Source organism: Microchirus variegatus (assembly GCF_963457635.1).
Source record: "Microchirus variegatus genome assembly, chromosome: 2".
Taxonomy (NCBI): domain Eukaryota; kingdom Metazoa; phylum Chordata; class Actinopteri; order Pleuronectiformes; family Soleidae; genus Microchirus; species Microchirus variegatus.
In genome coordinates, this window is record NC_139803.1 from 17866792 (window position 1) to 18010970 (window position 144179).

The 144179-nt window shown below is 38.7% G+C and overlaps 1 protein-coding gene across 1 annotated transcript; it reads right to left on the reverse strand.

Annotated features, from left to right (window-relative positions):
• Positions 1-5573: 5573 nt before the first annotated feature.
• On the reverse strand, positions 5574-69236 carry LOC310940390 (seizure protein 6 homolog; the record flags this gene model as incomplete). Its single annotated transcript, XM_083905342.1, has 16 exons — positions 5574-5730; positions 5822-5930; positions 6071-6109; positions 6254-6448; positions 6794-6991; positions 8055-8249; positions 8827-9023; positions 20046-20184; positions 22099-22293; positions 22394-22560; positions 24794-24962; positions 27378-27563; positions 41401-41593; positions 61192-61313; positions 62675-63415; positions 69179-69236. The coding sequence occupies 16 exons, from the start codon at positions 69234-69236 to the stop codon at positions 5574-5576; spliced, it is 3060 nt and encodes a 1019-aa protein (XP_083761468.1).
• Between the last annotated feature and the right edge of the window lie 74943 nt (positions 69237-144179).

Sequence of the window (144179 nt, forward strand, 5' to 3'; positions counted from 1 at the left end):
AAGCCCTCAACCCCTAATTGGACTAAACCATTTTCCCTCTGTATCAGGTGAAGATATTCTTTGATTAATTTTCTTTGCAACAGGTTTTGTAACATTTGGTTTTATTATGTTTATTATCAAGTCCATCGTCTATTCTCCTTTGTTTTCCCAGTATTATATAATCCCAGTGAGATTAAAATAATAACTCACTGTAGTTGTACTTTAAACTTTAAACTTTTAAAATTCAGCCTTTAGTAACAAATGATATTGTCTCCGTTACTTAATTTGTATGCACCTTTTGTTAAAGATTTAAGTCCACCCCTGTATCTGGAAGTTAATTTTGGTTGGTGTGTGTGTGTGTGTGTGTGTGTGTGTGTGTGTTTTAAAGATATAAACAAGAAAACAGATTCAACTAAATGTGTTGAATAAAAATATCAAATTGGTCAAGCTGTATGAAAATTATGGCACTAAAATAAACTAAGGCAAGAAAACCTATGAAGGCCTTTGAGTGAATGTTGTAGTATTCTCATGCTGCCATCTAGAGGCGAACATCTGTCTGACAGACATTTTTCAAATTCACTATCACTAATTGGTGTGTCATAGAAATAAAAAATTCTCATGATATGTCAAGACAAAAATGCAACAAGACAGTAAACAACAATTTATTTTATTATTAACTGAAAGATTACACTAGATACACTGTATGAAGGTGATTTGGTTTCCTGCTGTGGCGCCAGCTGTGATGCTCAAAGAAAGATGTGTGGCGAGTAAAGGATCTAAGGGCTATGTACAAGTTTAAACATCAGCAGATGCACTACACACACACAAAATAATAGTAATTAAAAAAAAAAAAATCCATGCACACTACAAGATTTCATTTATTGGATTAAAATATAGGAACCAATGCTTGACTTAACAATCTGCATCCGTGAATTGGGAATGTCCTAAATTCTGGATTTCTGCTGATGGTGAGGCGCAACCACATTTTAGAGCAGATGATCAAGTTGCTACTTATCCTTTGAGGCAGACATAAGTAAAGCAGTGTGAGAGAAAATTATAATCTTCTGCCAACTGCCAACAAAGTGTAATTACTCACATATTCTTATAACCAGACCTGGTGTCCAATATTAACAGCCATAACTTAGGGTAAGACACAAAACAGGCGCCTGGAACCATTTGCTTTTCCAGAAGAAAGGTTTATTTTACCCTGATCGAAGGTCTAAGGACAGAGGATGTTACCAACCCTGTGAAGCCCCGTGAGAAACTGTGGGCTATACAAATAAAGATTGATTGATTGAAGGGTTCTTGGTAACACTAATGGTTCCAGTAAGAACCATTTTGATCCAGAGAACCCTTTAAAACCCCTTTCCTGAATAAAGGGTTTTAAAAGGGTTCTTGGTGGAACCCTCCAAAAGGGTTCCAGGTGGAATCTTTTTAAGCCGAAGAACCTTATATGGTTCCACTTAGCACTTTTATTTGTGTAAGAGTGTATATGTATCAGACCAGCTGCAAATATGTGAATAATAAAGTTAAAGTTGGCTGCAGATTATAAATTCTGCTCACACAAAGCCTATATGGCTCCCACATGAGAACATGGCGATATGCAGTTGGGACATTTCGTAAAAGGAAAACATCCAACATCTCTCTGAGAAAATAACTGTGTGATTTACAAAAATAAAGAAAGAAAAGTGAGCACATTTGGCGAGCCGTGAATGTCAGGCACCAAATAATAACTGCAACATTTACAAAGATTATCAGGAATTATCAGGTTATAGTTAGTCGTGAGGCACTCATATTGTACAGGCAGTTTATTTACAAATAATAGACCCATACATACAGAAAAAAAAGTGATAATAATGGATAGATTTTCCAAGGAAAGTGGGAATTTTGTGTAACCAACATATTCTAACAATTAAAACACCGGCCCTTCCTCCATCTGTAACTGCTACTGGCTCTGGTCATCAAAAAGTCTTCAAAAACATACAATCACCAACGGCCATCTGCAATTGACTTTATAAAAATATCACCATGGTGACCCACAGATCTGACAGGCTTAACCGTGGACATATTTACACAAATCCACACACTGTAAAAGGGAAGTATGGGGAGTTTGTCAACAAAAGAGGAGGAGAAAAAAAAGGTTGGAGGAAAGGATGAGCAGTGCAGAGAGGGTCCTAAAAGGCAAAGCTCAAGCAACTCTTGCTTTAACGTCTCTAAATGGACACCTCATCAATCTTGTTTTTCCTTTGTCCTGTGAAAGACCAGACAGACAAATTACAGTTAAAACAAGGACAGAATGACCTGAATCACAGGGTGTGTCATGGTCGACAACACCAATAATATCACATTCTGGGATTCTCTGATAATCAATATATTGCGAGAGATATCGATAGCGATAAGTGAAGAAAACAAGTCAATGAAAAGTTAAAAGTGCAGGATTTATTCACAACATAGTGAACAAAGTCTATGTATTGAACGTGAAAGGAGCATCACCTAACATAGCTTGCTCCACCATCATCCTGCTGTAAACTCCTTCTTCTTCAGCAGCTTTGAGCAGCGCCACCGTGAGGAGACATGAGGTAGTGACGCCCAGCGAGTTAACGGTTTACTTTAGAGCACATTCATTTATTCGATTATCGGGGAAGGAGGAGGGCGAAGATATATCACTATATCAATATTCTCACCCAACTTAAATGAAAGTTGTTAATAATTTTATGAACTAGTAGATTTTATTGTTTTTCAAATCACAAATGAAGCTCACAGGACACATTTTGTCTTCCAATATGGAAATAAACTATTTGCAAAAAGAAATTGTCATTATGATTTAAAAGGAACCGGGATCTTAAATACAAAACAGATTTAGGACTAAAGTGATGGAGAGATGCGTCAGTGTAAAAGCATTTAGTTCATGGAATAAGCTAAAGAAACTAAATCTAAAATTACAGTTCACAAATATGTGTGAATATAATGATTTGTTTTGTTAAGGTTGTCGCTCTCCTCTGTGTTGAGGCGGGCACATTTAATTATTTTGATTTGAATATTGTGAAATGCGTTTGAAACAGTTGGATGTGGGAGGCTGTGTCAGACTTCATTATTTTATTTGACCTCTGTTGGATTTGTGTTTTTGTTTTAATTAACCTCTTATGTAATAGGGGGCAGATCATATTATTCATGTCTGCTCTACGTGGGTTGTCTCCGGGTTCTTCAGTTCTTCCTCCCACAGTCCAAAAACATGCAATATGGTAATTAGGTAAATTGGACACTCTGAATCGACTGTATGAGTGTGAGCACCCGCCATGACCCTGTCGTCTCTTCATTTTTGACAAACCATTTGTTGCTTGTGTACAAGTATTCTCTGTATCTTAATTTGCACATAATGTACTTAACTCTAGTTTCAAATGAAACCAAAAATCTATACACTATACTGTATCTGTAATATACAGATAAAGCTATAATTCATAATTGCCGTCTAAAACTCTTTTTATTGCTTCTTGTTGAAATTGTGGTGTCTAGACATCATTCAATTAAATTGTCTGTTTAAAATAAGAAAAAAACAAAAAACATGATGTCTGATGTACTTGAAATACACGATCAATCATTTTATTTGGGCCGTCATGAGTGGCCTTCTGTGTTACGTCACTGTCAAAGTCTGTTTATCTTGTACAGAACAGTTAGCATTTGGAAAAGTGATCATTTGCAGGCTTAAGCAGGCACATTGCCGTCATACATAACATGTATCCACTGGACAAATAAATCCTCTGAGGCTGGAAGTTTGTGTAAGACTCTGTGCTGCACTGTGGAGCCAAGAATAAAACTTTTTGTGGACTTCTGGTTTTCAGATACCGTTGCCCTCGCCAGCACTCTCGCGTGTTTATGGACAAAGCAGAGCTCCGCGAGACAACAATTCCAGGACTTTTGCGCATTGTGAAGTCCCGATGAGTGTGGAAGTCAACATTGTGAGTTTCATCTCCTGTACTCAGACTGAGGAGGACCACAAAAACATGAGTGAGTCATCTTTTTTCACACTTAGCCGAATGATAGGACCTCCTGAGTCCCACATATAAGGATTTAAATGATTAAAAAGTTGATTTTGCATAATATGTCCCCTTTAAATAAATAAAGAAAACATATACTGTACAGCTGTTAAACCTCAATACTTTCAGCTATAAAAGTCATAAAAAATGTGAAATGTTAGTGGTTGTGGTTGTATATAAATTGCGACATGCTTAAGGATTTAATAAATAAATAAATAAATGACATCAACGTGCCAATTATGTAAGCTCTTGCAGTGACACAGTGAGAAGTTGGGAGGGTGGTTAAGAATATGTGACTGTGACGTGATACAGTATGCGCTCTCAGCATAAGAAGGGAGGTCTCACCTTATAGTAGTTCTGTAGCACAAGTGAACCGACTGACTGCGCTTAGTATCTAGAGAGAGTCTGCCAGTGCTGAAGGAGCAGAGGGAAGAAGAAGAGAGAGGATGTGCCAGAGAACAGCACATGATAAGAATGATGAACAGCAGAAGACTGTACAATACATCAATATAGTCATTCATCACATCAACAGCCCTCTGCTGTATCACAGATGGGTCTGTGACAAGTTCAGATAAGATACGGCTCCAAAGCAGTGATTCACAGAGACTGACCCAGGACCCACAGATGGGACATGGAAGATATTTACAGGGCTACCAATAAATAAGTATTACATTAATAATACACTCCAACACCCCCCCCCCCCACAATTGCCACTATGACCAGCAGAGGGCGGCAGAGGCTTGTTACGTGATTTCCTTTTCTTAAAAGTCTGTCGATCATTTTTCTTTTCTTTTTCCAGTGTGATTGTAGTATCAAACTAAACTTTGCTTTCAGTTTAGTGGAACAAGCTAATCAGAGAGACAGCTGCCCTCTTGCTTACTTAACAAAAAAAAAACAAATTGACAAAACACTGTGACTCAATTCACAATGTAAACCTTGAGAAGAAGGCTGTAAAAAATTTGAAAATGTACTCTTCAATGGTGAATGCAGCAAGCAGCTTACTTGCTAACTATACACTCTTAGAAATAAAGGTTCCAAAAGTGTTCTTCTACAAGGGCTGAGGTTCTACCTGGAACCATTTGCTGAAACCCTTTCCCAAAGAAAGGGTTTTTCAAGGGTTCTTGGTAACACTAATGGGTTCCAGGAAAAACCATTTTGATCCAGAGAACCCTTTAAAACCCCTTTCCTGAATAAATGGTTTTTGGTAACACTAAAGGTTCCAGGTTCCACCTGGAACCAAAAAAGGGTTCTCCTATGAGGACAAGCCGAAGAACCATATATGGTTCTACTTTTATTATTATTTCTAAGAGTGTAGGTATAAGTAACGTATATATATATATACTGTATATATACATATATGCATGTATTAAGTGGAAATCCAGATGAAATGACAGGACACATAAATGGATGACGGAACAGCCTTTTTAGGAGCAACACCATCAGGTTGAACCTGTGGCTGATGATGGTGATGGACATGTTGAGGAAAGATTGGGTGGATGGTGCCCTCTGCTGGTGAAATGATGATGATGACCAGTGGGGTGGCAGTCAGATGGGTCGGGATCAGGACAGCACACTGGTGTTCTGTGAATCCACGTCCTGCATGTTCATGACGTCCGTACTTACTCCACTCTCATATGTGGGATTGTCAAACGCAGACTCTTCTGTCATGTTGTCGTACGGCGGCGAGGACGTCGGCATTCTGGACTTTCCCTGCAGTCTGGAGTAAACGGGGAGAGAACCGGGGAATATCCTGTGAAGACTAATTTGACGGCAAATGCAATTAATGAAGTGTTAAAATCACAACTTACTTTGCAAAGTAGACATAAATCCCGAGAACAACCACCAAGATGATTGCAGTTGGAATAAAGATGGCCACGGTAATATTAGTTCCCTCCACACTGTAATCCCTATTGACAACTAGAATAAAAGAAGGAAAAAAAGTCAAAACACAACAGAATAATCAAACACACACAAACATTGTGTCAAAATATAATTAAATTAAATTCAATTTCATTTGTAAAGCGTCAAATCACAACATACATTATCACAGAACTCACCATCTAGTCTATGTTCATTCACAGACTGCGATGAAGATGCTACAAAGACAAAATTATCCTGGAGTTAGTGTTTAAAGAGTTGAATAGCAAAAAAACATCTTATTATACCTCTGCTACTGACTTTGCCACCCCTGACTTATGGTATTGTAATTATTTTTTTTTTTTCAAATGTCTGAAGTTTACCTCTGCATGCAGGTGGAGTGCTGTTCCATTGTGAAGGGTGTCCAGGGACGCAGTAGACGGTGGCCTCACCCTGCAGCTCGTGACCTGGGTGGCAGGAGAAGGTCAGTGTCTCTCCTGCTTGGTAAAAGGCCTTTTCAGAGCTCTGCACACTGGTGGAGGCAGCACCGGGGTTCCTGCACGGCTCGTACTTCTCAGCTGTGTGCATGGACAATAGCTGATGTCATAAAAATTATATTATAATAACATTTCAACTTAAGGAACAAAACAACGCCACTATGTGCTGTATAATTTTTTGATTTAACTTTCAAAAGTGACAAATTAAGTTTCTAGTTCGTCACCAAAGAACTATGATAGTTCTTGGCTCAGTGGAGTCAGCCTCTGACTACTGTGTGTATCCATAACCCCAACTAATTAAATTAAATAAAAAAAAACTAATAAATCCCTAATAAACCCTTTAACATGTCAATATACTACTGTGTATGTAGCCCTCACACACAGAGATTGTGGTTGTGTGGTGAGCCAATCATGTGACACACTTACGGACACACTTGGGCAGCCTCTCGCTCCACTTGGGCGCTGCTGAATCGCGGTTGTAGCAGGTGAGGAGGCTGCTGCCCGACAGGACGTAGCCTTTATTGCAGGTAAACTGCACCGTCGATCCAACAGTGAAGCGGCTGCCTGCCGCAACAATTACTTTACGACTGTGCTCCACATTTCCGGGGTCCCGACATGTCATCACTGCATCGAAGGAACACATGACCATTGTTTGTTGTCAGTGTCATGGGAAGTGATGGTAGAAAACAACTTTTTTTTTTGGTATCGGAGGCTGTTTCTCATCTTAGCTTTCCGTCTGTCATCACAACTGCTAATATCACAGCATTGATCTGTCGCCAGCTGACCAAGTAACCTGTGAGCATGTTGCGGGAACACATAAAACTGGTTTGCACTCGATAAGAAAGCAACCTGTTGACAGCATCACTTTAATCAGAGATGGGGAGCAAGCTACAAACACCTGATATAATGTGTTTTTACATTTAAGTCTTCAGTCCACTTGATACACATGATCTGATCTGATGCTTTGGACAAATCATACATTCAGCCTCATAACTGCAACCTTTAGGGTCTTAGACTGAACTCCATTTGACAGTAAAGAAAAAGATCTGCCTCAGCAAACATGACACTGATGTCCCTGTATCATCTATACATGGCCCGACTTCCCTTCCACTCAGACAGTAATTGCAAATTAGATGACAAGAAGTGCCTTACCGAAGCAATTCAAATATCCCTATGAGAAAAAGTGTGTTCAGCCAGTAGGGGGAGCCAAACAAATTGGATCATCTACCTCCATCTTGTCCTCTCCCCTGTGTTCTTCCCGACAGCTCCATCATCAACATCCTTTGACCAATATAATCACTATCTCTCCTCTGCAAGTGACCAAACCATCTCAACCTTGACTCTCTTTATGCCGACTTAATCTCAGAACCACTCAACCTGAACCGAATTATGTTTTGTTTGACACTGTTACATCTAAGGCAAAGTTTTCACATAATCCTGGAAACTTGTGCCCAAATCGAGTCAACTCTTGCATGCACTGTTGAAAAGTAAAGTGGAAACTAAAGTGTCAACATCTGTTCTGAGGAACTCTGTAGGGTTTACAGATTAAACATATGTAGATTAAAATCATGCATGAGCGCTTTCTTAATCTAGTGCACTCACAAAGATATGAATAACCAGAGCAATCAGGCTGGTGACTTCTTACTCATTCAACTCTCTCTGTCTGACTTTGTGTTCTTCCTCTCACCTTCCTCACACTTTGGCACGTCACCGCTCCATGTGAGATCCCACTGGCACATGAGAATCTCAGAGCCAACCAGCTGGAATCCAGGGTAACACTGGTAAGTGACGACAGTGCCGTGGATGAGGTCCGGGTGGGAAGTGCTCTTCCAGCCGTTAGTGACCTCGGGCAGCTCAGAGCAGGTGTCGTTCCTTGGCACCTCTGTTGGGGGTTGTGTTGATAGAGAAGAAAAACAAAGAATAATTATAAGTACAGAAAAGTACAGATTTTTTACAGAAAAAAAATCACATCACATTTTCTAACATTTGTGCACTAAACACAAGCACTTTTAGGAGTCTGTCAAGCAATACTATCAGACCTGATTGAGGGAGCGTTTAACTAACAGACATTTATTTCTACTAAAATGTTCCATGTCCCTTTAAATGACTGATGATGGAGTTACAGAGTGGTGAATTAATGCCTTAGTAAAGCCTTGTGCTCTGTTCTACACTGTTTGTATGGATTGTTTTTATTGGCTCGCTGTCACTTGTAAAGGTCAAGGGTCCTTGCTCATCTAGTCTGTATGCCCATGTGTCCCCGACAGCTGTGTCTGTGTGTTGAATGTGAGTGAATGGGTCAATGGCAAAAAGTATAATATAGTTACAATATTATTGTGAAGCAGTTTTGAGTGGTCATCATTACAAAAAAAGGTGCCATATAAATACACAACATAAGGGGTATCTCTGTAGTAAAATAAATAAATAATACATTATAAATCTCCATTAAATCACAATCTTACCAAAGAAGTGCACCACAAAACCATTGTTGTAGCCAAAAATGTTGGTGGCGGGATCCGACTGAAACTGTATCGTGACATCACCCATGGACGTATAGAGCTTGAAGCGTGGCCGCGTGCCACTGTACTGTCCCAGGATGTTCGCTGTGAGGTCATCGCCGTCGTAGAAGGTCAGCAGGTCATTCTTACCCATGTGGAGGCTAGACAGACGAAAATAAAAAGGGGTTATATTTCTATATTTCTTATGATATGAAGCGTTTCATATAGAGCACAGCTGAAGTACTCCTGACAATAGATGGTGTATAACAAGTGGACATTGGTTTTTGGACAGCCACCAGAGGGCGACTCCACAAGCTGCAAAAATAACCTGATTTAAATGTAAGTCTATGGAAAAATTAGCTTCTACTTCTCACTTGCTTATAACATTAGTAAACATTTTCCTGAGGAGTTAATGGTCTCAATCGTGTGTTTGCTTTCCTCTGGAATAGAACATGATGTCACTTTTATAAAGGATGATCCTGTTTAGAGGCACACACGAGTGTGATTGACAGCTGGAATCCATCAGCCAGTTAAACTGCAAATCTCAAGACTTCAAAATGGAAGTTTGTTTTGCAATCAGAAGCCTCCATCCACTTCTTAAAGTCTCTCTTGCTATCCCCATATATTGTACTGGCAAAGAATTGTACATTGACTTACTGTAAGTGTCTTTAAGATAAAATTCAAAGCTGACGACTCAAAGCGCTGTCAGCAGTATTCAGAAAATATTTAATCTGTATATGAGAGGGATCTGATGTGAAGTAAACACTAAATAATTCATATTGTATGATTAAGCCCCCCAAGCATGACTCTCATGAATATGTACTGTATGTGAAAAATGTATGAGCGAGACTTGCAGACAAAAAGTGTACAGTACAGCACACGTCAATGTTTACATACAAGTTAATGTAAAGCAGCCGAGTCGGCCGTACGGAATCTCTGCTGAAAATGATTAAATTAAGAATGCATTAACCTTTTCCATCTGGTGATTCATGTGTCCTTGCCCTCTTTATAGAGCATCAGTAAAGCTTGACATTTATTCACACGCGGGGATGATGGAAAAAAAAAGAAAGAAAAAAAAAAGAAGCTGCAGAAGTTGTATTTCCCTTGCTGATATAATAGGCAGGGAAAACTAGCAGCTCTTTATTTGCCTGAAGGCCAGTGTTGGAAAATAGCTGTGCAGATGTGCTGGATGATTGTTAATATTCACAAGCTGTCCTGAAAACAATTTTATAGTCAGTATTTGCACTGTGTGCTGTACACACAATTGTCATTCCATGAATCACCTGTCCTCTGTATAGACTTCCACCTGGTATTATTTAACCAATTAAGTGCAAAGTAAAACATTTTATTTTAAGCTGTCTCATTATGATGACATACTGTTCCTGAGTCCTGAGTACTATTTTCCTTCTCCCTTCATCTGTATTTCTTTGTAACCCGTCTTTAAATCTGAGGGAATATCATTGTTGTTACATCGTCTTGCACTGAAGCGACCGAACCAAAGTGTTCGCAGAGCTGCTCAAACATCAGATCAGAGATGTACCGGCACATAAAGTGACTAAAACAAAACAACACAAAGGCTTCTCTTTTAACAGCTGTGCAGTCGGGTACTTTTCCTAATACTGTTTACACACTGTGTATTGGTACTTTTTCAGTTCTTGACACAGATGTACATATTTTATTGAGTACCGTCTTTATTATTTTGTTAAATATAGTTTTTTTTCTGAGTATATTGCACCTAAGTTCATATCTTAGCATATGCATGTTAGTTAGTTAGCTGTGAATGCTGTTATTTTCTGATCTTAGTAATTTTGTGATCAGTCAAGTATTTCTGATTCTGATTTAACATATATATGATGTTTTTACAGTGTGTTATTTTCTTGATCTTGGCATCTCCTCTCATCATGTGATAATTCTCTCCTGATTCTCTCATACAGACACTTCCACGTTGTGTGTCCTCTTTTGCTGACATAAAAGTGAAACAGTCAGCACGACACAGTATGTGTAACACGGTGTAATAGCCGTTGCTTTTGTACATACGTTACATACAGTACATCACCTTATAGAACAGCATATAAATAATTTAAATGGTGATGTAGTCGCTGACATTTCACTTCCGGAGGTGTCTTAATATAAATTTGTCTTATTCACTAACAACAATAAATAACAAATATCCCTCATATTGGTAGGGTAAAAGCAATAATGTTTAAAAAAAAAAAACATTCCGAACATGTAAAGTATATGAACAATTAAAATGGAAATTCTAAAAAGTAACACATTTGCATTATGTTTTAAAGATGAAGATAGTTTGATAATTCAAAATAAAACATAATATGGACATGGTAAAAATAAAGTGTCAGGAAGTCTTTGAATAAGAAGATTATTCCTGTTAACATTGATTGACCTGTTAACTCGCGTAACAGTATGCTACTGAGGCATTTCCTTTCCTTTCTAATATAAGGGCACATTGTGCTTCAACCTGTGCAAAAAGCTTAAAATACAACTGTAAATTTGATTTTTAATTCAATGAATTACATTTGTTCTTATATTGTCAGATCAACCAGAACCAACAATGCTCCACTACTGAACATGAGGTCTGGACCATCTTCATTTTTTACATAATATTTGAAAAACCAAAAAAAACCAAAAGGCATCCTGTGATGGTTCAGCTTCATTTGGGATTGGCTATTTTATGACGATGAAAGGAAACAAATGACCTTAGTCTATCTCTCTATTCAGTACCTCCCTCAAACAATTTACATATCATTTCTGCAGCAGAAACAAGCTGCAGGGAAAATAAATAAGAAAAAAAAATAAAAATAATAATGCACCCACTTCAGCTTGAATTAACCAGTCTAGAAAAGTCTTTAAATTCTGTGTTGACTATCAGCATTAATGGTAAAAGAAAAACACTGCATACCTAGCATACTACTACTAGGCCGCTTACTACATTTACTTCTACACTCTTAGACATTACAAACTGTATACCTGTTGCATTTTTTTACTCTATTTTGATGTGTTTCAAAATGTTTTGTAGAATTTGATTTGTTTCTGTGTTTATATTGTTGTTATAATCTTTGTACGATGACTCTCTGTATTCACTGTAACCGAATACAGAGAGTAACCGATAGAAGCATCTAATTCATTCAAACTATACTATGATCTGTACTGAATCTCAAACACACTTTGATGACTTTTTTTGTCCTTTTCGGCATGTAACGGATTTAATTTACCTACTTTTATTCTTATGCATGTCCATCACCAGGCCGTCTTCTGAACATAATGTTGGCTGAGTCATGCCACAAACAGTTTTGGCACAGTTTTGCAACATCAACACCACCCCCCCACCCCTTTTTTCCATTCTGATATCCACCAAAACAAATACCCATTCTCCTTTCTGTAAAAACATCTACATTCTGGTCAGTTTTTAGACGAAAGGCAAGGTCAAGAGAGCAGCCCTGGTGTTTCTGAAAACTATCCTGAAGCCCAAGCTTTCCCATTTGACAACTTGCAACCTCTCCTCCTGTCTGGGTCACATACACTCATCAAGGATTCTGCAGTCATTTTCCCTCTGACCCCAAACATTTGCTCCACGCTCTGAAGTCCATTCAAAACCCTGGTGACAACACCGAGAGGTTGCCAAATGAACAGTGCCTTTAAATTTAGTCCAGACTTGCACAGCAGTCAGTGGTGAATCACTGCAGGCTGTTCAGCTGCCTACGATGCAGCAACCTGGCAATTACTTCACCCAAATGTCATCCCACCTGGCTCCTTTTTAAACGGTTTCCCCTCTGGTCAGGAAGGCAGTCACTCTCTCTTTTGTTGTACACCGATCCCATTAAAATTAGTCTGAAGGATAAGATTTCCTTTCCCTATTTTTTTTTTTAAGTCTAATGCACTTTCTGTCACTGCCTCTTGAAAACTATAATAAAATTCTAAAAAAATAAATTCTGGGAAAATGTTACTCTCATCATAGTCATAGTCATTTTTTAGATGTTTTAATGAAGAAATGTTACACGTTCTATCTCCAAATGTCACAGTGGATGAGAAGTCAACAGTGGTGTAGCCATGAATGATGTAATATCACATTTATCCACAGGAGGGCAGTTTAGATAAATCCATATGGAATCTTCCACTTCCTGTTTGCCATTTGGAGCCAGCAGGAGGGACAAACACCGAGTACTCTCTTAGGACCACGAGGTGGAATCGAACCAGCCACCACCAGACTGGTACAACCTTACAGTTGTGAAATCAACCACCACGCCACACATCCCTGAGAGATTCAGGAGCTCTTGGTGCTTTTCAGTGTTCACTTTGGATGTGGAACCTTAAATGTGGGTGTATAAGGGAATTGAACCCACAACCTCAAGAACCTGATAACTCTTCCTTAACCAGTTGAGCTAACTCCAGACTCTTTCATTAAGTTTTCGAACTCATATTTACTATTGAATATTGTATTTAAAAATCAGTCCATGCAAGATTTGAACCCATACTCACAGGGACCTCAGGAACATGAGTCATTCTCTTAGTCCCATGAGCTATTTGTCCTTGAGTGCTTTTTTCCTAGAATTTGAAGCCTTTCAATAATAGAACCCATGACTTCAACGTATTGAACTACTTAATAACGTCGGTCCATCACATGTAGCCAAACAGTTTGTGTAATGGTTTACACACTTGTCTTTGGAGCAGGAGACTCAACGTCCTGAGGTTCCTGTGAGCATGGGTTCAAATCTTGCATAGACTGATTTTTAAATACAATATTCAACCAAAAAGAGTAAATAGGAGTTTGAAAAAATTAAAGTTAGAGTGTGGAATTAGCTTAAGTGGTTAAGGAGCAGTTGTCAGGATCCTGAGGTGGATGAACCATCCACACTTGCTCACAGGAACCAGGGAATTGAACCAATTCCCTGGTTCCTGTGAGCAAGTGTTTGATTCTAGCATGGGCAAGGTGTAATCATTGCATATGATTACTACTGATGGTTCTTTAATTGTTTTATTTTATTACCCATTTGAACAGTTTCTTCTTTCTTCGTTTCCTATAACAAAGAAATAATTAAAACAGAATAATTTTTGGCTTGTGGAAAAAAAAAAAAAAAAAAAAGAAGAAGACATTTGAGAATCATCAATTCCAGGTTTGAAAAATATTGATGAACATTTTTCAAACATTTCCTGAATTCTTTATCTTTCTGTAACAAACAGAAAACAACATTACTGTCACATTAGCATTAGCATTAGCCGGTGGCATGTAAACACCTGTGATCAGATCACGGATGTTAACAACAGTTGTAAACATCAATAGAACATCTAAGAAATGAGTGGATCATTCTTAAGCAGCAGTTACCACGTTTGTCCCCGCTGCTCCTCGTCCTCCTCCCGGTTGTCTCCTCCTGCTCCAAATGGCTCCAAATGGCTAACAGGAAGTGGAAGATTCCAGATGGATTTATCTAAACTGCCCTCCGGTGGACAAGCGTGATATTACATTAATAGCTGCTCAACTGCTGAAACTGCCCTCTTGTGGACAAACGTTCAATATTCTACTCAGGAACTCGAGTAATTCTCTTAGTCCCATGAGCTATTTGTCCTCGTGAGGGTTTTCCTAAAATGTCAACGTTCACGATAAGTATGGTCAAAAAATGTCATAGTATAGTATGTCGTCCAATTTTTTCTTTATAAATTATTGATTGTTTGGCTGGATTTGGATTTCAGTTAAATAGACAAACTGAGACAAACACAGTGATATTTGAGAACTGAAATAAAGTTTATATGATTTACAGAAAGTCTGCAACATCAGCAGATTCTGGAGAACAATGTCCAGGAATCAGTGACAAAGTTGAAGTTGTCAAATTGAACTGGAGATGTTTTGTAAAGAAGAATGGTCTTGCCTAATTTTGTTTAAATAATTCTTGCACACTTTCTGTAAATCATATAAACTTTATTTCACCACTTGTGTCTCCTATATGACATATTTAACTTTCACTGACAGCTTAGACCAGGAGGGGGTTGTGCTATGTCCCAGAAGGTGTAAATCTTTGAGGCTAAAATTCTCCCTAAAGCAGACTTGGTAGACTTGTGACCGGTTTTGCCGTAGCTGGACACATATTAATAGATAAGAGCTCACCTCAAACTATTTAACTCATATTTCTCATATTTTATTGGAGAAAAGTTGCACATTATATATTTAAATATTGCATTGTAGAGTAGTAAGTTCAGTTCTGTTTTTGAAAGAAAACATTCTTTTTGTAGAGTTTCTTTAAAAAAAATAAAAACCTTCCAGCAAACCAATCGCAGCAGCTCAAACCGGAGGGGATGACAGCTGTGTTTTGTACAAGCCTCCAGGCGAGTTGTCACCTTCACTGACACGTCAAGTAAAATCGCCAAAATGCAACCGCTAAATTCCCCTCGTAACTCAAAGGGAATGAACATTACTTCGAGATCGATATTTGTTTGTTTTCTCATACACATCTTTGAATCAGGCTTGTTCAAATAAAAATAACCTTTTTATTTTGAACAAGGCACCCACATTCAAAACAAGTGGACCTGCTGTTGTGATGTTGCTCAGATTCTCCACTAGAGGACTCTGTAAACCGAATGCTGCGCCCCCTTATCTGATTCTGCTCAGTTAACACACAAACACACACACACACAAACACACACACACTGCACCTCAGTGTCTTGAATTGTGAGACATGTCTGTGTAAACACAATCCACATCTGATCCATTTTACCTTCCCGTGTTCCACAGGTTAAGATATCACCTATATCTTGTCTCGAGTCATGCTCCAAGTTAATTAGCAAAGAGCCCTCCCCTCCTGTTAAGCCTAAATTAATTAATCAGACTTCATAATGAACACTGCTCCTCTGTAATTGCCAGCACAGACACAGCGATGAATGATAATATAGAAAACATTCTAATTAATGTGGAAAAGTGTGTGCCCACCCTCATAATGAGACTCTCATCCACCACGAGCGCTTTTTTTTTTGGGCCACTTAAAAATGTATAATGCACACGCGCAACACAGCCTTCCACACAAATAACATGTTGACCACGAGTTACTCTCAACCCAGACATGAGGGTAATGATGGGGTCTACGGGGGATCAGAGAGGCCATGGGTTGTCTGGGCCATGCATGACCAACCTTGAGATGAACTGCAGCCACAGCGCAGCACCATTCACTTACAGCGAGTGGCCTCATGTGGCTCAGATTAAAACAAACTCAAGGCTGGGGCCATTTAAAAATAAATAATAAATCGCTGAATGAAAATCAGTTTGCCTCACATCGAACTTGTTTACTGCTGCATGAAAAAAAAAAAATTCCTTACCCTCGATGGACTGGTCGACTTTCAACATTAATCACTGAGTCTTAAGCTCCACCTAAAACAGAGGCAAGCAGGGCCACAGCAGCCCTGTGTGGGTTCTCTCTGTCTGTCTCTGCCTCACTCACTCTCTCTTTCTCCTTCTCAACACTCACTCTTTATCATTTCCCTACTATTTTATATATACTATTACAGTTAATGTTAATATTATCCTCATCCATCCAGCAGGGAGCCGGAGCTCTTATATCTCATGCCTGATTCTGAATCTCGAGAAGTGTTTAGCTCTGAATCAGGGTACTTTAAGCCCCTTTTTCTACCTATGGTAGACAGTCACTGGATTGAAATACAGCTACAAGGTTTGTGATGCCGCTCACGATTAGCAGTGCTGTCGCTTAAGACTCCTCTGTTAAATTTTGAGATTTTAGACATTTCCTTGGTAATTGTTGGAGATTAAACCACAATTTTACGATTGTTAAAGGTGCATTATGTAATAAATCTAAAGCAACTGGCCGTAAAATCCTCCTAATATATCACAGAGACTCAGGAATAATGTTCATATAACAAACTGAACTCACCAACAACAACAGTACAGCCAAAATATTCACATTAAAAAAACATTTTGCAGACTGCAAATCATGTTTTTGTTTTGAAATCATGTTTTGGCATGTGGCGCCACCTACCGTCATCTACCAATCACTGCAGTCAGTAGAGTCTCAGCTGCCGAGCAACCACCAGTTGCCAGTTAGGTCAGAAAACGGAACCTAAAAGACCTCTGTATTTTGAATTTGAATGTAGTAACCGTTTTTGGCCACATTCTTACATATGGCACCTTTAAGTCTTTTTAACTTATCTAGAGTTCGCCATTGTTCGGCTTGATTCTTGTGTTGGACTTTTACTCACCCTTCTTCCTGTGACGCACTCTGACCAATGAGTGGCCGGCAAATTCAATTTAAGGCTTACAGTTAAAGACTAATAACCGAGTCTTGGAGGTGCAAAGTAAAAATCTGATGGCAAAACGTCAGTGAGAAGAGTGTTGGATTTCTTAAAGATGAACAAAACGAATTATGGAATAACACAATTCAATCTAATAGAAATAATGTTGAATAAAGAAATAAAATAAAATAAATGTATTTCATTTTTTTTTCTCCCTATTTTTTGGTGGAACAGTACATGTGATTATGATCACATTGATGAAGATTCTTTTCAGCTGAAATAAAATATAAACTTTTTAAATTATATATAAAGTGAATGAAATCCATTAACAACAAGTTCCCTTACAGTTCAGTGAATAAATAGATAAAATAAATCTGGAATGTTTTTACAGCTTTTTGCTTCTTCATAGGTGACATAGTGTTTAGAGTTTGACAGAAAATTAATTAAAGGAGTTTTTGAGTTTGTGGATATGACATACTTTCTCAGAAATAAGGTTTCCAAAAGGGTCCTTCTAGAAGGACTGAATTTTGATCCAGAGAACCCTTTAAAATCCCTTTCCCGAATAAAGGGTTTTAAAAGGGTTCTTGGTGAAAGCCTCCAAAAGGGTTCTCCTATGAGGATAAGCCGAAGAACTTTATATGGTTCTACTTAATTGAGTGATATACTAACCAGGTTACTTCTCAGTTGACCAAATACAAACTACAAAATTACATCAAACTATTTTTTGGACACTGGTGTCTATTTTATTTCTAATAATACTAATTTACATTTGGGAGGACATTGCTACTGATGATGGATCAACAAAGCCATATTCAAATAGTCGATGAGTCTCACTGGGCATGGTGGTGAAGCTCCTTCTGCTCAAAGTTTCTAAAGTTATTGTGTATAGAGTATATTTTTTTCAAACATTTATGCTTCCAGGGACGATGGAGTCAATCATAGCTGGGTGAGAGACAGGTGACCAGCCTATAACCAGAGCAACATACCGAGAGAAAAAAAAAAACATTCTTGAGAAGTTATCGTCCAATTATTTCAGGGAAAGACACATAGGGGTGTCCATACTCCCTCCCTTTTTTACTTAAAGGAATCCTTGTCTCAGAAAAAACTTGATAACCTCTATGTTAGGGCACCACACAGCCGCTACTGAAATGGCCTCAAAATAAAAACTCATAATAGTTTCTTTTTGTTTTAGTGCCTCAAGGAGTCAGGAAATGCCAACAAGTAAAAACCCATCTCGTGCCTACTACTAAAATCTGTCTGCTCAGCATCCACCTCATGTTATTTCATCAGACCTCAGACATATTCACTCTTACAGCAAGAATGAATTATGAATGCAGAAAAAACAAACTGGAGGGAGCAGATGCCTGCATGCATAAATGACCACTCTCACCAATAGCTATAGCCACTGTTTGAGTGATTCTATTATTCTGTAACCTCAGGCAGTATCCCTGCTGGTTAAATTTTAACCTCTTCATGACCTCTTGCCTGCAAGTGCTACAAGTAAAACAAAACAAACAAAATCACTCATGTAGTTTGTTTGCTCTAATAGGGTGTAAGCCCATTGAAGAATTATGGGAATGATTCCCACAAGAAAAGAGAGATAAAGCTGTGTAGGAGGAGCAAACCATGATGACGATTATTGTGCACACATTAAAGGTACATTCCAAGAAATGTAGTAAAATAACCATGATATGCCACCAGAATTCAAGAACACGTTAAGTTAAAATACTTGCTTGATACAGCTAGTTTATTTAATGCGATGATGACAGAGAAGTGACATCTAGCAGCTTTTTAAAAGGGTTTTCTGGATCAAAATGGTTCTCACTGTTCTCCAGGTAGAACCTCAGCCCTTGTAGAAGGACCCTTTTGGAACCCTTATTTCTAAGAGCGTAGAAAACCACAAAAAGCACGTTTGTTGACACGTTTTCCCTCAGCATACGTCATCCTCATTATTGGTCTGATTGATTGTAGGTCTATCCAAGTGCGTACAGAGGCGTTTTTATCTAAGTCCGTTGGCCACACCTCTTGGAAGTGGGAGGCGTCAACACCCTGTCTGTTTGCTGGCACCTAGCTGTCTCTGCTACTGTGAATCTGCTGCTGCTCAGAGCAGACACACATTCACTTTTACTTTTTACCTTTAGCTGACATGAGATAAAATAAAATAGAGTGTAACAACAGGTTATTGAACCTTTTTTGTGTGTGTTTTCTTTCTCTGGCAACCAACGCAGTGGTTCTCAAACTTTTTGTACCACCTGAGAAAATATCGATCTCTCTCAGTAACACTATTATCACCAACTTTAAAATACAGCGGTGTAAATAGTTCTATTTAGCAAGGAGCCAGATTTATTCTCTCTACATTATTTTAAACTTGGATTGCAGTACATGTTTCAACTGCTAATGGTCACACAATGTATTGTGTGTGTGCGGTTGAGGGGACAATGACACCGACAATGATGGCTGAGAGAGAGAGTACACCTATATTTGTGCGTGCACCGTTTCTGGCATGTGTGTGCAGGTGCATGTGCTGTAAGTGTGTGTTGAATTACAGTTGGGACGCCTGGGTGGATAAGTGGCTCTGAGTAGTTCACTGCCAGAGCATATTCATTTCAAAGCCAACTCTGAGACACACACCAGGGAAGTGAGAGCAGGGAGGCTTACTGGCTAATCTGGTCAGAGAGTGAGCTGGAAGCTTCATAGAATTTATAATGTAGCAAATGGTGAGGGAAACAAAAAAAAGAAACAAGTAATTGGCAACAACAGCTACAGAATACCACCCCCATGTGCATGAAAGTATGTGTCTATGTCAATGAGAGGAAAATAAGAAATTGAGTTTGTGTGTGTGTCAGGATGAAGTGTTTAACATCTCTAGGTTGAGTTGACCTCTTGTCTGAACTCTCTCTGTGTGATTTCTAGTCTTACACCTGAGTGGAGCCTCTTACACTTGGATGTCGAGCATGATCCTCTTGTCCTCTTCTACGTGGATGCCCCAGATGCAGTCCTGCCCCTTGTCATAGGCCTCAGGCCAATTAGGAGACAACACAACACCAGCAGAGTCTGTGATCTCCCCGCTGCACACAGCTGCAACACACAGAAACCTTAAGTTCATGGTGGGAAATACATGTTGAGACAAGAAAGTTAATGTCCTCATTACTCAGGCTTCTGCATAGTTATGATTTAACAAGGCTTGAGACAGAGCATGAATATACTACCCATAAGTATGTTTATAAAGAGAATAATCACTTTTAAATAGATATCATCTGGGTTTAGTTGCCTGTGAATAAACCTTTTATACATACTTTCCTCTACAAACCCCGCATCTTGTGATACCATGTTTCTAAAGTGCAATTTAATACGCAAGCAAAGAAGAACCACATCCTCTCTGGTATGTGAAGTCAAATGCAGTACTCTGATGCAAGAGAGTGGTGAGGGGAGGAGGCATCAGTTTGTTTCATTCTGCAGTCTCACCATTGGATTTCATTAATTCACAATGAGTTTATAGATGTTATGTTTTCATGTGACCACATTTCCTTAGACGAGTAAAAAAGAAAAGAAGAGTGAATCAAGCAATTTGGTCCCAAAGGGAAACTGATGAGCTGCTACGTCTGCTACGTATTTTTAAAACTCATCTTAAAACACATTTTTATTCTTCTGCGTTCAACTCAGCATGAGACTCTGCTCTTGTTTTAATGTTTTATTGTTTTCATTGTTAATTTTTTTTATTGTTTTATAGTTTTATTGTTTTTTATTTGTTTAAACATTGTTATTTTTTTATAGTTTTTTATTGTTTAAACATTGTTATTGTTTTATTGTTTATATATATATATATTTTTTTTTTTATTGTTTTTATTTTGTCTCCTATGTGTTATGTGCCATGTTTTATTTATTGTACTGTTAAGCACTTTGTACCAGCTATAGCTGCCTAAAGTGCTCTATAAATAAAGTTGAGTTGAGAGTTGAGAGTTGAGAGTCAGACAAGGGTGTCCGGGTTAACAAAGTCAAAGAGCCCTTTTCACTGAAGTCCTGTTAACTTCCTTAACTGGGGATAGCAGGTCATTAATGATGGCTCTGTTCAGTCCATGGATGTCAGCACAGTGTGACAGTGTACCCAGCATGCACTCTGAAACAGAGCAGGCTAAATGGAACTCTGTCACCACTGACCTGTCAAAATGACAGCTGTGCAAAGGACCCATAAAAACTGGATTCAGAAGCCAAATAACATGAAAGTGAGTCAGTCAGTGGGCAGACTGATGCTCAAATAATGCATACACATTTAACTTAACATTTAAACACAAAGGAAACAAGAGTGATGCCAGAGCTTTGGCTGAAACAAAGACAGAGTTACAGGCTGAGATGGTGACACTGGAGTGGAGGCAAGTGCTGTGGGAACACTGCAGTGTTTAGGAGGCCCCGCCATGCAACCTCCCCAAAAAAGAATGAACTTGGTCTGCTGTGGCCCTGTGTTATAATGTTTGTAAGAAAAACTGCTGAAATGCAGCATTCAAGCTGCCTGACATTGAAACTGTGTGTGTCCACTGAACCGCTTGGTGACCATGACCAACAGGGGAAGAAATTAAATGTTCTCTTATCTAGCTTTACTACAGAGCTTATCAAATTCACTGCATGTGGGAAATAAGACTTGGCCAGCAACAAAGAGAGAGCGGGAAGTAAGGTCAGTGTGTGTGTGTGTGTGTTTGAAGGGGTGAAGGGGCAGAGACCACAGTTCAGTGTGGGGGATATAGTATTTTACGGTTTGTTAGTGTTTATCTGATGACAAATATTGCATGTCCGTTTAATCTCAATTTCAAATCCATGAATCAAAGTGAATCATTTTACAGTTTGAAGAATAAATGTATCATAGATCAGAGGAAAGAGCTTAGGAAGACACAATAACTATCACTGGTATTTCATAGACTTTCACCAACTGCCCTCATCAAACAGACAATAAAAGCTGTGTTTTTATATATATATATATGTATATATAAAAAACCTCACCTCTACAGGCTGGCTCCGTTTCATTCCACTGTGGATTTTCCGCATCTACACACTCGATCACAACGGAGCCTTGCTCTAGCGTGTAGCCGGGGTCACACGAGAATTCAACCACTGCACCCAGGCTGTAAGTGGAGTCACTGCTGCTGAAGTTGCCATATTTCACAAAGGGCTCGTAACACGTGCCTTTTGCAAAAGCTGCAGAATGCACACAGAACACATCGCAAACACAGTGAATACAGGATAGCTGTAACGTTTTTTATATAACGTATAGTCATAATCTGCGTGATCGACTTACCTTCATATCGGATGGCTGCACCAGTGGATGTCACCGTACCATCTGTGGTGAACTCTATGAACAGGTAACGTCCAGTGCTGAGTACACCCTCATTGGGCAAATACTCTACCTCATATGAGTCATACACAGGTGGAGAGTCGATGTTGTTGCCGTTCTTTATCAGCAGCCTGCAGACATATACATATATACGGTATCACTTTATTTTTAAAGTCTATTGTGGACTCTCTACTCGTAATCAACAGGTATTCAGTATCATGTCAATACAGATTCTGTAGTCTGTTGACATGATCCTGTTAACTTTCAACTAACAGAAGTATCAGAAGTAGGCAGTCAACTAATAACATGCAGAGAGAACTTGTTAAATGATGGTTAATAACACTGCAAACAGACTATTTATAGTCTATAGGGTTAGGGCTAGAAATGCGTGCAGCACAACTTATAGTCTACTGGCAGTTAATCAACTTTGTCATTTATCAGTTGAATATGTGTCAGCTTATTATCTGTTGACATGATTCTGGATTATCAAAATCTATCAACATAACGTGTTACCATATGTATTCATACATACACACAGAGAGAGACGGATTGAAAAAGTACATATGTAAGAAATGCATTGCATTATGTGTGGTCCATTGTGACCAGTGAATTTTAACTGTGCTCTTATATAACAGAAAAACCATAAATCATCACTGCATTTAGTTTATACCTTTTGACTCTATGGAAGCATGTAGTATATCATCTAGTGTTTAACTGCAAGGGACAAAGAAGGGACACAAGGGTTGTGGATTTGTGTGAGTGCATGTGTGAGATTATTTCTGTTATATCTGTTGGATGAACATTATATAGTTTTACCCATTTAATATCAATGGAATTACATTAAATTCTGACTGGTAAAATTAAAGGCGCGACTTAGAACACTCAAAATGCAATGAAAGCAGTGATCAGCAATTGAATTAGTTCAGATGTTGGAGTGTGGAGGATAACACAAGGTCTTAAGGTACTGTGATGAAATATAATACTTGTGCCTTCGGAAAAATAGTAATAGTAATAGATTACTTTGAGAAAACAATGATGTCATATCCCCACCTGTTTGCTTTATGATAACTTGTATATTCTTTCTTTAGTCATCCTAGCTTTCTTCATTGTCTCTGGTTCTGTGATTGTATACATTGCAATGTATACTTCATCAAATAAAGCTTTATTTCAAAAATATGAGAATGCACTCCATCTTCTTGTCGTGTTTACAATGAAATTTCTTAAACATGAAAAAGAAGAAGATTGTTTCGTGGAAACATCTTTTTCCAAGTGGATGAGGCTTTGCCAAAAGTTACCAAACCTATAAAAGCTCCACTACAATTTGTCTCGGAGGAGAAAAGAAGAAAATCAAGGGGAAACTTTGGAGACGCATTTGAAAAAATGTAGATCGCTTACAGACGGCACAGAAGAGTTTGATGCCAGATTCTTCTTCTTTTGGCTTCTCTTTAGGGGTCGCTACAGCAGATCATCTGCCTCCATCTTGTCTACTCCTGTGTCTCCTGTTACACCAACTGCCCTCATGTCCTCTTTCGCAACATTCATGAACTCTCTGTGGTCTTCCTCCATCTTCAAAATCCTTTGTCTAATATAATCACCATCTCTCCTCTCCAGTTTGATGCCAGATGCCCATGTGGATAATTTTCTCCTGAACAACTAAGCATTTGAGCTTCGGCCAAGGTCTCTCTCTCTCTCGTACACGTTGTCATTGTTTCTTTAATGTACATAATGCTTTTGCAGTCATGTGATAAATCTCTGCTGCTGTGACTCTGCAGTTTGGCTCAGGTGACCACATTGTAACACTGGGTAAAAGTGCAGCTTATTGTTTCCTTGATTGTGAGAAGTTCTTGCCAACCAACAACTTTTATTTTGAACCATAATAACAGGATCCATTGAAGCTGTAATGGCTGCAGTTTTACATGTAGCTCCTTTAAGTGAGCCTTGAAATGTAAAAGACGCATTAAAAGTTAAAAGCTGCCTGAGAGCTGCACACCGTTCCAGTGGTGGCTGTAATTACATAGCGATAATATACTTCACCACTCGCTCATGAGGTGAATGGCCATGTCTGAGGAAGTCATCCATGTGAATCAGTGGTGAAAAATGTCATGCAACTGTGTTTTTCCCAGCTCTCACTACCTTCTGTAGTCCCTTTAATTCATTCGCTTGATGGGACACTTAACGGGTTATAATGATAAAGGGTCCTTTCACATCCATCTGTCACTCCCTAAACATTTGGTTTATTTATAGCCTCTGAGGGTTTTAATGTCTCATCCAGAGCTATAATGTTATTCAGAAAATGAGTTTAACACACACACGCACTCTCTAACTCTTCATCTTAATGTAATTTTAGCATTATGCATACACCACCTGTCATCATCCTCTGCCAGGGCCACCTTCTCAAAGTGAATGTGGAGACGGTGGCCTTCAGGGACCTCCAGGACCCAGTGGCATGTCAGATTGTTGCTGTAGTTGCCAGGGAAACCAGGAGAGACGATACGTCCGTAGGTAGCATTTTTTATCATCCCCCCACAGGATGCTGTACGGGAAAGAAAAAGTGAGAGGGGAAAAAGACAAAAAAAAAGTTGAAGGAGAGATGAGGTAAAGTAATGACACCAGCTCAGCTATGGTAGGGGTTTCGGAGAAAAATCCCTGTCTGAGCACAGATACCATCAATATCCAGTGGACTGTGGCTGGGCTGCACTTGGCGACTCATCTGGGTCTATAAGAGTGTGTGACTGTGTGTGATGGACTTGTAAAGAGCAAACCAGCAGCACTAACACTATCAGTTCAGAGCAGCTGCAGGCAGACACACAGAGAAATACTGGAAACTGGCAGATGAGCCTCTACCAGCAGGAGAAGGATAGTCATGCAGCCCAGTTCTAATTAAGGCAGCAGGTCCAACGGCCTTGTTTTGCTCCAAAGAATAACCCCCTTGCGCTGCTAATCACATGCACACACACACTCATCTGCCCTCAAACTGTAAGTAATAAACGCACCAAGAGACAATGCAGCGAACGCCTCTGTTAATCAAAGCCACCTGTACTCCAGGGGAAAGCTAAAGACACAGGGACTTTCAGTTGAAGGTTTGTGCAAATTTTAATTTGAAAAAAAAAATGTAGACTCTGAAATGTGCTCTCAGTATATGATAAACAAAATAACTTTTTCCAAGTTGTTCAAAACATGCTAAATGATGATATCTCAGCCTGAGCCTGATAAAGCCTCATGTGCAACAATAATCTCTGCAGGTTTACAAGACAAGCAGCAAGAAGTATTACACTAAACACTTTATGGCATCCTTGCCATTGTGGTGCTACATATCGATCTATGATTTCTTGGTTTTAATTCTTAATTTTATGTTTATGTGTTTTGTACCGTTAGCCATTTGAACTCTACTTCTGTCTTAATGTTGTTTTATTTATATTTCTCGTTTATGCCTTTGTGTTTGTCACAAAAGCAGTTTCACAGTACAAATCTTGAATCTAATATACCTGTATTCCTACTTTAGTTCCAACTACGTTTTCAAATTTGCCCCAAGAGTGTAAAAACAAAAATGGGCTGCAATTATAGAGATTTAGTTTTGTAAAATTATATTTTGAGCTTAAGTCATATAGTGGGTCTACCTTGATGTAGTCATTCTGGGTCAAGACTCACCCATGGTTTATGGTAGCTGGGTTGTAAAATCAATTTGCAGAAGATTTTCCAGGATTTGCAAACTGAGAATCAATAAATGTTATTTATTTGTCAATAATATACCTCTACAAAACAGTCAGGTTTGCAAATTCTTACAGAAATAGCCGAGGCCGAGGCCCCACGCAATTGCCCGACCTTGTCCAATGAATAGCACTGCCTCTGCAGACTCTGGCTGCTGGTAAAACCGTTTACTTATTCCATACTTAGTCATGCTCGCTCCTGAATATGACACTGCCACAGATAAGAATTAGAGGATGGTCTAGATCCAGTGACCCGTCTCCTAATCAAAGAATATGAATCCAAACCTCCACACGCTGGGCCCCGAAAGAGTGTTTGGTGAGTTACAAATATTGGATATTAAGAGGAAGCTAATCCTAAAATACCTCAGATAGCAGACCAACCCCATTCATGGCTTTGACTGTAAGCCACCATTTTGATCTACTGGAGTAGACTGCTTCGGTCTTAAAACATCAAAGTGGGCAGACGTATAGAGAAGCAGTGGGGTATCATTGAAATGCGCCAGACAACCTTTTGTATCACGACCTACTGGAGAGTATAGATGTTGATGCCTTTCTGATGGTTCTGCAATGTTTCACTGTACGTCATGGCAAGCCATTCGAGATCAGGGGACATAGCCAGAATCTCGCCAACCACTTCTGGTCCAACTTCATTCGTCATCGTAAGCCTGACCTCCAGAAACGGCAGAAATGCCAGAAGGACACGGACTACTTGACTACAGGACAAGTCGTGATGATGTTTGATTCTCAGCTACCCGGGGCTCAGTGGCCAATCAGCAAGATCGTCAAAACCTGTCCGGGCGTGGATAGCTGTGTCAGAGCAGCGGAGGTGAAGGTCGAAGGCCAATCTCACCTCCACCCTGTTGCATGACTGGTGAAATTGCCAGCTTGGGAAGATGAATACACTAAATCAAGTAATGGGTAGACTTCCCATTCTGTAATACAAATTTAATAAAGTTAACATTTGGGGGGAGCTTTGTAGGAAAGTCATTTACACTTTTTTTTTGTTTGACTGAGTAGGCTTTTCGAATTTGTTACCTTCTTGTCCAATCAGTGCAAGTCTGTTTTTGTTAGCCCTAACCCTAACACTTTTACTTTTCAGTTGGAGGTTGCACAATTCACCAGACCACACACCCTGCATTGTTCACAACTCTCCCCCCTCCCTCCTCTCTTTTTCAACATCAGGCATTTAGCTATAGAAAAACGGGTTTAGATACCCTTTAATAAGTGAACATGAATCTTACCCACACACTGGGGCTCCTTTCCACTCCAGTAAGGTGTCGTTGCGTTGCGACAGGTGAGCATTTTGGGACCTTGCAACCTGTAGCCGGTGAAACACTGGAAATAGGCTTCTCCTCCGGCATGGAGGTGCGTCACTGAAACGTCTCCACCAGCAGGCTCTTTGGGGAACGCACAGCTCAGCACAAAGGCTAGAGAGGAACGACACAGAGAAGTTAAGCAATGAAGGTGGAGAACAACATTTAACAGAAAATGTATGTACATGTATTATTTTTCTTTTTTCTATATATTTATTCACTTTATGAATGATTTTCTTCCAAAATCAGCTGCACTTTATCCCTCTTGCTGTGCTCTGGAAACACTCCATACTCAAATTATCTCATTATCATTGTAATATAATATAATAATAATAATTATGTTGTCGTCATTTTTTTTTTCATGGAGGGATTCAGCTGAGAAAACAATAACACCTGTTGTTTGTTTTGTTCCCTTTGTACTAATGAAAGATAATGGGAGTAAATACGTCTGATAATTTAATCATGGATCATTAAATACACTGTGTTTTCAAAGAAACATTCAGATGAATCCTAACCGAATCAAACTGTGAGGTGTAGAGATTCCCTCACCAAGGCGAGATCTAATCTGAATTTGAAACATGCTATATCACATCAATGTGCTACACTGGTGGTATTAGTGATGTTAGTAAGATATATTTAATATGGTGCTTGTTGCTGTGGTTGGTGCAGAGGGCATGTGCGTGTGTGTGTGTGTGTGTGATGCTAGGCTGTAATTAGACACAGAGAACTGGAAGAGAACTTTAAAAACTGAACACATGTTTGTGCTATAATGCAGTTTAATTAGCAGGCTGCACTAGATCCACTCTCAGTGAATTATCCTGATGATTTGTCAAACAGTCATTTTGTTCATAAAAACATTACATTTTTTTGTTAGATTTTTCATATATTCCAAAATAAATATATCATATTATATAATACATTATATTTACACAGTCACATACAATCAAACAAGGAATCAGAGTCAAAATAATCTATGTTGTTTTATTACCAACATAGTTCAACTTGATTTAAATACATAAAAAAAACCATATTATATTATATTATATTATATTGGAACCCATTATATATTATTATACTACACTAAAACTTATATAATTATACAGTATGTCATTTCCCAGGACTCAATGTTTAATTCCAAACAAAACTCCAATCACAGCCAAAATAAACAGCCAACAATGCAAACAGGCTTCCTAACATAATCCTCCATTTCCTGCATTGTGTGTAACTCTTTCTGATTTGTTGCGTTGTTGCCATCGTGTCATCGCGCATCCAAACAACTGCTGAAGAGCCCACATGCACATTGAAATATTTGCACAAATAAATCAGATGCACAAACACACACACGCACATGCTTTATAACCAACCCTAAGCTTATAAACATGCTCGCTATTATTTAATCGCAGTTTACGATATGCAAATGCACACAAACGTGTTTCCAGCGCAGTAATTAACATCCCTGTGAGGTCCATTGTGGGGCTGCTGCAAATACTTGCACAAATAGAAATGTTGCACATCAGCTGAGCATCAGTATCGGTTGTGTAATGAAATAACTGGAAGAGGAATGGCCTCTGTGCCGGTTGTCAAAGAGTCGTGATTCCAGCAGGGTAAGATCAATGTTCCTGTTGTTGCTTTGCATTGTTGTCCTGTCCCTGCTTTAAATCAATGGCCTATGATGGGATGCAGTCCACACAGATAATGGAGTGAACTAACCAAGTCTGTAATGGAAGCCATTAAACAACCTTCTCTTCCTTTCTAATAACCACACTGTTCTACCTCATTAGTGTAGGCACTTTAATGACCAAACTAAAAGTTGGAAACTTCTGCAAAATGTGCAAACAACATCACAAGCTACATAATTGGACTCACTACCACGGCTTGTGTTACAACTGTGTGCGATTGTCTTGCAGCTAAATTAAAGAAACCTTTAAAAAGCATGGATTTAAATCCAACTTTGGCAAGTTGCATGTCATGGTTCACGCTAATGCTGTGCATGGGAAGCATTAATAGGGGAGGGTAAACAACAAGCAAAAGACTTGTCTGTATGGAAATTGTATTTGAAGTCCCAAAAGCAATTATGATAGTAATCAGGCATGAGCCATGTACTGGTAAACATCTTAATCCACTTATGTAAATATGATTGAGGTTATTTGGTGTTAACAGAATCACTAATACACCTTCAGCACTAGTTGTCTTTGGTCTCAGCCTGTACAAAAACCTGCTATTTTTTTTCACTGTCATTACTCAATTCCTATTTAACTGAACTGCACCATAAATCACTGCCAGCTGTGCCTCTGTTTGCATGAAGCAATGAGGAAGGAATAGTGACATCTTATCAGCATCTTAAAGTTAATATTTGCAAAGGAAATTGAAAGTTGCAATGCAGTCAGGTTTATTTATAGGTTGTTCACAATATCCCTCACCCGATCTAAATTGTACCGACAAAGCAAACATTTAGTCAATAGCTTTTAGCACAGGCTCCTCAAAAAAGAGCTGAAGCAGCGGCTACACTTGAGACATGACAGACATGCTTGTTGTTCCAGACGTGGAGTTCACGGTCTAAGCTGACCCACTTCACAACTTTCCTCAAGCCTAAACATTGTGTTTATATATATTTTATTGCCTCAAGACATGGTTTGAATAGGACACAAACTCCCCTGAAAGCCTCCTCTGAGACACTGAGGGGGAGCTCAGGCTGAAACATCGTCCATTTTTGTGTCACAGGTTTTTGTCAGATTTTTCGTGTTCAATTAGGTTCCTGAAATAAAGAACCTATAATAGTAAAATATATCAAGTGCCATCCCAATTTCATCCCAATCCCAAACGCTGCACTGAAATAGGCATCACTGACAGACACACAGGTGCCTGCTTGCTTCTCGTACACTCTTAGGTTCAAAAAGGGTTCTCCCACAAGGGCTGAGGTTCTACCTGGAACCATTTGCTTCTGAAAAACCCATTCCTGAAGAAAGGGTTCTTGGTAACACTAATGGTTCCAGTAAGAACCATTTTGATCCAGAGAACCCTTTAAAACCCCTTTCCTGAATAAAGGGTTTTAAAAGGGTTCTTGGTGGAACCTTTATAAAAAGTTCTACCTGGAGCCAAGAAGAACAAGCCGAAGAACCTTATATAGTTCTACTTAGCACTTTTATTTCCAAGAGTGTAGAAAGACAGTAGAGAACTGACAGGAGAGTGACACATGTTTTTTTCATACTACTCTGCAACTGACCACGCTGCCACACACCTATGTGTGTGTGTGTATGTGACATGTACCATACTGTCATTCAAAAACATGCCTCAGGACCTCATGATATCATCCTTGCTGTTTGAACTTTGCATGTTTTATTCAACCTTGTGTCATACCTTTGATAATGCTGGTCAAATATGACAGCCATAGGAAAAGAATGACTAAAACTTTCTAGCTATCCAAAAGATTGGAAATATTCTCACTCACATACACTCACCTGTCTGTCCCTTATAGTTACAGTACATTTGTTAACCATAGACTGTATATAAAATGTGGGCGTAGTCTTCCAGTTGCAACATAAACAAACTCACATTTTAGTTATCTGCATAATGTCAGATTTTGAAACCAGGCTTTCAGCGATGTCACCTGCAACCATAGGTGGAGTATAACTTTTCCATTGGGGGCCAAACTTTCAAAAAAACCCCAAAAAAAAACAACAGTCCACAGTGCAACTAATGTGGCGTGATATGCAGAGACTACTGACTACATACAGCATTAAAAGACAATAGCGCCAAGCTTTTGATGAAGTCAAATATAAATCACATAGGTTTAATCAGTTTCTGACCACTTTAATCTCACATAAGCTGAGCAGCATTGGAGCCAGGGAAGTAGGGAAGCATGGGGTGGTTGTAAATAATGCAGTCGATTTTTTTTTTTAACATACACATTGTTTTTTTGTATTTGTTAATCTTTTAATATCTTTTTTTTATTTTATGTTTTGATGTTTTGTGTTAATATAAGCGCAGTGAAAAGACACTGATCACATTAGGGTGAAGACATTGGAAATCAATAACTTTATATGGTTAGCAACCTGAGATCAATACATGTACAAATGTAGAGCTAGTGGTTAAACTCATATTATATTGATGGTAAATTAATGGTAAAAAAATGCATTTGAACTGGAACTCAAGGGAAAGGAGACTTAAATGTGTTACGTCAATAAAAGCCTGTGTATTGCCCTCATCGCCCCATGTTTTAATCTTCCGGTTTAGGTTTTTCTTTTACACAAGCCATTGGTTTCCACCATAATAAGCCATTTTTTTGCAGTAAATCAGTGAGCTGCAGGGACGAGGTATGCCGCCCCTGGGTCGGCCATTCAATTTATAGTTTATCACTAACTCCAAGGAATCTAGTTATTGCCATTATCATGGCGGCATTTACATCCCCATTGAGCATGCAGTGCAAGAGCCAGAGGCAAAAAAGAAAAAAAAGAAAAAGAAAAGTGGAGCCAATTCCCGAAGTATTAAATTACACGCCGCTTCCATTCCAGTGGATGTGGTGTTGGGCCATAAAGACTGATTGTTTTGCCATTACAAATAATAGATCCACAGCACGGGCAGTCGAGAAGATTAGCTGCTGGTACTGTAGGGCCGAAGGAAACAGATGAGGAGCTTATGTCTTCACTTATTATTTCCCAAACCAAACAGCTACACTGGTGATACGTTAGTGTGAGTACACCCTCGGCTTCAAGCCTGGACCAATGTTTTAGATGAATTTGCAACTTTTCTTCAGAGAGAGATTTGGAAAAGGATGTCAAGTATAGAAGAGTTTTGTGCATACTGCTGAATACATCAGAAGAAGTTTTCACATAAACCAATAAAACACAAATACTGCATTGTCTAAATTAACTCTACATACAGCACTACTTTAGGCCAATGTGCTACTTCCCTTGCTTTAATACAACAACTATCTATCTATAAAGTAAGTTGTGTCTGTGTGTCTGACTATGTCTGTGACGGGCATATCTCGCTGACCGTTAGTCAGATCGCGCAGAATTGTTGGATATGGGTTGAGCATGGCCCCATGGTGTGCATCCTTGATTTTCACATTTTCTGGAGTAGTTTTAACTTTCACGGATTCATCACGCTGCATTTTCATGGATTTATCACGCTACACCAGCACACTACACCAAGCAGTGCGTCTGACGTTGTATCAGGATTGTCAGAGTGTCAACAACGGGTAGGCAGCGGCTCATTTCACACGGTTCAACGCAGAATATGGTGTTATACTGAAATGGGGAAGTTTCGCAAGCATATATTTATTTATTTAGCATTAGCATGCTACTACTTTGCGGCTAACTTGGCAAACCTGTTTCCAAAGGTAAGCTAGTGAGGCTACGATTAGAATTAGCGTAGGGCTAACATGATACAAACATTGTGAAACCTCGTTAAGCACAACGTAACGTTTAAATATTCGATTAGCATTAGCGTATCTAGCTGTTTTGTGACTCTCAGCCACACCAGAAAAATGCACAGTGTTTATATTATGTTAGTAACTGAAAAATCTTCTTCGGCTCCCACTATACGAATACATACTTCCTACGGGCACTGCACTAGTGTCAATAATGCCAATGAAAAGTATGTGCATCACTTATTTATGTAGTATGGAAGCCTATTGCTGACACTCTGGCAAAATAAAAACAGATCAGTATCACGTTATAAAGTGATAGGTTTATTTAAAAAAATATATGCATACATTGTTCTTACATTATATGTATAGTGTATAGTGTTAAAACAGTACTTTATACAGTACAATATACAGTACTGTATTGTTCTTATGATAATCATTTTTAACATGAAATGTATAATATGTACTTAAGTAAGCTTCCATAATATAACACTTTTCAAGTATAAATAGTGTAAATAAGTGCTTTACACAATGAAAACACCACCTGCACTGAGGAAACACTGGGGATGGATAAATGTAACTCAAGGTAAAAAATAAATAAAGACAATGATCACAAATAAACAGTAGGGTATTGCAATAAGAGTTAATTAAGTGAATGTTAAAAAGTATATAAAGTGTATATAAAGTGCATGCTTACATATGTACATGTTGGTGTATGTATCCACTATAATTATTTCCTTCTGGGCAGTTGCTATCAATCCATCAATCACTGACAGTATCATACATTTACTGTTTTATTTTTTGAAGAGTAGAGCATTATGTGCTTAACACTAGAAAAACATAAATATGCAATATCTCCTGTGCAAATGTTCCAAAGGTTTAAGAGTTTGTTTACAGAGTATAAGGTTTGTCATAACAAATATGCAATCAGAATCTGAGCATGAGCTAAGTTTGTTTCTTTTTACTTTATTTTTTGTCATTTCACAGTTTTCGTTGGCAGGAGTTCAAGAGAGACACATTCTGTCTTACTGTCTCCCTCTGTCACTCTCTTATCTGTGCAACAGCAATGGATTTTCCAGCATTTTTATCATTTCTTTTTATATTGCTTCCTGCCCCTTTTTCCCCCCACCTTTTCGAAATGATAACATTCCGTGTCCTTGTTCGAAATATGGAAATATTTTGGATTGAGTAATGATTGGCTCCTTTACCCAGATGTCAAAAGTGACTGAAGACCAATTTAGGATAGCAGCCGGACACTATTCACTCACACCTCCTGATTTCTACTGTATACATGTTTTTCATTTAATTGAGTACATACAAATGAAAAAGCTGCCCTTTAGCCATGTAATAGACAAATATTGTTGATTTGGACACAATATAAAGTACTGTGGAAAAGTATTTGTGATATATAGCTACTACTGACTGTTGTTGCTGGCCTTGCAGATGTAAAAAATATGATTTTATGAGATATTTGGCACTTTGTCAAGTCAAGATAAACCAACCACCAATGTCATCAATTAATGTTCCCCTTTATTTATATTTAAAAGAGCCAGGATCCTGCTATTGTTCAAGTGTAAGAGGAGAGCAAACTCAATACTCGACAAATTTGACAATGCTTACATATTCCATGCAAGACTGAAGAAGTATGTATGGTCACCGTAGCATTGCTAAAGCAACACATATTTTACACAGTACTTTATAGTTATGGCCACAGTTTTGAAAAACAAAGGAATTCCATTCAAATCAAGCCTAATAAAGTGTTGCCCTATTTTATTTAAATTCTGGCTTGAGTTCCTTTCAGTAGAGAGAGGAAATTGATCACATTTGACAAAATGCAGGCAGGAAATAATTGAATTGATTTGTTTGATATCAGCAGTCCTGCAGTTAACAATGTCCAAACCTCATGTCCTGACTTTACAGCCAAGCATTTCCTTTTACATGAAGATCAATAGTGTTGTTGTCTCAGGGAAAGTGATCCACTTATACAAAGCCAGAACAATGCTCTCCCATGCCCAGTGATATTTATGTGGTCGAGCTGAAAACTAAATTTTTATGGTCATTTACTCAATAAACTCTATTAAAGAGGAATAAATCTGGACTTGGGGCGGCATCTTATCAACACCACTGAGAAACTGTGGCAAATTGTGGATTACAGCCGGTGGCAGAGACTTTCTCCACACCTCATTTATCAACCCAGCTTATTAGTTACAGTCAGCCAATATAATGGGTACTCTTTTATTTTCCATTTATATCACACTATCCTGAAATGATAATTTAAGTTAAAATTAAAATAGTATAGTAATAAGTAGTAATAAGTTGTCAGATATAATAATTATTGCTTCCATTTTAATGACTTCATTTGAATTTATTTTAGTATTACAGCACACAGTGCTCGTGCATACAAATTATTTTATTTCTTAACATTTGACTTTTTGTTTTAAAATGATGAAACAAAATGAAAAAACGAAACAAAACAAAAAACGCTCCTCATGGTAGGATTAATCATTTACTTCATACTGCAAATGCAAGTGCTGTAATAAACCATTTTTTATGGTTTAAGAAATATAATAGAGATTAAAATAATTCACTGTTCTATATTTAGTTTGCTCATCTGGGGGCTAAAACGTTAGCATGAAGCATTTTTCTAAAATAAATTTCTTCAACTATAGCACAATAACTCAGCTTTAGGAGTATAATTGTAGCTTATCTCCCAAAAAAAAGCTCCATAGATTTTAACAAAGCAACTTGCAATAAATCTATACAGCAGGTATATTTGTCAATTTAATTTGCAGGGTAATTAATCTGTGCCGCAAATATTTGTTTTCATTTATGTATTATCTGCATTCCGTCATGAATAATATTTTTGATTCAGGATCTCATAATATCTTCCACAGCCAGTGGAGGTGAATCACTGCTATGAAACATGTTCACAGTGAGCAAAAGAAATGATGGAAACTGACGATAAAACAGACTTTGTGGTTAACTCTTGGTAAATCATGGACTCAGACTATATTTACCAAGCTCTAGTCTACACAGCATATGTCAAGTTTTGTAATTTTTTTTCGATCTCCACGGATTTTAAGTGGCAGTTAACTCTGACAGGTCTTTGTATATAATTACTGCAGTCACACATGAACAATGAGATGGCACACAACATTGTTTCATAATTTAAAACATAATACAATGTTTTTTTATGTTAATATTAGAGCAGGTTACATATGCGAGTCACATTAGACCGCAAGCACTGAAATAAGGTAGGGTTTAAGGAACACTGGAGAAAGGTTAATGATTGTTGATGTCATTAATTCATATAGTTGTGTTTGTGTCGAAAACACAGTTAATCTTTATGCACAAAGAGTAAATCAATATTAATAAGAATTCTTATTTGTTTTCATACCAAAACCTTGTATGCGCTAAACTGATCAATATCGCTAAAGCAAAGAATTCTGCAATTTGAACACATTCATTATGTCGTCAACTACATTTTAACGTAACGCCATGTGTTCTCTGTGGACACTATTAAATGTACAGAAGCAACTTTAATACTTTCTGTTCCAGATGGAAATATTTGCATGCATGTCCCGAGGGAAAAGATAAGGATGTACAAGGGAAATGCTTTGCCCTTCTCCACTCCCACACGTCTCCCACATCCCACACTCTACATTTAAACAATAAAATACATCATGTTGAAAGTGTCAGGCCTACTGCTGATGTTATAGAGGCATCAATCAGTCTGCCATCACAGGCAGAGCCAACGCCACAGCAGATATTAATTACCCCGAGCTCAGAGCCATCTCTTCACAGTCCTGTGTCCTTCTCCACACTTGTCCAATCACATTTCTCACAGCCCATTATAAAAGACAAGGTGATCTGCTAACGCTGCTCACCAAGAGGAGGAACACAAATTGAAATATCGTCTGTGTCTTCAATATGTCTTATCGTCAAGAAATCTGCTGATCCAGTTTTTTTTTCTCATTAGTGTAACTAAAGTTGTACCAGCATCAGCTTTTAAAAAAGGTTGTTGTTGGACAAACAATTCCACATAATTGATCAGTTTTCTTTTCCAATGGTGACAACGATACAATAGAGAAATTTGTTGAGGTGATAGTGTTTTACAATTGATTTATGGAGTAATAACAATTGATATCATAAAAGTGCCCCATTCAGGGATATACAGTGTACTGTAGCATCAGATACAGAACAGGGATGGGCACTAAATCATATAAAGGCTCCATGTTGAACATGACAAAGAAAGCCATCTTGGTATGAAATAAATTATTTTGAACTAACATAACCTATGGAGGGTGATGTAAGACACTGTGTAACCATGGTGCCCGAGGCCAGACATTCAGGCTCCCTTGGTATCTTAACATAATCAACTAATTCTATGATATTTGACCTTAATTTAAAGCCTGAGCTGAACAAAACAAATAAAAATTTGTTGATTTACAATTGACTTACGGTTCCTGCCCTGATTGAAAATTCTATGGGTTTTATGTATACATTTGGGATTTGATATGGAATATGAGAATCTTGGATATTAATTATGTTCTATCATTAATCTGGTAAATTACAAGAGTAGACTAATTGCAGGGACGAATAGTCTAATTCTATAATCTATCATTCTGTCATTTCTGTACCATATAAGGTACGTGTGTGTCTTTCATTTTTATCACATTTCACATTCATTTCAGTGAGTAGATGATGATGATAATGTATGTGACTGGAGCTAAATAACAGTAGGTCAAACATGGTCACATACCTGTACATAAAAAAATTACCTTTTCCCAACTTTAATTATGTACACAATTTTAAATAACCACATAGAAAAAGTCGTAGCTACTCATATTCCTCAAAGGGATGGTTCAGGTTTTTTGAGGTGTGGTTCTGAGGTGCTGACACAGAAAGCAATAAGTTTACCATACACAACACCTGGGGTCTGGAACCAGTCTGAGACACAAGGAAAACAGACCGTAAGTTCAAATGTGTTTGAAATGATTTGTTCAGATTTACCTGGGTGTCAAAGTTACCAAATAAGGGAGCAGGTTTCTCTATGGACTATGGACAGTACTCAGCCAGAAAAGGCTGTCTGACAGAAGACCTATACTATAATATAATGGGTTTTTCCTCATTTCACAGCAGGCAGCTGTGTTTTCAGTGACAGGAATTGTCTGTGTACGCTACAGCAGCTCTACAGCACCGCTGCGCTCACGGAAGATCACGTGATAATCCTGAACGGACGTGAGTTCGCGAGATCTTGCGATATATTGTGTTTATAAAGGAAACAACAACAACACGGCTTCTTTCATTCTCTGACGTGGAAGAATTGTTGATCTGGTGTCATACATGGTTTCTCCACTTCAACAATCAGTCTCTCGTCGTACTTTATGACTCTCCGAGACGCTCTGATCAATTGACTGCTGACCTGGTAGCACCGGTCATGACGTAATGTTGATGTGAAGTTGCGATAGGCTATATGACCTGCGTATTGTGTTTTATTTTGGAAGGGGTGCGGAAGTGTTTCCCTTTGATTCTGTGTCCGACTTGCTGTCTGGTGCGATCTGCTCTGTTGAGCATGAAAAAAGTCAGCAGTGACTTTGTGTCAATACCTCATAGCACACTTCAAAAAACATGAACCATCACTTCAGTAAATAAAAAGTGTAAGTGAATGCAACTTGGGTCAAGTTGCAGCAGCTACCACTATCTGTTGAAGCAGCAACAGAAACCACAGAGTATCCTGAATTACGTGATAAATTAAAAAGCTTTTCAATAATGCAAAAGTTAAATCCATGTAACAAATAATACGGAAAAACAAAAACGATAAAATGCAAACAAATATTTTATGAAATATTCATAAAATGCAAAGAAAGAGTGTGAAAGTGAAAAATGCACCTAATTGAGTGATATATTTGAACTTTATGTCCCTCTGTCTGCATTACCCTGCACATGATCTGTACTGACCTGTCACCATTCAGTCTGACCACACACACACACACACACACACACACACACACACACACACACACACACACACACACACACACACACACACACACACACACACACACACACACACACACACACACACACACACACACACACACACACACACACACACACACAGACACACACAGACACACACACACACACAGCAGTGGGGCTGATTTATCTGATGTCAGCAACGCTATTTTGATGCTCACTTTCATTTTCAAGCCGATGATGAAAGTGCCACAGCAACGTGGTGGGATGAATGTTTTGTCCATCGGCTTCCACCATCAACTCAAATCGATGGGGCATGTAATTGGTGGCCACTTTGTGTGATTGCTAAGATAAACAGACATTGTTGCGGACATAGAAGATCAATGTCAGGCACAAAACAAGTGAGTGTGTGTGTGTGAGGGGGGGCACATCATGTTCACCAGCAAGTTCAGGAACTAAATTATTTTTGCTGATAGGGTTTAACACTGTCTCCAACTATTGTCGTTAACATTTTATGAAATTTAATGCGATGTTCAGTGTTGTTCCAATCCCTGCAAAGATCAGTGTGCTCCTCTGCTCACAAAATTAGCATGAATATGTAAATTCATTGAGAGCGATCTTGCTTCCCGTCTAATTTTAATTTTCTCATGAAATAGAAACAACATTGAATACATTTTAATCATTTGGATTTATTTTTTTTACGCTTCCAAGAACAAGCCTAGAAAAACCTGCCGCTGAGATGTCTAAAAAAATATGTTCTCCAATTTATGCCTGCTTTGGCCAGCCTTTTTATGACTGCAACAGATAATGTTTGAATCACTTTATAATTCATGCATCATCAGTGAGTTTATGTCATGGCACGTCATGGAGTTGTTGATCTCAATGTTAGTAAGTTGTAATGTATGATTTAATGACTTCAGTGTTTGAAGTCATCATTTGTTCAGTTTTACCTCAGTGACACAGACTTATCAAACAAGTGAGCAGTTGACAAATGACCAATTTCATTCAGAAAAATTTTAATGGTGAGTTAAATAAATAATAATAAAAATATAATATGTAGTGCAACAACAGCCACACAGTCCCAATGCGGGCCTTTCTGTGTGGAGTTTGCATGTTCTGCATGAAGAAGTTATATGAACACTCTGTCTGTAGGTGTGGATGTAAGAGTGAATGGTTGTTTGTCTTTATGTTGGGCCCTGCGATTGACTGCTGACCTGTCCAGGAAGTACCCTGCCTTCCACCCTAGGACAGCTGGGATACACATCAGCAAAAACATTCATGTGGAGGATAAAGCTGTAGACAATGGACGGATGACTTAAGTGTTTTAAGTGGTGCGCATTCATTTATAAATTGAGTATATGTGTGTGAAGTCCTACCCATATCTTGTATATTGGGCAGGTGCTGCAGCAATTTGGCATTTTGGAAGCACATCTGGACATTACTTTCCTCTTTCTTGTCTATTGCTATTACAAGAGTGACTCACACACATGGAACAATAAAATAATAGGAATCCTAGTGGCCACTACACCTTGCATCCATGATTACAGCCATGTTTTCACTGAGAGCAACATCCTCTATGATTTGATCTGATTCCCAGTGACACCAGCAAGCTGGAGGAGCAGCAGAAGGAACAGCAAAGTTGGCAATGAGCTAAATGTATCATTGCTGTTTAGTGTTTACATATCTGGCCTTAAAAAGTCACTAAAATTATTGGATATGATTTAAAATAAATTTTAAATTTTAAAGATTTTTAAAGTATAGTATATTTTCTTTCTTGCTATCAATATATGGTATATAATATATGGTTACTTTATGCAGTCAGTTCTTTGTATCTTCCTTATCTTGCTGCGGAGTAGCTGCAACACGATAAGCAGTGAAGCAGAGGAATCCCTGCTTGCCTGCATTTCTGTTGTCGTTGTTGTTGTTTTGGCTGGCACAATCAAATGCAGCCACTGCTGATAACAAATGTAATAACTGATTACAGCGTTTAGCCTAAAGAGAATGGCTGAAGTCTGTTTTTTTTTGCCCCCATGCCAAAGAGATTTTAATCTCTCAATCAAACAATTTGTCAGTGTAAGTGATAATTTCTCTCATCCATACACAGGTAAGAGTTCCTCCTAAACAGCATCATCACAATCACACACGTGATCTACTGTAATTGAGCTGCTGCCCCTGTGGACTTGCTGATGTGGGGAAAACAATGAAAACAGAGAATCATCAATCTCATGACCAGGGCTACCCCCCCTTTGCGATGCACTTCAGTGATACACATCATGACATCTCCACTTTGTTCTGTGGGATTGAACAGCTCACCCACCAGAGGAGGTGATCTGGATAAATTACTCAAGCACAGTGAATTCTATTCGATTCATACACTTCAAACATTGGCACCAAAAGGCCAAAATCATGAACTTATTTTGTGTTTGTAGTTGTTTAATTGTTTTTTTATGGTCACTGATCACCCTGTTTAAAATGTCAAACATCTCGCATGTTCAGACAGTGTGTGAGCGTGTCCTTGTAACTCAATCCAGTGGGAGTATCACTGAGCTGAGGACGTGTTGGAAATAATCTAACAGCACAGTTGTTACACTGGTGTTGGCTCACCTTGGTAATGTAGCAGGAGAAATCCAGTGATGTGTTGTCGGTCACTACGGAAACGGACTGAGATCTGGTTGCTACGGCTCCGTAGTATGAGGCCCCTCATCAACATGGACTTGTTGGCGAGGATGAAGGGTTCTCGGCCGCCTGTATCCTCCACTGTCACCTGCTCTCCCTCGAGCACGCTCACATTTAGCACCTATAATAAAAGGAAACCGTGCATTTGATTAAACACAGGTAGTTACTCTTGAACTTTTGTGCATCAGTTATTAGCTCATGCTAGCAACATTCTTGGAGTAGTACACTTTTAGAAATAAGGGTTCCAAAAGGGTCCTTCTACAAGGGCTGAGGTTCTACCTGGAACCATTTCTGAAAAGGGTTCTTGGTAACACTAATGGTTCCGGTAAGAACCATTCTGATCTAGAGAACCCTTTAAAACCCCTTTCCTGAATAAAGGGTTTTAAAAGGGTTCTTGGTGGAACCCTCCAAAAGGGTTCCATGTGGAACCTTTATAAAAAGTTTCTACCTGGAACCAAAAATAGTTCTCCTATGAGGACAAGACAAAGAACCTTATATGGTTCTACTTAGCACTTTTACTTGTAAGAGTGTACATACTTCACAAAGATCTCTATAAGGCAACATTCAGTTATAGGGAGGTTAAATAACATTTAGCCAATGAATTGCTATTATGTATTATCGTTGTGTTTATAAATTCACCAGAGATTTTCATTTAATTTAATTTCCAAAGACCTCAAATGTTGCGTCAGTAAGTTTTCAGAGGTAGAATTATTTAGTCATTGCTGCCATTAAGGCTCATTATCGACTTGTCGCGTCACTGTCATTGTAATTGATGTTTCTCTCTTCTTTTATAGACACAAACGGGCATAATAAAGAGAACTTTGTGGACGAAAGCAACAGCAACATTGTGCTAGTAAAGCAAGATGGCAAACAGTTTGGAGTATGAGTGAAAACACAAGGACGCACCAAACAAAAAGCTTTAGAAGTGAATTATTCCCAGTCACTGAGTAGTTTGATGGGATGAACGCTCCTTGTCCCCACCTTGCTGCTGCATACATACAAACACTCCCTCAGTCAGGTCTGACAGAGTTTTTAAGATGAAAGAATCAGCATAGAAATAATGTGACCATGCGATTATGATTAAGGTTATTAACATGTGACACACAAACAGTTGTTTACTTTTCTTGTTTTTAAGCATACAGTTACAATAAGGGTTTCTATTCTATTCTATTCTATTCTTTAAAAATAGCAGTGAGTAAAACCACATACAAACCACGACTCCACAGTTTTATTGAGGTACGTTCCTGGACTTCACTCGTATCGGTCTGAGTGTTTAGTTTCTGATTTGCAGCACACTAGGATAACACTCCGTGTGCCTGCAAGCTACAGTGACAGAAGTGCTATATCTTCAACAGGTCTGTGCAGCATCTGCAGCTAAATCTGGTGAATAAACCTCAGGAGGATTGGATGTAGTTAAACTGTCTGGATAATTGAGTTCTGACATATTTTGGTGACAACATCAGACTAATTCCCTACAGACCCATAAAAGAAGTGTGTTCATCCAACACTTGGTCATGATTATTATTTATATTGATGAAAGTAAAAAGTCTTTCACCATCAGCTATTTTTGTAAGATACTGAGGATCGTTAGTGACTTTTATTTGAGGACGAGCCGATAAGATACTCGGTATCGGTATTGGTGCATTATTGGTATAAATTACTTGATATCAGATAGATTTTAAATCTTGTAAAATCCAAAAATCACACATAGTTCATCCTTCGCTATGCAGACTGAAAATGTAAACTCAAATCAGCAACAGCATTTTAGCTGAGTCATCTTGTTTCTTTTTTTTCTTATTCTATTTCTTATTTATGGGAGAAGAACATTTGTTACACAGTTGGAGAATTATGTCTTTGAAATAGCTTGAAATGGCACAGATCAACAGCGTCATAGTTTAATGACTCATATTGGTATTGGCAGAAAGTTGTGTTTGTGATATCGGTACTGTTATTGGACTCAAAAAAGTGGCATTGTAGATAAAGGGTTTTTTCCCTGGTAGTTTTTCCTTACCCTGCTCGAAGGTCTAAGGACAGAGGATGTTACCAACCCAGTGAAGTCCTGTGAGACAAACTATGTTTTATAAACTGTGGGCTATACAAATAACATTTGATTGATTGATTGATTGATTTCCAAAGACAAGATTAGCCAGGTTTTATATTTGCTAATTAAGAAGCTGAAGGTTTTGTACTTCTGGACTGGAAACCAATCTCAGCTAACAGAGGGTGAAATGCAGGGTCACACCTTGGAAAGGTCACACCTACGGTCAATTTGTGTGTCCAATCAAACTCTGCATGTTGTTGTCATGTGGGATGAAACCCAGAGATTCACATGGAAGAACATGCAAATTCCACACAGAAAGATGCAAACCTGTTACCTTCTTGCAGTGAGGCAACAGTGCTAGCCGCTAGACCGCCGTGTGACAAACTGCAATTTTATCTATTTTAATAAAAAAACAAAACATCACTTAGATTGGACTCAATCACTTCTTGAAAGACGGGTGCCGCATCTGCTTCATCCAGTAGTGTGATTCATGTCGTTTTCTGAAAACTGATGCTGTCATATGTAATGGGCTCAGGTCTCAGATATGCTTTGAAGCAGAAAAAAGGGATTGCCATCCCATAGGCTGATGTCCCAGGGGTAATGTGTGTGCAGGGGTGTTAGTGCAACAGCCTGGAAAATCTGAAAACAGTGGACAGGATGAAAACATTGCACAACAGTGGCAGCAAAATGAATTTGGTCACACAGACGGGCTGTCACTCCGTCAAAGGGGAGCTGACAACAGACACAGAGACGCTAATGGACACTGAGCCTGAGCTCAGGAGTGACTTCTTCCAGAATGATCCATGAGGTCAGCCACTTTGATCGATAGTGGGGGTTTTTTCAGAGTAAAACATCAGTTCAAATAATCAAAACAATATTATGTTGTGTACATGTGACAAAATTATTTTGGTTTAAAAAAGTGTTGTTATTGCAGCTTCTGTATTTTAGTCACACAATTTTCAAACAGCATTGTCATAGTGAGTGACAAAGAGGTGTTTGATGATTTTTGAAACCCTGTTTCTCAAGGGTAACAGCAATGACAAAGCCTTAGAGTTATTTTCTTTCCTTTTCTCTCCAAGTGAATATACAGAATGCTAATCTTAATATTTCACCCACAGATAAGCACACTGGGGTTTAAACCTAGATCAAGTACATTTGATAAAAAAGTTTGTTTTATTGGCATGAACTGTGTGTACAAAACTACGACGGCGTATTAGGGCCTAGTATGAAAAAAAATGGACCAGGGGAGGGGGGTCATATTTCAAGAAAAAAGTCGCAGATTTACTAGATTAAAAGTGGCAAATCTACGAGAAAATAAAGTTGCAGATTTACGAGATTAAAAATGCCACATGTACGAGAAAATAAAGTCGCAGAATTGCGAGTGGCAAATATACTATTATACTATATTTCCATTTTATTAAATCGACTCACACTGCGATTTCTCCTGCTGTTTATGTGTATGTATATGAACCGTATCTATATTGACTGATCAGTTCAGTCTGTGTGTGTCACCTGCTGCCTGGCTGCCTCACTCGTGGTGGTGAACGTTTTCTTGGCTTATGTTTTTCAACTCAAGGGAAGTAAAAGAAAATGTATCTTTAGTGATGTCCCTGTCCTTTTTCTGTGTAAGGCTCCACCAACACCACACTGTCTCCGAGCCTCTGAAGTTGTGCGCATGTCTTCAGGCGGCGCCGAGTGGAAAATTTCAATTTTAATGACAATATATAATTATTAGTTTCCAGTTAACTTTTTTCACTTTATTTCATGTATTTGTTGTGGCTGGGAGAGCCCAGCCCAACGGTATATTCAATGGTTTCACAGTATATAACGGTATTTTTCATGCATCTTTTTTATGCACTTGAAGTTGTTTATTCAGCGGTTTCACAGTATACAATAGTATTTTTTATGCAGTTGAGAGTGTGTGTGTTCGAGTGTGTGTGTGCGCACGCTAGTGGTCGAGCGCCCCGAAAGAGATAGCCGCGCATCTGAGAGTGCATTTGCACGCTCGAGCGAGAGAGAGAGAGAGAGATAGCGGTGCATCTGAGTGTGTGTGTCTGTTAACGTAACTGTAATCATTCTTGTTACTCTCAGATGTGTTTTCTGCTAAGGTGGTGGAATAAATTGATCATTCATGCTGTTACTCCCACAGTCATTTGTTCAGTTAAGCCCAAAAGCATGTGTGGTACAGCAGTGAATAGTCCCCCCTCGGACATCTCCCCATTCTGGCCTCCCTCCTTTGGCTCCCAGTGCGTTTCAGAATAGTTGTTAATATCCTTTTATTTCTATATAAGTGTCTAAATGGTCTTGCTCTGCCCTACCTCTCTGACTTGCTGCAACCATATGTACCATTGCAGGCTCTAAGATCAGCTGATCAGTTGCTCTTAGTGGTTCCTAAATTGCAACTGAAGCTCAGAGGGGATCAGGCTTTCCCTAAATTGTGAAAAGGACTGCAATTACACATGAGGCAGTTCCTCTTCACTATCTAATTTTAAATCTAAAGACTGCATTTGAGACAGTGTGAGTCTGTTGTTCTGCACTTTGTAGGTGAGATGTATGTGTTTGTTTTTATGTCTATTATTTTTGACTAATGTACAGCCTTTTGGTCAACTGTTGTTTTTAAAGGTCCCATATTATATCCTATTTCTCCAAGATAAACTAGATCCCTTGTGTCCTAATGAACATGTCTGTGACTTTTTTCACACTTCCTCCAGAGTCCCAAATATAAGTATTAAAATGATTAAAATGTTGATTTTGCATAATATGGGACCTTTAAATGTGCTTTTGAAATAAATTGGATTTGATTGAACTGTAATGGATAACGGTGCTCACATATTACATATTAGACCTTTACATTTTTGCTCAGGTGCGAGCCTATTATATCATTATTTTACTAAACTTTAATTACAAAGTTTTTTCCTATTTACTTTATTATTATCGTTTGATGTCACCTCTACAATTATACAAACTGGAGAATGAATGAATAGCACTGTACTGTAGCATGTACTGTAGGTTCATATTGGTTTTAAATGCGATGAAATAAAACACCACAAATAAAAATGACAGTCCCCTAACATGTTAAAGTTGTATTTAAACGTTATCAAACACCTGATTGCAGCAGATACACCACTTCAGTATGATAAGCAGTCTGTGATATTGCAGAAACGTATCATTTATCGTGCGGTCAAACAGATTGCAGGTCCATGACCACTGCTTGGTTTACATATACCATGGAGGCTTGTGAAGGACAGGTGAGCAGATAGTGAATGGTGAACATTTGGACTGATAGATAGTTTGGCCCCAGAGGGCCCTATCATCCGTCATCCACGCTGGGACCTGTCAGTGCAGCCAGCAACAGCTGTCCTGCCTCAATTATGAATCATTGACCATGTCAGGGGACATCAGACTATTCTTATCTTCAGCAGTGCTGCAGCCAAACCCCAGAGGGTCTGCTTTTCTCTGTCTCTTGCTCTCTCTCTCTGTCTGTCGGTCTCTCTCTCTCTCTCTCTCTCTCTCTCTCTCGCTCACACATGCACACACACTCCCACACACATGCATATGTATGTACACACACATGCATGTCCCTGTGGACTGTAATGAGAGCAGGCTTCTCTGTCGTCTTTGCTGGCATCTGTGCCTCAGCACACACACGGGCTGAGGATTTGGCTGACCAAGCACACAACTGCACCAAAAACAACATTATCAGAGGCTGCATCTGTACACTGTGTTATCCCATTGTGTGTTGACAGGAGAAACATTGTCTGGTTAGTTTGTTTTTTAAAGTTATGGGAGAAGCCTCAAACAACGCAGAAGATGGAAGACTTCCTCTTTCAGTTTAAGCATTACATTTTTTCTACACTCCTGTTGCTATAAAAATGGTAAGTTGGGGGAGAGGCTGACATCTCTCTCCTCCAGCGACTGTCTTTCAGGGTTTTCAATCAAACCTACATAATGAACACATCCTCCTGCCAGCCTGCAGTACAAGTGACAGTCTCAGCGCTGCACACAGTATATATAATAATTGAATTTCTGGTTTTAGGGTTATGGTAAATCGACTGCATTTAAAGTGCTATGGTAGTCTTGATGACCAGTCAAAGCTACTCTACAGTTTTGCCATTCACAACTATTCACACTCATTCACTCGCATCGTCATATAGTATTTTTTTTTTTTTTCCACACATCTATCATGCTGGCACAGCCATCAGGAGCAACCTGGCAGCAAGCACACCAGCATGTAGACGAGATGATTGAACTCATGAGCCGAATGTATTGCCTGGTCCTATTCATACACATAAAACATTTATTTACTCTTTACAGTTTGAAGAGATAGACAGCTATTGAATGTTGGACATCAGTGGGGAGAGTTATACCAAAACTTAATGGAAACAAACTAGGTCACAAGTGTCAAACTCAAGACCCGGGGGCCCGCAAGTGATTAATTGGTCTTAAATCTGTGTTAAAATAGGTCTATACTGCTTTAAGGCATGCGTTATATACCATGAACTACATTTCCCACAATGCATGGCGATTGCGTTACCCGCAAAGTGACTAGATCGCAGTGTATCATTGTATATGCATCATGCGACGAGTGAAATAGAGATTGAGACTTAGATTGAAGGCTGGCCCTTTGAGGGTAACCATTATGCTAATGTGGCCCTCAGTGAAAATGAGTTTGACACCCCTGAACTAGGTGATAACCTGCCCATCAGAAAAAAAATCGGATTCATCTGTCAAAAATGTTTGTACAGTAGTACTGCTTCCAGATAAACCCACGCCGATGAAATCATACCCTCCTTGGTGGAGGTAACCTAAAATAGGTGTCATGTCACATCATTGATGGTTCAGATTAACAGGACAGGATGAAACATGGGTCTTCCATTGTGCTTACTGTAAGTAAGCAGAGGTGAACATTCCTCTTATCACACACAAACAGAGAGCAGCCTCACATGATGACTTGATTTAATCTGTGACTTCGACCACTACTGATACACTCACTCCTGCATATGAGATAATCTGTATTATGCAATTGAATATTTGTTTTCTTTAAATGGACACAGACACAGAATCCTCTCCTGATTCTATTTGTACACAATCGTTCAGATATTTTTATGCACTCGTCTATTAATCTATCTGTAATCACACAGGAGTTTATTATCCTCGGTGTGGTGTTTTAACTGATAAATTTACTGCTGAAAACATCTGGTGGTGCTCTGTAATGAACATTTACACTGACTCGCAGGAGCCATTGCTGATGCAGAAATGAGCAGTATGTAATCAAAACGATCCCACTATACATGGAAATGAAATGACCCTGCAGCTGGGGGCAATAAATCAGCAGCCATTGGACTCACCAGCTGCAGGTTCATTATTACTATGATAAAACCCACTGATTTGTACACTGGAGCACACTTGGCACTGTTGTCTACCTCATCAGCCAAATAGTCTTGGTGGTGCATCACTTGTTTTTTTTTTTGGTTGTTCTTTTTGGGGGGGTCGAGCATGCTCTGATAAATTCATACAATAACAGCCATCTTCCACTGTTCATTATATGAAAAACGTTATCTTAATTGAACATTCACCTCTCTATAAAACAGACAACAGCCATTTCCTGTTTGCCCTGCATGCTGTCTAAAACAATGGATCCTTACCAATCAGCAGAAGCTGAATGTTAATGAGAATGTGCTGGAGCCAGTGGCAGAATACAATACTGGCCCCATTCAGACTTGGGTATGGCATTCAAACACATCCTGGATGAATCTCCCTTCATCGCATGTGATTGCATCTCTATAGAACTGTGGTAGATGACGTCATATGACCATATGTGGCAGAAAACACCTCGATTGATGTACACTAAACAACATAAATTAGGATTAGGGATGCACCGATTAATCGGCCAGTGACCGGAACCGGACGATTTTCACGTGATCGGCCGCAATCGCCGATCAGACAGAAATATTCCGATTTTAATAAGCCGGTCAAATGCACCCGCATCCCGCAGCATCAGCAACACACGTGCAAGCGGCTACACGCACATGTAGTAGAGTGTTAGGCTGGGCGGTATACCGGTTCACACCGAATACTGTTTTTATTTGTTTCAATCACTGAATGAAGCCTGTCATATTTAAGACAAGAGTCAGGACCTTAAATCACTTACACAAAACCTTTGATCAGCGCTCAGCATTTGTTTGTTTGTTATTTAAACCAGTGTGCGCAGAGAGAGAGAGGCATTGTTGGCACGGGGCGGGAGAGAGAGAGAGAGAGCGAGAGAGAGAGAGAGCGAGAGAGAGTGAGCTCTTGGTCATTAGTTCATTTACTTATTTGTGTGTAGGTACTATGTTGTGAAATATGTTTAAACTTAAATAAACTACACATACAGGTAGTGATTCGTTTTTGTATTTTTAGTTGGATATTGGATGTGAACTGATTGTATTTCTATGTTAAAATGTTCTATTAAAGAAAATATGTAAAAATATATATATTTCTGTATGCTGTAAAGTGGTTTAAAAAAATTAAATCGGAATCGGCTAAAATTGGTATCGGCAGGTCAAACTTCTTGAAAAATCGGAATCTGCCCCAAAAATGGCAATCGGTGCATCCCTAATTAGGATAGATGTTATAGTTGGGTGGATATATATTGTGCCCAAACAGTCAGAGACAGACTGACAAGCTAGAACATTTTTACCGGATCCCCACAGATCCAGTGGAGGTCAATCACTGCTATGCGCTCACACCAAGCAGAAGAAGACAGTGATGGATTATGTGATTAACTCCTGGAAAATCATGGACTCAGACTAGATTCATCAAGACCATACATTATCCAAGAGTTTAAAAAGCTACTATTAACGTCACTGGTAACTGTTTATAGATGTAGTAAATTAGCATTACTTACACATCTTTACACAAAACAGGCCTTAATAAAGATTTTTTTTTTTTTTTTTTAAATATGCTCAAGTAATGCTTATCAAAGGTACGTTCATTTAGTGCTATAATACATAAACAGACTTCCTACACATTTTCCATTTCAAAATTCCATACTTTTCCAGACTCAAATCACCCGACTTCTTGGAAGATTTTTCAGTCAATATTAAACACCTGAATACCAATTGTTAGATGCTTATTATGTAAATAAATGGTTTTAAAATCATTTACAAATTTTTCATGAAGCCAGCCCTCTAAAAACTTGCATCGACCCATGACACTGTCGCGGCCAACAATAGGTGGCTGGCTCGACGACAGGTATGGAAAATAATAAATGAGAATAACAGTCAGTAACAGGTAACATGGTAACTCGACACCATTCTACAGCCAGCTTGATTAGTTTCATATCATCTACAGGTAGGCTATATTGCGTTAACTTGTTTTGATTTGTATATATTAATATATTTAATTTTAGAAAGTGAGATACAACTGGAAACACAAATAACAATAAATATATGAGTAAATAACTGTTAACTGTTAGTAAATGCTTAACAGCATACATGTCAATAAATGAACCCTTATTGTAAAATGATACAGATCAATTTCAAAGGATGCTCTCAGCAAGTGTGACACAATTAAGCAAAAACAGCTCAGAATCTAGCAATTACGAGGTGACACCAGTTCTTCTACATTTTACTTAAAAAAAGATCATAAATGCATGAGCTTATTTGGTTCAGGGGCTTAGACTTCACTAATTTACTGCTTCATAACATACTTAAAGATGTCTGGTTTACAGATTAGAAGGTCCATGATGTTACACACTCGCAGGTGTGTGTTTGCTTCTTTTGACTATTTTTAATGTCACATCATCATCAACACACACTTTGATTTAAAGCCGATCGGTAGTTGAAAATATACCTTTCAAAATAATGACCTCGGCCCAATACAACAAAAGCAGCAATATTGTTCAGTGAAACTATCAATGATGTGAAAGCTGCACTGACTGAGTACTCTTTTAAAAATATATCTGATGTGCAAATGAATTGCATGCAAAATGCACATGTGTGTATATGTGTGTGTGTGTGTCGGTACCAGTGACTATAAGAGTGAAAGAGAAGAAGAAGAGTTAGTAGTAGCTGAGTGAATGAAAAGCTCCATGAAAGCTGCTATAATGAGCTTTATTTGGTACAATAAAATGTGCATTTATGTTTTTCCTTCCCATGACACAAATGTGTAATTTTGTTGCTGCTTCCAACCTTTATTGTAGTAAAGTAGAGGAATGTTGTGGTTTCCTCATCAGTCTATGAAATGTAGCTGAAGTGATTTCATCCTTTACTCGCTCAATCTCTTTCCATCACCAGTATTTATCTACACACTATCTATATCTAACTATCTTTTCAAGCACATAAATTATTGTGCCAGAATGAAAATGTGCATACAAAAACAGGACATTCTGTACCCTGAGAAGGTTCTCACTTTAATAAGGGACCCATTTTAATAACACATTCAAAAGAATAGGGCCACAAACCTCCTCTTAATGTGTTTTTTGTGATCATACGTGTTCAAGCTGATTTGGAGTGTGATCAGCTTAGTGTGCATTTCGACACATTTAGACATTCAGAACAGAGAAGGAATAAGGTTAGGGCCAATACAAGTGTTGAGGTTAGGAATGAGGCTAGGGTTAGGCTAAGTGGATATCAACTGTTGGCTCACACTCTGATCTGAGTGCCAAAATGCACCATCCAGTGCGCCTCTTTAAGATGTGGATGGAAACAGTGCAAGTCAAATGGAATCTGACCTTTGTCCAAATCTGATTTGGACCACTTCCATATGTGGTCAAGTGTCTGAACAGCAAAAAACGACCTGATGAGTTCATGTCATACATGATCAAAGAAGAATTGGAGAATAAGAATTGGAGATACATCCTAAATATCGCTATTCATACTGTCATGAACAAAAACAAAAAACAAATCTGAAGCATATACGAGCAAAAAATACCCTTCCGTAAGCTTACAGGAAATCTGATATTACCCTCATTCTCTCTCTCACTTTCTCGGGTGTCTCCTGGGTTTTGACGTCTTGGCTTATTTGCTGTCGTGTGCATTTTTCCACAGACTTAAATTCACGCATTGCTGATTATTCCTCATATTTGCTTTCCTCTCGCGTCCTCATCATGACGCTGAAGGAGTTGAGGAGGAACATCCCCCCCCCCCTCCCACCACACATGTGTCTCCTCCCTTTATGACAGCTAGCTGGGTGGAGGAGCAATTAGTGTCACCTGAAAGCATTTCTCTCACGATGGCTTGGTCGCATGAAAACTCATCTCAGCAAAGACCTGACACCTTAAAAAAGCTCATCAGGATCAAGCTGGCCTTCTTTATGTCCTGCCTTACTCCCCTAAGGCACAACGTGATAAAGGCTTCCCTCTGCCTCATATCCAGTTGATTAAAGGCAGCAAACCTGTCTTGGCCCCCATTACTCAGTCAGGCTCATTATCATACGTCTTGTCTGCTACGCCTTTTTGTGCCATTTGTGCAACCACAGACCAAAGTCACATAAAAACCAAGGCATGGGCATTACATTTTTTATTCAGTCTTCATCTTCTTCTTCTCCTCATGCTGTACAGTGAGGTGTATTGTTGCCTTCCACAGTTCAAAGTTCTTGATTTGCAGCACTTCTTAATTCTTGCTCAAATCCTTCCATCACAGATCAAAATAATTTTTCCAAAAAAAAAAGAGGCTCCGTCACTCATGCACACACATGCCCACAGATCAGCCACATGAAGAACAGAATTTGTGCATAGTTCTGACTCACATCTCATTGAAATAATGCATTTGTTGAAGATTACTTGGTGGTTTATATTAATTGTATTAATTTTAATAAATATTTTATGTCCACCCCTCATTCAAATGATCTTTTAATTGATCCATAATGAAATAACAAAAAAGACCATTGGGTGTCTTGCATACACGGTGAAAATGAATTGCACCTCTGCATTTAACCCATTCTTTTTACACTATTGGTAACTAACTATTGGGTGCCTTGCTCAGGGGCACCCCAGCAAGGTCTTGCATTCACACAAAACCCAGTCTGAGTTGAACTCTATAAAAATTACACTACACTGCCCTGTAGAGTCATCTGCTGATTTAACACATTCCCACTGAGAAAAACTAATTTATTACTGGGATTAAACAGGTTTATTGACATGTGGGAATGAGGATGAAGTCTCCTTCATCCCAACATTTGGCGGATTTACCTGAGATTATTGTAACCTTTGTGAACCCAATAAAATGGCTCTTAACACCATTGCCGGAGATTTGTCTCCCTCTGTGGTGTTTTTTTCACACCTGATGATTGAGAGAAAGAATAAGAAAAACAACAATGACACATTTGGAGCTCAGTGACAATGTTATGCTGGTTACAGGCTACCCAAATCAGCATGTTCCAATGGGTGTTGTGTTCTAAAAAGTTTTTGGTTTTTTTTACCAGTAGGAATGAAGTATAAGTGTTGAAAATAAAGATGAAAGGATTACAGGCACTGCTGCATCCTACACTTCTTTTTCTTTTTCAAGACAAGGTATAAAGATGTGCCTTTCGGAGAAACTTCTTAACACTCGTCTGTGCCTTTTCATCTAATGAGAGAACTGGCTGTCACTGAACACCAACACAACAAATTTAATTACCTTTCTTGAGCCACACTCTGCCACGGTCAGTGCCATCAGCATTTTTGCTCCCTTTGTAAGAAATACTGAAATTAAAATGAGGGTGCGAGGATCAATACAGCAATTCAGCCGGCACTGAGAGGAGACTGTGTGTCAAGTATTGTTGCAGCTTATTAACATGACTATTGATTGGAGTCAGAGGAGCATGGGTGCAGAAGCAGCATCAAATACCAATCGTTAACCCGAGAGCTGGGGTTAGCTTTAAACACTGCAAACTCTGTAACGTCTCAATCCTTAAAGGGCCAGTTCACTGATGCACCAGACAGTGCTTCGTTTGTGTCTTAACTCATTAGAGCACATATAGATTTGAGCTCATTTATTCATTTGGCCAAGTTTTGTTTGAAACAATATTCATTTGAGGATGACAAACTTGGACTCAAAACATTTGCTATAAGCTTTAATTGGTGAAACAACCACTCCATGTCTTTCACTTTATGAATAATTCGACATTTAGCAGAACTCTGACCACAGGGCTACTTCCAATTTTGTAATCCACCAAGCATGTTTTTGAAAACCGTCTCTATTTGGCTATTCTACTTTTTCACCAATATAATTAGAACAACAAAATAAAAACAACGGTCCAAAAGAGAAAATTGTAATAATGGTAATTTGTGCCTGTGGTGTCATACCCACACTAGCCACTGAATTAGGTGAACCTGATATCAGCCAATCACATGGCAGCAAATCAAACATGGTCAAGACAGCCTGCTGAAGTTCAACCGAGCATCAGAAGAAAGGTGATTTAAGTTTATCACCTTTGGCAAGGTTGTCGCTCTGATTATTTCAGCAACTGCTGATCTAATTGGCTTTTTATGCACAACGAGCTCTCGGGTTTACAGAGAGTGTGCGAAAAATAGAAAATATCCATTGAGCAGCATTTCTCTGGGACAAAAAGCCTTGCTGATGCCAAAGGTCAGAGGAGAATAACCAGACTCGTTCAAGATGATTGAAGGGCAACAGCAACTCAAATAACCACTGGTTGTAAACCAAGGTATGAAGAAGACCATCGCTGAACTAGTGGTCAACCGATACAGGTTTTTTATGGCCAATTCCGATTTTTTTTACATCAGCCATAGCCGATATCCGATATACGCACTGCCGATTTTTTTGAGTTGATTTTTTTTTTTGCCGATATTGCTTTATCTCCCTCCATTTACATGATAAAAATGACACAATGATAGCAAATGTTACACAATTCTCAATTTAACCAAAAACATGTATTAACTAGAAAAGCACTCGGAGAGGGCAGACCTCCGCCAAGGCAGCTCAGACACCCCCCTCCCCCGCCATGGATCACACCTAAAATGTAATCACTTGTTCCTGGTCCCATAGCGGACATTTTCAGACAAACAAACTCAGAAAACATAGACTAGAAAAGCACTCAGAGAGTGCAGACCTCCGCCAATGCAGCTCAGTGCCAACAAAATACACCCTGCCGGCGCGTCTGGGTCGGACAGCAAGAGTTGTAACCAGCGATAACGTTATGGTCAGACAGCGAGAGTTGTAACCAGTGATAACGTCTACGGATCACGCCCAAAATATAATCACATGTTCCTGGTCCCATTGCGGACATTTCCTGAAATCATCATCAATTCATCCAAATTCAAAGAGCTGGATAAATAAAAAACCTGATAATATAAGAATACAAGTGCAAAAGAGTTTGAAGAAGGATGATGAAGAATAAAAGAGAAACAGTATTGACCTCAATATTCTTTCTAGTCATTGTCTTGAATGGTGCTACTTTAAACCTGTCAAAGAAGAGCCACACGTCTCCAATCAGCCTTTGTGGCAGTAGAAGAAATTGACTCCATCTGGGCTCCTAACCTCTGAAATGTATCATCCACTGTCTGTCACTCAATTCTCTTTCAGTGAGGATGGAGGATGATGCCGCCATGAAACAGAGCAGGGACAACCAGTGCAAAGCTTGGGATGGTAAAACTCTTCGAGGCCCAGGCAGGTAGTAGATCACTGAGCAGAGGAAATGGAGAAATTAGAGAGGGACAGATGGTCTGGACAGAGCTGATAACTTGCCAACCCACCAGATTTATTTGCTCAAAAAAAAAAAAAAAAAAAAAAAAGCATTATAGATTTTTAGCACTTTAATGCCAACGAAAACCTCTGTCTGTCCTCTACTGAAATCTCATCATTGTAGGCAGAGTAGAGGATGGAAATGGAGGGCTCAAATAAGATGTGCTTGTAATATTGCTACTTTATCAGTGAAATATATCTCATCAGAGGGGCTACTGTATATTTAAAATTAGCATTCAAAATTGGCATTTCAATCCTAGTTCCAATTACAATTTTTCTCTTTCACTGCAGTCTAGGTTGCCAGATATAGATAGTTTTTTTTATTATTTACATCGAAGATTTCATTCATAATCAATAATCAGTAATCGGTAATGCGATACATCAAACCCAAACATATATATATATACATATATATATATATATATATATATATATATATATATATATATATATATATATATATATATATATATATATATATAAATATATATATATAAATATAAATATAAATATATATATATAACCCCAAATTTATCGCATAATTCATATAAAAACAACAATTACATAAGTGTGTTTTTTTTTCCAAGTCCATTGTTTACTACACTATTAGTTCCTATGTTCTGAAAGTGGCTGTTACATCAGCCTCCTAATATTTGCTCACTTATTCTGCAAATAAATCATAATGTGGCCTGCGTCACCAGATGGGGCGATACATTATATGCCGTAAGCTGCAATGGCAGCGGGGGTTGAACAGTCAGGCTAAGGGCACTAAATTCTCCCGCTACATTTTCCATTCTCCCTACCCATGCAAACTGCCAGACTACTATAAACGTATTGGCTAAATAAAGAAAAGGTCTGGTCTTATTTATAACTCCCCGATCTGTGATCTTCTTTAATGCTGGTGGAAATCTGAAGAATCTCTGATGCCTATTATGTTTGTTTATGGAACTGTAAGTGTGTACACCAACATGAATATTTATCATATAGCCTCTGAATCTGTCCTTCAGAGTTTTCCCCCACACCCAATTCCCCTCCTTTGCCCTTGCAAACTGCTGGTCTGTCTGGTATAATGATGACTCCCTTCCATAACGGCGGCTGGCTGCCAAAACAAGAACAGGCACTTCAACCATAATGTCCCCTCCTACAGCTCAGTTCTTCTCCTCTGAAGTGTGCTGGGGCAGAAGTATTTTCCCCTATGGTAATGCTCAGCATGGTAAATGCTATCAAAGCCCAGCTGATCAAAGTGAATTCTGTGACATATACTTTTGTCTGTCAAAACATATGCAGTATCACAGGGAAAAAAAATCTAACCAAATAGTTTGATTCCTGCATATTCTGTGTGATCAGAAAAGTGGGAGCAGTCTATTTATTGGTTACTTTTAGGTTATGATTTAAGATATTTAGATTGGCTACAAATGAAACATGAAGAAAGTGGACTCATGAGTCATAAAACAGCATTTATCTACAATGTGTAATTGGTTTATCTCATGAAGCATTTTATGCGAGGAAAACCACTGTAATTGGAAAGATCCAGTCTCCAGTATAATGTACTGCTTCAATCTCTATTTGTGATGTCTACTTTTTCTTCAGGTTCCAGGTCATGTCAAGTTGCTTTTTTTATTTTTTATTTTTTTGCTTTTCTCTAATGTTTGTCTGTTCTTCCTCCCTTTGTCTCTCCATGTGTGTCTCACTCACTGGCTCCACTTCTTAATACACTGATGTGATTTGCTGGGTGATGTCACATGGTGATTTACAATGAATGCAATTGGTGATAATTCACAGGATCTTAAGTGCTGTAAAGGCACTTTTTCAGCAAAAAAAAAAAAAAATAAAACATGACAACAAATCATTCAAGTTCAAATCTTACAGTGGTCCAGTAGAGGTCGCTGTGAGTGTAGCTTGATCTTTTGAATGCCTTCTTGGCTCATCAGAAAAATTAGATTGTGATATGTTGTCCTCCTGAACTGCAAATGATGACACCAAAGCATCTAAAAAGTGTGTGGAAGTATATCTACACCATAGCTAAGTATCAAACAGATCTGCTGAGTAAACAGTTTAGCTAAGCTTACCCGGATTTCCACTGGACACGGAACGGCCGCGGAACGGCAGCGGCGCGGTTCTGCTTCGTCCTCTGCCCAGCGTCAATCCCCACCGGGCGCGTTAAGGCAGCGTCGCGGAGCCTTGGGAGCCGGCGGTATTCACGGAAGATCGCGCGATAATCTCGAACGGACGCGAGTTCGCGAGATCCAGCGATAGACTGTGTGTATTAAGTAAACAACAACACAGCTTCTTTTCATTCTCCTACGTGGAAGAACTGTTGATCTGGTGTCATAAATGATTTTATGTTTCTCCACTTCAACAATCAGTCTCTCGTCGTACATTATGACTCTCCGAGACGCTCTGATTAATCGACTGTTGACCTGGCAGCACCGGTCACGACGTAATGTTGATGTGAAGTTGTGACAGGCTATATGACCTGCGTATTGTGTTTTATTTTGAAAGGGGGGCGGAAATATTTTACCTTGATTCTGTGTTGGACTTCCTGTCTTGTGCGATCTGCTTCGTTGAAATTTACGAGGTTCAGCAGCGGCAACGGAAAAAATAGAACTGATTCCTATCGATAGCGCTGCGGCGCGGCGAGCCGCTTCTGGGCCGCTGCTGAGACGCGCCGCAGCGCGGCCGGTGGGAATGCTCTCATTGATTAGAATGGAAGCGATTTGCAACGGCGACCGCGCCGCGGCCGTTCCGCGTCCAGTGGAAATCCAGGGTTAGCTGTAAGATCTGTTCTGTGCTGAACTGCTGCGCCGTGCTCCGGCATCTGTCAAAAATTTAATTTTTCTATCTGCTGCGGAGGGCTCCGGATCGCCGGAGCTAATCCAGAGTAGGCATGCAGACATTCCGCAGTTAGTCGACATACACACATCAACTTTAAGTGAAACCTATCGCACCGGACCCGCAGACACAACCGAAAGTGGTGGAAATCCGGTGTCACCATTCCATTTCAAGTGTGTTGTTGAACCTATGTAGCCTTCCTAGCAGAAAAACTCATTCAAATAACTTAATTATATACATACACACATATACACATAGTATATGTGTATATGTGTGTATGTATGTGTGCGTGTGATGTAAAGCTTGTTCTGAATAATATTTTCTGCACCTGCACGCATTCACACACACACACACACACACGCTGTTACAGTCTACTTTGTGATCTCCTTTAAAACCCTGAGACCTGGATAGCCTCCAGGCAGAGGAGCTTCACATGCAGCTGATGAGAAGGTATGACAAATACTTGACCTCAATTGTATCCTTGTATCGTCAGCTGGTTTTATGTCTTTGCCAAGAGGAGACACTGTGGCTCCTCATTCTCTTGTGCTGTGCCAAGAAGTTGTCTTTATAGTTTGCCATCAGATCATTAACAGTTTAGCAGTAGGAGGGAGAGAGACAGCGAGTCCCATCTGTTCACATTGTAGTGCTGAGACACACATGGCTCCCTCCTGCTCCTTTATCAAGCCTGGTAGATGTTTGAGGATAAAAAAGCCTATATGTCTTCCATTTATGGTCTTGTAGTTTCTAAAGTCTCAAAAGAAACTTCATGCAAGTTAAGAGCTGACACTCAAAAGTGGCAACATTTAAATGTGCATGCGTATACGCATACAAGTGCCCGTGAGTATGCCTGTGCTCATAAGTGGTTCAAGATTTACTTAAGTTACCCAGCGTGGTAGCTTTCGGACAAAAAGGCCCTCTCAAACATAATACTCTGCCAAGACTTATCTTAGCCCTGCAGAGGCTGCAAGACAAAGCTCACACATTTTAAAGTCTCCAGTGGTAAATGAGGCATTTGAAGAATTGCAAATGCCAGAGAACACACACAGTTAATTTTTGTAACCTTTTGTGAACAAGCAAACAATCAACCTGAGAAAAACCCTGTCACTGGTGTCCATCCACCTCCTCAACTCAGCAATTTGCTGCCTGTCTGTTTCCAGAAACTCACACAAGAACAGCAAAGACTGTATCAGCCAAGACATTTTTACCCCTTCCCCTTTAGAGGAGGGAGTGGTTAAAATCCAGCCACTTGGAAACCTGTAGTGATATCATCCATAAGATTCGGCCGGCACAATATTTACGTTATGCAAAATTCACTTGGCTCCTATTGGGCAATACTAGCGGTCAATCACACTGGTGTCCACTCATAATATGAGTAATTATGTAGCATGGATCTTCTTTTAAAGGGAGATTCATTTGGGGGCCATGGGGCGCTGGTGAAAATCAAAGCTGACATAGGGCGAATGATGGCGTACACCCTGCACCGTAGCAGATTAATGTGATCAAAAATTCACATCAGGTGCTGTTGAAAAAACACCTGACATTTTGTATTTTATATACAGTTTATTTTTAACGCATGAGGCATGAGCCCTCACACTTCATACTAACCCTCGACTTTAGAAAGAATCGGGAAAAAGTAGACCTACACATAAACGCACAAAACGGAGGACTGGAAATATGCCAGTACTCCTCTGCAGTTTATATATTTAAAAAAAATAAATGAATACCAGAGAGCACAATTCATTGTTAAAGGGTGCAAGGTTAAAATCACTGATTTATAGCATCTTTCAGCTACTTATGTTTGTTTAATGCCTCACAACGTTAATGTTTTGGCACAGTCCCACATTTTTGTATGGATAAACACAGCAGATTTTAATCGATACACCATTGTAACTGGTAACTGGTCAAATTAATGGAGCAAAAAGAGCTGAAACGATATTAAACCTTGCAATTAAAATGTTTGCCTGGTCTGAGACACAAATCCTATGTGCACTGTGTGTATTGCTGACCTATATCTGCATAATATTTTCAGTAGGCTACGTGTTTATCCGTAGTGATAGTGTTTAATGTATGTGTGCAGGCCAAAAAAAGCCAAATTGACAAAAAAAATGAGGACGATATATTAACAGAAATGGTATTTATAGTTTTATAGTAGTATTATCTACCAGCTTTAAGAGCACTCACCTGAACCTCGATGCCATATCCCAGATAAACAGTCACTAAGTAGTTGCACTCAATTCCAGAGTCGAGTTGCTGCATGATTTCAATGTTTCCCTCTGGGTCAGTGAAATTCAGACTGCATGGCTCTGTAGAAGACAGTGATAAAAACACAAAAAACAAAACAGTGATTCCCCTTGTTCCTCATATTAATGAACTTTATGAAGACTCACCTGTGTCTCTGTTGTCCCTGTACCCTTCTAACTATGTCAGCAAATTTCCCCGCTAACACTGCTCATCTGAGCCTTCAGCCCTTGGTGGGCAGTGGAAAGGACGGGAAGGACACATCATTGAAAAATCAGATTGTTTTTGACACATGAGCAACTTTGTTATCCCCGATGGAGAGTCGAATGGCTGTGTGCAGCATGTGAAATGAACAGCAGTGATGCTGGTGACCTGGGTGTTTAATGTTCTCGTCCTCTGGAAAGGATGTGTTAAATATTATGGGAAACAACTTTAAATTTACACTGGGAAAAAAAAGGGATTGTATTGCTGCTATCATTTATTTTCAAGTGACTTGAACATTATTCTGCCTTGGCCCAGGCCACAGATGGTGAGGTTGCTTCAAAACACACTCATTCAACCTGTCTAAAAGAAAAGTAACTATGGGTCACTTTGGCCAACTCTTGAATTCGACCCGTAGGTCAATTTTTAGCACACCAGTATTTTTCAACTCAACCATGCACAAGTGTTCCAGGATAAGGAAAAATAGTATCTAAAAGATGGGAGTCAAACCCATGTCCATAACACCAAAGTACAATGCTTTAAACAGGAGGCAAACTGCCAGCAAACTGGACTAAACCAATGTTTTGTAAAGACTTTGGGTTAAGTTAGTTTTGCTTTTTGTTTACATATTACATATACTTATTTTTTTGAGCAGGCAGGAACAAGTCATTATAAGCCAGATGAGAACTGGACATAGCAGACGGAATAAACATTCAAGTGGATTATGCAATTTGTGTTAGGAGTAAGTGTGTGTGTGCATGTGAGTGTGTGAGAAACATATTATTAGCAAATTCAATAAATATGAGAGTGAAAGGAGGATAATGTATAGAGGACTGCAGTGGAGAGGAGTGGCCAACAACACTATCAAATGTAGAGACACAAAGGAGAAAATGTAGTGTATATTTGATTTTCTAATTCTAATTTGACTGTGAAACACATGGACGGCCAACCTGGACGGTTGCAGTGATGCAACACAAAAGATGCCAACTGCCAATAAACCCCAAAGGCTTTGGGTCTTGCTTTGTTCAAGCATTTTACTTGTTACCTTGAGTATAATTAAAGGATGTTGACCACTTAAAGAGGCATTGTATTTTTTCTTTTAATTGTGGGGGGTCCATTAGAAAAGTGTTTATTCAAAATAAAATTCCTGTTTACTCTTGCTCCTCTGCTCTGTCCTTTACATAAATATTTCATAATCAGTGAAAACATGAGTGTGGATGACTACCTGATGTTTGTGTAATGGTGATGGTGGTAGTTGTGGTCACCGTTGTGGACGTTCTGCTGGTACCTTCTTCTCGTGTTTGCTTGGGCAGTGGATGATCAGGGTTGGTTTTAGGTTTCAGTGGTGTTTCCCTAGCGTCCCCGTTTCCTGTCCTCATTGTGAAGGATGCGAGTGTGGTGCCGATGGAGAGCTCTCGCCCACTTTGAGGCCAAGTTCTCTGTGAGGATTGGTTGTATTCACTGCCTGAACCTCTGTTATTTGGAGCCACTGGAGTGGTGAGAGAGTGTGTTGTTGGCACCGCCATGTCTGCCTCCATGGTCCTCTCCTTAGTGGACTTTGTTTGTGGGACAGACATGGGTGGTTTAGGTGGTGTGGGAGAATATGTGGTGAGCGAAGATGTGGCAGCCACAGTAGCAGTTGAGGCAATCTCTGAGAAGGCTGGTGCATCTTCATGAGGAACCAGCTGAGTGGCAGGGTCTTCTGCTTCCAAGGCAGACATGGAGCCGGGCATGGTGGGGTATGCAGCCACAGAGTCATCCGTCCTAAAAAAATGCTGGTCCCCCTGGAAGTCCCTCGTAAGGAGATGCTCATGAAGCAGGAGCCCCTTGAGAACAGGCCGATGGTTGGGGATGTTCACTGGTGAGGCAGTGGTGACCAGGTGGGCTTCACTCTCCGTGTCCTGTGTTGGCGAGTGTGTGAAAAAGTCTGGATCCAGAGTTCTCTTACTGATACCATTGTTCAGCCCTAGAAGAAACAGAGTCAAGATATTGTGGTTATGCTGAGTATATTTCAATTCAGTAAACTATAAACTGAAGATACAGTACACAACAGCAGGAAGTCTCAACACTGCCAGCCATGGAGCTAATGACGGACATTCAATGAGGAAGACCTTGCGATGGTGATAATAGTGAAAATAATAGTGAAATGTCCATTATGACCTGAATTTAAATTGCATTAACATAAGTTAAACAAACTTTGTTTGAACCACCTTAAAATGCGTTACAGTACTTTAGTTGTGGTAATAATGTTCAATTATATCTTTATCTCCTCTCACATAATATGCATGGGCACTGTTGTCATTTCCTGTTATTTGAATGATCGGCTGTTCATTAACTGGTCTTGTCTGGTCACTGGCATATAGCAACCTATAATCTTGCTCCTATCTTTAGAAGTGTTGTTCTCTTGCTGTTTTAGTCCGTTCGTACTGCTGTAACCATGCCCCAACACCATCCGGTCTCTACAGTACCATTACACCCATCATTCTTCATCCATCATTAACCATCATCACCATCAGTGTGTAGTGGTGGGAGTTACCTAATTGCTGCTCAGACCAGATGCCTTTGTTAATATTTCCCCCACTGAGTCCAAGCACCAAAGATTTAATTGTACAATCTGTAATACATATCAATTTAAAATGTCCTTTTTGCCTGCAATTGGACTTAATATATGCATAATGCAATCGATAAATGCATGACAAAAGAAATGTCAGTTTGTGAGTGATATAGCTGTTCATTGGGTCACATGACAGTCTTCCAACTTGGCAGGCGGCTTACTAATGGCACAAGCGTACAGGGCTGACTTTGACATTGGATTTATTTGGCGAAGAAATGCAAGACATATTGACAGAAATGTAATGCAAGTAGTGCTAACGCGATAAGCGGCGGTTAACGGCGTCAACGTTAACGCATGACGCGTTTCCATGACGACTGACCGGAAAAAGACGTGCGTGACGTCATGTTTAGGGATTGTTAAAATGAGTCAAAACAGAGGCACACATACGCAGTACACAGGTACGCTGGTTATTTGTAGCGCTGCGACTCCGGACTCCGGTGTCGCGGCACGTAAACATGACGTCACGTGCGTCTGTTCCCAGTCAGTCGTTATGGAAATGCTAACGTTAACGTGCATTAAACTTGTGTCCAGCACTAAATACAAGCCATGTCACAATACAAGTTATTTCCCAAACAGCATTTCAACGTGGGCACCCATAAGGGTTATATTTCTGCTGACAATAAGGGTCCCAAGCAGGTTTCCCATGTTTGCCCAAAGGGGTTTCCCATAACTTTTCCAGGCTAGCGGGGTGAAAATGGGCAAATTATGGACCCCCACATGGACAAACCCACTATAGTGTCATCTTGAATATAATCCTTGTAGTACACCTCTTTATATGTACTAAATACTGTATGTATAATCTTGACATGTTTTGGTGAACAGTTTGTTGAAGTGTCATGAAAAGACATTCTGTTAAGGGCTCTGGAAATCTGGTCAGTGGCAGCTTTCAAACAGCAGGTGTATTATCAAAGACAAATTCCACAATAACACCCCACAGGCAGTGAAGTCTAACAGCCGAGACACACGAAATAGACTAGTTACTTGTGGGATGAAGGGGTTTAAAAGCACATTTTTCTTCGGCGTCCTCCCATATGGGCTACTGTTTTAATTCTCTGTGTTGTTTTAGTCACCAAGACACGCACCTCGTTCAAACACAAGGCAGGAATTGATCAAATTCCCACAGGAAATGCTCTTCACTTATTAATCCTACAAGAAAGTCTGATCAATTGTCATGAACATGTATAGTGGAAGATTAAATTACACTCATGGAATGACTACAATTAAAAGATCAAAATGAGTGTTCCCATAAAAATAAATTATCTAAGACCACCCTGAGTAGTTAGTAGCAGTTTACATCACAGAAATATGGTCTATAATATTTATATAGTGTTTTTCTATGACCCCTCAAAGCTGCTTTACACTACAGTATTTTGCCATTCACTCACACATTCACACATTCGTACACATCTTTCATACCCATTCACACACTGCTGGCACAGCTGTCAGGGGCAATGTGGGGTTAAGTGTCTTGCCCAGGGACACATCGAAATGTAGACTAGCAGAGTCGGGAATCGGGCCCACAACCTTCCAGTTGTTATTATGAAATAATGAAAAAAATCACAGAAGACATTTGCAGGGACAAGCAAATATCAAAGTCCCATGTGGCATTTTTCTTTTTCAGATAAAGCCAAAAGAAAATGTGCTTTCTGCGATGACTTTCTGACTCTCTCTGGTGGTTTGATGTTGACACTGTCGATCAATTAAACAGAGAGACTGAGTTTTTCCCCATCGAGAAACAGCCTCTAACCCAAATCAGTCTAATTTCACCCTAATCTCGAATTCCCACGTCTTTTACAGCTCCAGAAGGACAGGGAGGACAATAAAATCACTTCAGTGTTTAGAATTATTGCTCTGTGAGTCCAGGGCTACTCTTCTAACCCCATTATCTGCTACGTTCACCATACATATAGTTGTTTTGGGGAAATCCGATAAATTAATCTTAACAATTGAATTTTAAATGACAAAAGATGACTTTAAATGGACAGTTCTGCTGAAATGACCAAATCTTTCTTTTTTTGCCTAATTTATACAATTTGTGGAAGGTGATTTGATGGGGTTTTGACATTTTATCAGCTGGTTTGGCTGAGTGTTGAAGTTCTTTTCAGAACTTAATGTGACTTTCAGCTCTCTTTCTTTAATCTTAAATGGAAAACAAAACAAAAGCATGTTTTTCATACTTCAAATACATCAAAAGTAGCATATGATGTGGTTATTGGATTTGATTTGATAATAATAATATTAAAAATGAAACCTTTTTTTTGGAGTATGGAAAGAAAAAAAAATGATACACAGATTCATACTCTTCCAACAAATCCCTGCTCATCTTTTCTCTGTGCATCTGGACAGCGCATGACTAATTAATCACTTCAAGGGAGAAAAAAATTAACCTAAAATCATTTTATGTGCTTCCAAGTATGACATAAATAATTGCAAAATAAATAGTGAAAGGGTTGAGTTCACATAATCCTCTTATGTGTCTGCGTGCATACAATATGTCGACATAAAACAATGCCATCTCGCTTTGACACCTTAATTAGCTTGCATTCTGGGTGACAGTCTGCCTTAATGAGGCAGAGAGGCTGCCAGCGCACTTTTCATGCTCGCAGATGAAAGGATGTTGTTGACACAGGCAGCAAATGAGTGAGATATTATCACGGTGAGTGTTTCTATTAGCTACAGCGCTCCAAGTAGATGAAGGAGCCTCAGCTGGAGATCAAACCAACTGTAAGGTTAATTTAAAATGGCCTTTGGAGGCGGGTAATACAGTGTTTGTGTACAAGTCAAGTCAAATATGGTCGCGTATCAAAGTTGCCGTTACTCTCAAATGCTTTTCAAGGCAAAATTGGTTTTGACACTTCATAGAAATGTTCAAATAATCTTTAAAAAGTGAAAATCGCCTGTGTCAGAATTATACCATTCTGCATGACAGTTCACGGGCCTGCAACACAATTCAGCTTTTGTGTATCTCTAGATAACATTTTAAAGGTGCCCATCAAAGTCATTTTAATGGGTCACTGGCTTTGACAGGCAGAATGGAGGCTCTTTCATACCCACGCTGCACCTGAACCTCTGTCCTTGAATCATGTTGGTTTGGTAAGCAGGTGGGAACAGTGTGACAAAACAGTGCAAAACAGACTCAAAATACAAGAAAAAAACCCACAAAATAAGACAAAGGCTACCTAGTAGTACAGACTATCTGCTTCCTCGCTCTGACATTTAAAAAGGAGTTTGTTGCAGGAATTACAGCAACATTTATTAAAAGGCCACCAAACATTAAATTGTCCCTGAACTACATGTTAAGCATATTTGGCAAATATATGTAATCTACTGAACAAACTATAACACATTAGTCTCGCCATGTTTAAAGGTGCATTATGTAATAAATCTAAAGCAACTGGCCATAAAATCCTCCTAATATGTCACAGAGACTCAGGAATAATGTTCATATAACAAACTGAACTCACCAACAACAACAGTACAGAAAAAATATTTGCATTAAAAAAAAATCTTTTGCGGACTGCAAATCATGTTTATGTTTTGAAATCATGTTTTGGCGCCACCTACCGCCGTCTACCAATCATTGCAGTCAGTAGAGTCTCAGCTGCCGAGCAACCACGGGTTGCCAGTAACGTCAAAAAACAAAAACGTAAAAGACCTCTGTATTCTGAATTTGAATGTAGTAACCGTTTTTGGCCACATTCTTACATATGGCACCAATCATGTTTGGTACAATGTAATCAAAGATGCAAACTACAAAAGTAGGTGCAAAATGATAATGAAAAAAGTCAGTGGTAGCGAGTCATCTTTGTGGGTTTGAAAACCCCACATGGCTCCTAGTGGCTGTGCCAGCAGCATGTAAACGGGTATAAAAGATATTGCGATAGAAAATGTGCTGTATGACTGACTGTGTGAGTGACTGTGTGTGAAAGGCAAAATGCTGTTGTGTAAAGCAGCGTTGAGAGGTGATCAAGAGTAGAAAATCACTGTATGAATACAGATCTATCACCATTTAAACTGCTATTTTAAAGTAAAGTAAATGATTAACTAATCATTAACACTTCATTAAAACCTCTCCACACTTTCCCACGTTCCCTGTCCACAGAGAGTTGCATCCATTTTCTCCTGCATACTTGCATGAAGTTTAATGTATACATACATGAACAGTAGCTGTATTAAATGCAGAAAAGTATGAATCAATCTTTGGTTAAAGATTGGTGCATAGTAATCAAATGACATTATTAGGCGATGATTACTTAATGATAATAAATCAGTAGTTACCAAATGATAAGTAAAAGGTCTCATATTATACCCTATTTCTCCAAGTTAACCTAGTTCCCTGGTGTCCAAATGAACATGTCTGTGACATGCTTTGGTCAAAATACCATAAGGATGAAACACCACAGCAGTTCAATCACCCTGCCAAAACAGCCCTGTATGTATCCACTGGACAGATAAATCCTCTGAGGCTGGAAGTTTGTGTAGAACTCTGTGCTGCACTGTGGAGCCTAGAATATAACTTTTCGCGGACTTCCGGTTTTCGGATGCCATTGCCCTCGCCAGCAATCTCGCATGTTTTTTACGGACAAAGTGGAGCTCCACGAGACGACAATTCCAAGGATTTATCGCATTGTGACGTCCCATGGAGCGCGGAAGTCAACACCACATGTTTTTTCTCCTGAACTTAGACTGAGGAGGACCACAAAAAGATGAGTGAGTCAGATTTTTTCATACTTTGCCGACTGAAAGAACCTCAGTCCCAAATATAAGTATTAAAATTATTAAAAGTTGATTTTGCATAATATGGGCCCTTTAATCACTCAGTAATTTTAGAGGTGTGTGTGGATTTGACAGTCAGCTATAGGAGAGAGAGAGAGACAGCTCAGAGCTGCAGGAGGAGCAGCACCGGGTGAGTTGATCAGCTCCACTAAGGTGAGCTGTTTAATCAATCTCTCTTGGTCTTGGCAGTCGTAACTGAAGCAGGAGGAGAGCTGCACATGGAGAGTGCAGCTGTATAGAAGAAGTTTGTTTGTGTTTATGTCAACAATCAAACATTTTTAACCTGTCAGCGATATTTGCAGGGAAACCTATAACACAGTATGAAGTTCATTTTTTTACATGGCTTGGTTGTGTAGCGTGTTTTCTTCAACAGAACCATGTCAGGCAGAACCGACATATCGATGCTTTAACACCAATGACTAAATTTATAAGCCTTGCACATTATTTTGACTATTATTAAGTGATGACAAGTGAAATGTTCAGTGTAGCAGGAAGCTTGTACATCATAGCATGAAGCTGGTGTCTGAATAAATGCGAACATTAGCTGCGACATAGGGAAAAGACGCTTTGCTGGTAAAACTTTGAAAGCAACTGCAAGATATTGTAGCATTTTGCTGATGCGGAGCACTTTTTTTTTTTTTACGGGCATTCAGCATGCTAATAAAAGTTTGATCAGGCTCTTCGTGAAGAAGAGTAAACCGTTTTTGCTACAAAGCGTCTCACAGGCTGACAGAGTTGACACATGGTTTTTACATTTTACTTGCGGCCGCGACAACGTCTGCATTTATCTCTCATGGCGACAGAAGCAATTCAAAGACCTTTTGATGTTCCAAGATGGAGGAGAATCATTTCCTTGTAGCCTTATTCTGTCACAACAAGAGCAGCCAAAGCTGCGCTATCAAGGCAAGCGAAACATATTTGACATATCTCACTACCGGGGCGAATAAAGAGTGTAAACAGAGATCTTCATAATGATTAAAGGATATGTGGCTGCCCACAAAGACGGGTCTTAAATATACACACACAGGAATGAACCACTTTTCACTGAATATTATCTCATCTCCATCAGCCTCTGTGTCTTAATCACTGTTGGTCAGGTTCTGACTATTCAGATGCAGCTCCATCGTCACAATATCCAGTGAAAGTGGGCAGTGAGAATGGAGAACTGGTTTAAACCCGAGTTTCTCATCCTGAGATCGATACAGGATCAATGTGTACAGGTTGGAGACTTCACTGTGGTGATTACAGATGAGCATGTCCTGCTGACATATACAGTTCTCTTCTCTCGTGTCTCAGCCTTTTCATTGAGGGCTTGCTCTTAGAATAGAGCTAAAAAAAAGACCTGAACTCTGAATGCCATTTATCAAATGTACATGTAATATGAATCAATAAATACAAAAAACTAAATAAGACAAAAATTAAGCACAATCTCTGTCATAAAGTGGCAACCATATATGACTTAATATCCTTTATGTGACTGAACACATAACTGAAATAAGGACAAGATAGTGAGCATCTCTTATAACATCTTGAAAATGCATCTAAGCTGGGTTAATGTATAGCCTTCATAAAACACACTATACAACATTTGAAGCACATGACAAAGAGGCAACATTTGCAAATATTCATAAAGCATTGTGTCCTCTTGCCAGAGGCTGCAATAGAATTTGTATAACCCCCCCAAATCTGATTGGTTGCTTGTGGGTCTGCCTTCTACCAGATACTGAAAATATAGAACATGGCGGAAAATCATTGTTCATACACTGACAATTTGTCATGATTGAAATTGATGTGAGCGAGTCTGTTTTTAATGGATGACATGTTCACCAAATACAAGCTGCACGAGTTAATCCCAATTGAATCGCTGATTACCAATGTCATTGAATTTTCAGTGATTTGGTCAACTTAGTCAAACCTTTTGTGTTCCAAAACGTTATTACACTGGATGCACATGTAGTGCATGATGGCAGCAGTGCTGAGCTGCTAAATTCTAGCATGGGTCTGTAATTTTCCTACCGAGCGTAGATGTCCTGCTCACCCAGTCACAGATCTGTTGAGGATCCTCTGCCATGTTTTACATGGGGGTTGCCTTTGGTAAAAGACATGGTAAAAGTGTAATTTCTTTGGGACCTCAAGGACCTTAAATAAGAAATTGGTCCTATATATATATATATATATATATATATGTATATGGTGAAATATGATAGATATGGTGGAATGTAATACATGCTTTTAAGATTTCTATTCATAATCCTTTAAGAAACTATACTGAACACCCTGCCAGATTAAGAAAAAAGTGCTTTAACCAAATCTTTAAAAAGCAAGACAAAGTAAGTGAATGGACAGGGTATTGTGACGTCTGCTCCATTTACTTTCTCTAATCAAAGCGTTTGCACAAGGCTTCATAACTCATGAAGCATGTTTGCACACCTACCGCTCATCCCTACTGACCCCTTCGTAATAAATGGCGTCCAGTCACTCTGATTGCATGGACATTCCTGTGGAGTTAAAAGCTCACAGTTCACTCTGATTTTCATTCTTTTTTTTTTCCTTCCACGGATCCATTAAAATCTCTCAGCGCAGAGAGGCGACAGACAAGGCAATCACAGGGGAATCCTCCTCAGGATCGCTACAGACAGCCTCCTCTCTTCACTTGCATATCAATGCAGTCATCAGTGAACACTCAGTGCATGGATGGAGCACTAATAAGATGGGACAAGCCACACTTGAGGCAGGCTGCTGATTGACATCAATCTCCTTATATCCAGGGGCTTTATTTCCTTATTATTACAGAGAGCCACTAGACAAGCGAATCAATAACATGCTTCCTCTGGGCTCGGATACGAAGCCTTCAGATGACTCTACACGACTCCTTCCGGGAACCTCGCTGTGCTCATGAATTCACTTCAGCACCTAAGGTGAAAATTTCCTGTTAGTGACATTTGCAGTGTTTCTTTATTCAGCGCAGGCAAATTCTACGCTCGTTTGCATGAAGAAATGAGGAACGGCGACTGGGGGAAAAAAAAAAGTGGCGGTGACATATGATAAATGATTCCATTATCCAACTTAATGAATTGATAATTTAATTTGGTTTTGGGGTGTGACAGGTGCATGAAAGTGGAAATCAATCTCATAAAAGAAAAAGTCGCAGGAAACAAATGAAGGGTATTAAAATCAGTGAGCAACGGCTTTCGATAAACAAACAGTACTGTACAAAAACAGTACGTCCTAATTGTTTCATTCACACAGAAGAATATGGTCAGAATAGCAAACTTTAGTTTCTCCAAAACACTTAGAAGAGAAGAGTGAGGTGAGGGATATTCAGCTTCACCAGTAAATGATACAGTTTACAAACTGTCCGTTTAAGTACAATTTACACTATTCATGTGAAACCAAAGGTTTAAGGTGAAGGAAATTATTTGAATATTCTAGGCCAATACATAACAGCAGGCATGTACACAGCCAATTCTGAAGATCAGTCCTCCAGATGTATCTGTCTTACATATTTCATCAGATGCAGGAAGACACCAACTCTCTCTGGAATAATCTCCTCTCAGCTTGTTCATTATCTACATTTTGGTCTACACCAGGCTCCGACTGGCGTTTGACTGGCAATTAATGAGCACAAGAGCTTTCTGTCAAGCTCAGTAACATGTTATCCTAACAAGTGGACTTTCAACTAGCATGTAAATAATCTAAACAATGGTAAATACTGAATGAGGCTTAATCAATCTCTCCAGAGGAGGATCCTTTTTTTGCGCATGCAATGTCTATGCACACCACTAAGTGCATTCACAAGACGCCAATGTCAAAGCTGTCGGTTTCCACTCCTGAAAATGACAACATATTAAGGTGAGAGCACAGACGAGCACTCATATCCTCCATCTGCCCTTTGACTTCATCGAGCGGAACCAAAAGTTTTTTTTCCCTTTCATTTAATGTGGTCGGCCCGTGTTCCGCTTCATCGAGCCTCGTCCTTCAGATGGGCTTTAAACAAACTGTCTCTTAATGGTGCTGGGGAAACGCATTGGACCTGACCTTTAAGCTGAAGCACTACAAAAACAGAGATACCCAGCAGTGCCTCTATTTGCATGAAATCTACTATAAAGCACTTAAGCTGCAAAGCCAGGTTACCAGGTCAACTGTAGACAAATTGGAATTATGTGGTTTTTGAAAGTAGTTTAATTGGCAATACAATTGTGTTAGCTGAATCAATTTGTACCCACCATTGTTTCAACTTCCTGTTTAAATTTTTTGATTAATCTGTTTTGTGTTTATTTTTGTCTTTCTACAAAGAATAAGGTGATGAGTGTACGTCTTGGTGGAGCACTCAAATTACATAATTTCTGTAATCATGGCCAAATCTGTCTCATATAGAGGCTGGGATCCTTGTTGTATTTCAATTTACCATTGTGCTGCATCCAAAAAAAAAGAAAAAAAAATACTGGGAGGAATGTCTCTCTTCACACTCCATTTCCTTCCATTAGAGTAATTTATCTTTTCATTTTCTTCTCATTTACTCCATGGTGGAGTCAATTAGAGAGCTGCGGGTGAAACGAGACCTACAACTTGAAATCTGCAGCGGATTGCGACGTGAGAAATCCACGTTCTTTTACAGTCGCTGTGAAGTAGAAAGATTGGAAAAATAAACATTTTGTACTCAAAATATGTTTTTCTCTCCCTAAATGTTTATTTTATACAGAAGCATTTACCTATATAAAAAAAACTTAATTAAGAAAAAAAATCACAGATTTATTTTGTCAGGAAAAATCCAAAAAGTGTTTTAGATAAATGCAATATGGTTCATGCGCAAAATACAAAATTGATGGTTTACTTTTGTGAATAACATAGAAAACATAAAACCAACAATGGTTTACTGTTCAGGGTATATAAGCAAATAATATATAATGTAAACCCGAGTACATTCACGTTATGTCTCCTCGGAAGGTGCAGGTTGAGCATCTGGCTCTCGCCCTGACAGAACAGACATTAGTGTTGAATTTACAAGCCTCTTGATTGATGGTATGCTCTCCGTCCCTTCTCAAAGTGATTTCCCAGCCCCCATAACAACTGCATCAGCTCAAGGAACACAGCTGCTAGAGGACGACACATGATGATTTTCAACCATGAGTGTACATGCTGTAGGCTGACAAGCTTATACGTCCACTTCAGTACTGTGGATCTCATTAGGGAGCTGCTACACTGAATCAAAGGCATTTCATACTCAGGGAAGTCTCTATTTTCTTCACCAGACAGCAGAGGCCATTTGAAAAGTGTTTTTTTCTTTTGTTCATGTATTACTTTGTGATAATGCAAACTTCTTTTGTTCGTGTTGTCAGCAGGCTTTAATGTATTGCAGTAGGTGGCAAAGACTTGATAATGAGGCTAAAGAGCAGTCTCTCAACTATTCTCATGACTATGTTGCTTGTTTTGTATCGCAGGAGAATGGCTGGGGGTGTAATACAAGCAAAGCTGATAGAAAATGAAAGCAACAAAACATCAATGTTACATATACAACAGCACATTTAAAGGTAGAGTGTGTCATTATTGGTGAAATTATTTTCATAGTCTCAATTTTTAATAAGTGTACAATCACCATTGTATGACCATTTTTCAATACCCAAGAATTAGCCTTAACATATATCAGGAGATGGCTCAGCTCTTTGTTGTCAAACCACCATGGTTCTACAATATCCCACGGTGGACAAACTAAACAAAATTCTAAAATTCCAATTCATATATGTATTGTATATATTTTGGAAAAAAACATTTACCCATTTTTCTCCAGTAATAACTCTACAGATAGTTGTATTCAGTTTTCATATTGTGTAAATACAGTTGTTTGAAGACTTTGACGAGGCTCAGGGGACTCAGGGCGATCATGAGGAGTACACCGGATGCGCAGATATCATCGGCCGAAATGGGTTTTCTTTATTTCTTGATCAGTGGGAGAGACTCAAAATAAGGCTACTGCTCCTCCTTGAGTGGAAAGGAGCCAGTTGGGGTGGTTTGGTAAGGATGCCATGGGGAACTTCCCTAAGGAGAATAAGCCATTGGCGATGCATGGATGAATGTATTATACTTTCCTAATGTTTGTTTTTTGAATCTGCCATGAGTTTTACTATGCCAATGATTTAGTAAGTGACTATGGAAAGGAAAAATTATTCTGAACTTCAGAAGAGCAATGTGTCGGGATTTATGAGGTAAATAAGTATAATCAGTATATGAAATCATGCCACCTATTATGATGTTTTTATGAATGAAAAGTATCAGAATTTTGTATTGTTTGTATTATTAGCAAATAGGGCTGCAACTAATGATTATTTTTGTTATCGACTAATCTTTCGATTATTTTTTCAATTAGTTGATTAATCCCGATTATTTTGGTTAGCACCTATTTTGGACTTCTCTTTAACATACATACAGTCGTCTTGCACGTCGCCTGTAATTCACCAATTACTGCTGCAAAGTATGCATTAACGTAAGTGAACTAGCGTTCGCTGAGCTAGCTTCTTCCAAGATTTTCCGCCTGATGGACGTACGACACAAACGTATTATATACTTGCATCATAGGCTGATGGTTAATGAATAAATTAGCATGTGATCTACAAGGTATCAACGTTATTTGTGAACTCGCTTCTCTGCCGTACGTGATGATACAGCGGCTCCGGGGTTGTCGGCGTGTTTAAGGTGTTCATGCATCGCCATAGTGCTACCATGGAACGAGCATTTAACGTGTTTCGCTGGTTTATTTTCAGTGAAATGTTCCCAAACTTTGGAAACTTTTGCGTTTCCGAGCCTCTTCGTCTGTTTCCGCCATAATTAGTGTGTTCTTCTCCTCTGCTTTGGGATGTAAACGGCGAGCAATACTGCCCCCAGCACTTCCTGTGGTGAGCTCGAGTGTGTGTTTGGTCATGTTTGTTTGCAGTTACAGATGATAATGAAGCGGCTGGTGTGTGATTTACACCAACAATAACACGACGCGTGAACGCATAAATTTTAGCATCGACAAATTTTTGTAGTCGACGCTAAAATCGATTACGTCGACTAACCATTGCAGCCCTATTAGCAAAACTGACCATGCGTTTACTTATTACTATTGGATGAAATACAACATTTTTGGAATATCATACACCACTGACGGATTCAGAATGCATTCTAAACAACAATGTTCTGCGAACTAGCCTCAATTCGTACTCTATATGGGATTATCTTCTTTTGAAATAAGCCGATTGGTATTAGTCAGCAAAACAGACAAGTCCAACCTTAAGCCCCAGCTCCATTTACCTTGTATCTGAGCAGCTGTTCCATGTATTCCCTTATAGTATAACAGCACCACACACACAGTCACTACACACATTAGAGTAACACAGACACATAATTCACACCCTGTTTTAGCTATAGTTCCCTTTTTATATCACAGTCTTTCTCATATGTGCAAGTCATTAGTCAACAACATTTTATTTTGTCTTCATTTGACAACCCAAAGTTGGACAAAGCAGGCCACTAAAATAGTCATGCTGGGTCACCTTTCAAGATTGCTGTGCTTTACGGTACTTTTCTCTGAATATCATGTCAAGCATTTTTGGTGTCACATAGTGCATGTTTGTGGTTTCAGTGTTCAACTCTTGCTTCAGGCTAGTGCTCCCCATTACCACTTGTTGGATAACCATGGCATTACTGTTCTATTGCTGTCACTCAGTTCTGGTAAAGTTAGTACACATTAAAACACAGAGTATGTATAGTAAGTTATAGGAGGCAGTGAATATACTGTGAATTTCAACAGTATTTTATGTTAGGATAGGAGACAACAATATTTTAACAACATTGATATATCCAGTGGAGATTAAATTCAAGAGTCTTTCTCAACTGGTTGGCAGGAGTTGAGTGAGCAGACTATCAAATAAATCCACTCCAGGGTTTTTTTTTCAGGCACTTATATCAAACCAGGGTTAGAGCAATGTGAGCAGATCAAGTTTTCTGGCAACCCCACTGAAGTCAGCAAAGCAAAATAAAAACTTAATTGGTCAAGAAAAGGGCAAGAACATAAAAGGGCCGAGTCATGGTGGGTTTTTGACACATAAGCAGCTTGACAATAAAGGGCTATGAGGTTATCATTCTTAAAGGGAGATGTTATTTTCTTTCCTCTTTAATATGACATGACATAGTGGAAAACAGCATCTCGTTTTATACAATACTAGTGCAGTGCCTGTAGGAAGTATGTATTCTACTGTGGTCCTTGAAGAAGATTTTTCAGTTATGGTAAAACGTGATTTTCCTAATAAGGTTGCACAGTGTTTGTATTATGTCAGCCCTACGCTAATGCTAATCGTAGCCTCGCTAGCTTACCTTTGGAAACAGCTTTGCCAAGTTAGCGGCAAAGTAGTAGCATGCTAAGGCAAAAATAAATATGTGCTCGCGTATTGGTTGATGGACACCTCGTCGATTCAGTATAACACCATGTTCTGCGGTGTACCGTGCGAAAATGTCTCTCCCACCGTGAGGACAGCCTCTTCACTCCCACCTTCCCACTCCAGACAGCGCAGCTGTTGCTGATGAGCCGCTGCCTGCCTGGTGTAGCTTTACATCAGCCAAAGTGCAGCATGATAAATCAGCGAAAATTTAAATTCCTCAAAAAAAAAAAAAAAATGAAAATCAAGGATGCACACCAGGGCCATGCTCAACCCATATCCTAAATCTTAGGGCGATCTGACTAACGGTCAGCGAGATATGCCTGTCACAGACACACAGACACAACTTGCTTTATGGATAGATTCACATAGAAAAGAGTCTGATGATTTGGCTTTGGTCAGAACAATAGCCTGGATTCTAGTTAATTCCAGTCATACCTAGGCCTGTCGCGATATTCAATAAATCAATTTATCGCACGATAAATAATTAAAATTAGCTTGATAATTTTTCTGGCCGCGATAAATGCCATTTGCATGCTTTTTTGTTTTCCCCGTCTCTCTCTCTCTCCCTCTCTCTCTCGGGTCCTAAAGTGTGTGAAATTTGATGTAGTATGCATGCCAGGTGGCTAGGTGGCGCTGTGAAGCACTGCCATACAACAACACCAGGAGCGCGCGCATGCGCTGAAACTTCCTTCTACTTCTTTCTAGTAGCGCTGAGTCGCCCACAGTCGAAAACCAAAACATTGACTCTGCGTAATTGCTGAAATGACTCCTGGATCGGAATCACCCACCCTCCAGAGTGGAAATCTTAAAAACGCTCCGCTGTCAACCCTTTAGACGGGAACGCGACAGCGCTGCTCACGCTGACACGACGCTGAACCTGGGGCGAATGTGGTGCCAACTTCAGCGTCCTGTCAGCGTGAGCAGCGCTGTCGCGTTCCCGTCTAAAGGGTTGACAGCAGAGCGTTTTTAAGATTTCCACTCTGTAGGGTGGGTTCATTTTTTTGCATTTTTAAGCCCAAAAAACGCCGTCGCCGTCTAAACGAAAGGCACATCTGATAAAATATTGTGTCAGTTTCACCCGGGAGCGTTGCCGTGTAAAGCCAGAGTAACGATGAGTGAACCCTCATGTCAGTCACTTGTCAGTCGCATGGTGTGTGTGGAGGCGGGACTCCTGGCATAGTCTACCACAGCAGAGTGCAGCTAACCCATTTTATTTATTGCTTTTGCTTGTTTGTTAATTTAATGTGTTCTAGTGTTAAATATTCTTTAAAAATAAAAGTTTATTTCTCTTTGAAAAGGTGTACCTGCATTATTATACCATTATCATTGTATTAGATGAAAATTATCTCAGAACAACAATATTATCGATTATCGCAATAATTTCTGAGACAATTTATCGTCCAGCAAAATTTGTTATCGTGACAGGCCTAGTCATACCAGGCAGTCGTTATTAGAGATCTCCTCCTCAGCTGATGTCAAATGACCAGGTGTAGTTTAGTTGTGTTATTTGCACAAATTTGCGTCACTATGTATTTTGATCAAACCACCGCTACAATATTAACACTGATCGCATATTTTGCAGATGCACACACATCAGACACTTCTGTAAAGTCAGTAAGAAAAAAAACATACATCAGTCAGATGAATTACATGATGAATTGTGTTACTCTGACTAAAATCAGACCTTTGAAAAACTGCTAACATCATCAACATTAGTCAGACTGAAATTATACTTCATCAAATTTCCCTATTAATAATACACTTGACATTGCAGTTTTACTATGTATGGAGCTGAGCTGGTCTAGGTATTTTGCGCATATTCTGAAATTCCCATCTGGGAAGGCGAACATACTTCAGTAAATAAATTGACTCCCCACCAGTATACTGGGTAGACTGTATACTAGGACACAGGGATTAAAATTAACACCGTCCCGTCGTCCCGGGGACGAAATTAATTGTCATCGGGACGATCAATACTCTCTCTCGGGACGACCACGGGACGAAAGAGAATTAGAAAAAGAGAAATATATTATTTATTATCAACATAATGTATTGTGTTTTTATTATATTATCAGTAAGTAACAACTCAAAATGTAAAAAACATTTTCGGGACGATTCAGGACGATTCAGGACGATTTGGGACGGTTCAAAATGTTTTTCGGGACGTTTCCGGGACGGTGGTGAAAAAAGTTAAAAGTCCCCGCTAGGAAAGTAGTTCAATTATGGTATAGTCGAGCTTCAACCATAGCTCAACATAACATTTAATAGAATCATACTGACTGATCTAACGTAAAAGGAGACACATCCAGGATGCATTTTAATGCCAGGTGGGAACAGTCTCTATCTGTCTGTATGGTATTGGTCACTGAGGATGGATGTTAATATCAGGTCTGAATGGGGATTCGTTTACACAAAAGCTTAACAGGGGTGTCACGATCTCGATTGTAAATAGAATATCGATCGAAATGACTTCTGATTTGGGCGATTTTTGTTGCATGGTACATGGTATGTAAGCACATGACACATTATGTGCATGTAGCATAGCACAGGATATCTCCGCGGACGTAGATGTAACTGGGAAATCAACTCGGTTAACATGGAGAACTATCCTCATTTGGAGAAAAACTTACTCAAAATTCAACTTGCGCTAAAGCAATTACTAGCGTTATAGAGCATTTGTAGCACCAGACATGTGGCCTTATTCAGTGGTGGATAACCCTGGATTTAATTTACATAGTGGAAGCACATTATCAAATGCCAAGAAGGTCACATCTTACAACAAAGGTGTTTCCTCACATGTATGATAATGTTATTGAAGGTCAGTGCAGATTTAATGACCTTAACAACAGATTGCTGGACCTTTAGAGCAACACAGAGCTACATGACTTCTCTCTTTTTTTACACATAGTTTACAATTGACTGGTTATTGTTACATTCATATTGCTAACACATTATTCAAATTTGACAATATGGCCTTAGTGTGGTATTGTAAACAAATTATGGTCACCATGTAGACAATCAAAATGGGGAAAAAATTAATAAATGAGTTATCATGACATAAACCTAATACTAGGACTAAACTAAACAAGTGTAAAGATGGCAGGCCCTTCTGTGCTAAAAGGGAGGAAAAAAAGAATAAGAATTGAATCGAACTTTGAAACTTTGAAAATTGAATCGAATCAAGGATTTTGGAGAATCGTGACAGTATATATCTTTTTTTCATCATACTTTTTAACATTCACACTAACCCTGGGGTGAGGCATTGATTCAGACAGTGGTAACAGTGTTTTTTTTGTTCTGTTTTTTTTTTTTATCATATTACCCTCGTCAGTCCCCTCTTAACAATGAAAACCCTTTACTGCAATTGGAATTTCAATCGATTGCAGTGCAAATCTTGTCATCTTGTAACTGCCTCACATCTTAGCAATTTTGAGAGAAGATTATCTATAGCAATCTTGGAAGTAGATTCTAGACAATAAAATACAAAAGAGTAAAAAAATACACAATAAGAATCTGAATCCGAGGGAGAGTGATGAGAAGGAGCAAGAGAGAAATGTCTTAGAGCAGAGGCATTTTAATATGCTGGCTGCAAGTAACGTTGAAATTAGTTTTATGCTTTTTGGCAGGAGGATGCCAGAGAGCAAAGCCAGGTGAGAGCCTGTGAGTACACAAGTCTGAAAACATAAACGCTGTGAACCAAAACACAAGCTGCCTATTGGGAGGTGAGGAGAAACAATATTAACACTGACAGTGATGGATGATGCTGCTTCCTGTAGAGGTCTGATAGATACAGGACCCTTCAGAGCCGTGAAGCATCGTCTTCCAGTCTAGTCGTGTTCACACACACAAGTGAAACCTGCATTCCAAGTTAATGGGTTATGTGTTTTTTTTTTGCACAAAGACAAATGAGCTTGGTTTGTTTTTTGTCATTTATATTTTGCAAGCTAGACCTTCACTGTAGAGTAAATACCTTATAGTGCACTCTTGCTGTGCAGCACAGCTTGTATTGTCATATACAATTAGAACAATAGGCTTTATTGATGTCCAGTCTTACTTATTTATGAACCACTACTGTTTGTTTATGCCATCACCAGTTGCATGACTTATGAGCAACATGTGGTCTATATAATAGCTATTGTTTCTCCACAACACGCACCCTACACACAAACACACTCACAATGTGTCAGTGTACGTCATCGTGTCCAGTGCTACTGTATTCACACAGCTACAAATGAAGTAACCATCACTATGCCTCTTGGATGGAAAAGAGCAACTTACAGTTTAGCAGTCTTCCTCTCCAACAGCAATATGAAATGACCTCCCGCTGCTTTGCAGAATGTGTTTTAGTTAGTGCTAAATTCAACATATCAGCTAAGTTTTCTTAAGACTCTGCTTTGAAAACATGTTGGATCAGATGAAACACTAAATTGTCACTGAAGATACGAAGAGATAATGCTTTTGCTGAGGTAGTAGAGGCACATTGTCAAGTTGGATCAAAAGCACATTTATTGATCATATTGTCATTATTTTGTTTTATTTATTTATCTATAAGTAATCACCCACTTTACATTATAAGAAGTAATTCCCTCCTCTAAGCATAGTTGTTTCAACAGTTCAGTGGGTAAGAAGTAGCGACATCTAATGGTGAGATTGCAGATTGTGAAAAACCAAGGACAACTCAGCTCACACCTCCCATTCCTAAGTGTCATATCAAATGAAAACTCTGGCCAGTTTTCCATTCAGGCTGCTAGAGAAACATGGTGGCACACGATGACAGCTATGAAAAACCAATAGGTTTTATTTTTAAAGTGATTATACATACTTATGGCTAGTATACATTTCTGCCAATGAGTCCCCCTAAATTTTACATACTGAGCAACCTGGCATGGCTTATATTGCATCAATAAATGTGCGACAGAGCAGAAAGATTAGATGCTAGATGTCGATCTGTTGTGATCATATTTCAACGTTTCCAGTCTCATGCTACAGGAGCAGGTATTTTATGAAATTATGTTAATTAACCCCAACGTGTAATTGGAGAAAATGTGTAGAACAAATAAATCTGTAGTACTGGCAGGTGGTAGAATCAAGAAAAAAGGAAACAGATAATGAGCAAATATCTTAGCAAGCCGTTATTCACAAATTAACGTGAGCACTGATAACTTCACACGCACAATCTGAAAAAACCCACAAAGTTGTCATTTTCAATCTGACTAATGAAAAGAATCATCAAAGTTAGTCAACTTTTTAATTATTTTGTTAGTTTTTTTAATTACTTTTCTTTATAGATTCACAAAAGTTGAATTTCAAGCCTGGCTAACTTGAGAGGATCGACAAACACGTGGTGCAAGAGTAAATCTGCATGGAATAGCTCAGGATGAAAAAATAAATAAAAGATTGAACATTAAAGTGGTTTTAGCCTAAGTGCATAGAGTAGAAAGACAATTTTAGTGCCTAGTTATTCATCCGTCTCATATCAGTGTTACTATACATTTTTTTGGAGGGTTTGTCAGTTTCAGCTCAGCAGAAATCTTCCAAACTCCCCCCCACCGCCAAGTTGTTTCACTTTCCTTCACGCAGCTCAAATGTGCCATATGTAAGAATGTGGCCAAAAACGGTTACTACGTTCAAATTCAAAATACCGAGGTCTTTTAGTGTTCGTTTCCTGACGTAACGAACCTGTGGCTGCTCGGCAGCTGCGACTCTACTGACTGCAATGATTGGTAGACGGCGGTAGGTGGCGCCACATGCCAAAACATGATTTCGAAACATAAACACGATTTGCAGTCTGCAAAATATTTTTTTTAATGCAAATATTTTGGCTGTACTGTTGTTGTTGGTGGTTCAGTTTGTTATATGAATATTATTCTCTGTGATTCTGTGACATATTAGGAGGATTTTTTGGCCAGTTGTTTTAGAATGATTACATAATGCACCTTTAAAGGTTTTAATGGGTGGAATTCTTTTTTTGCATCATTAATCTGTAAATAATAGATTCATGCCTTACCAATAAAAAAAAAACATATTACTGTACTGTTGCAAACTAGCGTGGTATTAAAGCTAATCCCCATTGGTATGTCATATTTCTATCTATAAAACCAATAACACAGCTGAAATTATTAATTACTGTCCAGTATCAAAACACTCTTATAGACACTTCAAAAGTAACATCTGCAATTGTTTTTTTTTAGCCACACATCTTTCTAACTCCATTTTAGTCAATGACAAATACTTTTTTATGCAGATGATACTGTAATTTCTTTACGTGCAGACTTGAATATTTGTGCTACAATATTATAAAACAAACGGCGTCCCTGCCTGCCACGTCTGAAGAGCAAAGTCAAATTACGAGCAGACTCAAAAGGATTTACATAGATGCAGTATTATATATCATTGCATTTTACAAAACCTCCCCTCATGGGGCCTGATTTATGAAAGATTTGTGTGTGCAAAAACATGTGCAAACTGGATTGTGCATGCAATTTAGCGCTCTCTATTTGAGATCTTAGTAAATCATGCACTTAGTCATCTGTCCTGTTGTTTGTTATGCAAATACATGACCTCAGAATAAGAAATGACTGTATATTGACTATGAAATGATTCTAGACTCAACAATATCATATCACATAGTGAGTGAAGGGTTCCAAAAGGGTCCTCCGACAAGCGCTTTCCAGAAGAAAGGGTTTTTCAAGGGTTCTTGGTAACACCAATGGTTCCAGTAAGAACCATTTTGTTCCAGAGAACCCTTTAAAACCCCTTTCCTGAATAAAGGGTTTTAAAGGGTTTCAAGTGGAACCTTTATAAAAAGGTTCTACATGGAGCCATAAAGGGTTCTCCTATGAGGACAAGCTGAAGAACCTTATATGGTTCTACTTAGCACCATTATTTCTAAGAGTGTACTGCCATGTTGAAAAACGAGCAAAAGTATTGTTATACAGTTGTACACACCTTTTGATGTAAATCTACATTTGCACTCAATGCACAATGACTGATTGATACCATCTGGAGTATACCAAGCTAAAACAAGCTAGAAAGAGCACTGATTGGTATGTGAGAAGGAACACCGCTGACGGTGCTCTGACAATGTCGGAAATCTTCCCTCATTTGCTTCGCTCAGGTCTCTTTTATATGCTTCTTTTCGAAGCCTGCTGAGAATCTAGTGCCGCTCCTCAAGATCTTTTAAAGACAGCAGGTGGTCACAACACCCACGCCAGAACCAACCCTTGTGCAATCACACATGCAAGAGACGAGCATCAAAAGCCCAAGCTCACATCTGCAGCTGTTTGTTTATTACGTAGCTTTGCAGCAACACAGCAGCGGTTCTTGATTTTAGCACATGAGAGACATAGGTTGTCTTCAGCAAAAACACATACACAGTCTCTCTCTTAGCTCGCACTCAGTGATCATTTCATACCTTCTTACATGGAAATTTCAGGTTTGTTGTTTGGTGGGTTCAAATCATCTTTCAAATAAATTTAGCAGGTATAACTTGGATTTTTGATCCCTGGTGAATTTGCGAAATGCAACATCAGAAACACATTAAGTCTGAAGAGGAAACAACAACACAATTGTGTATCTTTTATATCAGATCCATGATCAAAGTCAACAGCAAGGGCACAATTTTCAATGAAATTAAAATTAAAAATGAAAGTAAGATTAAATAATATTGAGTGCAATCCCAACTGAACCCAAGGTTCATTAAAACATGTGTGGTTACGGCTATCTGAATGAATGAATGACACTGGAATTTGCCAGAAATTAAGCACACAAAGAAGAAATTAACTTGTACGTTCTCCCAAAAGTCCATCAGAGCCTAATCCGATAAAATCTGCATCCATTGCAGTTTCATTTGATGAGTAAATGCTGATTAAACATATTCCCACTAGTCAAAAACTGTAGGAATGGGTTGTGGAGAAAAGTGGCTTCTTTATTTTCAGTTATAGGACATTGAACATAATTCAGACCAGACCTTTGCCATAAAACTGATCACATGTGAAGTTTCACAGAAAAGTTCTGGCGATAGCCAGCACTTAAGAAAGCTCGATATGACTCTATTTAACAAAGAAATTCCTTATCTGTCCTCATCAGTATCCTCTGGCAAATTTCACAAACACGACCCAAAAACTTCACTCCTATCTGTTTTTCAAAATGATGTGGACTAACAATGGTAGTGACATGCATAAAGTAGGGTGAATTCAATGTTGTTGTATTTTTTTTTTTAGGACACAAAGACAGGGAGAGTGACAAGTTGTCAGCAATAGATAAACTGGATGAATGAATACAACATGAAGAAAAAAATGCAGGTGTCATCCTCACTCCACTCTCCACTCTACTCCACTTGTATGATGGTTTACTGATTTAAGTATTGTTTTCTCTCTTTTTTTGTTCAAAGACATTATCTGAACACGTACACCATATATAGAATCTAGCTGCATCTCGGTTCAAGAGGTGCAGAGATGGTGACTAAAACTGGCTGCCAATGCCTTTGGCCACTCAGTGACTCACTTTAGCTCCAATCAAAGTGAAGCCTGACCGTGTGAGTCCAACACATACAGCCATTTGCAGTGCTGCAGGGGCCTTCCAGGACAGGACAGGAGAGAATGAGTGCTGAGTATAACTACAGGAGAGGCCTGGAGGCAGGTTCTGCTACGATGTGACAATTTATGGTTACTGCGTTTATTGCAAATGTCCTTCCGTATTAGTTCTGAGCCATGCCATGTTTTTAGTAAACAAGAAGAAGATGTAGGCATTTCCTTTCTGACATAACCTTGGCGTACACTCTGGATGTGGCCCGAATGGGGTCAATGTGGGGTCAATTTAGAGTCCAATTAACTCAATTAATGTGGAGGAATGAGTACCTTGCTCAGAGGTACCCAAGACAGTCGGGATTTGATACGGTTACAAGCCAAGATCCTGTTCCACTAAACAATCATATGCTTCTTTATTTAGCATCTCCAGTTTGACCATTTCTTTTTTTTTTAAGTATAAATAAAATATACATATTTACACATATACACACACACATATATACTGTATGTATGCATACATGATGTTTTAATGATTTTGTCCAACAGCCATCTTTCTTTATAGGCCGGTATTTTTCTTTTTTTTTCCTTTTAATCTTATTCATTTACTGAACGCACATCTTGCACATCAGCCATGTTGATGCTTTGACCTAAGATTAAAAATGGAAAAGGAAATCACGATTCTCCATATTGGGATTAAATGTTATTCTTGATGCAAAACCAGATTAAGCCAGATATTTGAGTTATCAGATCTTCTGCTCTCTCCAATCACACTGCTCTTGCATGAAATGAAACATATTGGTACAGGCGGGGCTTAATAAGTGAGGAGCAACCTCAAGAACTCACATTATGAAACAGTTATTATCTTGAGGGTTAGCTCATGCCTGAATAAATACCTCTACAGCACCACTTTTAATGATTGATTCGTGACATTTTGGAATAAAACCTTTCAAGTACCAGCGATACCACTCAGTCGGGTTATTTTGTCAAGCATAATGTTGGAAATGTGTTCATGCTGTTCACTATTCCTGCTGCTTTCAGCTAACTCATACAGTATGTCTCCAAGGTCTCTCCTGCAATCCCACAATCACTCTGCGGAATATAATGAAATATCCTCACTTCTGTATGGGGACAGTAAATATGTACTGTCTCAAAGTACAGCTGCTGAATGTCAATGTTTGCTGGTTAATCCAAGTGGAAACGGTTGTCACCACAGTGCAAGGTTAAGCGGTTATAGCACCATGGAAAAATAAAACCCTGGTCTAATCCTTTTAATCTTGGCAGAGCAACCAGCACCAGAGAAAACATTTCAGGTAGCATTAATGGAAACAGATACTGTGTGATGTGCATTGTCGCTTTGTTAAATGTTTGATTAGTTCACCCTCCTGTGAAAAAGGGCTTTCCCTGACATTTGTCCCATTTGGCAAGAGTAGGCAAAATGAGCAAATGTTGTGAACACCATTTAAAGGTTTTTTTTTTTTCCAAGTGAGTTTATATGAGATAGTGACACAAATTCAGTGCTGACTGTGCATGCTTTGAAGCAGCTTTAGACACAGACAGCTGCTCTCACTGAAATAATGGCCACTAAGAGCAATTTATTTAAGCCTATTAACAAAAGAGTGACCAAATATACTCGCCTGCTTAGGATATCTTAAGAGTATGTTTGCCATATTCTCTCATAGATATAGATATGACACTTGGTTTTCGGCACAGACTGTGTCTCACCACAACAGCACAAACCACAGAAAATCTGAACTACCCGTTTAAATATTTACTTATTAAACATGTTTTTTTTCTTTTTAATTAAATTTAGTATCATTGCAAAACGGAATACTTGTCATTCAGGCAATGATTTCAAATATGAACCCAGTTCCTTTCCGAGGTCTTTGCAGCAGCAGCGGCAGCAGCAGCCTGTGACTTAGACACCTGAATATGACAGGGTCACTGTTTCAGGCTTGTTCCACCATCAGCTGTCATCACTACACAATCAGCCTGCACCCTTGTGTAGTCCCAGCTACCTGTCTGCTTCGTCCCGCAGGTAGACGGATAAGCAAATGCTCCGACATGTCAGCGTGTCATTGCTGCAGGCAGCGCTAGTCGCAAGGTTAAAAGGACAGCACCAACTTTCATGTGCAGCTGTTCACACAGAGTTTATGCTACAGAGTCTGAGCGGGTTGCTGTTTATTTTTTTTTTATTATTATTATTTTGTAGCAACACGTCTTCACAGTTTCAAAGCTTCTCCTGGGGATAAAACAAACACAAGTGAACTATAACTCATACTGACCTGGAGCCTCACAGCATCAGAGCTTGACACCGTAATTTGCACCGAGCAAAGACCCATACAAACATTTCTCTAATCCAAAGCCATGAATTTAGGCTTATATTTAGAAAATCTAAATTTCAAAAAGAAGCATGCAATAAACATAATATTACAAATGATTGAGGCCCCAACACGGAGAATACAGTCATTCAACCGTGACTGCACATCTGACTTTTTTGTTCATCCATTCATCCACACTCACTGTGAGGGTTGCAGGGAGATGGAGCCATGAAAGGCAGGGTACATCCTGGACCTGGGCCAGTGACGGTTGCATGGCCTTTGAAACAGGGGAAGCTCATTTCCTTTTAGTAATAAATGCCCCAATCACACCTACGGTCAGCACATTTGTGGACTGCGCAAAGTAACCAGAGAAAACCCACTTGCACACAGGGAGAACATGCATACTCCACATAGTAAGGCTCGGCAACCTTGTTGCTATAAGGCAACGGTGCTAGCCACTATGCCAAATGGTCCCCTGCCTTTTATGAACATTTTCCTGTTTAATGTTGCTGTTAATGTTGTTCCATATACAGCTCACCTTGGAGCACTTTATTATTTTATAATTTCCAACCGAGACAGACAGTTTTTCTAGTCTCCAGTAAACCTTTTCGGTCAATGCCCTCCGCCATATCCATCACACTCACTGCTGATGGTTGGCTCCCTGGGTTGATGTCTAAAGATGAGGAATGTGTTGCACAATGTCACAGTGTGAGAGGGTTCAGAGAAGTTTGAGGTGCTATATTTGTAATACTGTCATTTCACTGATTTGTAGAATCACTCTTCACTAGCTAATGGAAATTCATCATAAATCATCATCATAAAACATCATAAAAGTGCAATAACAATATTTGTGACAATTTAATACTACAATATACATTTATTTTTATTTTAAATAATGGCCAGCTAGGGATTGGTAACATACACAACTTCTGCTCGTTCCTCCATTGTGTTTACCAGGGCAAAAAGCTGGAAACTATGCAAAGTGGCTAGCCTGTTCACTGAACATGGAACTGATTATTTATAAAATACCTCAAATTGAAGAAAATTAAGTTAAAACAGATAAGATGAAATAGATACAAAATGGACATAGTTTTCTGTTTTAAAAAGTGAAAGCCAGGTCGTAGGACAGAAGTAGCATTTAGCCACCACAGGCTTCTCTACTGGTTTTAAAAATAATTCATGTCTTTTGGAAAATGTGTTTCTACTTCTCACTTTATTTATATCATGAGTTAACATTTTCCTTCGGAGTTAATGGTCTCAATCACTATAATGTTGATTTTGAACTGATAATTGCATTGCAACCAGAATCAAAGGATGTCATTGTTTACAGTCAATTATTTCATGAACTACATTTTTAAATATGTAATAACAAAAAATAAATAAATAAAACATTTAAAGTGTAACTAAACCCCTTCTTCTGAGTCTGACTCCACCCACCCTTGCTTTAGAAAAATGCAAAGAATTGGGCTGAGAGCTGAGTGAGGGAGAGAAGGGGAGAGAGCAGCAAGTGTGGACTAAGAAAACCAATGGCAAAATGTGAATGTAATAGCTGTGTTTAACCAGAGAGGCAGTAGATTATCACGACATGTACATTATTTTCAATACTTACTAACATTGCAAGATACCAACATATACCTCTTTTCACTTATATTGTATTTATAGTCTTCTTTATGTTGCACGGGGAAATTCAGCAGACGTGACCGACTGAGTGTTCTGTAACAGGCTCCACTTATCAGTATGGAATTTATGTCAGCATGTGCAGTGCAATGGCTACATACACAGATAAAACCATCTATCTTTCAGTCTGATGGCTGAGGACAGAGAGAGTTTAGGTCATGTTGCTGTTATGGTGAAGAGATAACTGATGAAGCAATGACCCTCTGACGATACGGGCAACAGTTTTATGGCCTGTAAAAGGTCACGGGAACCATAAACAAAACCAGGTTTGCCAACTGAGTGAGGCAAGGTTGTTGATTAAACTGCAGATTTTTTTTTTTGCTCCTCATAACTCCACTGAGAACTTATAAATGAGATGTAGACTTATCGACCAAACGTGCCATAACTATAATTCAAAGGGCGGTTCAATACCGTAATGGAGCGACAAACAAAACAAACAAAAAAGAAAAAGAAAAAAGAAAAAACAGCTGACATTTGAGACAACAAGAGATAATTATAGAGCAGGAATAAATACAACAGACAGGAACAGTGGCACCATTTTGTGCCATCTGAAATATGATGGTGTGCAGAGTTTGCAAAACAGGGTGGATTATTGTCACCAAGGATCTCTCAGTTTGTACTGCCAATCTTTGCTGAGTCACCTTTGGCATTGCATTCTGGAAGATTTAGATAAGAATAAATATGTGTGTATATATATATACACATACATATACATATATATACAAACATATATACATCTACATATGTATATATATATATATATATATATACATACATACACATATATACATATATACATATACATATATATATATATATATATATATATATATATATATATACACACACATATACACATAACTGTATACAGGGTTTTCCCAGCCTGTCTAAGGCAAAAGCAGGCCGCTTAGTGATTTTTCCCTCCACCCTGGTTGAAAAACCAACGATGGCACAATCGAAATAAGAGCATTGTTGTGTCTATATAGCACAAAGACAGGGAACCACGCAAACCTCACATGTGTCATATGTCGGGAACATTTGCATCAAAGGGAAACCCCTGTGTGTAGGGGTGTGGGTGTACATATATATATATATGTACATATATATATGCTGACTTTAAGGGGGCTAACATATTAATGTTATACTGCATATGAGTGTGTAACTAAAAGTACTAAAAAAAAATCATGCAAACAAAATATAGGGCAGCTAATGGATTTCATGTCACAGACTGAGAGGTGAAAAACAGCTGAGAAAACACTTTCATGAAACACCCAAGATGCATAGCAGTTAAAAAAAAAAATCAGTGTTCTACCTTAATGTGTATATGAGAGAGAGAATATAATTAACAGCAGTAAAAGTCAAGGTCTCATTGCAGTTCTTTGTTAAATATCCTGCATCAGTATTAAATGTCACGTTATTGACTTTATCAGATAACAACACCCTTTTTACCCCCCAGATGACCAGAATGATGGAGGTCATCTATGGATTATGTACATGCTGTCATTAGTGCTACATAATGTGCGCAGACCACACACGGATGATGCTGTAATCGGATGCACAACGGCATTTCAGTCCATTTCTCATTGACTGCAACTATTAAGGTTTTAGAAAGTGTCAGGAAATATGCCTTTTTATAGATTTAAAAACACATTTTATTTTGCATTATTTTATGAAGACCGTTCTTTTAGTTCGTGCTTTAAGGATAAATCGTACATGAGCATGAACTATATGGTAAATGGTTGAAATGACAATTAAGTTGGTTTTTTTTTTCAGTAAATTAAAGATACCAGGAGATGTGAGTGATGTCCACAACATCTGCTTATTTAAATATTTAGTCCATATTATAATAACTAAAAACTGGATTCATGTTACACCATTTTGCCAACTTGTATATTTTGGATTCTAACATTGTCAACAATGAGTTAAATTTCAAGCACTCAGAAGTCAGTTAATATAACTAAACATTGATGAAGCCTTTTTAACACTTCCAATAGATATTATTCTTGTTAAATAATAAACAATAAAAAAAATACAGACTACAAAGTGCACCCAGGGAAATGATTACATAAAATATCTGCCACCTGCCTGTTTTCAATAGGCAGAAATGGAAACATGATGTTTTTCACTTTAAGATAACACAGCCACAGCATGATCCCTGATAGGATTTAAAGCCAGGGTCTAGTAGATGGCTGCATTTGACAATCTCTGCTTTTATATTTCTAATAATAAAAGGTGTTTTTCTGGCATATCATCAACATAAAAAGGATTCCGTTATCAGGCATTGAAATGTATTGTAACTGATTAAAACTGTAGTGAAAAGACACAAAAGGACAAAGAGAGGGAGCGAGGCAGACAGTGAACGATGCTTGGAGGAGATGACGGCAGGAGGAACCCTGGCCATCCAGCAGAATTTTAATTACTGCAGGCAGCAGTGATTCTCACAGACTAATCTCCTCCACAGTCGGATTTATAGGCATTACCGATGCTGACAAAGTGATCGCTCAGGGAGAGATAAAAACATTGTAAAATAAAGCATGAAACTGGATATGAATAACACTTCCTCCTCAAGGCAAAGTTGTTTTAATATTTGTTTCACTAAACTGTAGCGCTCATTAACAGATTGTTATGGATTCTTGCGTTTAGTGGGAGTGCACGGGTGTGTGTGTGCAAGTGTGTGGTTGAGAGGGCTACATGCATGTGACGGGGAATTATTGCATTTATTGGGAGTCTTTCTTCTCAATAAAATAAATGCAATTGTTTCAGGAGAATTTACGCCACATTTGTGAAAATTCCCTCAGTAGGAAAGGTTAACGCCACTTTAAAGCTGGTGTGAGTGTGAAGTCTTAATAACGATTCCTCTGTGACTCCTAAAAGGTTGGAGTGAGGGCGTCCTATCACCCACCGCTGCTTTTCTTCTTCCTCCTTCCTGACATTTCTATTATTGAGAAACAGGAACCCTTGGATAAGATGCGACTGCCTCCATGCTACATCCGCTCCAACTTAATCCTCCTGGCATTTCACTAGCCTGCTCTCCCTCCTCACACATGCCAAACTATTTAATATTTAATCCATTTTGGATGAGATTATTGTGTTATACGGGCTAGTGTAAAATTTTGGCCTCATCAATGCCTAGAATTTGTGTGAATTTTTATTTTATTTCACTTTAGCTATTGAATGGAACGTCGGTTGATTGTGCTTGGTGAATGTGAACAGGGATTGATGAGAGGTGTGACACTACAGAGAGTTTCCTAATGAACAAATAAATCAAACATCATCCCAAGATTGAGCCGCTGTCTCGCTGGTGTGGATTGCACACATCACACCACATCAGACTTGCAAAAGAAGATGATCAAGGGCACTGAATTCTTGAATTACACACACACACACACACACAGCATACAGAGAAATATATGCCCCGCCCCCAAACAAGCAGAGCCTTCACCTCGGCGGATACTGCCTTTAATTTCACAGCCTGAAGTCAATTTCACACCCTGCAATCCCCATATGTTTATCTGCAGAAATTTAATTTCTGTTATTAGTGACACTCCTTACGGCCACATGCTCAAGTTCTCAGATGCACATGCTGTGAACAAGACGCACACACGTTTTCCCAGACACAAACACAACACTCATATAAGTGCATTCAAGTGTGATCACCAACATCTTGTGTAAAAAAAATAAAATAATAATTATTATCATCTCACAAGCTTTAACTGTAATAATGAACAATATAATATAATATGTATTGTTAAATTATTATGCTTCAACTAATTTAAAGGTTTTTTCATGCTATTTTACAGTTAAATACATTATTATATAGGAAACATAAAAACAGTCATATACTGGTTGCCATGACTACTGTGAAGTTATGGTAAAATACAGTATTTATACTTAAAAATACTGCTACATCTGTATACATTAAACAGCTTTTAAAATGACTATTAGTATAGTAATTCATTATAAGATCATATAATTTATTGTAATCATACACTCACTAACTCACTGTGTATAGATTGGTGAAGAAATCACTGGTTGATGTTAAAAAAACGATGGAGTACATGGTTTTTAAAAGAAAATGCTGATGACTTTGGATTTGTATTTTTTTTGTCAGAGCCAAAAAATAAATTATGGCTTTGTGTTGAATAATTATGTTGGAAGTGACATATGCTGTCAGGTGCTTGTATGTTCCAGTAAAGGAGAGCTATATAGGACTAATGTATTAAATAAATCTTTCGCTAACGTGTCTACAATGTTGACATGTTCCCTTATAATTTCTCAGACTAGCTGTTCGTCTACAGGGAGTCTTGTTGCCGCGCTCGCAGATGAAGACAGAGAGGCTGGGGATCATTACTGGAAAAATTCTGGATTCTTGTGTGATCAAAATAAAAGCAAGGTTTTCTCTCTGGAGGCCTGTCTGGCTGAGAATAGCAACAAAAAAATCAGCTCATAATTCTTGTGATATAAATTGTTGTGATAAAAACTGGTTTCAAAGGGATCCACAGTGAAACATCTACCACTGTGGTATCTGCCATTTTCTAATCCTATGTTCTTTGTGTTCTGAGCACAAAAAGCCTGAGTTTTTTGTGTCATTAACATTAAGAAAAAACAAAACTGAATTCAGCAAAAATAAAAAGCAGCACTACTTGATTCACAGCATTAAATACCAAGCTCAGTTTCTACTCATTGGTATAGTTCCCTTCAGTTTGGTCATTATGGGTCTATTCACTTTTTCAATTCTTCAAATCCTCAATTTGATTTCATTTTAGATTTTAAGCACGGATGGGTCTGCCATTTTTAGATTTATATAGTTTAGTTTATCAAGGATTATTTTATGTCATGATAACATTATATTTTTGTTCAGTGTTTTTTTTACAATCAGCTTCACTTTAAGTAGTAAATGCTTATACCAATATTTAAGTGTTTGTTTTTTTATCTGACTGCATAGACTGATAAACAAGACAAGTAGCCATGTGCATTTACTGTATATAGAAAATTGAGACAGCAATGCATCATGGAATTTAATCAAACTCACTGATATGACAGTCATTATTGAATCAAATCATGTGATCAGTGAAGATGCACATTTGACAAGTTAATAATACATGCTGTATGGGTTATAAGCAAAAATATATGGTAAAAACAAAGCTTAAATCTTGTTATTTAGGCTTCTCCTTAAAGGGGTTTCCATAGCATCTACCTCCATCTTGTCCTCTCCCTTGTGTACTCTTGTGTTACACCAACTGTCTTCCAGTCCTTACAGTGGCCCTGAAGACTCAACATAAATGCAAAAGCCACAGCATGAATGCAAAAGCCACAACTCAATGTGGTCATCAACCTCTACTCCTTGCATCTTCACTGTACCACCTGTCAGTCACACCCAGGTGTTCTGCCTTGCTCCTCTTAACCTTCATAGTCCAAAAAGATTCCTGCCTGACCTCAACTGTCAACCTGTCCATCACCCTTGCAAACAAAAAGGGGCTCAGAGCTGATCCCGTATGTAATCCCACCTTCACATTGAATATCGGCATATTGTGATAGTTACTCTGTGTTACCCTTTCATCCATTCTTTCATCATCTACCACTTTATTCTCCACATTAGGGTCACGGGGCTGCTGGTGCCAATCCCAGCTGAATTGTGGGAGGAAACCAGATAACTGTAGAAAACCCTCGCACACACAAACTCCACACAGAAAGACCCGGACCGAGACGCAAACCATCAACCGTCTTGCAGTGAGGCAGCAAGAAGTGCTAGCCCCATGCGGTCCCCTAAAAAGTGTGAGGCACATATAGAAAGTATTGTAATTCCTACACTGTTCACCTGATTTGAATGTAAATAGACTCAAATTAAAGCTGAAAGTGTGCAGTTAAAGCACAGCTTGTTCATTTCAAATCCATTGTAGTGGTGTATAGAGCCAAAAAGAAGAGAACTGTCCTAATATTTATGGACCTGACTGTATATTAGGTCTGTGTTCCCTTTGAATCCGACTTCCTCAAATTCCCAAACTCATTCCTTCTGCATATACCGTTCCTCCGAGGTTTCTCCTAAGACATTTTCTATGTGGTTCAGGAAACACGAATTGGGAACCTGTAGGAGAGAGATTTAGATTTGTCGCCAACCGGAGTGTTGGATTATTGGGAAAATGCAGCTCAGGCGTGGCACCATGAAAAATGACATTTGTAATGTGGGGATTGGGACTCAAAACGATAACAGGAAACATGGTAATGCACACTGGCTTCCTTCTTCAAGACAAAGATATGAAAAGCTATAGCTATCTTGTCTTGAGCCACCAACCTGGTGTGTAACAGGGCATCATCTGGCCAGAGCATCAGGCTATGACATTTCACCCCCACCTTCAAACATCCTTCCTCACCAAAGACCCTCTGGCTTCTGACATCATCGTCAACAGGCAGCAATCACCCGAGGCTCTTTCTGAATCAACTAACACACCAACTGACCTGGCATTAACATTCATCCTCAGTAATCTGTGTGGATGGAGCAAAGTACAACTAGTCACACCTCCGTATCTCCTTTAAACTGAATTCAAATACATACTGACGTTATGTAATGTAGAGTCAGGAGAGAATTGTGAATCAAAGCGGCGCACACACCACTGTAACATAAAATGTAAAGATTTAAATGTGTAGTGCATAACCTTTAAATGTCTGTTGCATTCAAACCATTGTCAACTTAGTACACATAATGCTAAGGGAGTATCAAGATCCATACGACCCTGTCTGTATTTAGCTGTATAGAAGGGACCTTGTCGCCTGGTGGCTTAGTAAGATGTCGGGCAGGAAAGTCGGGGTGTCAAGTGGTTCGAGGGTCAGCAGGTCAAGGCTCGGATGACTATCTTTGGCGAATACTACTTCTGTTATTGAAATGTTTTATTTTTTTTATATATGCCCCGTTTGTTGAGCGGGGCATATACTCCACCTACCAGTGGGGCGGAAGTTCAATTCATGCATGCGCTACCCATGCACAAAATCTGGGCTGCATTCGCAACCTGTGCATTGCGTGTTGATGACGCAAATTTGCGTTGTGTGCACGGTGCACATTGGGTGCGCAAGCTATATCGGAGGCTTTAGGTAGGCTCCGTCACTACCTCTGAAATGGGAAGAAAGAAGAGAATGAGGAGGAACCTGATTTTTTGAATTGTTTGTGACACATGGGGTCACATGACACAAAGTGACCACTGAGGTGGGTTTCATAATGGTATGTGAAAGATTTCTACAGTATTTTCTACAGGATAAGGGATCTTTTGAGACTGAGGTTTATGACCCAAAGGGCCATGTGGTCTCCATCCAAGATAAATGTGACTCCATCTTGAATTAGCTGATCCCCAACACAGCTGGGGACTCTCACCTGGATCACTGAAAGCTGAGAACAGACATTCAGACCTGTACTTGGCAAGTGTACTTCCATATATGGTCAGATCACTCAGGACAGATGTTAAAACCACGGTCTGAATGGATTGTACTCCCTCTACCTGCTGGACAGACTTTATACAGTGCTGTGCATGCTTTGATATAGTACCACAGACAGCCACTTTGGATGAACATGTTCTCAGTGTGCACAAAAGGAATGACTGTAAAAGATAACATCCCTCAACTGAGTTTTCCAGGGCTCAGACGAAAGCTTCCTTCTTTTTTTTTCTTTTTGCATCAAAGACATAGTTGGATGTTTGACACATATTTTTTTGTTTCCTAGCAATGGGGCATTGGTAGCCTTAGGTTAAAAAAGAAGGCTTGTGACTGGGGGTTAGGTTGAAAAATCCGGGTAGTCTGGAAAATTAATGAGAAACACTTTCCTGTGGTTGCAGCAGGCAGCCGTCGAGCAGCTCGTGGACACAGTTCCAGAAATTGTACATAAATCCTACATAAAGCTATAGATCAACATACTTAGTAGAATAAAATGTACCTTTTCCTTTGAATAACAACACCAATCATTAGTGATACAGGGGCACCCTGAAAGTTAGAAACTGATCAAAATACTCAAGAGCACTAAGAGATGTTTAGCTGTACATTCAGGACCACATTTTTACTGCTTTAAGAAGTGATTCCAGAAGTGGGTACTGTATTGTATGGCAGATACAATTCTCAGATACATTTTGGGACCTTATGTGTGAGAGGTTTCTGTGTAATTGTGTGTATTAAAATAATGTCCTTTGCAGAAATAATCTCCAAGTGAAGCTTTTCAAGGACACTAGTGTGTCCTTTAACAGTAATAATCACTTTTAGGTCTCTAAATTCAGTGCTGCTGTCTGCTTCCACGATGAGACATTTAGAGTTGAAAGCTGCAATTGGAACAATCCTGGAGCGATGGGCTTGGGTTCAGCCTCTCGGGTTGACTCATCGATTCCCTTCAGCCCTTCAGTGTGGCTTTGAGAGCCACTAGGCAGGATACAAGGGCTCTCATTACTGCAGTGTACATGTAAAGCTGTTGCCTATACAGCCTCAAGCTGTCTGCAGTAGATCCCTAAATTGAGTGTTGCTGTAAGGATGATGGATAGTCTTGTCCAGGATACAGATGGCTCCTGCAGGGGGCCCCGGCAAGCAGCTCTCCTATGGGACAAGTCAGCTGGGCTGAAGACGGCATGCTGACAGGCAGCTCAGAGATTATGCACATGTCTGAGATGAACTATTGTAGCGCTGGATCAATAAAGCAGTGGAGTGGAAATACTAACAGCTTCAACATGTATGTTGTCCATTCTTGACTATTCTTGACTTCAACGCATCGTATGGTGTCTTCAGTTCTAAAAAAAAAAAATATGTAACAAAACCTGGAAATACTGTATATTGTATCATAATTGTACATGGAAACAATGGTTGGACAAACTGACACACACATTACTTAATCTTACTTAATCTTACTATAGTCACTATAGATTATTTCATAAAATGTTCATGAAATGTTAGAAGATTGTGTAAAATTATGATTTCCCAAAACTCAAAAATGACAATGTCCTAAAAAAAAACATTATATTTTCTTTCGTAAAGGAGAAAATAAACCAGAATCTAAAATATACAAAATAGACACTAAACTCAAAACGCACAAAATGATTCAGTTATTAAAATAGTGGGAAGATGATTTAATCAATATAAACAATCCGTTTATCCTTGCAGTCCTGTTTGAAGAACTTAACTTGTGTTACAACATGACTTTTCATTTTTTTAAGGTTAAGCTGAACATTTTTTTTTTATTGTTAACAAAATAATAATAATAGGAATAGATGAATAACAATTATAATATTATTACTGTTATTATTATTATTTGTTATACACTGAACATACAGGGAAATCTTCACTAAAACTTAACTAAATTTAGCAATGTTTATGTAACTTGCTAACTTTAATTTGAATAAAATTAATTAATTTGGTGTGGCTAACTGAAGTCATTATTTACATAGACCACACACAACCCATATACATATCATTTTTTTAAGCACAGCCATGTGTTTGGAGGGTTTCTTCTTCATGCTCCATTGCCACAGCAAACAAAGACTTAACAACTGGTGAGAGAATAACGTTGAGCGGAATCTCAGCAATCTAAATGACTGGTTCCTGACATGTTACTTGTTCCCTCTTCCTAAGAAGAAATGATAGACTGCATCCAGCCTCAGGAGTGCTCAGCCTTCACAGTGCAGGGCAGCCACATAAATAAAACTGAGCAAGTGCAGCTTTAGTGGTGTTGTAGAATAGGAAGATGTGCACTGTATGTCACTTTGACAGAGGGAGCAGGAGGCTGGTGGGTGATGTAGTGCACTTGTGTGCGTGAGGTCTCCGAGGTCACGTGTCTTTTTGTGTCCTGCCCTTACAACAAGCCGTGCCCTCCTTTTCCTGCTGGAACCTGGCTCTCTTGTTGCTACAGGTATGGCTAATCACAGACTGTGGCACCGGGTCCATGCAGTCAGCGCTGAATAAAACATGGAGTGAAAAATTTAATCAAGAGAGGGCATCTGCGGCTGTCTCAGGCTGCCGGTGCTAACACTCCAGCTATTCACCACATGTGTCCTCATACTAATGACAAGCCTAAAATGAGGCAGAGTGCAACCTCTTTTCATAATCAAAGTGTTTTTATTCACAACATGTCTATTAATTAGTTTGGAATAGTCAGCATCGAGTGCTCAGGAGAATTTAAATTGGCTGAAGAGGATTTGCCCTTTTCCTTGTTGAGCCAACGATTTCTTGGTGAGTCTTTATAGGCAGGGAGTGTGAGGCGATAGAAAGGGTTAGTGTCTGTCGGCCTCACTTTTACTCATTTACTCTCTCTTGCTCATTGGGCCTACAAATGGGGCATGAACACTAGTGTCTGTGGCTTTATTACAATGTACTAGGGATGCACGAAGAAATTGGTGGCAAAGTAAAAGGTAAAGATACAATATGAACTGATCAACACAGCATCTTTTAATGTTCATGTGCAAGTCACACCCTGGACAGTCCATCACAGGCCCGACACAAGACCAACCGTTCACTCTCACATTCACGCCTTCGGTCAATTTGGAGTGTTCAATTAACCTCTACATGTTTTTGGACTGTGGGAGGAAACCAAAAAAAACAAACAAAAAAACATGCGTAGACGGGGAGAACATGAAAATTGCACATAGAAAGGCTCACGGTCATGAACCCGGGTCATTTATAGGCAGGGGTGTCAAAGTTTTCACTGAGGGCCACATCAGTATAATGGTTACCCTCAAAGGGCCAGATGTAACTGTCATAGAGAATAAATGTAACTAAATGTAACCAAATATAACGTAAACTAAAGGTAACTACTAACATATTACTAGGTAACATATTGCTAAATAACTTTCTGTATTTATTACTTATTCAAGTTACAAATATGATGCATTATAGATGTAACCTGGTCTGCGATGGTGTTTCTTGACAAACTAATAGTTTTAATAGTCTGTATCTGGTTAGGGCAGAGCTGCTCACACACCTTCAGCATGCACTGCTTCAAAACCACACCCTCAGAAAAAGACTTTGAAGCACAGGCGATTTCTTCAGCCACAATAAAGCTAGCTTTCACTGCCTCATCGTTTTTAGTTGTGACACTCTGCTGCATTCTGCACAGTCTCAATCTCAATTTCACTCGTCGCGTGATACATATACAATGATACACTGTGATCTAGTGGCGGGATGCAATCGCCAAGCATTATGGGAAATGTAGTTTATGGTCAACGCACGCCTTAAAGCAGACCTATTTTAACACAGATTTTTAAGATGAATTAATCACTCATGGGCCACATAAAATGAGGTGGCGGGCTACATCTGGCCCCCGGGCCTTGAGTTTGACACATTTACTCTAAGGCAACTACCCACTATGCCATCATGTGGCCCAGAACATTTTTATATATACATTAAAAAGTATTGTTTTATATAACAGCATGTATGCCTTGAGAGACAAATCTTATCACTGTGTTAAATTCCTGCACCATGGTTTTCACATGCTGTGCACTGTGACAATTTGCAAAACTTAAGACAATAAAATGTCACATCTGATGACTTCATCTCGTACCCTCTGTGTCACACCTGTCACAGCATGTGTTATCTGCTTCCATTCAAAGTATCAATCAATAACAGTGTCCAGTGCAAAACCACAATAATGGAACCTTAATTAACAAAAAGGCATACAGTATTGATACTTGTCAAGACATATTCAGCAGTGATGTTTTAGTCATGGTGAAGGGTGGAACGGGGTGCAAATTGTTTGCTAATTGTCATTTCACACTCCCAATGTGAAATCAGTCAGGCATACATCAGAGCAAAGGCTTCCTTTATGCACAATGGCCACACTTGCTGCTGAACACCAAATTATATTTCCCTTTGGCTTAATTATTCATTAAGCAAACATAATTAATTGAAGAAGCGTCCCCCCTCTCCGTCTCCCTCTCTCTAGAAGGGTTTAAAATAAAGACTACAACGACAGCTTTCTGCTTAATCATTAAATGTACACAGATTTTGACCCACAATTTGCAAGGGACTAAAAACAATCTCTGCCAACACTTCAAATCAATGTCAGATTTTAGAAATCAATTACAAATCAATTGAACTCAAATCAGTTTTATTTGTGTTGCGCCAAATCAGAACATACATTATCTCAAGACAGTTTACAGAGTAAGGCAGAAGCATCGGAATATTGTAAAGATTACACTAAGAAAGTTAAAGGGGTCAGCTGATAAATAAGCCATTACTTTGTTAGGGTCTTTTAAAGTGTGGTCGAATAACACAATTTCTAATCAAAAGTCTGGCTTGTGTTTTTCATGAGTTAAATGCAACTAATGTGAATGTGTGAAAATCAGATGTTTGGTCTGTGTTTTCAGTGATATGCTTTGTATAGCTCTCCACAGATCTTCTGTTTCTGGGCTGTTTCTCATCTTGGCGCTGACAATGTCATCACTATTGCTAATATCACAATGTCGATCTATCACTTATCATGTGGGTCGGATAAAACTGGTCTGAGTTGTATGTTGACCATGTGTTTTGTATGAGGTAATGATACAGAAACACGGAGGCTTACTGTCACTGAAAACACGGCTGCCAGGGGAGACACAACGCATTGGCCACTTACCCAAAGGCTCATCTCATAATGATGTGGAAAAAGCCAAATAAATCAAAGCTCTAGAAATACATAAGGGTGAAGGTATATCTTAAGAACATGGTAAGCACATTATCTCACCATCAAACAGCCTTTTCTGCTTGAGTTGTTGATCCACTGCTACCTCCATCAGTAAGTTCAAACGTGTTATTACATAACTTCAGTGTTTGAAATCATTTGTTCAGAATTACCTAATTAATTGAAATGTTTTGAATACGGTAGCATTAGATCAGCAGCTGGCAAACATATACATATACATTTAAAGGAGCGGTATGAAAGACTTAATGACACACTAATTACACTGATAACAAACAGTTTATTGACAATTTAAAAATCTTAAAAATTGTATTTATGCCAAAGCTGTGGAAAAGGAGTATAAATGTAGCTCCTTGTAGATCTGTCTTTCACTTTGGTTAGGATTGTTCCTACCTGGCAACCGCACGTCTCTTAGGGGAACGATGAGGGGAAGAATGCTCTCTAACAGTTGGGCATGGATTGAAGTATCTCTTACATAGAGCCCCTTTAATTAGACTTTTTTGTTAAGCGGCTAAAATCTGTTTTTCCTTGTGTCCCCAATGGCAGCCATGGCTTCAGCAGACCAGTGAACATTGGTTGAGTTACAGAAAGATGAACACCACAGGGTTGATATCAGTGTATAATTTAACGTTCACGTTATTACAAACACTTAACAATAGAGCTTCTTAGATCATTTGAATGGCTGCTGCACAATTATCAAGTATGTAACAAGTATCATGTATCAGGCCCTTTCCTGTCTCAAGGTTTGTGAGGTACTTCTGTGGCAAATACAACGGGAAATTCCTCCATCTCCTCTTGACCGAACCATCTTACACCGCACCTATTTTCCATAAAAACACTACAATTGGACACACTGAACACATGGGCGTACACACACACGAACCTGGTTCTCTCATCTATCCTTTATCTCCCTGTCCTACTTCACTCAATCTTCCTCTTTCAAACAGAAGTCTAAGAGAGAAGGTCTTAGGCTTTGATCTATCATCCCTGTGGTATGAAGCCTTCAGATCAAGGGGCAGTTTGTTTTCAAATCCTTAGACGACTCCAGACAAAGAGCAAACAGACTGAAGTGCCTTGTCCAGATCCATTTGTCAAATGACAGGAGTCTGTGTGTGTGTGTGTTTTGCATCAACCATTTCACCTTACTTCCCCTTGAACCGTATTCCATACATCAGTACAGACTACATTCAGCGCATGATTATTATTACTATTATTAGTATTATTATTATTATTGTTGTCATTATTGTTCCACTTTATTTTCAGTCATGATAAGACAGTCAAATTGAAGAACCGAGGCTTCAGTGGTGCTTTTGTCATCGTCTAAATTCACCTTATTTCTTTTTTTTTTTTTGGTGGGGGGTTAGACTCCTAGAGCCAATATCCACCTCCATATTACCATGGAAACAACACAATATTTTTTTCCCTGGGGTTCTATTAAAACACTTCTTTACCAAGGATCTTTTCGAGAGTCGATGAAAAGTGTGAATATGACACCTCTGTGCTACTTCTGCCAGTGTGTCTCTTGGTCAATAGTTTTAGTTTAAAGGCTCCAAACAAAGCTGTAAACAAGCAGGAGTGTTTTTTTTGTTGTCACAGTACAGAGGAATACTTCAACCCCACTCCAAGTTTTTCTCAGCAAACTTCTGAGTTTTGTTTTTTACTTTAGGACTTTATACAATGTTGGTTGTTTAGTGTCTCCATGAAGCCAGTTCATTACTGTTGTTGTCATTGTTGTACTCTGCCACGTCTCATGTTTTTTCGGATCCATACACAAATATATTGGAAAAAAGACAGACTGCGAAAATGTTACTCAAATCTGCTTTCAAATATCAGCCCATCACCCAATTTGATAATGTGACTAATAAAATACAAGATACAAAATTATTCTATGCATATCACAAATTACTCACTAATTAACACTGGCCTGCTATTGAGTCTTGCCATTCACAGAGTACACAAACGTGTCGGACCACAGATCCACAGCCACTTGGAGCCACCACTGCCTGACACTGCATAAAGCCTTGTCCCCGGTAACACCTGCTCTTGTTTAATCACAGCTGCGGACCAGTCGGTACTTTATTTTCTTCTCCTAAAGCATAAGTCAAGTTTAAAGCTCCCATAGAACGGAAGTTCTTTTTTTGGTGTGTATCTGTGCCATTACCTCGTTTATGAAGCCCTGAAGGTTCGAAACAAGCTGTGTTTTATTGTAATCTCGGGCTCAGCGAGATCTCTGAAAAAAACTGAAAAAACAGCATTTCTCCTGAACAGCAGATCCTCCTCCTCCGGGCACTAGTCCGGGCACATCCGGTTGCGTACATTGAACGCAGAAAAAGAAAAACGTCCGTTGTGGAGGTGTTTCACGAGTGAAAGTGTCTTCTGACTCTGGGTCCGAATCCAGGTCAAAGGCGTAAAAGGGGAAGCCCTTTTTAAACAATGTTAAAACAATGTTTTGATAATGAGTAGCAGTGCATCCATCGTTCCAGAGGGGGAGCTGCACTTCTGTGAGCTGGTGTGCTAATTACGTCACTTCCAGGTATTGGCCAATCACAAGACAGTTGGGAAAGCTCTCGTTGGCTGGCCAATCACAACACAGTCCATCTTCTGGGGGTGAGATTTCAGTCTGAAACACCGCGACTGACGAGAACTTCAGTGAGGAGAGATTTCTATTGGCTCATTTACAACAACTAGGAGGTTTTTGACCATAAAAACAAGTTAATGTATGCAAGAAGACCTCCATAACTCACATATATGTGCGATAAGACCACTCTTTGGGAGCTTTAATGACTCTTATTTCCTGGATTTACCTGTGTGTCCTCCCCCCGATCGTGTGTTTGCTTCCAGAGTCACCTTTTGGACTTCAGTGTTTTTTGTTAACCTTTTAAAATAAATCTGTTTTCATTTTACAGGCTTGCAGTAGAGACCATACTACTGCAAATCCTAACAACTCCATACTAATGTCTGACAAAATGGGACTAGAATATTGCACTGGCTTTTACCTAAAGTATTATAAATGTCATTATTTATTGGGACAAAGACTAGCTACATGCAATTTAAAATAATCAATTCATAATCAGTTGATCCCTTCAATCCATCGCTTTTCCAAGCCGATGCTTGACTTAAAAAAAGGATTTTCAGAATCAGTTTGAACTTGTGCCTTCGAATGTGTCCTCATATTTGCCTCCATAAGCGGTTTGGACAGACTGGATTGTGCTGTGAAATGAAATGTGAGCTCACAAATCCTATTGGCTTATTGGGTGACAAAGCCAGTTGGCTCAAATCCTCTTCTCTTATCCCTTCATTTATTTACAGGTGGACACAATAAATATGAAGAAAAAAAATGCCTCCACATAGTTAACTATTTTTCAACCTTTTAACAAAGATCACCCTCATAAGTGGACAAGGACACAGAGGGCTCACATACAGACAATAAAAGGAAAGGCCACAAAATGAAATGACCCCAAAATCACTGCAGACGTTTAATCCAATTTCCTGAAGCTGTGCAAAAATCACACAGTGGTTTGTCCCTTTTACAAAAGACATGACTATATGCCATCTGAGTAGGCAATTCTAAAGCACCAGAAGCCGAATTAATCGATCCAACAAGAGAAAGATAAATTAAAAGACAAAAAAAAAGACACTGCAGCCAAAGGATCGAGGTAGAAATCAACAGGATAAAGAAAAACCAGGACGAGCTGTGAGGCATGAAGCAATCTTTTCAATTTTTAATTTAACTTTTGTATTCCCGTCTTGGCTGAGATTTAAAGGTCAAATGCCTTTTGGCTTTCAGGATCCTTCTCATGTTTGCATAGAGTTTTGAAATTAAATTTTTCAATATCTTGTCTAAATGTCATAATTCTGGCTTGAGAGCTAAATATATTGAACATTGCTTGCAAAAAGCGATCTGTGTCACAGAGAAGGAGGATCCCAATGCACACCTCAAAATAAAAATCTACTTAATGATTGCAAAACTAGGTTGCAAAAACTATGAGCACAAAATGTAAAAAAACAAAACAAACAGGACTCAGAAATGCACGCTACATTGACATTGCAAGCCCTAATGTGCAAATCTGATTTTCATCACAGATAAAATGTGATGCTTCGCATTCATAACTTAAGTGTCTTGCATCCTAATGTTTCATCAACAACAGCAGAAATTTCATTGCAAGGCCTCTCAGTAGTGAAGTGCTGATACTGATAAGATAAACTGAACATCTACTGATTCCACACAGCAGCCATTATAGTGCATGAGATTTAGCTCTAAAGGCGACGCTCTCCTCCATTGCGGTTTTGATTTTGCCATGATGTAGAGCCACAAACTGAAGTGACACAAAACTGAAAATTGATGAGTCAGACTTCCACACAACGGTGAAAAAAAAATCTGATTTCACACCAATGGGAAAAACCAATGGGGATTTTTTATATATATATATATATATATATATATAAAAATTACTTCAGCCTGAATGTAGGTGTAGATCATCACAGAAGCGGGAATAACATCAAGACCAAAGACATAAAGAAAATAACCTCAGTTGTCCTACAGGAAATGGAGCAATGTGGAATGACAAACACCAATATCCATAAACTAAACCAAAGAAGTCTACTAGATGAGAAGTGAAATTCTACAGCTTTTTTTCAATTTTTTAACAATGTCATGTTGTATCTGTTTCCATGATAATAATATAATTCCTCATTTTTACCCCTTGAAACTGACTTCTTCTGAAATCTTGCTCACCCATTTTGTGGAGCAAAGGGCAAAAATGAGGAATAGGGCTTTTTTTCTTCAACATGTGCCAACTGAGGCAGCACCGAACAGTCGTTTAACCATCGGGATGGTGTGTCCTGGGCTCACACGAGTCAAACAGTCAATCCACTGTGTGCTTCCTCCTCCTGAGCTTGTCTCTACATTATTTTTCATCCCTACCTCAGATGTGATTCCACAATCAGAGCCCGGGGCTCCTGGAGCTGAGCCAGAGAGCGTCCCTGCAGCCTCTCAACAGAAACAGCTTTGTCAAACTTAGTTAGCCTCCTCTGAGGGGGAAACACCTTTTTCCACAGTATTACTCCAACTATTCACATCATGCCCCTGCCTCTGCTTCAGCCACCTCATCAATCCACACAGCAACAAAGGTAAACAGCCTTGCGCCTTCCACACAGAGGCCCGGGTTGCTTTTGTTGACAGTGTTATGTGCAAACTGCCTGCACAGAGAGTGAACCACTCACAGGATAGACTGAGCTTCATTTACAGGAGGTAATTGCACTGGAGCCAAGTGGTGCACCACTGTGATGAGATTTTGCACAGCTTTTCTGAAACCTCATCTGGATTTGTTTACAGACCGGACAGAACTGCTTCGACAGCGACATCTAATGAATACAGACAAGCACAAACATGTCACCTTCAAACAGGTATGGTCACTGACATTGACGGGCTATTTGCCAACTGCCCTTCTGAATGTGCACCTGGACATTAAATAATATGACACTCGACTTGGACGCTCAGAATGAAAAAAAAACCTCATGAATGTAAACAACAAAATGCAGGGATCTAAAATCAGGCATCAGGCAACAAAAGCAATGACATTTTTGGCAAGAAATTACACTGCTCACATCCATAGACATACACTACTAGTCAAAAGTTTGGACACAGGAGAGCGAAGGCAACAGTGCCAAAAAGTGCTCAGCATCCCTGGGACTATTGGGAAACCTTTCAGGTGACTACCTCAGGAAGCTCATCGAGAGAATGCCAAGAGCAGTAATAAAAGCCATGGGTGGCTACTCTTAGGAATCTAATATATGAAACATATTTCATATTTCGCACTTTTTACGTTTACCACATAATTCAAGATGGTGGATAGATGTTCTGCATCAGGTTACTGAAACAGTCAAGGACAGGCTAAGGGAAGAACATTTACCCGGATCACCAAAGATACAGAGGATGGCAGAGGTGAATCAGTGCTATGAAACACTCTCAAAGCAACTGTGAAACACACAAACCCACAGACCACATATCCCTCTTGTAGGGTCATCAAATTATATCAGGTATTGTCATTAATCATGATGCTGAAGTTGGCATTAAGATTCACAGCTTCTGTCTGCAATTTAGGGGAAAGTCAAGTGAAACATAACTTATGGCTGTTGTGTTTTTACAGTTCTTAATCATGGTAAAGTGAGTAAAGCCTACCTGTATTATAAGGCACACTGACATAAATAAAATGTTTATTTTATTTGTCTTATTTATTTAAGTTATGGACATGTTCCAAATGAATTGAGATGTGTGATATGAGTCACATCTGGTAAATTGTTGTTTTATTGGAAAATTACCACTTCCTTTTACAGTACAGTTTTACTTTATTTACTGAGTAAATAATCATGAATTACACAGTGATATACCAGAACCTATACATGGTACAAGTTTGTGCTTATTCAATGGCACATCTTAATTTACCATACATATAACAGGAAAATACCTGCTTATTACCAGTGGTAATTTTCCAATAACACAATATAATTTACCAGACCTAGCATTTCCACTGTAGATTCACTGCATTTACCCACTTTCCACCAGTAGTTATTACCAATAATGCTTTATAATTTACTGGGTAAATACCCAGTATTTTGGCCATGGTTTCATTGTTCTTACCTTCTTATTGCAGGTCAATACATAGTTACACATTTTGTTACCATATATTATATATACAGGGTAAAATTTGGGGACTATAGCTACCTGCTTATTATTTTGGTTACCAGGTAAATCCCCAGTATTTTGGCCATAGTTTCAATGTATTTACTTTCTTATTACCATTGGTAATTACCTAGTAACACTTTGTGTTACCATGAATTTACCAGATAAATACCTGGTAATTAGGGGACTGTAAGCGAAAGGTTTACCAAAATGGGTAGTAAATGCACATGCCAGTCTAAATGGAAAGTTGATTATCTTCTCTTCTCTGCAGCTGCTTCCTTAATTTCAAAGTATTACTAACTAAAAACAACAGTGGCGAGTAAGAACAGGATTTATCTTATCAGACCAATGTTGAATACAATATAAAGAAAGGTTGGTGCTCATGGAGCATTTTAGTTCACAGCAAATTGTCAAGCTGTGGCTGATAAGAACTAATCAGGAAGTTAATTTTACAGTTGGAATCTCTGTCCAGACTCAAATTCTGCTCAAATTCTAGTACTTACGTCTGTTTATTTTTTATTATCTTATTTATTTTTAAGTAAGGGTGTATGATATACTTGTGCACAGTCTGTGTTAGTGTTCAGCACACTTAAAATAAAACATATTGGTTGGCACATGAAAAAGCACAACAGTGGCAAAGCATTAGTGCTGTCATGGCAGTAGTAGTAGCACAATGACAGGTCACCTGTTTCTGTCAAAACATATGATGTTGATAAGATATGATAAATCACTGAAAATATAATGTATAGATTCAATGTCACAGATCTTTTATGGAGCTATGACACATTTTTCTGTGCTGTTCCCCTTGCAAAATATTGTGCAAGTCAAATTCCATTTTTCATGTTTTTCTCCAAACAGGCAGCATGCTGAATGCTGTGTCCTGTAGGTAGCACACCAACTCCACATAAGTATCTCATACGTGCTTACAGTAAGTACACACAACTTCAAAAACAGACAAAAAAGACAGAACTGCAGCTTTTGTTCTTCTTCTCAAGAACCAACCAAGCCATTCTTTCAACAGCTGTTCTCTTCACATGTTTTCATTTAAGAATATTCCTTTTGCGCTGATGAATAAAATAAATAAATTATAGTAATCCGGCTGTGGCAGAATATTCCATGCACACAAAAGCCATAGAAAAGGCAGAAATTCAAGGACTTGCCTTTAAATTATCTTTCAAATAGACTGCCATTTGATTCAGATTTGTTTTTGTTCCTGCAGAATAATTTGTACTCAAGGAAATCAGATATGTGATTGTGATGTTACTGCTGATAATAAACACACACACAGGTTTGTGCAACGTCTTTAGTAAGGACACTCATAGACATAATGCATTCCTTAGTCCCTTACCATAAAGTTAACTGTCAGAACTAAATGCTTAACCCAAACCCTTAAACCAAGTCTAACCCTCAAAAAGCCCTTTACATTTATGAGGACTAACAAAGTGTCCTGACAAGGTCAACATGTCTTCACAGCCAACTTGAAACATGTACACACATACACATTATGTATATTACAAATACAACAACAATAGGTCTGAGGTTGTTTTCTTTGGTTCTTTTGAAACTTCCCCTTAAAACCGGTTAGAATAAATTGTTTGCAATATTGCAGGTTGTCTATGATTATGTGAGGAGAGAGATGAAATGATGAAATGGACTATGGAGAGACAATCACACTGTGTATTCATTGAAAAGCCAGAATGATTGTTATTGTTGACTCACAGAATCTAAGATCTGGCTTGTTTCTCTTTGTATATTCTTCACACACGTATGTATGCTAGAAATAGATTTCGACATCCATCTTTTCATCAATCTAGCTATATGCTTTGAGGACTGCAGCCACTTACAGCTGGTATAGCTACACCCTGCAGGTTGCCACCATTCTAGATTGAGAAGCACACATTTTTTGACTTTGTTTAGGAGACTGTAATCCTGTTAAACGCATGTATCCAGGACCTTCTTTCATTTTTTTTTTAAATTCTGTTTTGCTTAACGTTGATCAATAATTTCATAACAAGCGTTCAAGATAATTTGCATCAACGGATCTTAGAAATAGACCGGTCTATAGTTTCTCTTCTGAGCTTTTTTTTTTTTTTTTTTTTTACAGCCTTACAACTATACATTTGTAGCAGTTTTCGAGCTGCAGCACCTATACTGGCTGTTCCACTACAGGTCTCATCTGACAGCAACAATGTACCATGTAAAGAATCCTAATCTAAAAGAAAGTCAAACAATGAATGCAATGAAACACAGAGTGCAGTACCTGTGCCATGATTTTTTGTGTGTGTGTGCATGTGCGTGTGTACTTGTATATGTATATCTTTGTGAGGTCCTAAATTACAAACATATTTGGGTCTAGGCCCTGGGTCTAGGTTAGGTTAAGGGTTTGGCACTTAGTTGTGATGGTTAAGGTTAGGGTATGGGGCTAGGGAATGCATTATGTCTATGATATGTACTCACTAATATATAAAAATAAGTTTGTGTGCATGTATTTGGTGTAGTATTTGAATGTTCATTGTCACTATTCTGCCGCAAACGGTTTGCACAGTGTGAGACAAGGTGGAGGTGGCTTATTTAGCAATACATCCGCTTCATTTCTACTGACATCTCTTGTATTTCTTATCCAAATATTGCCAAAAACACATGCATGTGATTTACAAACATACATGCATACTTTTCCCTGCATTCAAAGATAGATAATAAACATGCCGATGAAACCCAGGAATCCTTTCTACTTCGTATGTAATGGTATGCAACTGCATTGACAACAAACTATAACAGCGAGCATAAAATGTTTGTTCAGTACTTGTCTTGCTAATATGTGTTTGACCTTTAAATATTGTTTTTAAACTCGGAGGCGGTCATAAACCCTTTCATTCAATTAAAAAAATGTGGAGGAGTGATTACAAATATGCATCAATTCATCTAAATATATCATGCTCTGTGTAGATATGAGCCTACAGGCCAAATCAAGCAAATCAGCCACAAAGGAAACTAAGAGGACAAGTTTTAACAACATGCACACATTCACTAACTCCAAATACAGCAGTGGTGTCACATTTCAAATAACATAAAAGAAAGAACTGCACGCAGTTAAATGAAATAAATTAGCATTTTGTTTGCCAGACATTTAAAAACAATATAAACTCCTACAATTAGACTGGTACTGTGAAATTCATGAAACTATATGAACTGACACTATGAACCTATGTTTGTAGAACTCTTTCCTCATCTATTATTGAAAACACAATTTCAAACCTTCCACGCAATAGTGCCACTCATGAAGAATGAGGCCAAAGGGAATAAAAGAAAATCAAAGATCTCTCATCCACAGTGTCTCTATTTTCCCCTCTTTGACACAGGCTGGTGGAATCGTGAGAAACACATTTAGGTGCAGACCACTTCACTCTCAGCTTTGTCCTCAGAGGATAATCATATTGACAGGTGACACTAGAGACGAGGATACTGAGATTATGACAAGAGACTCCAGAAATGCTTATGGCTCTTTCTGAGACAGCAATGTCTTCCACAAAATGCTAAAGATGACTTGAAGCAGTGACAAGGCTCACAAGATGATGTCCATCACCAATAGGGGCTTAGCATGCCAACATTTAAAGTACAACTAATTGGAAAATCCTGCAGGTATATGACTTTTGCTGCTGCTCAATCAGCTAATACAACTAAAGTCACATTGTTTTTAGTGATTCCATACATGAGTCTCTCATGACTAATGTGATGTCCATGTACCTGTAGCATTTCAATGTCATTTAAGAAAAGTACAAGGCATTTGCAGCCTGAATGGTTGCATTGTGTCCCGTTGTCCAGGCTTTTGCCTTCATCAATAATAAGCTGCATGACATCCCTCTATTTCACACACGATATAAAAGGAATGTCGGAAACGCACAAAAAAAAAACCTTTCTCCACTAATAGCTACAGTTCAGCAATCAATGACGTGGTCTAACAGCTCTGGCTGCTCCCTGCTAAGTGTAGTCCATTCTTATAGAACAGTATCACACTGCTGTGGTAGATGCAAAGGGCCACATTGAGCTGCTCTCATGCAGCAGGGAAGCAGATACAGAGTGAGACTGCCTTGAAAACTGACAGACAATTGCCTGGCCACCCAGCAGTCGCTCAGAGTGACAATGTTCGATATTTTGAAGATGGCGGTCGATGTTAGAACCTGTAAATTATACACAAGGTCCTCTGGGACATCACTTCAATACCATCTCAGTGCAGATAATGTGGCTGGCTCCCCCTGTGTTTGTGTGTGTGTGTGTGTGTTGTCAGGACAGAAGACATCAGCTGAACAAAATGCTTTGCAAATGATGCCCGAGAAACACTGCCTCATGTTAGCAAATGACTTGAATTCTGTTATGTCGTTTGACTGTTTTGCCCTAGGTATAGTTTCAACCAAAAGTCATTTCTATGAAAACGTACTGCATTCACCCTGAAACAGGTTAAGAAATGCAGTTTTTCTTAAACAAGATATTCTTTCTTAAAAAATATTCACCAACCTTTTTTAATGTAAAAATATATTTTCTTTTTTAAGTTTAATGGTAGCAAAAATGTTCCTTTTGTTACACATGCTACTACTTCTATTTCTACAACTAATATTAATTTGCCTGTATTGAATTGAAAATGAAAAAAAAAAAAAAAAAGAAAAAAAAAAGCCAAAATATTTTTTGACAGATTCAACTTTCCCTGAACAATATTATGTTGTGAATGAAAATTAGTCAACATGCAAACATTGCCTCACTTTTACAGAACTAAAGTAGCAAATGAGCTTAATCTTAATTTCCTAAAAAAATAATAATAATACAAATAAAATGGTGTTGAGTCAGGAGAGGGCAGGGACACTACAAAGTGCAACACCAAAAAATTAAAACCAATTGTATACGTTCTTATTAATTCATAAAAACATCAAGCTGAAAAGTATTATAATGAAAAGAAAATATTGCGATTAAAAAAAATAATAATAATAATAATTCAAAATAAAATATTTTTTTCTTGAGTAATGCCATACGCTCCCATATAATTGGATATAAAATCAAGACATAAATGATGTGAAAGCACAGTGGAAAAAAACAACAACACAACGACTTCTCCCTCATTCACACTTTCTTTCCTTGTGTTTGTCTTTGGCTGTTTCCAATTATACACAGAGCTCCTATCCCCTTCTTTGATCTGTCCACAACAGTGTTATCTTCCTCTGCTACTTATAATATGTTTACTCATCCTGATGAATTCAATTACATCTTTTCAGGGGAAATCACTGTGGGGGTGGCTCCGCCTGCCAGAGGTCAGCACTAACTGTGAATACTAAAAATATAACCCTCCCCACCACTACCAAATTACACAGCCTATTACTTGCTTCTTTCCACACGACACTCTCCCAACCCAACAAAAGCCTTTCCACTGCCACAGATGTAATGCTTTCTAGATGGGATCTGGCATGGTGAAGAGGGGGAAGAGAGCTGGAGCTGTCACGAGGCCTAATCGTTTCAGAGAGCCTTCCCCACTGCAGCCACAACACACGCCAATGCTGATTAGGGAGGTGTGTGCACGGTCAGCGAGAGCGTGAAAGGTACAGAAAAGAGGCTCGGCCTGCGGGAGCCAAACCATGCCAATTCCTTCTCTCTCTCTCTCAACTCTCACACTTTAGTGTACGACTGGTTAAATCAATAAGGTGCGAGGCCAAAGGCAAAGCAAGCCAGTGACTAAGACCTTCAGAAACTGCTAGATGTAGACATTTTGACCCCATTCAGATCTGGTATTTAAACTGAAACTGTCCAACTTATTCATAACATTCACCCCATTGTCAACTGTGTTCTCTTCTTTTCTTAAGACAATGATCACAAGACAATGTTTCAAGTAAAATAAAATAGGCAAACGGGCACCAAATGCCTGATGTTTTTGTTTACCTTCAAGTAACGTCTCGGCGGCAGTGTACAAGCACTCACAACTGTCCCATCACTGAATTTTTTTTTTTTTATGTTGCCCCGAATTCCATGCATTCTTCAGTGAACATTCATTTCCATGTTGCTGGGGCATAAATTAATGTGTGATGAGTTGAGTAGATCTTTCATACTGTGTTCTCAGCTCGGTTATTTTGTGCGCTCTCACTTCGGACTGCTGAGGATATGTTTCTTCGAAGGAGATTTGGTAATTGCTGTTGGAAGAATGAACATATATTGCGCCGCGTCCATTCACTTTAAAAGCTCTGTTTTCTGAATCAACTTTCCTCACTTTCTAACAAGCCATGTCTTGTCATTCCTATGTCTATCCTCTAGGAAAAATTGATTTGATTGGCTCATTTGAGCAACAATATGCTCATGGTAAATAATTGCCATATTAACTGGATTAGCTGTGCCTGCAGTCTGTAGACGGGGACCATCAGGAGAAAAAAAAACAATGCTCTAAAAAATTAAATCTTCTCATAAATTTATCACAAGTTGATCCCAAGCCCCGATAGAAGCTTAAAGGTCCATCATTTGGTGATGTCCGGACTAGACGATGAAATAACATGGACTGACACACAGCAGACTCACATGCTCTAGATATAGATGGCAAGCAAACTTAATGCTCACTAGTCCAACAGTAACAGAACCAGGTCACCCTCGGTCAAGTTTCCCTCCACTAGAGGAACCACATAGTGAAAGCCACACCAATATTCCCCCTTGCCCAGCCTTGTATTCTCTCCCTCACCTTAACCCTCTTCAGTTTATGTGCTGCCTCTGCCATGACTACACTCAATGAATAGAACTGTGTATCTTTTTCACTTCATTTTCTTCCTCAATCTTACTCAACTCATGCTTCAAAGCCTCGGTATGGAAGGACACATGATTACTTGACAGTAATAAGTCTGTTTCCAGATGAATGTCACATCATGTCTGTCCATGAAGACCAAACAGAGGCAGAACAAGAACATGAAAAAAATGCCAAAAGTTAAATATTGCAGCTTTAACATTGTTCCAGAGGGATTCCATCATGAATATAGGCCTGGACTCCAATCCATACTAACCCTGAGATCCGATCACATAAACCACAAGGTGTGCGCTGGTCAGTCACAATATCAACACTGATCACATCTTTACCTCAGGCCAAGGAGGTTACGTTTTTGCCAGAATTTGTTTGTTTGCTTGTTTGTCTGTCAGTTAGCAACATAACTCGAAAAGTCATGGACAGATTTGGATGAAATTTTCAGGAAATGTCCATCAATGGGACCAGGAACAAGTGATTGAATTTTGGGTGTGATCCATAGACGCGATCACTGGTTATAACACTCGCTGTCTGACCCAGGCGCGCCGGCAGGGTGTATTTTGTAGGCCTAGGCTGTCTTGGCGGAGGTGTGCGATCTCCGATTGCTTTTCTAGTTTATTTTTTTGATGGTTAAAGTATCTTTCATATTACAGCAGCCTGAGTTCATTCAACCAGTTTCCTCTGATTTTTTTCTCTCTCCATTTCCCTCTGTCACTTGTGCAGACACACACAAGGATGCACAAACACAAATATGGTGACAGCAGATGCATCTGTACAGTCAGACATGTAAAAACAATACTCACAAACAGATGTGATATCCACGAGTATTGCAATACAGGAAAGCTGAATCTCATGCAGTCACGAGCCGCAACCAGGACGCATTTAAATGCCAGGTGTGAACAGTTATTCTTTGTGCTATTCACATTTTTCACATCTGAATATGGTATTCAGGGTTTGCTAGAGGGTTACAGTTCACGAGAGTGGGCTGTAAAGTTCATAGGCTGACTAAGAAAGAGTGAATATTAAATCTGCGTCACAACGTAACTTGGCATGGATTAAGTATTTGTTTGCGATAGTAACGGCATCGTTTCCTTCCAGATAAACCCACAATTGAGAGCCAATTGAGAAATTCGAAAATAAGTTCTGGACACATTTTATGAACATGAAACAAAATGTGGCACCATGCTGTCAGCAAATGTGCAGAAAAAAGGCTTTTAGGCCCCAAGGTCATGTATGCTGACATAGTTATTACATTAGAGGATGATTTGTAATATAAACTGTGCAATATTGAGCAGGTGAGTTCAAGAGGGGTAGGGAGAACCCTGAAAATGACACAATCACTGGATTTCCTGCCACCGCCACCACCAAAGAAAACACTGATGGTGTTCACCACTTGGTGATGGACGGCAGATGTGTATATTAAACAGATAGACAATGCTGTAAGCATCTCCGGTGAAGTAGTATAGAGCATTCTGCACAATGAACTTGGCATATCAAAGATTTTCTACAATATAGCCTTTGACCACTGATCAAAAGCACACCAGGCTGGTCATGTCACATGAGAACTTAACACGTTTTGAGGCAGAGCCAGCTGCTTTTCTTGAATGTGTCCTAACCCAGGATGAGCATTGGGTCCACCACTTCGAGCCAAAGACAAAATGGTAGTCCATGAAGTTAGAGCTGAAACGATTAATCGATGAATCGATTATTAATCGATTACTAAATAATCGCCATCCATTTTGATAATCGATTAATCGGTTTGAATCTTTTTTCATGATTAAAACAAGATTTCTGATTGTTTCAGCTTCTTAAATGTGAATATTTTCTTTGTTTCTTTGCTCCACATAACAAAGAAATCATTAAGACTGAATCATTTTGGTTTGTGGACAAAACAAGACGTTCGAGAACATCATCATTTCCAGCTCCAACGTTTTTTTTTAGCATTTTCTGACATTTTATGGACCAAACGATTCATCGAGAAAATAATCGACAGATTAATCGATTACGAGAATAATCATTAGTTGCAGCTCTACATGAAGTGGAAATATCTTCTGCTAAGGACTTAACTGACAATCAGAATGAAAGCTTCTACACCATGGGCATCCTAGCACTGCAAGAAGAAGACATGTAGACCACATGTTGTTGAATAATAAACTATTGGACCATTGCAGATAACCCAGCCACAGTCTGCTCTCTGAGAGTAAGATATTTCAAGTAGAGCAACACAAGTGTAGCAGCCAATCCAGAGAAAACATTTCTCCTCTGCCAGGGCTGTATGTTATTGACAATTTCATTGTAAAGCTGTTGCTTTAAATCTCCGAAGAGATTGCTGTGTTGAGACAAAAACACAGTGCATGAGAGGGAGAAACCTCTCACATGGTTATCTACGTGCAAGAACCCATTTCAGGTCTGTCCAAAGTGTCAAGCTGATTAAACAAACAGGAGGGGAAATGCTATCAAGAACAAAAAGCCACTTTCCTTCTCAGCATTGTTATATTTTTGACCGCCTTACTAAACAACATAGAAGTCGGGTCAGAATGTACTACTTTTAAATATATAATTTGGTGTGGGGGACAGACTCTAATCTATGTATGTATGTATGAATGTAGATCAGTGCTCCAAAAATAAATGTTTGCAACATAAAGGGAACTTATGTTGCACTTGAAGGTGTCATATGTAAGAATGTGGCCAAAAATGGTTACTACAAATTCAAAATACAGAGGTCTTTTACGTTTTGTCTTTTGACGTAACTGGCAACCCGTGGTTGCTCATCAGCTGAGACTCTACTGAATGCAATGATTGGTAGACGGTGGTAGGTGGCGCCACATGCCAAAACATGATTACAGAACATAAACATGACTTCCAGTCTGCAAAAGGTTTTTTAATGCAAATATTTTAGCTGTTCTGTTGTTGTTGGTGAGTTCAGTTTGTTATATGAACATTATTTCTGAGTCTCTGTGACATATTAAGAGGATTTTATGGCCAGTTGCTTTAAATTTAATACATAATGCACCTTTAACTCTATTCTCTTTGTGTTTAAACATCCTATTAAGTGCCATTGTGAGTTGCTTATACTATTTTGGTTCTCCTTCAGTTGTTTAACTGCAAAATGGCTAAGTAGCCAGCACTTAATTAATTAACCCAGGAACAAAGTGGATGATAAAGTACCATATTAGTGTTGGTATAAGTTCAATATTTAAGTAATTTGTTAATAAATATATTAATACAATATAGCAATGTCAGTGGCTTAATAAATAATATATAAGCATGACTTATTAAGCCCCTGACATTTTTGTTGAGGGAAAAAAAAAGAAAACTAAGCATGCATTCATTTACTTGACAATGTTGGCTTAAACTGTATCAAGATTAAGACAAAGTATGGCCTGATTTAGTGAGTATGCAAAGGTTTATTTTCTATATCGAGTCAAACCAGCTGTTCGGGAACCAATCCAAACAAAACAATGATGAAATCTAAAAAGATCCTTACGGAAGTCGTCTTCTTTCCCCCCGACAAATAAAGCACCACACATTTGAAAATTTATGAGGCAATGTCTCAAATTAGGATGCACAGAACATTCTCGCGGAGCGAGCGAGGCATTTGCACATGAAGGGCTGAAAATGAGTCGCATTCAGCCAAGCTGTGAGCTCCACCTAGGAGGCAGTGAAAGAGAGCGAGACAGGCACAGAGAGGGGCTGAGGCAGGCAGGCAGGCGCCAAGCCTTGAAGAGGGCCACTCTGGCATAATGACTCTCATTTACCATTGACAAGCCTTGGGAAAGTTAAACTAATTATGACAGCACACAGATGCTGAATAGCCCTTGATGAAGTTAATCACAGGCAATCCAACAAACAGGTGTTGAAAGATTTCTGTTACCTCCCCTAGAATTAGAAGATGTTCCGTTTCATTTCCCAGCACAACATGAGGATCTCTGGGATTTTTTTTATGAATAGCTGAATGCGAGCAACACTTTTCACTCTGTGCAACAGCAAACTAGTGCTGTGACCTCTCGTGATAGAGAGAGAAACTGAGAGACTCACAATAGAATTAGATGAGCACACACAGAGTGGTAGATTAAAATGCTGATGTCGTAACAGGTGTCGTTATAAAAAGCATGGAAATGTCAATTCACCAGCTTCGAGTTCATTATCTCAATCCCTGACTGTGGAGCAGGTTTAATGCCCACTTTGAACGTGGGACGAGCAATTCCGTATTGTGACTGTTGACATTTAAACTCTTCCTTTTAGAAGCTACACCCCCCAAACATTTATGCATTTTAAAGGCAAAGACACAATGGCATCATTCAGAGCAGTAGAGTCCATAATTAGTTTCTGTAAAACATAAAGCTGCAGTGTGTAACATATGTTGATTTTTATTTTTCAACTTTCTTATCTTTGTGGTCATTGACACTTATTTTGCCTCTATTGGGTCTTTGTGAACAGTTATAGCAGCAGCACAGCGGAACAACAAGAAGCATGCATTTCAACAAACTACTGAATGACCAGGTTTTTTGAGTAGAATTCACTTCTGAAACTTACATAAGCATGACTAAACTCATCCAGACCCGTTAAGATGTTGCTGAGATATACACATCTGAACTAGTTTAATGGGACTGAACCATGTTACATCTGAATTGCCGACAAATCTGTAACCTCCATCAGATCTAGGTGAAACATAGTGAGATGGTGGAGTCTGATCCAGCTTTCACATAACAAATACTAGGATTTATTTTTATTATTATTTTTACAGTTTTTTGCCGTTTTAAGAGATAAGAGATTTCTTGATTTATTTTTCTTTGTGATGTCATCAGTGAGAAGATTTTTACCAAATTTAAATGTACTTGGGTGATCATTCACACAAATGCAGCATGGTTGGTATGCATCCAACCATACATCCAGCATATGTTCTTTTTTGGATTTACTGTACATGTACATATATATATATATATATATATATATATATATATATATATATATTTGCCTACTGCTGCCATTTTATTGCTGAGCCATGTGCAAACGAAATTTTAGTATAATTGAATGACAATAAAGTTTTCTAAGTCTTAAGTGTTAGAAGGATCAAATATATCTATATGACCGAGCACAATTTTCTATGTGCGTAACAATTGCATTTTAAAACAACAATACTGGGCTAGCTACAATGTAGCCACATAACATTCTGAAACACACAGTGGAATACTAAAAGATAGCGTCTACCATGAAAAAAACATTTGTTTAATCCCTGTATGTGACTTCGAATGAACACTAACGTAATGTAGATTAACAACGTTAATGAAAACTCACCCAGAAGAAGGTAGAATGTTCATAAGAAGTTCGGTGTGCTTTATTTTCATCAATGTCGCCATGTCTCAGAAGCACTGTATATGTTCGCCTCACGGTGTCCAGATATTCGCATGTCCGGCCACGCCCGTTCGTCCGCTAAATAATCCATCCGTTTGTGTATAAACTCTGGAGAAAGTTTTGGACGATGAAGTCAAACTCCAAATGCTAATACGTTAGCATAACGTTCGCTAGCTTAAATGCTAATGCGTTAGTATAAAGTCCGCTAGCATAGCAGACTTGAGATTGGCTTCAAGCAAACCGTATCTGTCTTCATGAAGAATCACAGCCAAATATTTGCGCTCTAACACCCATGATTTAGTTTTTCTGATGCGTTTTTCCTTGTCTTGGCCTGCAGCAGCAGCTGTGAGGAGGAAGCAACAGCGACTGCATATTAAGTAGCCATGTGTTGCCTCTGTGACAAGCAACTGATTGGCCGAAAAAACTCAGCCTAACTAGGAATGGAGTCACTGGATCGAACAACCCACATTCATACTGAAGCGTATTGCATTCAGTCTTGCATTAAAAAAAAAAAAATAAAATAAACTGTTTTTCGATTTTTTTTTTTTTTTTATTTTTTTTTTCTGTTTTTCTGACTAACATTTTTTCCCCCTGTTTTTCTGTCATTTTTCCCCTGGTTTTCTGAGTAATACTTTTCCTGTTTTTCAGAGTATTTTTTTCCTGTTTTCCGGAGTAAATTTGTTTTTTCGGAGTAATTTATTTTTTGGTCTGTTTTTTTGAGTAATGTGGTTATGTTTTTGCCGGAGTTTGAGGGAAAAAATTGCACGAAAAACAGAAAACAAAATTAATTATTAAAACAATTATTTAATAAGCAAACCGAAAATTAATTACTCAGAAAAACAGGAGGTTTTTTTTTCTTTTCAAGTGAATGCAATACGCTTCCGTACAAATTCCGTGTACAACAAATAACATCACACCAAAACATATTGTGTCTTTGCAATCTGGAAAGAACACCACATGTCCATGGGCAGATCATTTAATGTCAGAGAACACATTAATGTGACACTGTCAGTGTGACGACTAACCATTTGGGATCGGCTGTTACCAACACTGGCAAATGAGACAAACAATACTGACCCACTGGCTCTGTGAAATGGCAAAACTAATGTTTTTCTGTATAGCTGAAAGACTGCAATTACATATCCATCGTCAAGACTTTGGAGTCTCAGATCTCTCACCATATTGGACTGGCCTTCAGCACAACAGGGACAACCCCCAGTGGACCATTACATCAGACTGTGTGATCTCCACAGCTGAAAAGACTCACACCAGTGGTAACGCAGCTCCTTGTCCTTGTTAGTACACATCACCTTTTACTTTTTTGTTGAGTATGGAGCTATCAAGCAGTGAAAGTTCCTTTCTTGCACTCGCCTTAAAGGTGCAGTGCAAACCTTTAATATGAATGACGGTTACATTCAAATCACTGTCAAAAGAGTTCACACTATAGCGATTGAACATCACTGATCAGCTCCACACGACTCCCTGTGTTTCTAAAAATAGCATTTTTGTTGTTATTCTTCTGTCTGTGGCGACATTCAGGTGCTGCACACAGAATATTACGTCACAACTGAGCAGGCGAGGTGGACAAAGCAAGATTAAGCGCGCTTCATATGACAGCACTTTAAGCATTTAAACATTAAGAAGTGCCAACAAAAAGTTCCAGAAATTGACTCTAAATCAGTCACAATTTTAACTTCTCACAAACATGATTGTCTGATACTGAAAACGTGTACTAAACCAACATTAATCAAGCTCTCGCTTTGACAGCCGCTGCTGTACCTTCACCATGCAGCTTCATCTGAGAAGTAATGCTAAATTTAAAGACACATAACTTAGTGAAGCACCATAGAATAAAAACACTAGGAGACAGCGTCATTCTTTGTCTTTTCTCTTGCTGTATCTGTCTCATTCACTCTTATGCTCATTGTGTGTGTAAGTGTGAAGTAGGGGCAACTAGATTATAGCATAGACCGTAGAGTCATAGTGAATGCACTGTTTTGGTAATTACTAAGAATTTAATTTGATTCAAAAAAAAATTATTTGCACATACATGCAACAGATAATTAAAGCACTATGAAGACAGATTTACTGAGTCTGGCAGAACTTTAAGGGCTATAGTTTTCAAGTGAACTGGAGGATAAATCATGTTTCATACGATCTGAAATGGAATAAAGGTAATCGCAGTCGAACACGAATGTCAGACCAAAACAAATGTTACGTCGAGGACTAATGGCATCAAGTTATCATACATATGGTCACAGACATGTAACCCAATTTATGCATCACATTTCCTGAGTGAGTTCATGAGTGCTTCATGAGTTCCAGATGGAAAAGTACTTCTAAAACTCGTAGAGTCTGAACCATATTTAGCCAAAGAACAGGCTTTCTTTGAAAGTAAATTGACATCGTCGCTTTCAAATGGTCAAAACCCTTTGAATTACCTTTTCTAACCGCAGGTGGCTCAATACCACTTGTGTTTACTGTCACATTTGAAAAAAACATGTGAATTTGCAATTAAAACTTTGTATACACATACATGATGCATTCAGAATCTTTCTTAAGATTCCAATATGGACAGGCGTCGTTTGTGACCAGTAATGAATCCATTTTCATGCTGTAGTGAAGACTTTCATGTACACATTTATGGGTCAATTAAGGGATTCCAAAAACATAATCATACTTGCTGTAGTTGATCTGACAGTCTCTATTTGCTGAATTACTGTGGATTTGTACTGTTGTTGTGGTGGTGGCGTTGATATTACTATGTATGTTATTCCTTTTTATATTGATATGGATCTATGTGTCTGAAATAAATCAAGGGAATTACTTATTATTTGTTTTCATATCATATCAGCCCTGTTTTGGCTTCTCTTCACTGGCTCCCAGTAAAACTAGGGATTGATTTTTAAGTATCATTCATTCATTCATTCATTCATTCATTCATTGACTACTGCTTTATGCTCTACATGATGCTCGCCGGACAACTGAAGCCAATTCCAACTGACCTGGGGGGAAAAGGCTCAGTTCACCATCACTAGGTTACCACAGGGCCAACAATCAGAGATGAACATCTCTAAACTCTCACACTCACACCTACAGTCAATCTAGAGTAACGGATGATCCTAATCTGCATGTTTGTGGACTGTGGGAGGAAACCAGAGAACGATCTGCCTCATGAAGTGATATGTGCTACCACTCTTCCTTTAAAAACAAAGTTTAAACGTGTTTTTCCACAAGAGGGTTAGTTTTTGAGTTTATGTTCTAAAGTTTCTTTTGTCGTTCATTTTTCTTATTGTGGCGTTATTGCTTTTGTGTTTCCAATAGTGGATGTTTGCCTTCTCTTCATTCTGTTTTATCTCAAGCACATCGAGTATACACCTGCTGTATTGCTATGAAGATAATTGCTTGATTGATTCTATTGTGTTTTGGAGAATGTTGTATAATGAACCCACAGAGATAATTAGTATTTGTCAAGTCAAATGAATTGTCTAATATGAAACATTGCAGATAGTTTTCAATCTGTCACAACCAAATCACACTCTTCCTGAAATAACTTCTGAAGTTCTTCCTCCAGCTCCCAGATCATTACATCATGTACAACTTCACACCCAAGGAAAACACCTGAATGAATGCATAAATCTGTCTTTTAAATTCTTTTTTTTTTTTTATGACATCCTAATTTGAATGTTTCCATATTGAGACAACTTGTTTTGTTGGGAACTAATACATTTTTGAAGTGAAAATTGCATCAATAAGTGATTAGAAACACGTCTCCTCATGATTTCTTGTAGCAGCTGCTCAGATGATTTATTTGCCCCGTGCTCCTGCAGTGTTTTCTGTCCTCTCGTACCAGCTACTTTCAATAACATGCTTTTATGTGTGGTGTAAAATATCATTTATAGCATTCTTGACACATTGAAGCTGTTGCTTTCAGGTTGCCTCTGCATGTTAACATTATTAAAAAAAAAACTTTGTCCCTCAGAGATTCACAGTGAGATAATTAAATGCCCGTAGCAATTCTCACACCGTGCTAATGACTTTTTGCAATCTGGAAATCTCATCCGCAAAGAAACATTACACAACGTATACTGCACAAATGAACATACACTAAATCATATTTTAATTCTGATGACGTTGTCTTTATTTGATTTACATTTTCTGTTTTCTGTTGAGGTGGTAAACATGAAATGAAGGTAAAAGGAAACACTGAGAATCAGAATGACGAATGAAGGTCTGAATGAAGGTTTGAGGACAATCTAACGAACGAGCCTCGTGAAAAGCATCGCTGAGATTTGGGGTCTGTCTATTTTATTTGTCTGTTGATGAGCTGGAAATAAAGATGTGAGAGAGGCAGGACTCCTCTTATTACTAAGGATAAATAAAGGCAAAGCAAAATTAAATAAATATAACAAAGTGCCTATTGTTCTATTATTAAACATGGAATGAGTGGGAAACACTATTTTGTTTATGTGTAAGCTATTATACACTATTTTGTTTATATATATATATACGTATATATATATATATATATACATATATATACGTATATATATATATACACATATATATACGTATATATATATATACACATATATACGTATATATATATACATATATACATATATACACATATACATATACATATATATACACATATACATATATACACATATACATAAACATATACACATATACATACATATACATATATATACATACACATATATATATATATAATAAGCATTGTAAAAACACAGATGCAAAGTAAAAAGTAAATAATTATTTATTAACACTTTTTGAGACCAATGCGTGTTAAAGAATCAATGAATTGTTTGCACCTTTCAACGGTTTGCATATAATGAAGAATTTAAATGAAAAGCATATCTCCCTGTCCATGGCAAGATAATGTCACGTTTCCGGCTAAAACATGAAGCATAATCTCTGGTGAAGTATTGTTATTTGTAACGGACTGAAGCAAGTTGACAACAATAGACTGCGGCACATATGGAACCTCCTCTAAAGCTAAACTTCCCTCACCACTGCTGCACATTCACACACTCAAAACTTCTGACTCATGGCAGAACTTCAAACTTGTGAGGATCAAAAACTGAAATGCCCATCTTTGGAGGATTTACAAAGAGACTGAATGTGTTTTTCTAGGCAATGGGGAATCCACTAATAGATGATGTTAAATTTATATTGTGCTCAAAAAAAATATGCACTGTGCACTTTTTCATTCCTCCTACAGAGTGTTGAGGGAACTGTGCACATGTTTCTTGTGATCTGGGAGAGAACAAACAAACAGACAAAAACTATCACACACCTTCTGCTGTTGGTCCCACTTCCACTGCTGACTGTGTGTGTTTATTTAAATAAAGTTAATTACACATTTAAACAACATAAAATGCCTTCTGGGAGTGTCACTTTATATAACAAATGCCTGGACTCACACATGAGGATGCAACCAGCAGATATTTGTTGATGGTGTAGCATGTTTCCGACATTGGGCCAGAATAGCACAGAAGGGGCGAATGAATTAATTTCCTGTTATTTTTAGTTATGTTTAATAATCACTTGGCTCTCATATAATGAACAGGAAACAGAGCTTTGAGGAAAAAAGTTAAATCAGAAGAGAACATCAAGATAGAGGGACATTCAATCTCTTAGAATGGCATTTATTTGTCCTTGCGCTAAAACAATGTGATATAATACTGTGGGTGTTACAGTGAGGTGATGATGAAATGACTTTTCTCTGTCAATATTCTTATTTTTACTGAAAAGCTCCATACTGCTCAGATAAAAAATACGATTTATTTTACATTTCTATTCCATACAGACAAGCAATATTATTTATTTCAATAATGTTTTACTTTAGGTTCATTGTATTCTTGTGTAGCTGTGGACTGTTGATTTAATTTTATTTGCCTATGTTTTATTGTATTCATCTAATTTGTTTTTGCATCTATTTAACTTTGTATGTGTGACTTATTTAGTTATTGTGCTGCTGTAACGCACCCACTTTTGGATCAATAAAAGACACATTTCCAATGCTTTGACAAAATAATAAATAATATGTAACGCAATTAACTCCACATTGATTATAAAACAGTACAGACAAAGTCAAATCAGTAGATAGAGGTAACGATGAAGAGAGATGCACAATAGAGAAATAATTAGGACAAGTCTGTACTATGCTTGGATCCGTGGCTGCCGCTTCCCAATACCACTCATCTGTGTCAAACAGCTTGGTCAATAATCTTCCAGCAATTCCTAAGGATTAGAGTCTTATTATGGGAGCACCGTCTGTCACACAGACCTCGTGCCCAAACAAGTCATCCTCAGTGAACTGTGTTTATCTTTTTTTTTTACTCCATCTTTCAGCAAACAAATCCAAATACCACAGCTTCTGTAAGTTGTTAATAACACGAAACTGTTATTGACAGATTTTACCCTGTGGGCTGTTGTAATAGTTATTGCAAGTTTTTTTTTTTTTTTTTTGTACACACATTTGTGTGTTCAAATGTGTCTAAGGTAAACAACTTTTTCATAAATATGTTATAAATATATATATGTATATATACTGTATATATATATATATATATACCCTAACATATGTATAGGTTTCATGATCCTTGTGCCACGCTACCTCTGCCTTGCACACTTTGTCAGTTGTAAGTCCAACGGAACAATCCGCGTAAAAGTGCGTGGAAGCCCCAAGTTCTTACCTTGTCCGTGGATTTTGGCCACGACAGCAGCGAAAACCAAAACCGTGAGGAGGGTCTTTAATTCAGAGTCTCGTCTTAAACACATGTCGAGGTCGCTCTTCGCGTGTTGCTGCACACCGCGTCCTTGTGTTCGGAAAAAATAAAAAAATAATAGTAGTACTAATAATCATAAATAACACTTCCAGGTCTTACAGAGATGGAAGTGAATGGAATTAAAGAAGAATGGAAATAAGCAAAACGAGGTTTTCACTGTCTGTAAAATACAAACTGAAAACGCACGAGCTGCTGTCGCGCTTCCTGTACTGTTGTCAGAGTGAAAAAGAGTCGAGAATAATCAAGTGAAAAGCGGAGGTGCCTTTGTGAGCGGATCCCTGCCTCTGTGTGCGTGTGTGTGTGTGTGAGAGAGAGAGGAGCTGCTCTGGCACATGGAGAGGAAAGCGGCAGCTGAGACTTCAGCACCGCGGACAGCTCCTAGCGTCAGCTCAGGGAACAACTTCCTCCTCAAAGTTAAACCCTTAACTCCCTCACCATTATAATTTCCATTATAATTTCACGAGCGCGTGAGTATAAACCTTCATGCATTTTTCATACTTATTATCAACAATTTCAAGCAGCGGTCAAGTTCAAATGTGCAGAGAAAGGGGGTGTTTTCTGGTCTGCAAAAGTCGTGCTTCAGATTCAACAAACATCAACACAGTGTTTTTGTACTATTATTATTATTATTATTATTCGTTTCATAGGGCGTGTGATAGTACTGTGTGTACTTATAATTTTGAAAGTAATGATACAAAATTTCCGTTCAGAATAAATTGATCATGATTTGACTAACTTATTAGCCGACGATGTCTGTCTCATTTCACATAATGTTACTTCTCTGGACCTCACATTACATGTATATATGATTAATACCAGCAGAGGGCGCACATCATTTTATTTAAAAGAAAGAGATGCGTTTCTATAGTTAAGGACAATGCACACAGTTTGCTAATGCTGTATGTCATATTATGTTAAAGGTAATTTATATAATACATGTCTTTATTAAGACATACAATGACCATTATGTGTGACCAGAATTGGAGGAAATGTTCAACTGAAATATTGGTTTCACATCGTAAATCCTCAGTACCCCTTTCAAAAATGTCTGGAAAAGGAAAAAAAAAGGTCAAATTATAGATCATGGTGTTACTGTCTGTTATTGTCATCTTGTTGTCCCCCCTCATCATGTGATCATCTCTGCTCTAAAGCAAACACACTCCCGCTTTCAATCTCCTTCTGTTGCTGACACTCTAAAATTAACCATGGCTTCACTGTATGTGTTTGATCTTATAATCATGATTATGATCTTATTTCTGTATTTTCCATTGTTGACACCAATGCCCCTGCAATGTTTTTAATTATTGCAGTCAAGAGAAAAGTCACCTTTAAATGGGCTATATTTAAGCCTCCTTCAAATGATGGTACTGTATAGTATGTGTGCGCGTAAACAAGGATTAGACCCTCCGCTGGTCCGTGGAAACCGCTCTTCTTTTCAAGCAAGATACAAAGTTGAGTGAGGAATCAGTCACTCGTGATAAATCACAGCAATCCATTATCATAACCGAGCTTTTGAAGTGTTGTTGCTGGTCTCCTGCAGCCTTGTTTGGCAAGTTTCTGTCAATTAGGTAAAACAAAATGAGGAATTTCAAATGCCATAAGTGAAAAAATGTCACATAATACTCAGATTGAGGCTGCAGTGGATTGGCATTGATGGTAGTGGAGGCAGACATGTTTATATAGTCACTATAAAAGACATACAGTAAGTGTTCAACATGGATAGTCAAGAATACCCTTGTTTCAACAAACACCTTTTTTTCCCCCATCAATGTTAGAAATCTAAAACTTAAATTTATTGTTGTATTTATTTGGTTGCTTTTTGTGAATCCTTTTCCTATAGTCATGCTCAGAATCTGCATAATAAGCCCCATGGGCTGGACATTGTAAAATGAGATTGTGAGTCCCTTGGGTGAGTTGTTTTATCCTTTTTCAAGGTTAATTTTATGGCTCAAGTCTGTTTGTTTTTGACAGCAACATACCAGGTCCCTGTCAGTGTCGAAGAGAAGAACTCAAATAGTACAGCAGTTGCTAAATTAAGTTTTTTAATTTTAATTACTTTCAGTTGTCTGCCTGGTGACACTTGGGCTGCAGGGTCCAGATGCAGTTGTGAGGCTATTTATGATTATTATTAGTAATAATATTTATATTATTATGCCATGATTAAAGTTGATATCAATATTTTTTATATTTTTTCAACAATCTATGCTGTTGTGTGTTTAAATGATTATAACCATGTCAGAGTTTTTTTTTTCTCTCCACTGATGCCTAGTGTTTGTGCATTTTATGAACTGTTGGGTTTCTCTTCTCTCTATAATATTGTAGAGGTTTCTGCCTTTCTATATACAAATGCCTTGAGACATTGACATTGAAAATCTCTTTTGCAAGAGTGCTCTGGCCAAGTGGCCAAAATATAGATACAAATCTACTTGAAACATACAAAATACAAAATATATAAAATCACACAATTGTTGTACTGTAGCAATGTTTTCAATAAAATCAAGAAAAGTGCATTCAGGCAAAACATTCACATCCATTTCAGACAATGTTGTAGCTTGTTCCAGGAAGAGGGAGTCTGCTATTTAAATGCCTATTTTGGAACTGACAATAAATTCCTGTGATAAAAGACAACAACTCCCTGTACTATTCTGTACACTAAAAGCATGGCAAATAAAGCACTGTATTCTCTACAGCATAGCAGCAAGTGTAAATGTTAACATTGACATAAATTCTTGAGGAAGGCTCTGGTGTAGTCTCCTGTGTAGGCAGGAGGACAGCACACTGGAGCAAGCAATGAACTCCTACAAGCTTTAAGGGCCTCAGTTGCACAACCTCTGACCTTCCTGTGCAGTTTAAATAAGTAAAACGGTGATTTTGTTAGAGAAAAAAAAAAATCACAATAACATCATTGCTCTTGTAACAGGAGTCAATCAGAATACGACTGTAATGTAAAGCTGCAGTGTGTAACTTTTAAATATATACAAATGCCTGCTACATCTGACTAGCGTCAAATGAGTTCCATCCATCCATCATCTACCGCTCACAATGCTAATTAAGCCCGCTAATCAGCTCCACATGACTCTCTCTGTACAAGAGTGTTCGGCTGAAAACACTTATTATTATTAAGAGTCCACTAAAAGTTCCAGAAGTAAACTCTAGTGCTCAAAAATTGGGCTGTTTTGGAATAAATGCTTCTTGTCCCCACCCCTGTACTGCTGCTGTATAAACACAAATTCTCCCTCAGTCAGGTCTGATAGTATTGCTAGACTAATGTGGCATGACAGGCAAATAGAAGCTGAATTATAACAGCAAAAATTCAGCAAAAGTTGCTCACTGCAGCTTTAAATTGATGAATAATCTCATCAGCTAGTTGGGGTGATTAATCAGATGTAACAAGTCAGATATGTTTGAAAAAATATTCTCTCCCTTTATGACATTGAAATAAGCAGAAAGTATTAACAGATAGTATCTGCTATGCTTATCTTTCCACTCCCTTGAGTTATCTAGGTCATATTAATGTGTTATATCAAAAGAGACTTAATATAGCTGCTAAAATAATTGCTATGTGCCCATATTCACTTCATTAGTAATTTCCACATAAAGTGATGCATTCAGAAACAGTTGAGAGTCTGTGGGGATGGATGTTGTTCTGCTGCACTCTGTCTCCTGATCAGAGGACGATGCGGCGGCTTGACGTGAATTCGCAGGTCTGTTTTTGCGAGACAACGTTATAATAAAAGCAATTAGAGGATGAGAATCAAGGTGGATGAGTGAGTGGGGGAATGCAACATGTGCTTTAAGAGAACCAGAGTCAGAAATTATTGCTGAAATAGTATATGTAAGCACATACTATTTCAAAACAAAACCACTCTTACTAAAAATAGCACAATAGCGGATGCAGTTGAATGTACACCTGCTCTTTGAGGTCTACATGTGCAGTATTATACACCATAAGCCATGAGGGCTTTGTTATTATCTGTCCATAGATGGATTTCTCACTTTTCTCTCACACCTCTTGTCTTCAAGACTCAACTGCTATAGATTAGAAGAAAGTGTATTTCAGTAGATTTTTGTCTACGTCAGTGTCATTACACACAGACTCACACTGCTCTGACTCATTATCCTTTGCAGATTTCTTCTTTTGTGCGATTTGGGTAATGATAGTTTGCTATCTGTAAAAGGTGGGTCCCCATATAGAAAGTTCGGGAAGCTCTGGGTCAGCTTTGCTCATCCAACAGATGGAAAACATCAGACAGAGTAGGATTAGATTTGACTTTATTGCTCTCACACTGGGGACATTCGATTGTTATAGCAACAGGATTTGGAGCAGAGAAGTAGTACAGCGGGGAAAAAAAGCAAGCAATATAAAATGACCAAATGCAGAAATATAATAGAAATAATATGAACAATGAAACGTACAAGTATGCAAAAAATTGTACATTAAATTTACCACTAAATGGTACATTGCGTCAGTTACAGCATAGTTAAAAAAAGAAGTGATGATTTATTGTGTTTGTGTCAATATGAAAGCAACTTTGGTACAATGGTCACATTGGACTGTGAACATTTAAATAAGTGAGGTGAACCTTCCTCCACTTCCTTGATCTACTCTGATTTTACAATTGTATTTTTCATCTTATTGCCTGAAGACCTCAGAATATTATATAACAGAGTATTAGGACCACGCATGAAGAAGAACATATTTTTTTTTTGCCATGTTGACTTTATCCTCAACTTGAAAAAATTAAACTTGAAATTTCCAGAATAATGTTGGAATATTGGGACTGACTCAGACTGAGAATGTTCTCTCTCTCTGATGGACATGTTGAGACGAAATGTAAAGGTTAAAGGGGACATATTATGCACAATCAACATTTAATAATTTAAATCCTTATATTTGGGACTTATCAGTCAGCAAAGTGTGAAAAAAAGATGACTCACTCATGTTTTTGCGGTCCTCCTCAGTCTAAGTACAGGAAATGAAACACACGATGTTGACTTCTGCACTCATTGGGACAGCGAGGGCAACGGTATCTGAAAACCGGAAGTCTGCGAAAAAGTTCTATTCTTGGCTCCACAGTGCAGCACAGAGTCCTACACAAACTTCCAGCCTCAGAGGATTTATCTGTCCAGTGGATACATGTTATATATGACAGCAATGTGCCTGCTAGAGCCTGCAAATGATCACTTTTCCAAATGCTAATTGCTGTTAGCTCCCGGTAGCCTCTGTGGCTGATGTAATTTCCTGTCCCTTAAGTTTCGTTTTACTTTTTTTTTTTTTTTAAGGTGGACCTAAAGAGATACTACTAAACAGAGTGTTCTGAACAGGGCTGTTTTGGCAGGGTGATTGAACTGCTGTGGTGCTTTATCCTTATAATTTTTATATTGGTATTTTGACCAAAGCATGTCACAGACATGTTCATTAGAACACCATGGAACTAGGTTAACTTGAAGAAATAGGGTTTTTATTTACAGTTTTCTTGGTCAATCATCGTAAAAAAATTAAATGGACAGGTACGACTATATTATGTTCACCCTATAGAAAATATTCATAACATCCTGTATAATTAATCCTCTAAGAATGATTTAACTACACCTGCCACAGTAGACCACAAATTACTGAAATGAGGTATGGTTGGAAGAATACTGGGGAAAGGTTAATGTAGACTTTTTTCAGGTTTTATTTGACTTTGTCTCATTGTGTTGACCTCTGTCTCCTCCATCAATGCATCTCTCTTTTCCCTCTAAATTGATCTCTCCGTTTCCACCCCTTTCCACATTCCCAAGCATGGGACACTCTCTTTGCATCACTCCCGTAACCCCCTCTGGCCTGACTCAGGAAACGATTTAATAGTGCAACTTTCCCTTTAGTGAAGCTCAGTGGAGCCATAAAACAGCCCTGAGGTCTAGTTGGCAGCCAGATGGCTGCAGCCGAGCTTTCATTCTGCTAATGGGTAGGGGGGCTGAGCAGTTAATGAAAATCAGACTCTCGAAATGAAATGACCAATGTCCCGAGGTAATGAGGCACACATCAGCAGCAAGCCTTTACAAGCATTAAGGTAATCTTAGATGGCAGGATTATGGAAAACATCTTATGATGACTGTTCATTAGATAGCTAAGGACTGACTGATTATTATACGGCATGTTTGGCTAACAAACACACTCCTATAGTGATTCTGTGCGGTATTTGATATTTTAGCTTGACTAAGTGCTTCATCCGATCATGGCTGTGTGCCAAATGCTATCAATGAGTCTCTACCCACGCAGCATCATATCCTACAAATTGCAGTCACAGACAACAACATCACAGTTACAGAGCTCATAAATGCATGCAGGGCTAATCATTGTGCATTACATTCACAGAGCAGACTCATGACCCCTTTCAGCTGGCAATCCCAATAACAGGACTGTCCAGAAATCTGTTCACAGTTCACTGTTATTTACCACTGTTTGTTTTGTATTATCTGATGCCAGACCAACCTCAGCTGTTTTAGAAGAGAATAATGCGAGGTTCATGGTGTATTTACTTATCTGACTGGATGGTTTGCTGAGTGTGAAGCAGCAGGGATCACGATCAGCAACTCTAAATCTGAGGCAATGCTTCTCAGGAAGGAAGGGAGTCAGGATGGATTGTCTACTCCAGGTGGGGGAATGAGTCTTTGCCTCAAATGAAGGAGTTTATGTATCTCAGGGTCTCGTCTCACGAGTGAAGGAACAATGGAGCATGAGATTGGCCGGAGAATCAGAGCAGTGCATTATTTCTGCTGCACTCCATGAAAAAAGGAGTTGAGCCACAAAGCAAAGCTGTAGATCTACCGGTCGATCCTCTTTCCTCCCCTCCCCTTTGGTCATGAGTGCTGGGTCATGACCAAAAGAACAAGATCGCTGGTACAAATGTCCAATGGGTTTTCTCAGGAGGGTGGCTGGGATCTCCCTTAGAGATAGGGTGAGAAGCTCAGTCATCTGGGAGGGACTCGGAGTAGAGACTCGGGTCCTTAGTATGGAAAGCAGCCAGGTTGGGTGGTTTCGGGCATCTGGCAAAGATGCCACCAGTGCACGGAAGAAGAAGACCAGGTGGAGAGATTAGCATCTGGGGATCCCCCAAATCACATTTGGATGATGTGGCCAGTTCTCTGCAAGAACTGCTAGCCCTACAACTCAAACTCGGATAAGCGGTTGGCGAAGGATGGATGTAACTCCATTATCATTCCTGTTTTTGCTGTTTGCAACTTTTTTGAACTCAACAATAATGTGCGCCATTAGCACAGAAGTGCTCCGAAACGGTTTAATGACTGAACTCTAACTCTACCCCTGAGAAGTTTCATCACAGAAATCAGAGCAGCGAGTACTATTGTGCTTTTTGTCTGCTCAAGACTGTCAGCAGAATCTCTAAAAGCATTGATTTCCTCCAAGAGTTTCTATTTATGTTTGCTGGAACCTGTGTTTTGGAGTGATTTGCCTCAGAAACACACGATTTATGTTTTTAACAAAAGTAAAAATATTGTATTTTCACACAGTAGCACTGGATCTCTATTAAGATATCGATTATTGATTGATTTTCGAGTTTATGTCCTTGTTATTGTCAATTTGTTGGCAAACAATGCAATCATTTACTGAAATGAAATGATACCTGTATATATTGACCTGTTCAATTAAGAATTTTACTGAAAAATATTATTAAATGTTTTTAAACTCAGAATGAACAAACTGAACATGGATTCCCTCATATATCACAGTTTGTAGTAGGGGGTAACATGTAAAATTAATAATAATTAAAAAAGACTTTTAATATGTACATATATATATCTTACTACTCACACTAAGCATAATAGTTCAGTGAAGTTTGCAGTTTTTAAAAAAGCACCCTCTCCCATCACACACACACACACACACTGGTAGAGCCCACTTAATTGCAAAGTCCTCATTAACACTGGAGAAGAGCTCCCTCTGAGCCAGTCAACTGTGCCGCAGAGTTTTTCCCAAAGATTTCTGTACAAATCAATTTTCTCTAGCAGACTAGAGAAGCCAGGAGGAAGGGGTGGAGGGTTGCTTGGGCATTACCAAGCTTCACCTGACCTTTGACCTGAAATCATGAATTTAACAGGTGGGAACAAGAGCGTCAGGAGGCTAGGGGTAAGTAAATTTCTGTTAGCAGCAAATGTTCTTGTTTCCACAGCACAGACTGCATGGCATTCCCGCAGTGTAGGGTGGCTGTTGTGCTCACTCTGCTCTGCTCTGAGTCCCAACAGTGGGAATAGAGTGGATGTGACCCCAAAGACTGAGCAGCATCTGTTAAGCCCCTGATCATTGCTTCTATCTGACAGCCAGGCAGGAGCATCGTCTGCCCAGTCATGCGGGGCCCTGCCAATACATTCAGCGGACTATGGTAATGAGTCTGAAAGGATTCCCAGGCTCAGTGCTGTCACTTTGATGACTCTAAAATTAACTAACACTGGACTAGAAATTCTCAACACCTGCTGTAATAACATGGAAGATAGAAGGAATATGTCCACAGTGACACAGGTACAAGAAAATTAATGTAACCTCTCTTGTCAAATGTAATTATAATCTTGGTGGCACGGATATGGCACACTGAATGTTTTGAAAGGGTGAAGTGAGGAATGATTGCTGCAATGAGAAACTCTCTTAAGACATAATAACAGTATTCACTCTGCCACTGCAGATACATATGTCAGGATTTCTCTCTATAAATGGTCAATTGGTGTATTTATATAGCAGTTTTCTAGTCTTGATGACCAATTAAAGTGCTTTAAATGACATTCACTCATTCCCACCCACATTCCCATAGTGCATCTATATGCAATGTCATTTATCACATTTCTATCATTGCCCAGGAATAGGATAGCATGTGGGTGCATTGTAGCATGTAGACATTCAGAGCCAGGGATCAAACCCTGACCTTTCAGTTGGATGGAGCCCCGCTCTACCACTGGTACATGGCGATCTAAGAGTAGTGCAATAGGTTGTGGGTTGTTTGAGTTATACATGTGTACACAAAGCATGCGATTTCAGATTTTCATGGTGTATTTGTTTTCTACCACTTTCTACCCCCACCACATGAGGGTTGTGGGCAGGTGGAGCCAATCCCAGGTTGCCAGTCCATCGCAGGGCAACACACAGAAACAAACAACCATTCACTCCATTTACATTAGAGTGTCCAATTAACCTCTGCATGTTTTTAGACTGTGCTAGGAAACTGGAGAAAACCCATGCACACATGGGGAGAACATGCAAACCTCTTTTTGCTGCAAGGCAACTGTGATACATGCTGCTACCCCTGCCTTGTGGCAGCACTAAATTTCAAAAATCACTCTGATTTTCTGTCATACTTTTCCTGCAGTATATGAGCTGCTTTTTACGACTCAAAGACAGAAAATGCAGTGGAGACTTACAGTACCTCTGGCCCTGCAGTTGGTGTGAGCAGTCAGCTGTGCGTGATGAAGAGTTGCTGCGTAGCTCGAGGATGATGTCACGTACAGGACCATGAGCCATCATTCTTTGGTAAATTCAAGGTAAAATGGCTTACAAACAAACATTGCAACCAGCTTTATAACAGTTAGCATGTCTTACATTGGTGAAATACTACTATTTGCTAATTAATTAGCTTAATTTAGCAAGTTTCTACATTACTTTAATTAGCAGTGAAGATCAGAACTAATTCTCTGCAAAATTATTACCTTTGCTGAAACAGTTATTAAATGTAGCTGTTATCACATGTATACTTTTGTTCAAGCCCTTCCACATTATGTACATTTTGTTCAAAAATCACAGCATTTCATAAATAAGAATAAAGTGTGGATTTGTGTGTAAAAAGAAAAAAAAAAAACATGTTGCATTACCTCAGCCAAGGGGGTTATGTTTTCGTCGGTTTGTCTGTCTGTTAGTTAGGAACATAACTCGAAAAGTCACAGACGAATTTGGATGAAATAAGTCAGGAAATGTCCAAAATGGGACCAGAAATAAGTGATTACATTTTTGCCGTGATCCGTAGACGCTATCACTGGTTACAACACTCGATGTCTAACAAAGGCGTGCCGACAGGGTGTATTTTGTAGGCACTGAGCTGCCTTGGCGGAGGTTTGCGCTCTCCGAGTGCTTTTCTAGTTTTTGTGGATGCTCAAATAATGTAAAAAAATACACAACGTTATATTATTTGGTAACGCTTTCTTTTACAGTCCCCTAATTACCAGGTATTTACCTGGTAAATTCATGGTAACACCAAAGTGTTACTAGGTAATTACCAATGGTAATAAGAAAGTAAATACAGTGAAACTGTTGCCAAAATACTGGGCATTTACCTGGTAACTATATAGTTAATTATAGCGTGTTATTACTGCTGTTAATAAGAAGGTATGTACAGCTAAACTATGGCAAAACTATGGTAAATGTAAGTGTATTATTGGGTTATAAACTGGTAATAAGCAGGTAACTACAGTCCCCTAATTACTAGCTATTTACCCAAGGGGTAATCTAACAAACCAAACCCTAAAAATGTGTGTAATTACATGGAAACAAGCTTGGCTTTCTTTTACAGTACAGTTTTACTTTACTTACCGAGTACATTACCGTGCATTACCCAGTATTTTGGCAACGGTTTCACTGTATTTACTTATCTTATTACCCTTGGTAATTACCTAGCAACACTTTAGTGTTACCATGAATTTACCAGCTAAATACCAGGTAATTAGGGGACTGTAAAAGAAAGCGTTACCTATTATTTTTGTATATAAAATTGATAATATTTTAGTAGTAGGAATTGTTTTAATACAAACAAAATCAGTTAGATCATGTAATAAACTGTTTACATTTACATTTAATCCAATATTGCATACAGAAATATGTTTAGCTTGTCATTTAAAAGAAAATTTGAGGGCGGTAATCACAATCACACAATATTGTGGAACGGTGATCTTTTTGTTTTCATTTATCATAGTCAGCATCTCATTTCTCAAACAAACACATGCTGCAAACATCGTCACATACTAGTTCTACAACTAAAGGTTATTTTCATAATCATTTAATCTGTCAATTGAAGCACTCAAGCCGATTGATCGTTGCAGACCTAAATGTTACTTTGTATGATAATTGACAGACACACATAAAGACAGACTTTTCAAGGAGTTTGTGACATGTTGTCCTGTTCTTTTACATCCACATCTCTGTTCAGCATTTCTCCTCCTCTTTCTCCTCCTCCTCTCACTGTGTACCCCTCCCTCTCCTTGACCTTCTCTTTTCATTAGTCAGAGTGTGTCTCATGCCTCCGAGCATGCTGATAGTGCACTGCTCCAAGGCTGCATTTATCAAGATGATAAAGCACTCGCAGACAACAGCCCAGTATCTCAAGGCTAGTGGCCACGCTACCTGACAAAGTGACAATGAGTCACACAAACTCCACCTCGATGCTCCTGATCTCCCCTCATTGCCCCCTGATCTTATCCTCCCACCAACATCACCCATATACCATGCCTAGTTGGTCACAGGTTGTTGCCTTATGTCACACAAGCCCCTAATGAGAAGATAAGTGTGGATAAAAGGCGAGTGACTGTAACACTTTCCCAGCACACGTGTCCTAAGTCTTCACTCAGTGACATCCAGTTACACCACAGAAATGCGAGGCTTCGCCACTTTGCCTTCATCTCTCATCTCTGCCGGCTGCTCACCTCACTTTCCTGTACCTCAAATCGTTGGCTGTTTTCCACTTTTAGCCATAAAAGCACTGACTGCCAGAAGAAAGACAGAGCAGGGTCTCCAGCCAGCAATCAGTGTTGAGCGCTCACAAACCTGACAGCCTGCGATGGTGGAAAAATGTGTTTTTCACTTCAAAGGATATTAGCAATTACTCTAATGGAAGGCAGTGGGTGAATATGACAATTGTTTTTCTTTTTTGTCACCATGCCATTTCATTTAGATGTCATTATTATATTAAAACGAATGTTCAATTAAAAGGAAAGGGTATATTGTTCATGGAAAGTCATTATTAATGAAAAAAGCTCCAAAGGCAACAGTTTGATTTCTTTTGTTTCTTGCAGTTAAAACGTCTCTCTCTCTCTCTCTCTCTCTCTCTCTCTCGCTCTCTCTCTCACAGAATTAAAATTCTCAAAACCACCTTCAACCTTCACATAATCACTTGTTCACATAACAAACCAAATTTCTCAGCATTTTCAACAAATTGCAAATACTTTGGCACACTTCATCACAATCTTCTCACAGCTTCTCTGTTGAATACCCAAACGTCCTACAAAATCCATGCAATAGTTCATATGTTGTCATTTGCAAAATGCTTGACCCTCACTTTAGTTGTCAGAGACATGTTAGGGATATTCGGCTTTTGCGTGAAATGTATGGAAAACGTCAAATGTTCATGCTACAGTGATAATATATCATGAAAGTAGTGCATTTAAGCAGAAGCATGCAATGGTGGTTTCCTCATCAATGTCTCAATAACTTGTGCCCGACGTCTCATGCTGTTCACAAGTCGACTTATTGTCTGCTGAGGCGTAGCATCCCACTCTTCTTGAAGGGCGGCCCTTAGGTCATTAAGGTTCTGGGGTACAATTACAAGCCTCTACACGGTGACTCGGCTGATCCCATAGGTTTTCTATTGGATTCAGATCTGCAGAAAATGCAGGTCACTCCATTTGAGGTACCCAGGTCTCCAGCAGTCGTTCCTTAATGATGTGACCTCGATGAGCTGGAGCATTGTCGTCCATAAAGGTGAAACTAGGCCTGTATTGTTCATGCAGAGGCACAATGACTGGATTAATGATGATTAATGATGGATTATGGGCTTTTCAGTGTACCAATCACAAAGTGTAAGGCAGTTCTGTACTGACTAGACACATCTGCCCACACCAAACACCACCACCAAAGGCTCATCTGGTGACAAGAGTGGCTGATGCATAGCGTTCTCTTTGATGACTCCAGCATCGTTGGTGACTATCATTTCTGCTCAACGTGAATCGACTTTCATCAGAGAACTGAGCACTTGTCCAGCGTGAATGCTCCCTGGCCCATGCGAGACGATGATGCCTGTGCCCGGTGGTGTGGTCAGGTATCCTTGGGGGTCGTCTAGCACGCAGACCATGCTGATGTAAACGGTTTCGAATGGTCTGACGTGACACTTGGGTGCCCCTCACCTCCCTTAAATGTGCCTGGAGTTGTATGGCATTCATCATCCGGTTCTGCAGGGTACTGTTCACAATGAAGTGGGAATTAGTGTGGGATAGGGTCAAAGGACTCTTCAGTCTCCCTGTACCTCTGTTCCAACCTGCTGATGACACTTGAAGCTCAGTGGACACTTCCATCTGAGAACATCCTGTTTGGAGCCTCACAATGGCTGTACGATGTACTCTTAATCAATTGTTAGGTGTCGTCTTGGTCTCATGATGTCAAAATGTGAACAGCATGATGAGGAGGACTGTTTAAAACACTGAAACGTTGGTCATGTGCATTCAAAAGGTCACATTAAGTTAAAGGTGTAAAGGTTATAGTGTATGTGACAATCACACTGTTAATCCTTCAATTAGATTGTCACTATTTGTTCAGAAAACTACACCAATATACTTAAGTTGTATCTTAATCCCCAAATAAACACCATTGATCACATCCAAAACAATCAAGTATAAACAAAATAATTCTAGAAACTAAAAACTGTTTCCCAATAACCTTTGTACTCGTTTGCTTATTATATCAGCAACTTCAAAAGACACCATGTACTTCAAACCAAACACATCCTCCCCCTCCCCCAAGTCTCACAAAGTCCAGCACCAAAAAACACCAAAAGTCCAAAGTCCAAAAACACCAAAAAAATAAGTTCATATTTTTTTTGGAAACTCGAGATCTCGATTTTGAAATTCAAAAAAAAAAAAAAGTCTGAATTTTTTCGGGGGCTCCGTACAAACATGGTCCTTAGCAATGCATTGCACAAAAGGTAGAAAACTGGAGAGATCTCACTGGCAAGGCAGGCTCAAACAAATATATTACACCGGCATTTCTTCATTCAAGTACTTCCTTTTGCTCCCAGGTTAACTCCATTACCAAACACACCACCCATCTCTCCTCCTCCACACCAATCTCCTTTGTTCACTACCTGCTTCCTGGTACCTGTCCGTAGCTCCTCCCCTTGTCCTCTGAGGTCACAAGGTTTAAAGTCCCAGTCCCTTTTGACATGTCACATATCAAAATCACAGTAGCTTGCATTATATTAAGCTTTTAGACATCAGCAAAACACACAAAAACGTACAACACACAAATAACACAAAAAAGTAACCCAGAACATTATTAACCTTGCAAGGATTTAAAACATTATGTTCATTATGCACTTTCATTTGCATATACTTTGTACATTTAGATCAAACACTTGAGACATCATGTGGCTTTGTCACATGATGTCTTTAGGTTTAGGTTCATCCTGAAATTTCATCCAAAAGTCGAATATCCCTAACCAGTTTTCTTATCACTCATGTGAAAAAAACTGTTGTTTGCTGACTGTAATTCTTCATATTATAGTATATTTAATTTATTTTTGACAGACTGAAAAACAAGTGTATTATTGACAAAACAACAGGTCAACAAAATGTGTATGCTGCATATTCTATTAACTGTAAGAATAAGAAAGCCCATCACTCAAAAAAAATAAAAAATAAATAAAAAAACAGCTAAAACAAAATCTTATCTTTTGTGTTGGAGGGGGATCTACTGTGCATGCACCATTTATAATTATAGAGTCTATGGTAAAGATGTTTGCGCCCTAAAAGAACTGGAAATACTTCACTTCACCATTCACTCACTGTACACTACATTTGAATGCAGATTATACATGCCACACACGGTTTGTATAATGAATAGCTCGTTTATTTAAATGTGTATGTAAAGTAGGGGACTAATATTACCAAAACAAAAAGCAAGCGCTCGACAAGGCCACCCTGGGAATTTCACCCAGGGAATTACTCTATCAGACACAAGGCACACGGGTTTGTGGTCACTCAGGGGGCATGAGACATGGTTCCAAGTTAGAATACACCTTTTATTAAATGTTCATCGGTTCTAAAATGTCAGTAAAACTCATTCACACACACACACACATGCCAAAAAAAGGAAACCCTAATCAGGGCTGAAGTGGATGGACGAAGGCTAGCGCAGGGGAGGGATCCACCAAAGGAAAACAACAAAATGACCCCAGGCACAGACACTGTCAGTGAAGAAAACCCACTCCCAGGGACACAGCAAGACAAGACGGGAGGATGCCACCACCAGGTCACCAGCACCACAAACTAGTGAGGTTGCACACCAGAGACAGAGGACGAGTAAGTATCGGAACCACTGTTTATAATGAAATCAGTAAGATCCTGTAGTACGGGCATCACCAAATGGTGGACTGCATTCTGGGCACAGACCAAGTTACTGTTCTATCCAAATCCGTAACCAACTTGTGATGTGTTTTTTTTTTTTCTACAGACTGCAGGAGCAGCTAGTCTAGTTAATATGACAATTGTTTACCATGAGCATAAGAAAAAATTCAGTGACGGGAAGGTAGCCATTTGGTGCCTGTTTTATTGTACTCAACTGTCTTGTGATCATTGTCGAAGGAAACAAGAGATGTAGAAAAGAAATGTGAAGAGAGGGGCTGTTTAAAGCTCTGTAAAAAAGAGGTACTTTTTATTTTTTTATTAATTGTGAATTTGGTCATGTTTTCTTTTGCTTGGAAAGTAAGCGACAAGTCCACAGGACTAATTTTATGTCTAATTTTTATGTATAAATATTATTGTATATATATATATATATATATACATTTATATTTATATTTATATTTATATTTATATTTATATTTATATTTATATTTATATTTATATTTATATTTATATATTTATATTTAATTTTGTTGTATGTGTGCTTCCATTTGGCCTAAACTACTGGTTGAAAATATCAAAGATATAACAGAATGTCCAAGGTCACATTTGTTATTTAGTTGTACATAGGGCTACATTTAGAGGTTTAAATTGTCTATAAATCATAACAGCCCTTATGCAAGAGGCACATTGGTTGAGGTTTGAATGGCCCCTCAAGAGGAAATAATGTCTCCTTGGGCGATTCCCTTCACAGCAAAACAGCAAAAAGCATGCATTCTGTTGTAGGAAAAGAA